General features: G+C 46.2%; 1 protein-coding gene across 5 annotated transcripts; it reads right to left on the bottom strand.

Annotated features, from left to right (window-relative positions):
- Positions 1 to 80,511: 80,511 nt before the first annotated feature.
- Positions 80,512 to 121,019, bottom strand: LOC121442194 (NGFI-A-binding protein 1). Of its 5 annotated transcripts, none has more exons than XM_041643652.1 (8): positions 120,768 to 121,018; positions 111,382 to 112,216; positions 100,774 to 100,907; positions 99,374 to 99,425; positions 91,220 to 91,309; positions 89,280 to 89,439; positions 86,367 to 86,483; positions 80,512 to 83,898 (listed from the first exon to the last, which is right to left on the bottom strand). In XM_041643652.1, exons 2-8 carry the CDS (start codon positions 112,195 to 112,197, stop codon positions 83,810 to 83,812), a joined length of 1,458 nt encoding a protein of 485 aa, XP_041499586.1. In that variant the 5' UTR covers positions 112,198 to 112,216; positions 120,768 to 121,018; the 3' UTR covers positions 80,512 to 83,809. The 5 variants fall into 5 exon arrangements, with proteins under 5 accessions (XP_041499586.1, XP_041499585.1, XP_041499588.1 ...); XM_041643651.1 differs by having other exon boundaries at positions 120,772 to 121,018; XM_041643654.1 differs by having other exon boundaries at positions 89,280 to 89,436; positions 120,772 to 121,018.
- Between the last annotated feature and the right edge of the window lie 23,160 nt (positions 121,020 to 144,179).

Raw genomic sequence — 144,179 nt, 5'->3', positions numbered from 1 at the left:
TGTGTGTGTGTGCATGTGTGTGTGTGTGTGTGTGTGTGTGTGCGCAGTTCTTCTTGATGCTCCTCGGCTGGCTCCAACAGTCAAACACTATTAAGGTCGAAGAAATTGAATACTTCAACTTTCAATAATTGTCTTCTATTGCATAGCATCTTATGTCATCGCAGTCTGCAGCAGTAAAATGCCCAGGGCACCCTTAACTTGAAACACAGTGCCCCATCTCCATCAATCATAAATGATATTCCATGAGCATTTCTATCCATCAACTATTGGCTATTCTACTTGATTCAATACTATTCTTCCCAATGAGCCATTTTCCCCTACAGTTTAACCATTGTCTTTGATTGGAATGCTTGTTTTAAGTCCTGGTCACTGATGTGGATCGCTGAATCCCGAGTCTGGATTGATTGGTTGGGAGGCTAGACCAGACAACAGGGGAACCTGTTCCCACATACTTGTGAAACCAGCGGACAATGCACAGATCACAAGAAAAATGGAGTAGGGAAGGGACTCAAGATATGTGTTTCTTAGCATAACTGGTGTCCAGTGGCATCAGAGTTTGGGGGGGGGGCATCAGAGTTCAATGTGATCTCCGTTCCTGTTTTATCACGAGTAAGGATTAGTACAGTTAGTTATTCAGGTAGGATACTTTACTTCATGCCCAATATTTAATGCCTATAAAATTATATGACTCTTCTGGTGCCCTCTTCTTAATTCACAGGGGCACAGAGCTCTCAAAAGACAAAAACGCAGAGAAGCATTAACGCAAAGTCCGTGCATGTCCTTATAAATTGTTCTTCAAAGGAGAATCATTATGACAAGTTATATCAGAAGATCAAAAAAGGATGTTCCTGCTGTTTGCAAGCAAATGCATGGACATACACAGATCACACATACAAAGACACACACACACACACACACACACACACACACAAATCTGGAGTGTCTTACAATGAGCCAAGCGCTGGGAATTTAAATGTTGTTCTAAATTATGGGTGGAACTTATGATGTTGGTCCGTTACACAGAGGAAGAACCTGAAGTTTGGGTAGCTCCCCAGGACTTTAGAATCTCTGAGTCAAGGAGACTTTATTTTTACAAATATTACTGAGTCTTAGACACATGGAGGTTTGAGAACCACAAGGGTCAGCATAATTTTAGGGCACAGAACACTATTCTTTCCTTAATATCTCTCTGCTCATAATATTTTTCTGCTCAAGGGTCACTGAGATAGCTGAGGGGGTAAAGGCGCTTGCTCTTCAGTGTTGAGCTAAAGTCTAAAGACTGGAACCCATGAGGAAGGCAGAAGAGAAATAGCTCCACAAATTTCCTTGTCTTCTGATTTCTACACATGCGCCATGGTAGGCGTGAGCATACGCAGCAACAATAAAATAAAAATTCAAAACATTTTCGAATCAAGAGTTGTTCAAATCTCAAGACAAGGAAAGCTATAAGGCTAGGAAAACCTTGAACGCCTCGGAATTTTTGATGTTCCTTCTTGACAAACCTGCTCAGGATGTTCTAACAGCCAGTGAAAAAATTTCCAGAAAACTCTTTTGTGCGGTAACAGCTTGACTTTCCTCTTTGCAATGCCAGGGACACCCAGCAGGCTGCACCCTGGATCAGGGTTTCTGTTCTTTTGCTTTTCGAGAAAAATAAGATCCTTTATTTAATAACATGATTTGTTTTTTTTTATTCTCTGTGTCTTTCCCATCATGCCTCTTGATACAACCCATCTTCTACCCCAGCTCAAAATAAAACAAAAGTAAAATTTAAGAGAAAAAGAGGGGGAAAAAAAAGAAAGAAGGAAGAAAAGGAAGAAAGGGACTGTCTAGTCATGGGAGCGGCAGAGCGACGCAGTGAGACACGCAGTAAACCTCTTTATATTTTACACGCAGAAATCTCTCAAAAGAACCACTGGTCTGGCTCAAGGCTTCTGGGATCTGGGACACCATCAACACTAGGCCGTCTCTGGGACTTCCCATTCCCTGGACATCCGGTTGCTGCCCTGTGTTGTGGAGATCCAGGAGCCCTGGGTCGACAAGACTGACCCCCCAACCTCCACCCATGATCCAGCAGATCATAGATGGGTTGGATGTTGAGATGGACCAACACAGAACTCTGGTTCTGAGACTGGGTAGTTGCGGGGTTGGTCATGCAGCCCGCTCCCCTGGGTCTTTGCCACCAGGGTTAGTTCTCCAGCATTGCTTTTGCTAGTTAACCCCTTGTGGCATGAACTGGGGGTGGGGCCAGTTCCCCAGCTTTTCCACCTCCAAACCGACTCAGGGTTGGTCCTCCCACACCGACACCTTCCAGGCAGTTTCCCCATGCTCACAACATTGGGGCCGCCTTACCCACGTCTGCGCCTGCGTCAACAGGGCTGCTGCTCCTGTTCTGCCCAGACAAGGTACACGGCATGCTCTCCCAAGCGTTGCAGCTGGTGGGGGTCGGGAACAGCGCTCCACTCTTAGGACCTCAGAGCCAGCTCTGACACCTGCCTCAGGCCTTGATGGGCCGGGGTGGGTGGAGGGTAAAGGGTAGGGGGTTGGGGATGCAGGCCTATGGTGAGGGCATCTTTCCCCCACTCCTGTGAATCAGGTTTTTAAACTGAAACACCAAGCCACTAAACAGTAATTTTCCAAATGCTTCAATTGTTGTTTTTACATTGTTTAAACAATAGATTTCCAAACATATACAACAGAAAGCCAAAAGAAACGCGGGTTAAGTATATACAGTGTAATGTTTTTATGAATAAGTTTAAGTTTTAAAATAATACAGACAAGATTAAATATGTTTCTTCTCTATAATCTAACCATAGATTTTGATAAGATTTTATGGTCATAAATAAGAAGAAGAAATGACAATAACTAATAATTTAAAGAAAGATATGTTTTAACACGTTGGTTTTGGGCCCTTAACATTCACGTTTTCTTTCTTTTTAAGACCATTTTATTTTATGTGTATAGGTGTTTCCTACATGTATGTCTGCACCATGTATGTTCCGTGCCTGCAGTGGACAGAGAGGGCATTAAGTCCCCAGGAACTGGAGTTACTGTCAGCTGCCATGTGGGGGCTGGGAATGGAGCCCGGATCTTCCGATAGAGCAGCCAGTGGTCTTAGCCACCCAGCCATCCCCCCAAACCCCTTAGTTATCACATTTATTCTTGACTTTTTGAGGCACAGTCTCATTGTGCAGCCCTGGCTGACCTTGAATTTGTAATGTTGCCCAGACAGGCCTGAAAATTATGGTGATCTTCCTACGTCTGCCTCTCAGTTTCTGGACTTAAGGCTTGGGCCACCACGCCCAGTTTTTCTTTAAAATATACTTTTAGATTAAAATATTATCCCATTAAAGTTGTGAAAGTTACTGAAGACTCCACAGTGAAGGACAGAAATGTGGTCTGTTCATCACAATGTCTTTAAATACGGCCCAGGAACAGCTATTTTAGAAGCAACGTGCCGCTATCTCGGTAGAGACCTCCAATTGCCACGCATCGCGCCCCGGTGTTTGCGCTCTATGCGCTAGCACCCAGTTCGCGAGCATCCGGCAAGGGGCTGGAGGTTAAAATACACAGACACACACAGAGAGACAGAGACACGGGTCATCCTTGAATTCCCCAAGAACGCCCCCCTTTATTGTGTTCAGGGGCAGATTATATAGAGATAGCCACGCCCCAGCCAAACCCACCAGAAACCACTCTCCTGCCATCAGGAACTCCTGAAGGTCTCGTGCTCAGAGCAGCTGTAGGCACTCAGATCAGGGAAAAACAAGAAATTCAGGATCTGGGGTCTCACTGCTCCCAACAGCAATGAAGTGTGGTCCCCAGCCAGCAGCATCCTCATCACCAGGGATATTGTTAGGTAAATTCTGAGGCTCCTCCTAGACTAGTAGACCAGTAAAATCAGAAACCCCTGAGAACCGAGCATAGCAGTTTATTTTAACAAATCCTCAGGCTGAATCAGGCAGAGACAGTAGTTTTAGGCTACTGACTGTGAACAGTTATTAACAGTGCAAACGTCCTATTTAGGGCTAAGGTCTCAACCTACACTCTTTCTTTCTATCTCCCTTTTACTGCCTGAGGATCATGCATGTATATAATGTCTTGTTTATAAAGTTCACCTTCCATTTCCCTCCTATAATTCCTCCCCTGTCGCCACTTAGTATTGCCGGTCTGTGAATGGATGGAGCGCCATCTATTGGAGCATGCGCAGCCTTGCACGCTCAGCATCCTTCAAGGAAACCAACTCCCCACACCCGGCAGCCACGCAACTGCCAAGAACTCCTCAGCTAGGAGCAGGGCACCCTTCTCCACGCCTGGGGTTTTGTCTGGCTTGATCATGGAAGGGTCTTGTGCAAGCTGTCACATGCCATACCGTCTTCCACTTCATGCATGCAACTGTGTACAGAAAACACTACTTCCCTAGAGTTATTTCCGCTTCGGGCTCTTAGACTCTTTTCATCCCCTGCTTCTTGATGCTGCCTGAGCCGTGGGAGGAGGGAGTGCCATGATGTCTTCTTAACACTTTGAACATCTATACATCGTCATTCATTGCAGAGAAGTGGGAGAATCTCAGAAGAGAGGGCGGAAAGAATGGAAGAGCCAGAAGGTAGGGGGTGATGTGCGGTCCTCTGGAAAAAGCCAGCCAGCGAAGCTACGGTCTTACAACAGCTGTGACTGCTTGAAGTTGACCTACAGAAGCCTGGGCCATGACCAGACAGTCATAGACTGAGGAGGTTGTCACATCTCTCTAGTTCTTCATTAATACTTAAAAAAAAAAAATTGAGATAGGGTCTCACTATATAGACCAGGCTGGCCTTGAACTCACAGAGATTCCCCTGCCTCTGCCTCCTGAGTGCTGGCATTAAAGGTGTTTGCCACAGCGTTAGCTCATTAATGATTTTTAAATTAATATTAGATGGTTTTAAAACAGCATATATCCAGCTTATTGATCAGACTGAACTCCAGTTCAATAGAAACGACTTTCTATTGTTTTAAAATAAATACAGATACAGTATACAAGGTCCTCAAAGAACATTACACTATTTGAAAGAGTCTGACCCAAATACATATTGTTGTAGTAAGAGGTTGTTTGTTATTCCTGGCTGCCCAGACTCGAGATAACCACACACAAACTGTATTAATTAAATCATTGCTTGGCCTATTAGCTATAGCTTCTCATTGGCTAGCCCTTACATCTTAATTTAACCCATTTCTATTAATCTGTGTATCGCCACGTGGCTGTGGCTTACCGGCAAGTTTCCGGCTCATATGTTCCTGGTGGCGCCTACAGGGCGTCTCACTGACTCTGTCTGCTCTCTCTCTATATATATCTCTTCCAGCCTAGCTATATTCTGTTAAGCCCATTGGCCGAAAGCAGCTTTGTTATTCATTAACCAATAAAAGCAACACATATACAAAAGGATTTCCCACACCAAACTGTATTATTCCCTTTATGCGAAACACGAACAATAGGCAAAGACAGAGGGTAGGACTCAAAGCAGTGATTCTTTTGCAGGTGGCCGGGGAGAGAGTTTTCTATAGGCACTGCTGGGCAAATATGGGATTTTCTTTGGGGTGATAAGAGTGTTCCAGAATGAGATCATGGTGATGCTTGGGTCCTGCCAATTTCTACTCTATTGTCTAGATCAAACGGTGATTTTGATGTTGTGCATATAAAACAGAGTAAGGATGCATAGAAGAAGATTATAGCATCCTCAGTGGATAGAGATCGGTAGTTCTCAGGTATAGAAAGCAATATGCCACATAGGCTAGAGGTAAGGTGGACCCTGTACTCTTGCGAGAAGTGACCCTAAATTTGCCAAACAGTGTTACAGTTTTAAAAGTCGAATTTCACTTTAGCTACATGCTTTGGCTTGCTAATAAAAGAAAATGAAACAAAGACAAAGGCCAAGGTCACGTATACTCAGGTAAGTCCCGCATGACATATGATTGCAGGTGACATGCCAACCTCAGCAGGTCGGCTCTGGCCCGAGACAGCAGGGTGTGACGGGTTTCTTGCACAGCAAGACATTTGAGATGAATGGCTTCCCTCTGCCCTGAGCCCCTCACTACCAAGCCCCGCAGCAGACACAACTGTTTCCATACCATGTTAATCTAATGACCTTCAGTGTCTATATGAGTACACGGAAAATCTATCCTCACTTTATTCCCACAGAAAACTTAGAGATGGTTATGGCTGTGGCCTCAATTCCTGCCTGGGCTATTTTCCCACCCGCTGTCTACGAATCAAATCACCTCTCGAAAAAATTCACCGGATGCACCAGGTTCAGGTGAAAAATGGAGCGAGGAGAGGCTTCCCCTGAAGAACCGGAGAAGGTCGTGAACTGCTTTGCAATGAGGCAAATGGTGCAAGCCTTGCCTTCTGAAGGGCAGCTCTTTGCGCAGGCGCATTTGCGAAATTCTGTTACCCATGCGGTCCATTTCAGTGCTCCCGGCATCCACGCATCTGATGGCGGAAAACCTGGCGGGAGCTATATTTACTCCCTTACCTTCAGTCTTGAACCAAAACGCCAGGGCCTCCTGCAGCCTGGACTGGTGAAATCAGCCAGGGGACCCTGCATTTAGCTCACTAAGGAATTTATGACGGTCAGAATTCAGAAAATGGGATTTATAAAGAAGTGGAGATAGGTGCTTCCGAACATTAATTTCAGAAGCACCCATGAACACTGTTTCCACGGTGGTCATTTCACTCTGCGGCTACACACGGCGAGCATCCGTAAAGCAGACCTCCGTGCCGCTCCTGGGACAAGACACCAGCTGAAGATCTGATATCATGCTAACGAAATTAATAAAAATTTTAAACGTGCCAAATGGGGGAGATGTTTGCCCTATATTAGTGACGATCATTTTGACGGGAAACCCACTTTAATGAGTGCCTGACAAAGAAACCTTTTAAAGGAATGATTATCTTTGACGTGAATCTATTCAGTTACTGTTTATACAAAGAAACCTCAGCTCGCTGGTAGAAAATGGCACAATATTGCTATGCGTGTGCAAAACACGACATAAAGGAAATGTAAAGGCGGCCCGAAGAGTTAATCACCAATTCTGCTAGCTGGGTTGGTGCTTCGGGGACGATTCATTCCGAGAGATGCTTATGCCGATGGTATTGTGGACGCCATCTGTACGTATGAATTATACGAAGGGTCTTATTAATTCTATGCATAGAATTACAGAAACTGCCCCAGATTGGAAAGCTTTGTGCTTGCATTTTGCTTTTGGATAAAAGGCAAGGCAATTATAATTTATGACCCAGGGGCTACATTTTATGTCTCAAACCTAAAGCAGGGGGCAAGAGGAAAGTACTTGCAATGGAGCGTAATAAGCCTTTAAAAAAATGAAATTCACACTCAGGAGCGTGGCTTCTTTTGTCTTTGGATAGCATGTTAAAGCAACGGCAAACACCTCTGCCACTATTCAGGGGTTTAGTGTTCAGAGAAGGGGAATGAAAGGCACAAATCATTATAAATACAGGTTAATTATGGATCATTAGCTCCAAGAAAACCAAGCCAGACTGTGAATCTGCGAGTCTCTCCAGTGAAACAAAGGGAAATGAGCAGGCAACCTACTCCTGGGTCCCCAGTCCCACTGGGCGCGGCTTAAAGTAGCCGAGCAAGAGGACATTCTGTCCAGTGTAGGTACGGTAATAAGAGAGAGTCTGAGACGCCTCTGGTCAGTTTCGCAGGTAGGGAACATGAATCCACAGGCAAAGACTCCTCTGGCGGCAGGGGTATGGATGAAGTACTTCTGGTCAATGGTGGGAGCCTAGGGATGTTGTCTCTAAAATAATACAATTCTGCTCTGTCTCCAGCAGGTGGGGGGCTGCCTTTTCTGTTTAATGGAAACGAAATGCCTTTGGTGCTGAACCTCACTGTTTCTACAAGTTCCCCTTGGTCACTGGGAAAAAAACTAAACGAGGAATCGTGATCCTTTGTGGCCTCCAGTTAATCGTAAAATGGGGTGGGAGAGAAGCTGGGGTGCTCACACAAGAACTGGGCAGTGGACAACACTGAATGGCATGGAAATCACTTTAAAAATAATGCAATCCAACCGCGCATTTTTCCATTTTCACTTCCCACCAGCAGGTACCATTCAGTCTCAGGGCACAGACAGGCCGCAGCCATAGTTTAAAGAACATATTTCAAACTCTGAGTAACTTAGTTAAAACACACACACGCACATATGTATACACAGGTACATGCGTGCACACATATGCATGGAAGCCTGCGCGCGCGCGCACACACACACATGCACACACACGAGAGTCGGGGTTGCTAAGAGTGAGGTCAGTGCCAAGTTATTCCCAGACCATAGCATGGTAGTAAGAAAAGAAAAAGGAAAAAAGAAACAAAACAAAACAAAGCAAAAACCAAAACAGACAGACCTAACTCCCAACAGAAGATATTCTAAACCAGGACAAGAGAAATTAAAAAAAAAAAAAAAGAAAAAACGTGTGTGTGTGTGTGTGTGTGTTGCCTACATGTGTCTGTGCACCAAGCACGGCCCCTGTGCCCATAGAGGCTAGAAGAGGGCAGCAGCAGACCCCCTAGAACTGGAGGTACAGATTGGGTGCTGGGAATCGAACTGGGGTCCTTTGAAAAAGCAGCCTGTGTGTTTAAGCACTGAGCCATCTCCCCAGCTTCTATTGCCTGGAATCTTATCTTTGTTGAGAGTCCAACCGTGTAATTGTAGTTGAGAACTTAATTATATGGAGGAGGAGAGGGTTTATTTGGCCTACAAGTTAGTCCATCATCAAGAGAAGCCAAGGCAGCCATTCCAGGCAGGAACCTGGAGGCAGGAACTGAGGCCGAATCCATAGAGGGATGCTGCTTACTGGTTTGCTTACCCTGGTTGCCTAAGCTACGTTTCTTACACAATTCAGGTCCACACAGTTCAGTCCCACTGTCTAGGATGGAACTGTCCACAGTGGAATGGGCCCTTCCACCCACAGGGGCTGGGCCCTCTCACCCACCCACAGCGGCTAGGCCCTCCCACCCATGGGGGCTGGGCCCTCCCACATCAATCAGCAATCAAGAAAATACCCGCAGGCGTGGAAACAATCCCTCAACTGAGATTTCCTTTTCCCAGTTTGTGTCAAGTTGATAAAACCCAACTCAGACAGTGGTGAGAACTGGGTAGTAGCGGGATGGACAGAAGGGCCATCTCTCCAGACTGGGATAGGTTAGGTGAGAGGGAAGCTAGGGAAGCCTGTGCCGGGAACAATGGAAGCCTGGGAAGCAGTCAGACAAGACAGGGAGGGCCACAGATGGTGCGCACCTCAAAAGGCCCAGAGGAAGGCCACTCAAAGAAGAGGTGACGTTTTGGTTGAGTAGTTTTAACGCGCGCACCTATTTCATGGAACCCTCCCCCACTCCCCAAATGATTAAACCTTCAAATTTGAAAATTACTGAATATTTTGTAAAATGGATACACTCCGTTTCTATCCTATTCCCTGTCAAAATGGAGCTGGCAGCAGGGAGGCAATGGTTAGACTTAGGTTAGTGAATTGTATGCCGCATAAAAAATACTTACAGATTACATCAAAATGGAAATAAAGCATCTTATCTCCTAAAGCTCGCTCCAAAGGCTTCTTTCTTTCTACACATCTGATACTGTTTGCTGTAGAGTAAATATTCCATCAATACTGACGGGGAAATGAGTGAACGAGCGTATGAATGCCTTTGGGGAATCTGTGAAGGAATTTAGCAAAATCCACCAAATAAAATGTCTCACTTCTGATCACACAAATATCCATGTCATGATTCCAACTGCGGTCAGAGGCAATCTCGAGATATTATCTCATTCAGTTATTACCATACCTTCCCGAGCCTATCACTCCATCTGATTGTATTTAGAATCCTAAGTTCCTCTGACAATGACGTTGGATACTTGTCCATTAATTTGAAAACAGGGATGATGATATAAACTAAGTTTATGGACAGAAGCTATAATCCTCGTCTCAAAAGGATAAAGGTTGCATTTTCATGGTTTATAGCTAAGCTACAGAGAGGTCTCTGCTCCCACCAAGGTGGGTGGCAAGAGATGTAAGTATTGACGATGCTAGTGTACCATTGGGGAATATTGCTCATCCATTGTGTTCTCTATGTTCTTCTGTAAGGAAATCTGAAAATGTTTGGCAGAATCCTTGATATTACCAATGAGCTACAAATCAACATTTTTGGAACAAGGGTTATTGTGATTTTGAGGCGTGAGCTCTCATTAGTTATTCTTCACTCAGTGGTAGGAGCTGTATAATCTTATAATGGTAACCTACCAATACAGCGCTACACTCTTCTAATGAGACATATTACAAACAATTTGAAATATATAATTAATGGGCAATTAAGAAGAAAGCCTCCTCGACAACCACGGCTCTGTTGTACGGAGGAAAGCAGATAAATTCTGAGTTACAAATTAAGCCTTCTTCTTGGGGATACAGGGAACCAGAACACAGGTTCTAAATACCAGAGTGAAATATCGTGAAGGCAAGAAATACAGACATCTTCTTGGCCCTAGGAAAACTTTGGTTTAAAATACTCTTACCTCTTTAAAGATGGTTATGTTTTCCTATATTTTCCATTTAATTTATGTGTATGGTTGTTATGCCTGTCTGTATGTCCCGTGCAGTGCCCATTGAGGCCAGAAAGGGGCATTGGATCTCCTGGAACTGGAGTTACCACGTGGGTGTTAGGAATTGAACCTGGGTCCTCTGGAAGATCAGCCAGTGATCTTTACTGCTGAACTATCTCTCTAGTCTGTGTGTCTGTCATCTTTGTCTCTGTCTGTCTCTCTCTTAACCTCTTCTTCTCTCTCAAGAATATTGTGATAGGGAAGTAGGAAAGTCCATTTCTTACCCATAGAGTAGAATCCATGCTCAGCAGAGATTTGCCCTTTGACCTCCAGAAGCACTATAACTGTATAGATGTAGACACTGTCTTGGCCTGCTGAGTTCCAGCTGCCTGGCCCGAGGTGAGCCACTTCTCCAAATTCCCTTTCTTTAGTCGGAAACAAGAGTAGCAACAGGGCCCATCTCTAGAACTTAAGAATAAGACGAGATAGGTACTTTTATGGAACTGTGTATGTTCCAGAAATGAGATGATTTTGCAGATTCAGAGTGTTGGTTGTCTTCAACAAAACCACAGTCCAAGTTCATACTCAAGAGAGCTCTGGACCTCTCAGATTTCAGACTAGTCCCTGGCTTCTCTAGCAAGAGCTGCCGAAAACAGGGCTGTCTCAACCTGTCTTTCTTGCAGGCTGTAGGTTTTGGAGAATAGTGTCGTATATTTTATATAATTAACTTCTCAACTGCAATTACACGGTTGGACTCTCAGCAAAGATAAGATTCCAGGCAATAGAAGCTGGGGAGATGGCTCAGTGCTTAAACACACAGGCTGCTTTTTCAAAGGACCCCAGTTCGATTCCCAGCACCCAATCTGTACCTCCAGTTCCAGGGGATCTGATGCCCTCTTCTAGCCTCTATGGGCACAGGGGCCGTGCTTGGTGCACAGACACATGTAGGCAACACACACACACACACGCACACACATATGTTTTTTTTTAAAATTCCAATTAATAATTTATTCTCAAAGTTGAAGTGCTTTTGAGCCGAGTAGTAGAACATAAAGCCCAGTAACTCGTTCACAGGTGTGGAAGGGAGAAGGCTGGCTGCCTTTCTAGGTGTATGTTAGTGGTGGGTGAGCAGGTCCCACACAAAGGTGCAAGGGCCTGAGGATGAAAGCTCCCCAGGGCCGGAGCAGGCTTTGCCTTTGTTAGGCGGCAGGAAGAAAGCTATAGCATCGAGGGGACTCTTGGTGGCCGTCTGGTGACTGAGGTCTGTGTCGTCTCAGAACTGAAACACTGGGCTCATCCACCCCTTGTCCCTTCCGCTTTATCCAAGTGATGCTTATGATAAGATTACAAGAAGCCTAAAACTTGGCTATAAATCCAATTTTTGTTAGTAAATCTTGCCTTTCAAATCCAACACAGATACCCTTTCCTCCCTCCCTCCCCCTTCCCGCCCCCTCCATCCCTTCCTCCTTTCCTCCTTCAGTCGTAGGCCCTGACCTAAACTATAATTGAGCTTCTTTTATAAATCACTTTAATAGCATCAAATTGCATGGAAACAAAATTAGAAAACGCGTCACGTGGCATGTTTATTATAATGCATAACTATATTCATTTTAGGAGTGGGCGGTATTTTACATGGCTCTTTTTTTGTATTACTTGAGAATAATGATTGCTTAAGGTCTTTGTTGATTTTCTAAGTATTCTGGGGAGGAATTTTAAGGCTAAGAATAAGTCATTTAAAAATCTGGTTTCCGTTCAATTTACCTAGCTGAACTGGACGACCCGGCGTGGGTCCTGGTCTCTAGCAAAGCTTGAGCTAGTGTGGCTACAGTCAAGAGTGTTCCTTCGGTGAAGAAATATGCCCACAGGCTAGAAATCTGCTCCAGCTGTCATCAGACCTCTTCAAGTTCGCTTTTGGAAAGATAGTTTTAATTAAACAAAGCACACGTTAGTGATTTTGTGTGCACACGGGTGTGTGCACATGGGTGTGGTTGGCATGGTATGCTACGTGGAAGTCAGGGAACAAACTGGGGAGCAGGTTCTCTTCTTCCACTAACTGAGGCCTGGGGCTGGAGCTCACATCGTCGGGCTTGGCAGCAAGTACTTTTCCCTGCTGGGCCGTCTCAAGGCCTTGAAAAAAATATACATCCTAGAAATCTCCTGCATATTATACATATATAATATACATATATTATATATGTATATACATATATTATATAATATATAGTATATATTATATATGGAGTTCTTATTGCAAGCAATACAAAACAATAAATATGACAACTAAATCAAAATGGCAGCGGTGCCTCGTGTATCTAGCATTATGAAGAAAGAGAATATTTGTGTTTAGATCTTCTGATGATGAAAATCTTTTATTCCATCAAAGTATCCAAGCATAGCCAGTCTTAGCTGTGTTCACTAAAACAGAGGGTCTGTTTCCACTGCCTTCCATACTGTGCTCTGTGAGCCTTCTTAACAGTCCTGGGACACTGCTGGATCATCACATGGTGGACCACAGTGCCCAGCCAGAATGATGCTCAACAGAGGGCTCACCCTCCTGTGCAGAGGCATTTCCACTGCATTTTAATAAATGAAGCTTTCCTGGGGATCAAAAAGTACACCAGCCACACTGATCAGCCTTTACAGCCAGACAGGGGTAACACACACCTTCAATCCCAGTAGCCACACTAGTTGCCATAGAAACCGGATGGTGTATGCCCTTAATCCCAGCCCTGGAGAGGATTATAAAACGGGAGGATACAGCTCTCAGACACAGTCTCATTCTGAGATTCCTGGAAGCAGGATCGCCGTTTCGGACTGAGGTCGAGGTAAGTAAGAGCCAATGGCTGGCGCCTTGTTTTTCGAATCTTCAGGTTGAGCCCCAATCTCAGTCTCTGAGTTTTAAAAATTAATTTTGCTTCACTCCAGTACTGCCCAAACCAGGTGTGGTGGCAGCATGCCTATAATCCCAGCACTCCGGAGGTGGAGGCAGGAGGATTAGAAATTCAAGGTCATCATCAGCCACACAAGTTCAAGGCTAGCCTGGGCTGTGCAAGACTGTCTACACCAAAGCAAACTAACTTGCTAGTGAAGTCTGAAGGCAAAGCCCTGATCTGCAGGGGTGGAGATAAACACGGCCCGGGCACCAAGCTCAATCCCACGGAACCAATCAAGAATCCATAGTCAACCCTAGAGAATAAATCTGAATCCCAAGTCATTTGAGCGGAGCCTGACAACTGTCTCGTGAGTAAGGCAACTGAGGCAAGCACACCAGAGCTGCGGCAGCCACTCTGGCTTGCTGCTTCCGGCAGCTCAGGAGCTGTGTTTCCGCCGATGCACACGTGGAGGGCCAACCCGGCAACCGTGTCGCTTTATGAGAAATGGAGCCTCCGGAGGTAACTGAGATTAAATTGTGAGATCATAAGAGGGGGCGCGAACCCAACAACGCTGACGCCGTGTGCAGAGCAGACAGCCGGGACACACGTCGAGCAGAGGAAGGCCATCTTCAAACTAGAGAGAGCCCTTCAGAGACAGCATGATCTCCCTTCACCCCGAGCTTCTGGCTTCCCAAATGGAGGCACTGGCTAAGCTCTCGTTGTTCTGGTCCTTACTGACTAACAGAGCGGATATAAGGCTGCCGGAGGATGCGTGAGCCCTTCCGCTCTGCCGCCACTTCCCCCCATGCTCTCTCTGCCCATCCAGATGCGGTGGGCGTCCTTCTAAGGAGCTCTGTGCTTCTTGGCTGCGTTTGGAGATGAGCAGAAGTTCATCCCTCCAGTCCAGTTCAAGTTCCGTTGGTGTTTCCTTAACCACCCACCCGACTAGAACTAACCACTCCATCCCTGTTTCCCTGCGTTGGTTTTGCCGTGTTCATTTCATCTCCCAGCCCATCCCAGCCCTTCCCCATCTCGTGTCCCGTACTTGATACTGAATAGGCGCTCAGTTTATTTTTGTTGATTGAATGGAGCTAGAAATCCATATAGTTTAAGAACTGGAAGAAAAAGCCGGGCGGTGGTGGCACATGCCTTTAATCCCAGCACTCGGGAGGCAGAGACAGGCGGATCTCTGTGAGTTCGAGGCCAGCCTGGTCTACAAGAGACAGGCTCCAAAGCCACAGAGAAACCCTGTCTCGAAAAACCAAAAAAAACAAAAAACAAAAAACAAAAAACAAAAACAAAAACTGAAAGAAACTTTTCTTTAGCGTGTTTTCTGTTCCTGTAACCGGATACCATAGACTAAGTTTTCAAGGGCATTTTTATTCATTATCTGAGAATGTCAGAGATACCATGTACTGTGATCATATCCGCCCCTATGCTCGCTGAGCAGGGATACGCACAGCTCTCACGGGTCAGAGCTTCAAGCCTCCCTCCATCGTCTTCTCGCTAGGAGCCTTTGGTCAGCACTTAGGCCTAAGGAAGCAGAGTGTGGAGGTCAATCAGGACTTAGCCCCAACACTTCAAAACCATTGCTGAAAACAGGGAGTGTGCCCAAGCTGGCTGTGGCGCTGTCACTCCTACCTGCGAACTCCCTAAGGTGACTCCTTTTCGTCTTTGCGCGCTTGAGTGAAAAGGATGGGTTTCCAGTTCTCAGAGCCTGCTCTTCTCCGAACCCAAGCGCCAATGGACAGCTAGCAAACATGGATGCTAGTAAGTTAGAAGCACAAGCTGTCTTTGACGACGGGAAGAGAATTCCCTAAGAATTGTGGGTTTCCAGGGTTTCAAGCAAACATAGGACAGAGAATGGGGGCGGGGAGCTTTGGCAGTGTAAGAGTGTCCCTCTAAAAAGGGCACCGCAGTGACAAAGGAAACACAACGGACGGGATGGGCGGGCGGAGGCAGATGATTCAGCCTGAGGGGGCTGGGGTGAGCGCGGAGGCGGGGCTGTCTGGGCGTGAAGCAAGCGGGCGGTTATGACTCGCATTGAATGGAGATAATTAGAAGCAAGTTACCAGTAACTGCCAGCCAAGGGGAGAGAACGTGCTCAGAAAAAGCATTTCTTTATTTTAGGACTGAATTCAAACACCTACCCATTTGGATTTGAGAACTCCGTTAAAAAAAAAAAAAAAAGAAGAAGTAGTTCTGAAAACAGAGTGTCCATGGATGTGAGATCTGACACGCTGCTTTCCTTCTGATAGGATGGGAGAAAACAGCCTTGCAACAGGAGAGCCGTGCTGGGCCACACTTTCGAGTAAATAAGTGTTTATTTTAAAATATCAGCCGTTGCCTACAGTACAAAGCAGTGCCATTAAAAGTCACACCGATTATCAGATTTCAAGGGGGTTATCAGGCACCTGTGTAAATTTCTCCGTCGTTCAGGAGAGCTAGGACTGAACAGACAAAGCTTCGGGACCCTTGAAATAGCTTCTCAGAGTGAGGAACGTTATAATTAAGCTACATCAAGTGTCACGGCAGAGAAGCATCTAAATTATGGGTCTGAGTGGGGGCGAGAGATGCTGTTTGATTGCCTGACAATCAACAGCAGAAGATGCTCACGTGTGCGTAACCCAGACTTACTGTAATTATATCAGATGCAGAAGAAGTGGGCGGGACGGGAGCCGCTTTGGATCCAGTAATTGCTTGTTTATCCTTCACAAACAATCATCTTGAAGCTAGTCACAAATACTCCAGGAATTCATATTTACAGGGTGGCTTTATATAAGAAAAGCATGAGGAAGTCCTTTCGGTGTGCCTCAGAATTAGCTTGTGAAACCTTCATCAAAGATACCTAAGACAACACTCACTGAGGAACTAGCACATTTACCTGCCCATGAAGTACTTCGCTTGAAACACAATGACAGAAAATATGTCCCTGGGTCCTGGGCCCATCCCCCATCCCCGGCCCCCTCCCCCGCCGAAGTCCTCTTGTTCCCGGATTTTTGTTTGTTTGGTTTTCGAGACAGGGTTTCTCTGTGTTACTTTGGAGCCAGTTCTGGAACTAGCTCTTGCAGACCAGGCTGGTCTTGAACTCACAGAGATCCGCCTGCTGCTGCCTCCCCAGTGCTGGGATTAAAGGCGTGCGCTACCACTGCCCGGCTTGTTCCTGTGCTTTAATATCCCACTTCCATCCAGCTCTGTTTGCTCGGAAAGCCCCTTTCTTCCTTTAGGCAGAAGGGTACAAAGGGAATGCCATTATAATAAAGGGAAGAGGGCAAATAACATTAAGAATGCCTGATAAAACGTCTTAGAATCATATTATTTTATATTTACCTAATATATATATATATATATGCATATTATATGTGCGCACACACATACTGTAGGGATAAGTCCCGAGATCCGCCTGTCTCTGCCTCCCAAGTGCTGGGATTACAGGCGTGCGCCACCACTGCCCGGCTACAGTGTTTATATTTGGAGGTCATTATCCTCATTTGTTACACAGTTGTTTATTGTCTTAGTCTTTAAGTTAGATAGATATTGAGAATTATATAGACAAATAGTCATCTAAGTTTGTCATTTATAATCAGACTAATCAGTTTCTTTAGATATATAGAGATTATATTCAGTATAGATAGATAATCTTCAACCTCTTCAAAGAGCTGTAGAAAATGGCCTTTAATCTAACTCAGAGTTTCGTGATAGTGAGACACAATTGCTCCTGGCAACACCGCTCTATTCCCGAGAGAATGTTGAGCACCAAAGACACTCCACCTGGAGCCTTTCTATTTGGCAGAACTGGCCTTTGGGCAAAGAAATGCCCATACCTCAACCACTGACACAGATACAGAGCGTGCATCAATGGATAAAACAGGACTGTCATATCCTGCCAAGACAGGGTAAGATAGTTTTGAAAAGTTCCTTGCCTTTAATAATGGTATGTCAGTTATGTTAGGCCTTAGCCAAAATTGGTTGACTCAACATTGCAAACGAGACTTTGGGTGATTGCCCAGGTAGTCAGTTGTCTCTGTCAATTGTTGCACATTTTGGATATATCTCGTTTGTTGAGTAGTGTTTATTCCCTTCTCAGATCTTTGACTGAGTTGAAGATTATATAATTGTAGTTACTCTTTACATTATTTGGACTCCTTGAGATAGAATGTTTAGCAAAGCTTTTGTTCTCAATATTGTTTTATATTATTATTTGCTGTTATTGTATGTAGTTGTATTTGGTTTAGTTCTGTCTTATTTAGACAAAAAGGGGAGATGTAGGGATAAGTCCCGCCCCTTAGGGGGCGTGTTCGCCTCGGGCTAATGTCTGCCTATAAATTTGGCGAGCGTGCTCCGAGCTGTCTCTTCTGCTTTCCTGGTCTCTGCGGGAATGGTGGTTCTGTAAGTCTATTTCTACATTAAAACTATATATATTTTTACAATCTGTCTGCATTCGTTTACGCCGCTACAACATACAAACACAAACATATGAAATTCTGCCACTTGGACTTGCAATACACCCCTAAGAGCCACATACTATCTAACAAAAACTCAGTACCTGGTATGAGAAACTTCGATTCTATTTGATCAGAGTAGTCCGAGTGACTTCCAAGCCAGTATAAGCTGTTGCTGTGGCCCTTGGTGGCCTCTTCCAGGTTGGTGGATAAGTCCCCATTGCTGAAGAGGCCAGACAGCTCAAACACAGGGTTTACAACACTTGAGCTGGATCTGACCTGAAAGCATTCTTCCCGTGGCTTAGCTGTCAAAGGACCAGAAGGTACTGCAAGTGCTGTCAAGGGAGGAAAACAGTCTGTTGTGCTATTTGCTTGTGATGCTTATGAGTTACAACAACCGCCATTGCTGCACAGTATCCCTAAAGGCGCAACAGTGGCTCACACATCTGGCCAGTAAGCAACAGCTGTCTAATTTGACATAAGGCCCAGCTCAACAGGAAGGGCACCATGCCTGGTCCTAGGAACTCATGGCTAGTGAGGTCGTGCATCTTAGGGAGAGCCTATAACTGCTGCTTTACTAAGCCGGCATAACTCCTTACTGCATTCTAAATGCTTAGACTTGTGTGCACAGGGAAGTGTAACTCTTACCCTGAACCGAAGAAGCGTCTCTGCTACAAATAGAGACCATTACAGAAAGCCATTACGGCTCATCACGCAAATTCCCAGCTGAGAGCCCTTTTTTAACCCCTGCCGCTTCTGCCCGTCCCACAGGAGTGCCCCAAAAGCAAGGGCCAAGAGCACACAGCAAAGGGAAGCTTCATGGGCTGCTGGAAGGGAGGGGTGTCATGGAATTGGTAGACAGAGGTCCTAGGAGCTTAGGAAGGCATCTCGTTATAATGGCTCAGGACTGAGTCAAGTCCCCAGACACAGCTTTATTGGTGTTTGTCTTTTCAATATGAATGGCCAGGGAAAGGCAGCATTGTCCCCTCTCCAGGGTGTCCCAGGTTCCATTACCATCCCTGGCTAGCTTCACATAGTTCTAGAATCTGCCTGTTTGCTTTACAGGATGACACCCAAGGGGAAATAATTGTTTAAGATAACAGAAAGGCTGCATAGTCTTAACATCCACCATTGTGGGTGAAATTCTACAGTGTTAGGCAGAACATTAAGCCCCCTTTCAGCACTCACATTCTATAATTTAATACGAGGCTGTTCATTTTTTTGTGGTGATAAGGATCGAACTCTGAGAACATCTGAAACCCTTGTTTTTGTTTTTGTTTTTTTTTAAATATTTATTTATTATGTACACAATATTCTGTCTGCATGTATGCCTGCAGGCCAGAAGAGGGCACCAGGCCTCATTACAGATGGTTGTGAGCCACCATGTGGTTGCCGGGAATTGAACTCAGGACCTTTGGAAGAGCAGGCAATGCTCTTAACCTCTGAGCCATCTCTCCAGCCCGAAACCCTTGTTTTTTGAGGCAAGGTCTTGTTATATAGGCCAGGCCAGCCTTGAACTTTTGAATTCTTTATCTCAGCTTCTCAAGTCTGTGAGTACGGTGTACATATACCCACCACATACTGTCTTTTAAATTATTGCTTTCATGTTCCTTAAGACAACAATACAGGCCTAGAAATAATCTTTATTTATTCAAGTGAACTTTGTATTTCTAGATGCTGATCTACAGGACAGTATTCATATATACGACTACGAGTATATCAATACTACTTTCATTATTTATGCTGTGCAAGTTGTCTGAGCTAACCCATCAAAATAGATCCCTGAAGAAATTGCTCGTTACTCTTCAGGTTCAATTTGGGGACCGCTGCCACACTTCAGTGAATTTGTAAAGATGAGTTAGGACATCATTGCTTGTCTCTCAGCTTTAGATTAGCAGGAAAGATGGCTTTGTCAGCGGAGATTAAAAGGGAAGCTTTCGGAGACTGGCCTCACACTGTGCCACAGCCAAGAAGTCAGACACAAAGGGCGTTGTCGTCTTCTGTTCTGTTTGTGATGTTCCATAGCCAAGGGACAGAAATTAAAGCTGTAGCCACAAGGGACAAGACCAAAGAGGAAGGAGAGAGGCTTGGGGAGGCTCAAAGAACTTGTCTTCACCATAGGGATGATTTCACTTCCCACACAGCTGGTCAATCTTCACCAGAACCTTCATAGAGAAAGTGTGAATTCACTGTGTGTGTATGACATCTCAGCAAATCTGACATTTTAAAACCATGAACGTCCAAGTCCCTGGCCTTAGCAAGCTCGGTAACTGCTGTAGCTACAGTGGCTGTTTCAGCATCTAGAAACTTGGGAGACATTTCCCTCTGATGTGAGCAGAGTACTCTTGCCCCGAGGAACGTTTTCTTTTCTAGCCGTGTGCCTCAAACAGGACGGAGCGTGTCTGCAGAGGAAACCAGGTTGATCTCCTCTCTCCACTTTCTGCAGCACTGTTTTCCTCTCCATCCTAGATCTGAACTCACATCTCAGTACCTCAAAATGTGTGTTCTTTTAAAGGAGAGGAGTGTGCCAATGGTTGTCTCTCATTTCCAAGTGAATTCCTGGCCTATAAGGACCGTAATCTGGGCCAGCCCGAAAGCTTCCAAAATTCCATATCAGAGGCTGAAGGGCTCTCCTTCCTTTTCAACTCCATTTCTCTTTGCTTGGATTTGCTGTGTGTAGTGCATTCTTGAAGGACCTTGACCTAGATTCTCCCGCTGCACAGCGGCTCTCTGGATGTGGTTTGATCTGAGGGCTGCCGCTAAAGACAGTAACCTGGGGAGTGAGCCAGGACAGTGACTGGGGTGTGCCTTTGATTTTTCCCTAGTTGACAAGAACAAACGCTTACTCTGTCCCTTGATGGGGAGGGAGTCTAGGCAGCAGCCTCAGCAGGATGCTCCTAAAAACCTGGGGCAGACAGCAAGTTCCATAGTCACCCTACCCCAGCCCTGCTAAATCATCCAGCATAGTCCCAGGCCTCGCACCAAGTACGCTACGGCTGTTCATGATTTGATTGATGGATCCTTCTCTCTGTGCCTAGATCTCCTGTCTTTACTTACCCATGTAGTCTGTTCTCCTCCCCTGTAGCCCGGCTGCACCACCTAAATCTCCAATGCAGCCCCTTCCCTCTTCGTCCCACTCTTTGAGAGTGGGCTGTGCTAGGAGGTGTCCCCCTTTTCTGAGCCCCCTAACAACCATCCTGGCCTAACCTAATTCTGTATTTCAACTATGTCTTGATTTTTTTTTTCTGCCCCACCTCCCACAATTCCCTATCCCTCATGGCACTAGACTCTAAGCCTATAGAGGCCAAAGATTACATTTTTCTGGCAGATATTTACCCTTATCTGAAACATCATATATTTCTTAGAAATAGTTGTCGATGTTTGAAGAACTTGCTCACTCTGATTTTGCAAGTCTGCTTGGTCTGTTGGGAATAATCTCAACCACAAGTACAAGCAAACCTTGCTAGGGTGGCTTGGCGTATCCTGGCAGGCTTTTGTTTGGTCGCTTGTTTGGTATGAGAATAGTAGCTGCTGAGAAGAAGGAAACAATGGTGGCTAGGAGATTTGAAACTCATTGGTATCGCCCCAGGAGCTCAAGGTGGCCATGAACATGCCCTGGCCAAGGTCAGGCAGAAAGGAGCTGGACCAGGGTCCATACTGGGTAACAAATTCCCACAAGCAAAGACCCTGGGAAATGACAATGATGATTTCTGAGTGATCTCTGGTTAACTGAGTGAGTCCTCTGCTTGGGAAGTCACCAAGGCTGTCTCAGCTGGGTCATCTGAGGCCTGGGGTCTCTCTCAGGCTCACTGGTTATGACCGGCATGATTCAGTTCTTCGGTCTAGGCCCTCAGTTTGCAGAAGTCACTTGGAGTCTGTTAGCAGAGTGGTTTCTGGATTCCTCTCGGAGGACAACAGGAAAGCTGGCTTTCTTTCAGGAAGCTTGCCTGTGTCAGGCCCTTCTGATTGACAAGTCATGAGTGATAATCTTGTCTACGGTACTGAAGAGGGCACGGGGCACACACACTTGGGGTGGCTCTCGTAGGCCTCTGTGGGCCACAGAAGCAGCAGTAGCTGGTCTGTCTCTGCCATCTGGAAAGTAACCTACCTAGAATTCTCAGAGAGCTCTTTTTAGAAGAATTCCGTAAGAGTTTTAGCCTCATTGGCTGAGGCTATGTCACGTGACCACCACCAGTGCAAGGAAGGCTGGTAAAGAAGATATTTATAGTTCCTGTCTTCTCCGGAGAAGATGAGGAGAGGAGCCAGGAATGAGGCTGGATTAATGTATCACAGATCATGCCAGAGATCCAAATTTTCTACATCTGTTACTTCTGGAATGGGATTCTCAACCTTCCTAAGGCTGCGGCCCTTTAATACCATTCCTCATGTTGTGATGACCCCCCAACCATAAAATTATTTTCATTGCTACTTCATAGCGGTAATTCTGCTACTGTTAGGAATTGTAGTGTAAGTGTCTGTGTTTTCCGATGGACTTAGATGTGAAAAGGTCGTTTGACCCCCAAAGGGGGTGAAGTCCGCATGTTGAGAACGGCTGTTCTAGTGTGTTAGATGAGGAAGAACATGCAAATACCATTTCATACCATACTTCTGTTTTCCAGAGAATTAGCTGAAGTCTAGAGAGCCCACAGGAAGTTCTCAAAGCTGTATATTATTTTTTCTTTCAGCATCGAACAGAAATTAGTAATCTCTTATGGAGGCGTGATAGAATGTATTAATCCCAGTGTTAGAGAGGGGGTACAGGTGGATTGTGGGGGCTTACTGGGCAGCCAGACTGGCCTGCTTGGTGAATTCTAGCCCGGTGAGAGACCCCGTGCCCCCCCCCCAAAAGAAAGATGGGGCTAGAGAGATGGCTCCTACTTATCAGCCCTTGCTACTGGTCCGCAGGAGTTGAGCTCATTCCCCGGCACCTATGCTAGGCAGGTCAAAGCCACCCATAACTCCAGCACCAGGGGATCCAGTGTCTTCTTCTGGCCTATGAGGGCACTGCACTCATGAACATACATCCCCCACCTCACCAGTATACACATAATTAAAAATAAAATAAAATCACCACTGAAAGGAGAAAGGTGGCTGGTACCTGGAGAATAACATTCAAGGTTGCCATAGAGACAAGCACAGCCCACATAGGCGCTTTATGAGCGAGCTTGTGCACACACACACACACACGCTTAGCAAGCCCAGTATGCCCTATTTCCCTAGAAGTTTATCAAACGTCCAGGTTAAAAGGTAGCGCACACAGATTACTGACGGGCTCTCTCTCCTGGGTTGATCGCTAATCATTTTTTCTAGCACAGAACTCTGTAGGGTCGAATCGTAACTCATGCTGTGTCCTGTGTGGGCGAAAGAACTGCCCAGTAAAGCCGTGAGTTTGAAACACACAAGAAGGCAGCAGAACGCCAGGCAGAGCTGGAACTCGAGGTGGGCCTCAGGGGACAAATGGAAAGCAGCCTAGGGAGATAGGGGATTCCAGATAAGGAGGGGAGAGAGGCACAAAGGTAAACAGAGGAGGCTCCATTTGATTCAGCTATCCGGAATCCAGCCCCTCACCCCTTTCATTGTCCCGTAGCCACGCTGTGTAGCCCTGGCTGGCCCTGGAACTCACAATGTAGACCAGGCTGGCCTGGACCTCCCAGGGTTCTACCTGCCTCTGCCTCCTGAGTGCTGGGATTAAAGGTGTGCGCTACCACACCAGGTCTGAGAAATCTCTCAAGGGATAGGAAACAGAGGCAATGGTTTGCACAGAAGGGGGACATTTGTGATAAAGGGTGCCAGTGAATGGAAGGGAAATCACATGCATTGATGGGCCATGATTTTCTCCTACTCTGTAGTTCAGCTGTGACGAGCTGCCTCAATACCCGCACACACTAGGACATGCCTGGTCCCATGACCTGCACACACGAGGCATCCAGGACACATTTGGGGTTGAATTTGTGAGCAAGCTAGTACAGGAGAGAAAGGGAAGAATGGCACCAGGGAGGTACCATCGGAGGCTGAGTGGGAGGTGTCGAGGAGGAAGAGGAGATTCAGACCAGAAAAGGAGATGCAGAGTCCAGTTCCAGACGTACTAAGTTCCAGACGACTCCCGGATCTAGGGATAAAATCAATGGGTCATCTGAACGAGGCACGTGAGGCGGGCCTGGAAGAGGAACACCGTCGATATACCAACCGTGACATTTTGGTCAGTGGGGGACTGCTTGCGTGATACTGCCATCCGAAGATTAGAATTGAAGCTGAAAAGTCCCCTTTGTCAGGGACACTGGTAACTGTTGAATTGGCAGTGCCATTCATTACATTCTTGGGAACACTAGTGTAAACAAACTCACTTTGCCGTGAGCCACCTAACAGTGGGGCCCGTGTAACCACACATGGCGCACGGCACTCAGTAAAGACGACTATGGCTGTTACTGGCTTAGGCGTTTACTGTACCACACTTGTTTATTTATTTTAGCATTATCTTAGCACATAACTTCCACTATAAAAAGGCATTGAATGTAAGACACGGTGTTGTCTTATGCCATCAGCCGTATGGTGCCCTGTTTACCGAGTCTCCCAACTGCGTGGAGGCCATGTGGTGTGACCGACCTACGCCATCCAGGTTTGTTTAAGTATATGCCAGCGTGTTTGCTTAATGACACAATAAACCAAGTGATGGCGTTATCTAGAAAGTATCCCCATCTCTGCGTGCTGCATGGCCATATGTTCAGTTTGCAGCCACGAGCGCAGGAAGAACAGGCAGCAGAGAGCTTTGGGGACACCTTCATTTCAGAGGAAGGAGAGGAAGCCTCGAACGTGGACATGCGTATCTGTGCAGGTGACGCTAAAGTCCGTGGCTCTAGCAAGACAAGGGATGCAAGTCTCTGAGAGATCATGTCGCTGGTGTTTTTAGGTCAAAAACCATAATTCTGGATGTCTCAGTAGAGTTGGCCTGTTACTCCCCAATATGACAATTAGGGAGATAATGATGAAAAAACGGAGCAAGGGGATGTAATTGTCACATCCAGAGGAGGAGGGGCAGATCCAGGGATCCAGTTCGTCTTCCAGGTACTACCCGAGCTGTGGGTTCACACAGAACGAGAACTGGAGCGAAGGGCAAGCAGCCAAAAGCCCTGGAAGAGGTGTGGTCCGGTTGATCATTGTCTCAGCTCTGGGTCAGACCGAATAAGTCTTCGCAACCGGAGGGACCAATCTGGTTCTTAGGAGAAGATCACTTATACACCAGGGTGCGGCCTCGCTGTGGTAGATAATTGCCCTTATCAAGAGGCCGTCTGTTTTGCAAGGCTCGGCTGTTCCCGGAATCTGGCAGAAGACATTGGGTGCCTTTTGGGACGGGGACTGGACCTTATAAACCGATAGCAGTCAAGATGTCACAGTTCCCATATCCTTCGTGCCTTAGCCTCCCAGGATAAACGCGCTAGGTTAAGGCTGGCCGGCTTTCAGCCACTGCTCAAGTGCTTACATGTGCAGGAGACTCACGCAAAATGAAGGTAGAGACGCCAGACGCCAGCCTGCTTTCTGCGGGAAGTCGGTCTTTCTGGCAAAAGCTGTTTGGTAGCGCCTGTTCCCACGGTAGCCCGCAGCTCCTGAGCGCACAGCTTCAGGATGTGTGAAACAGATTGCGGGGGCTTCCAGGAGCGAGTCCAGAAAAGGAGCCGACAGCTGGTGTAAGGCTCCCTCAGAAACCAAACGACGAGAGGAGAACCAGAGGAGACCGAATCAAGGGCAGGTGGCTTGCTTTGTTTAAATGTTGGACCCAGGGTGACGGTTTCCGTTTGGGAGAATAGGTGAAGAGAGAGAGGAAGAATGAGAACCAATGGGAATATCCTGCATAAGGGGAAGTGCTAGGGTCTTGAATATTCTAGAAAGTGGATTTCTAGAAGACCGTCTAGCCTCTGAAAAGGAAAAGGGGAGAGGAGAGGGGAAGTCTTTAGGGGCTGCTCTGCCTTGTCTCCTCACTGCTCACTTGGTTTAGGGGAACCAAAGGGAGCCAGCTCTCTCTCTACAGCGGGAAGCCATTTGCCCAGGGCTACCACAGGTCTCTTCGTTCTAGGCGGATCTGTGGGTCCCTCTTCCTTGTGTGCTCCTCTCAGCCAGCGGGGGCCAACAGTACCAGACACGGCTTTCTGAACGGCCTAAAGGCCATATATGACCAAAAGTTGCACCAAGAAGAATCACTTGAATGGGTCTTGAAGGAGGATCTGTCTGTCTCCCCCTCCATTGCTCCCCCATCTCTATGTTTGTATAAAAATAGAACCCTCAATACATTTTCCCTAAAATCTTTTAACGCAGTTTAATGAGTCTTTCCTTTTCCCCTTTCTACTTAACTTCTGAGTTCAACGATAGTCATTTTATTTCTCCTCAGTTTGTGGCCGTTCTAACAGTTAGTTTCTGAATTTGAGGATTTTTTATTTTTAATTGCTAACCACATTTGTATTCTTTCAGGGTTTTTTTTTGTTTTTTTTTTTGTTTTTTTTTGGGGGGGGGGCTCCTTTTCACACGAGGTCTGAGAGGTCTGATTTCCAGGTCTCCCAGCAGCGCTAGAGGTTTGGGGAGCTTTCAGAATTCCTAGCTCAAGAGCGCCCTCTTTCGTCGGTGTAGAAAAGAACGATTTATTTCAAAGGGGATTTTATCTTTGGTTTTCTTCTGATTTTGAGGGACGTTTCCTCAATCACTGCAGTGCCTCCAAAGGTCTTCTGAGTTCCTCTCCACTCTTTTCATGGGATGCCTTGCTCTTCTATGATGGCCCTTCGTAAAGGGCCAGTGATAAGAACCCCTTCGCGTTACCAAACTTCCTCTCCCAGGTGTGGTCTTAGGTCGTCTTGATTTTCCACAGTTACCCAGGCACTCCCATCGGGAGGGTGGGAGGCAGCTTGCTGGGGTCCCCCGTCTATTTTCCGGTTTACAGTGAGTTTGACTTTGGAAGCTCTGTCTTCTGGTTACAAGGACTCTGGGGGAATTTCTACGGTTTCATTTGGTTTTCTTATTCTTTTTTTTAATTGTTTTTTTAAAATATTTATTTATTTATTATGTATACAATATTCTGTCTGTATGCCTGAAGGCCAGAAGAGGGCGCCAGACCTCTTTACAGGTGGTTGTGAGCCACCATGTGGTTGCTGGGAATTGAACTCAGGACCTTCGGAAGAGCAGGCAATGCTCTTAACCACTGAGCCATCTCTCCAGCCCCTGGTTTTCTTATTCTTTATTGTTTGAAAGGATATATGTTGGGAAACTCATATCGTACCGATGTCAGTACACAGCTGCTCTGCCTCCAGCGTTGCGCCGGGGACCCCGTCAGAAGAAACGTCAGACAGTGAGGGACGAAAGGCATTTTCAACTGTCAGCTCTATTTTGAAGCTCTTTACTAGAACCCATCCCCCCTATCCAAAACATTAGCTTCCCTGACTAGAGCGAGATTCAGAAGCTCTGTCTTTAGAGGACAATGAGAACTAAAGTCTTATTTTCCTAAGCATGTTACTCTCCCCCAAATGGGAGAGCCATCAGTGAGAAAAAGGGGAAGAAACTAGAACAGGCAAAAAGCAACTTCTGTGTACTTCCCAGCTGCAGGAACTAACAGTCCCAAGATACAGCACTGACTGGGAGACACACCCAGGCCGATAATCCCAGGCCTAACTTTGGAGCTACTCACGAGGTAAGAGAATGAGTGATCGGCTATAGGGAAAGGGGACAGAGGCAAGCCAGCGTTAATCCTGACCCAATATGACTAGCCCGTGTCTTGGGAGAGAATCTAATAGAACAAACGCTCTTCAGAAGCAGCACATTAAGGAATCCCTTCGTTTGGAAAATTTCCAAAAAGAGACTCAGCCATCTTACCCACCACCACTGCACACCAAAATCACATGCATGAGTCTGGAGGCTTCTGCCTTTGTTCCTCACGGATATTTGCAGCTAGAGAAGCATTAACTTGGCTATGTGGCCCTTGAAATCCTACCATTTGCTGAAACATAAACACCATTTGGGGTCTTAAACACAAACCACGTTTGTATTCTACTCTCAGGCCAAAGAGTTTACATCAAGGACTTAGATACATGGGTGCTGGAGTTAGCAGCACCAACTATAGCGGTGATTTATTTCTCAAGACAGAAACAGCTCTTGTCTAGGAACACGTGAAGGAATGGAAAGTTGGGGAACCATGCAGACCCCAACTGAAGAATGATATACACTCAGGAGCAAACGCATTATGGATCTTTCCCAGTTTAGCGACCTGCAGTGTGATTCTCTCAGTGCCGACCTAGGGGCCAGGTGCATATTCTGAGCACATGAAAGCCAGGGCAGGCTAAGCTACAGTGTTCTCTACGTTAGGTGTTCAATGAAGATCAGTGATAAGAAAATATAAGTCAAATAAACACTCGGACCAAGTTGCCTTGATCACGATGTTTCATCACAGCAATAGAAACCCTAACTAAGACAAATTGGTAGCGGAGTTGGGGAGGGTTGCCGCGACAGACCTGACCGTGTTTCAGGGAGGATTGTGGAAGGATTTTGAGCAAAAAAAAAAATAAAAAATAAAAAAGCTACTGAGTGTTGAGAGTTCAGTGAGCTGCTCTGTGGTAGCTTGGGGGACAGGAACGCTGAAGGTGCACACAATGAAGACCTGGCTTGGGAGGCTTCAGAGGGAAGAGAAGAGTCTACCAGGCTGTCTGAGCTAAGAATCGGATTAGCCAAGGCTGAAGTATCTGGGCGATTCATTAATTAAACCACTGAAGCGAAAGCTTAGCTCTGCGGAGATCACGGATGCCAGTCAGCTGGGACTGAAGAATCAGCTGAGATTAGGGGGCCAGCATCCCTGAGGTGAAGTCTTCTGTGAAGTGTTTTCTCAGGGCCAGCACGCACACAGAAGCTGTGTTCCAGAAGTGGCCAAGGTCATGCCTCCTGTTGGCAGCCAGACTTGGTGGTGTAAGAGTCTTCCGGGCGGTACTGATTCTGAAGGCATGAAGAAGTCATGGAGGACTGCTGGTACTTTGCACTGTGTGGCAGCACTGGGGTCCCTGAAAAGAGCCCAGGAGAGGCTACTGGTGCCCAGCTGCAGTGGGAGACTCCAGCATTTTGGAAATGCTAGTATCATGGGTGACTACCAAGAACAGTCACAGAAGTAGACTGGATTTGTGGGAGTCTAGAAGCCAAACTGTGTATGCTCCAGAGGGTGGAGCTGGAGAAGCCGCCAAGTCCACTGGAGGAGCCCAGAAGATCCCTGAGTGATTCCCAGATGTCGGACAGATATGTTCTTTACAGCTGGAGTTTAGCTTTGCTTTGTTTAGATTGTGACTGTACCCTGCTTCCTCCCTCTTGAAGTGAGAAAGTATTTAACTTATTTTTTTTTTATTTTACAAAATCCCAGTTAAGAGACAGATGATTTTTTTTTTGAGATTTTTGGTTTCAAAAGAGACTTTGGATTTTTAAACAGATTGAATTTTTAAAGTGTCTGAATTTGTAAAGACTTTGGGACTTTATAGGTTTGTAAGATGCCTTACATTGTGGTATTGATATTAACGTGTAATATGGGGGATGAACAAGAAAGGAAAAGCCGTGACTTAATGTGATGTTTGTACATCATGTTGCCAAGGGGTCAACTGTACTGTTATTTTATGTCTCCCTCCGAGAGGAGAGAATCTTAGTTAATAAAATAACTCCTAAGATCTGGCTGTACATAAACCTCTAGGGCATTGTCTTAATTCATGATCCATGTGGGAGGGCTCTGCCTATTGTGGGTGGTGCTGTCCCTGAGCTGGTGGTCCTGGGTTCTATGAGAAAGCAGACTGAACAAGCCATGGAGAGCAAGCCAGTGAGCAGCACCCCTCCGTGGCCTCTGCATCAGCGTCTGCCTCCAGGTCCTGCCCACTTGGGTTCCTGTCCTGACCTTCAATGATGATATGAAAATGGAAGTCAGATAAACCCTTTCCTCCCCAAGTTCCTTTGGCCATGGCGTTTTCTCTAGAAACCCTAACCGAGACAGGTATATTAAAATACGGTCTAGCCGGGCGGTGGTGGCGCACACCTTTAATCCCAGCACTCGGGAGGCAGAGGCAGGCGGATCTCTGTGAGTTCAAGACCAGCCTGGTTTACAAGAGCTAGTTCCAGGACAGGCTCCAAAATGACAGAGAAACCCTGTCTTGAAAAACAAAACAAAACAAAACAAAAAGTATAAAATACGGTCTTGACTTAAACTACTTTCTTTTTAAGCTGGAAGGAGGGGATCTTTGTCATGTAGGCGCATCTCCAACATGCTATGTAGTAGAAACTGGCCTTGGACTGACTCTTAGTCCCCCTGCCTCTGCCCTGACAAGTGATGGAACTATAGATGTGTGCTACCATGTCTGGTTTGACTTGCAGGTTTTTCTATAGATCCTGCTTTTATTGGGCTCTTACTCCATTGTAAATCAAGGACCCTCTGCATATATGCAACAGACTCTTATTTAGTCATAAGGGGAAGTTTTGACATATGCTACAGTATAGACAAAACTGAAATGACATTAACACAAAAAGATAAATGTTGCATGATTCCCCTTCCATGAAATATCTAAGATAGGTCGATTCATAGTGACGTGCAGTAAGTTACAGGTTACCAGGGACCATGGCCCATGAAGCGGATCCCTGGAAACCTGTCTGGGAGCAAGATGAGATTAAGAAAGTCAGACACACATAAAATCAGGCTGGGATCCGGTGAGCTGGGCATTTGGGTGGAGACTCCCCGGCGGCCAGATTCTTGGTGAGTCTATTATATATAGCACTGATGAAGAGACAGGTTAGCCAGTGTCAGAAGGGGGAGCAGTCTCAGGGTGTGTGATAAAGCAGTCATCTAGGATCAGGGGTCCATACTTTTTGCATGCACTGTTTTTAGCTAAAAGTTGGCTGTCAGCAGCAACAATAATAACAATAAGGCAGAATCAAAGACAAAAGTGCTATTGCTGATAAACGGGGAACTTTGGAGGCAGATGGCCATACTTTATAAAAAGCTATTGGCTGACACGCATACACATATAATTCAGGTACCCAAACAAAGACACACCGAGAGTTATGTACATTTTGATAAATTCAGTCAAATAATTCATATATAGATTTATGAGTTAAGCTAGAATCAGGGTCAACCATCCAAAGGTTATAAAGCATATAACAATATAATTATATAGGTTAGCCAAAGAAACTGCCCATCTCTAGAAAAGCATGTTCTAAAACCTAAAAGGAAGCAAAGGCCTGAACACTCACGAGACATCCCATAGGTAACGTGATGTATAGTTTAACGGTGTCAGTGTTCAAAGGCGTGTAAATGGACCCACCGATGGGTGTATGGGAGCCTCAGGTAGAGATTCATGTTGGTGAGCGTGCTGGAGGCTGTGTTGTGTGGAGAAGCCGGCCCGGGAAGGCCAGTGGAAGGGTGAACGGTCTGAGCTGATGCTGAAGAACGCATTCCGCATTGCGTTACAGCTTCTTTATCAGATCCAAACTTTTCCACTCTCTCCGAGGGGGCTGTCAGAGAGGAATGCGCATGTATCCCGCGGTCCTTCATAGCTACGCTAGCCCCGCCCCCTGATCCCAGGTAGTTCTCGGGCGATGGTGCGCTTCTCTTTCTAAATGCTTTCTTCTGGCTACTGTGAACCCAGCTCATGTGTGTCCTGCCTACAGCTGTGGGGAAGCACCGTGCTGGCAGCCAGCCTGGGGCTGGATAGCTCAGAATAGCCCAAGGTCCTTTGCCAAGGCTAGAGTGGTGGAAATGGCAGGCTGGGGATGGTTGAATCAGGAGCAAACGGCCCAGGCCACTCCAGGAAGGAAGCAGAGAAATAGCGCTGGGGTAGGAACTCAAGGCCATCTTAGGAGACGATTAGCACTGACCCTGGCAGCCTTTGTGATGACAGAGGCGGTACCTCAGCAATGTGGTTGTTTATCAGAATACCCAGCCAGAGGCTGCCAGGAAATCGTGAGGGAGCCTGTGGCCTTGCAAAAGTCAGATCCCAGCCTCTCTCCTTCACCTGTAACCTCTAGGTACTGACTTTATTTCCCTCAGGGACTGATTTTCCTCCATCCCGATTCAAATCCCAACTGATGATGAGGGTTGATGTCCTATCTTCTGCTAGGAAAGAAAGCTCTGAATTTTCTCTCAGTCGACAGGACTAGGATGAACTGTAGATGGCTATCAGCCTTCCTGTTTTCAGCCGCCTCAGAAAACCAAGAAAGAGCAGCCGAGGCAAGTCTGGGCGCACCAATTGGGTAAATACGTGACTCCCAAGTAATTGTCTGTGTTTCTCTGAATTTCATAATAACTTTCTGGAAAGTATACAGTTTGGCTTTTCACTAGAAAACCTAGATTGGTTGTGGATTTTTTTTTTTTCTGTAAGCCACGTCTTCAAAAGACTGCGTGACTTTAAGTTAGATGGGGAATAACTAAACTCAACGGAGACTAATAAATTTGGGGAGATGTTTACATATGCACTAATGTCGTAGATGGATGGCTTTGCCAGGTGACTTTTGCAGTTCCTGAGATCTCTATTTTACTGAAAGTGATTGACATCGTTTCCGTATTTCAACTGTCGTAAATCTACTGCAGGTTAATCCAAACTCTCTAACGCGATGTCCTTAGAGGGAATTGCTATATTCTTCACTGCACTTTGAGCTCAACCATGGTATATATTAAAAAAAGTATTCTGTCTTTGAAAATAAGTCAGCTTCGGTGAGATTCACGCACGGATGACTCCCGGAAGAATAGCGACCTCAGAAGCTGACAACTCTCCTGACAGCGTGCCGACTTTTTTCTGGAAGAAATTAAGACAAAGGAAAGTAAGACGCTCATGCCCCCTTTCAGGTAGCACACAGATTTAAGGAAATAATTTTGGCTTGGAGCATCAAACAAAGGATTTTGAAGGGTTTCCCTTGAGGTGCGCATATAAGCAGTGTGCCAACACAGAAATAGCACACTTGCGGTCTCAGAGGAACAAGGGCTGACCATCGTCGGGGGTGGGGGGGGAGGTGAGGAGTGAGCTGTGGCCTTTCCAAATGCTGTAAACTTGAAGCAGAGGCAGGAGCCTACCCAGGAGCAGGGTATTCCCCCAACCCCAGCACACTTAGGACTTCATTAGAGGTACAGGCAATGGCCAGGAAGATGTTTATGGCTTGTTGTCCAAGTGATCAGGTAGTATTTTTGATTTTTCTTTTCTTTGCTGTATCTAAGGGTTAAAACTCATTATGTTTTAAATAAGAGGCTACATTTTATAGAAGAAAAAGTCTTATTTTTAGACAGATATCATTTCTTTATATAGACCACACAGACATGCAATGGAGAAAAATATTCAGTCAGATTTGGAATGCCTAGAAAAAGTTGGACATTAAATAATGCAAATATGTTTTATATTTACAATAGTGTATATTCACGTATAGTTAGTTTTTGAAAAACCCAAAGGAAAGCCTGGTGAGGCGTGATTCCAACACTCTGGAAGTAGAGGGAAGAGGGTCAGGAGGCCAAGGTCACCCTTGATTATATACTGAGTTCAAGACCTGCCTGGGCTATGTGAGATCCTGTCTCAAGAAAACCCAAAGAAGCAACAAAGAAAAATTACAAGGACATATTGCTGCGATAGAGCCTGGGAGAAATGTCATTCGGTATTACTAAATCGACATCGTTGTTCATGACTGTGTGATATGTTGTTAGATGTAGCATCACTACCCTGTCTTCAAATGATGACCATTTCTGTCATGAAAATAATGCTATAGTATACCTGATAAACTCTTTGATTTCCCCAAGATAAAATTCTACAGCTAGAAGTGTTTACTCCACTTCTTTCGATGATTTTGTTGTTTTGCTTTCCTTTACTGACGCGAGACAGGGTCTCCCGTGGCCTGGGTGGCCCTCGAGTGTTCCTTGAGTAGCTGAGGATCCTTAAACTTTGGAATTGATAGGGTCACAGTCAGAATACCTGGATCTTTTAGAGTTTTGGTTTCATATAAGTAAATTAGTGATGTTTTATCAGTTTATATCCCAGCCAGTTCCGTGTTGTTGATATAGGGAAGCCCAGAGGACAGTATAAAAACCTGGGACTCCCCTTGGCTTGGCCCATGCACACACTCCACCCTGAACAATGCACGCGCAACTTTCGGTAACCTAGGGTTCCCACTTGCCTCAGGTTCAATGTACACTGCTCTAAACAATGCAAGCAGGGTTACTCCCCTGAGCAACCTCGCTTGATGCTCTGTTTCGATTCCAATGTGTTTTGGGGCACGCCTTGAAGGCGAGAGAAATAGGCCAATGTGGCCTAGATTGGTTCGGTAAGACCAAGAACCTGGAAAACACCTAGCCCAGATCCCAGCACTAGCAATATTATCATATGTATTTCTGTATTAATCTTTTATGAAACCGATTTAAAAATTAAGATGAGCTTTGAGAGAAACAACATAAATACAAACGAGAAATTAGGAACAGCGCCGTAGAAACTGCACTTGCCCCAAACACAGAATTCTAGTCAGGTTTACCTCCACCGCACCCCTACCCCCCACCCCTCACCTCGCCGCCATTACCCACTCCCCCAGCCCATTTGTAAGGCACGTGGCGGCAGACAATGCTATCAGACTTGTCGCCTTTCCATCCAGCACACATGTTGCTTTCCTAGCCTCCTCCTAGGTCAGGGTAAACATGAACCCTGACTCCAGTCCCCGTCTTCCTGCTCCCGCTTGCCTGACTGGGTAATGGTAGCATCAGGGAGGTGGCCAGCAGGTTTCTGAACGCTTCAAGCAAGGCCAACAACAAACGCACAGTGTTTCCTGTGTAAACAGGGAATTCTGCTGTCTAAACCACCCAAACTGTAAAAGCCTAGGCAACCCAGACAAGGAAAAAGAAATAAACCCCGTAGGCTTCTAGAAACCAGAGACAGATGATTTGACAGAAATTAGCACGCACTGTCAAGTCTTAGGCATACTGTTTGTTCAGAGTGATCCATACTGGAACAAGCAGTGAAAAGAAATGGGGGGTTACTATCATTTTCCCTCTTTCACAGTAATTTTTTTCTCCCTGAATACATGTTGTGGAAAATACAAAGCTGCAACCTGTATTTATGAGTGAGGCATAGTTTTCCGAAATACAGCCACACACACAAATACTCGCGCGGAAGGAGTGGAAAATGGGTATAATTAAGAAATTCGGATCATTTTCGCTTTTATTTGGGATGGTATTAAGTTTTACGTCAAGGGCCCCCAAGATGGCTCGGCTTTGCTGCCAAGCCTGATGACCTGACTTTGCTCTGAGATGTACGTGGGGGAGGAAAGAACTGACGCACGTAAGTTTGGAAGTGGTTCTTGAACCTCCTCCACGCGTGTGCACCTGCCCGTAAGCACACACACACACACACACACACACACACGCATACGCACACGCACACACACAGTAATAAATTTATAAGTAAACATAACAAAAATAGTTCCAAGCATGGTGTCAGCAATACACGTTTGGTATAAGGGAGAGATGGTTGTGCTAACCACATTTTTAGCTTCTCTTGTTCCTCCGCTCACTTAAGTTAGGAAGACCATGTGGCTATCTGGCCAATGACAACCAAGCAGAAACAGCCCTGTTATAATCCAATGGCAGGGAGCTGATGCAGCCACAAAATACTAGAGCCGCTGCCCTGGTCCTTGAGTGACTCTCCCCTCTCTGGGCCTGTATGGGCAAGGAGTAAACCTTCCTTGTAAAGACCTTGGAATGTCAGAATAATCAGAAAACTGTATCCCGAGACTAGCCTGCTGTCTCACACACACCATCTGTATCTTGTAATCTTCAACACCAAGAACTCTATACCAGAATTTTGAAAGAGAAGGCTTGCAGCTCATTAATCATCTATAAACTGGCTATTAGGTATTTGACATCTTAGCAACCACGGCAAATGTGAGGTTAAAAAAAAAAATCAAGCCTTGCCGGGTAGTGGTGGCACACACCTTTAATCCCAGCCCTCTGGAGGCAGAGGCAGGCGGATCTCTGTGAGTTTGAGGCCAGCCTGGTCTACAAGAGCTAGTTCCAGGACAGGCTCCAAAGCTACATAGAAACCCTACCTCGAAAAAAAAAAAGAAAAGCCTTTAGATAGACTGTCCTTATGTAGATTTTCCAGAAATGATCTCTCACTGATTTGTGAGACTACCGTATTTGCTAGACTGGCTGGCCAGGGATCCCTGGGATTTGACTATGCCCATCACACCCCAACACTGATGCATGTGTTTTTACATGGGCGTTTGAGATCCAAACTCTCCCTGGTATCACAGACAGCAGGTTATCCCCTGACCCATTTTGCAGCTCCTGGAAACTTGCCAGGCTCAGGAATACAATGGGGGAGTGGCCAGAATAGTGAGAATTTGGGAATTTTTTTTTTTGAGATTTTTTTCTTTATTGAGAAACTTAAAAAGTCTTGGGTACATTAAATCCAATTTCTGGGAGGGGAAAAAAAATCAGAACCCACAATAGAAAAAAAAAAAAGTTTACCTCCTGGGCCATAGCAGAACCCAGAGAATATATTCTCATAATTGAAAAATTCTAGGTGCTTCATAATTGACCTCTTGATACAAAATGACCTATTGAAGTTGCAACTGTGTGGCAGACAAACCAGGGAGTCTTCAGACCTCAGCTTTTGCCATGAGGGGTTATTTGGCTTTTGACGCTTCTTAGACAAGGGAATTTTTAAAATAGAATTTCTATACATGATTCTCCACATTAGGCTCCCAGATAAGCAGCTGGCTGGCCAATTCCTGTTGATGTTTAATTGTTTCATTGCTGTCTGAAGGGAGGTATTTGGGAAACCATCAGGCTGTAGCTGTGAAGAAAAGTCCTTCCCCTCCTCTCATCCTCCACCCCCCCACCCCGCTCTTTTTTGCTTTCAGAGGCTGTCTGCTGCCGTCTTTTGGTTCATGAATAGTTGAAGGTCATGTTTTAGGAAAAGAAATACAGCCAATTCATCTGAATCTTTCCATGTTCAGAAGGTTTTGACTCTCAGAAACAAAATACAGAGTTTCTTATCCCACAGGTGCCAAATTTCAAGTCCATAGTAAATGAAAATGGACTAGTATTGCGAAAGGAGAGTCAATTTAAGTTCTTTGTGGGAAGCAGACGGCTCCTAACATATACCTGTATATGGCCGTTGTTTGTCCAGCACTGTTCTAAAGAGCTCTGTAAAGCTCTGTGACTTTAAATTGATTTTGCTATTACAGTCATTTACTAGTTGTAGGTCTGCACTATTTATCTCTGGCGGTCTCTGTTTGACACCCACAGATGCATCCTCCCACACATCTACCCACACACGCCTACGCTCTGACTCATCTGCAGAACCATTGTCAAAAAAATAACAAACAGCCCCCCTCTGTCTAACTGTCTTCCTTTCAAACACACGCCGAACTGTCTGATCTACTTCCATACATTCGTAAATCACCGAGTGTTGTCTGTTCTCCCTAGTAGACCAGAACGGGCACGCATGCTTGTTTTCATACGAATTTAGCAAAAACCGATACACGTTGAAGCACATGGAGATTGCAAAAACTAGGGGATATTTACTATAAATAAAACCCCTGGCCACCCAAACCCTGGCCATGGCTTCTGATTTAAATGATTATCCTAAAACTGTCAGCACATCCTGGAATGACTCCGTTCAAGGTCACACACACCCCTGCCTGGTCCAGCACTGAACAGTTTCACAAGGGAGAGAAGAAACGATTCAACTCGTTAAATGATGGTGGGGGTGCCAATTCTTTTTATGTGATTCTTCCACGCAGTGTCTCTAGTACCTAAAACACAGCCAAGATCCCAAAGGAATGACGAGAGAGGAAATCCTCCAGGTAAACGCCAGAAAGGAATGACGAGAGAGGAAATCCTCCAGGTAAACGCCAGAAAGCGCTTTGCCCGACGCCAGAAAGCGCTTTGCCCGGTTCCAAGGACTGACCTGTGTGTCTTCACTCGATGCCCATTGTATATTATTAACTGTAGCTGTTGCATGAATGGTTCACGTGACTTCCTAATCAGGCAGCTCATTAGGGGCATCAAGTTAAAGCTGCAAATTCTGAAGGGAGGCTGCTGAAAACCAGGACAAATCCCGTAAACAAATAGGAAAGCCGACAACCTCAGAAAGCAGAAAGTTAGGGTTTGTCAAGAGGCCTAGTGTAAGGAGAAGGCATTCAAGGCTCCCCAGAGGCAACACAAAAGTGTCTTCACTTTGTGTCTCAGCGAGGACCAAGTCTTGAAATGAATGAAACAGCACACAAGGGCTGAGTTTGCCTCTGACTGGGAGGTAAGAGGAGGCAGTGCCCTTGTTTACAAAGAACAGTGCTCAGCGCTCCCCGTAACCCCTCCCATCCTCCCCCACTTAATCCTCATGATCTAGTCTCCTCTTTGTTGCTTTATAGCTATACTATGTTTCCCCTTCCTTGGAACTGCTCTGGAAATTCTGAATAAAGAACACATAATTAAAGCAAATAGCTAACATGCACATGTAAGAGAAAACACACTGGTTTCCATTTCTGGTCTGGGTCACCTCACCCAGGGTGGTTGCTTCTAGCTTCATCCATGTAGTGGCAACTCTCTTGGGTTTTGTTTGTTTCTTAACAGCTGGATAATGTTCTATAGTGTGAATGGACCATATTTTTATTATCTATTCATCAGACGATGGACATCTAGACTGTTTACAATTTTTGGTTTCAAGTAAGGTTTTAAAAAACTACAAACGTGTTGGGTGGTGGTGGCGCACGCCTTTAATCCCAGCACTCGGGAGGCAGAGGCAGGCGGATCTCTGTGAGTTCAAAGCCAGGCTGGTCTACAGCAGAGTGAGTCACAGGACAGCCAGGACTAAAGAAAAGAATAAAAAGAACCCAACCAAAACCAAACCAAACCTCAACAACAGGTACAAAAGTAACACACCTCAGTTACTTAAAAGCCTTCTTTTACAGAGGCAGAAAGGAAGAAGTCAAAGTTCCTGTTTTCCCACCTCCCTCCCTCAGTCACAGACCACAGAAGTTCTCCCTTTTCTGTGGTTAATATTTTTATACTCAGTAAAGGAAACTCCAGAAATTTGGGAGATTGTGCTATACAGAGAAGCCACGTTATCAGGCTTTTCTCCAAGGGAGGCAGATGTGTCTGTAGCCAGGGTTTCTACAAGATAGACATCCCAGAATGCACGGACTGCAGAAACGGGTATCACTGGCTGCAAACTGGGAGCCCCACAGAGCTCGCCATCTTCTCTCCACACGGACTTAAGACTCAGTTGGTCTCTTGAATAGAAAACACATCTCCAAAAGAGGACGTTTCTTACTCATACAAGTCTATGGGCTCAATGTCCTTTAAACAAGATACCAACAAATTTAAGCTTTCTAGAAAGAGCCACAGAAAAGGGGCAGAGGCTTGACTTAGTGGGAGGGCTAGCCCCCTTGCCCATTACCTCCCAGAGGGAATCAGATGGAAACACATGAGCCTTCCGACACCGGCATGGCTACCTCCTACAGCAGGAGCTAAAAATCAGTCCAATCAAGGGCTCTAGGACAATAAACAAAAGCCCGATTTATCAACCGGACCTGCCGGGTATCCAAAATATCTATCCAAATTGAAGCAGCTGCTTTTTAATTCACCGAGGAATAAAGAGAGCCGTTTCAAATAATAGTCAAAGTAGTGGTGCAGAATTCAAGTATGGGCTGATATACTCGGGCAAAACCTTGCTCAGCAAGAAACACTTTTCTCCTTTTCATCACTCTTCCGCTCTCTGGGTAGGTTTCAACCAAAAGAAACATCTATAGGAAGCGAGATTTTCACAAGAAGCACATACATTTTCCGTGTATTCAGAAGAGAGACGGGTTGAGGTCATCCAAACAAAGCGATATTCAAAACAACAAGCACAGAGAGCCAGGGTCATGCTCCCAAATATAGCAACCCTATTTCTGACAGGCTCAGAGCGAGGTCAGCCCCAGGGACAGCAAGGCAGTTTGACCAAAACGACGTCATCAGGGAAGAGAGAGGGCGCTTAACCCCCTTCCCGGGCATCCACAGCGCTTTTAAAAGCATGTTTATAAATATTTGCTTTTGAGCCATTTTAGGGGAGCGCTTTTTTTTTCCATACACACATTTGGCTTCTAATGAGTCATTCCTAATCTGGTTCTCACCCCAAAACTCCCTACTTGACTTTCAGTGAGTACTGGGCCCATAACACAGCGACATAGTTTCGTTTATAAGGGACTCAGATGAAGTTGGAAAAGGTGCTGGATAAGGAGGACGTAGAAGCATGAGGCCATCTTTGTGTCTTTGAGAGAGCGTGGCAGCGACGCATCCATGCGCCGACTGTTATTTAAGACACTGTTTTCGATTGCTTTGGCTACTAGATGATATAATATCTACATTAATATTACATTATAATAAGTATACACTATATTGTATACAATATAGAGTAATATATACTTATTTTAATGTATGATTTTTATAATTATTCTGTGCATTTTCTACCTAAGAACACCCAAGAATTCAAGTTACTAACACGAACTTTTACTATTACTGTTATATTCAACTTATTGGATCCAAAAACTACCAACTGAAGGACACTGGCAGAATTAATCATCTTTTCCCTCTTCTCGGTTGAGACTGGAGAAAATGAGGGCTTTTTACTCTGATCGTGGTTAAGCCGTTCTTAAAGCAGAGACACAGAGCTTCTTTCTGTGAATGGGTACAAGCAGTAACGAGGTGTGTGAACTAGCAAGGCAGCTCTCTGTCTTTCCCCTCCTAAAGGGCAAGATATGGGGCGTGAGCAGGTCCCTGTGTGTGCCTGTGTGTGTTGAGATGAAGTCAACACACACAGAAAAAGGCTTTGCAGGAAAGAGAGAATCACGGCGTTCTTCCCAAGGAAACGAGAGGCCTACAAAGCACCAGGTGAGTGCTGAGAGCTGTTTCCTCCCATTTTATAATCCTCTCAGGCTGGGATTAAAGGCATGCACCAACTGGTTGCTACCGCTATTGGCTCCTGCTATTAAGGGTGCATCTCATTATGGTTACTGGGATTAAAGATGTATATTATCATAACCTGGTCTGTAAGGCTGTACCAGTGGGGCTGTTTTACTCTCAGATCTTCAGGCAGTCTTTATTTAATAAAACACAATTGAAACGCTGCTATAAATTGTGAACTGAAGAAAACACAAAGCTCCTGGCCTATCTAAATGAACATCCATTTCCGTGACTCAGTAGAAATGGTATTAGCTAGCTCTTTACATGTTTCAAGAGAAGACTGAAGGTAGGTGTACCTCGTGCAACCAATTCAAGCGTTCCAAAATTCGCAATTTAGGAGCTAAGGAAAGGCAGCTGTTAACCCTAGCCCAACAAGCTGAGTTGATCCCCGGGACCCAGACGATGGAAATAGAGAACTGAGTTCTGCAAGTTGATATCCACATGCATGCCGTGGCACATGCTCACGTGAGGGCAAGCATGAGCGCGCATGCACGCATGCCTCAGGAGCCCAAAAGTGGGGACCCGTGATTAAGATTGTAGAGTATTTGGGAAGTTTCTCTCTCTCTCTCTCTCTCTCTCTCTCTCTCTCTCTCTCTCTCTCTGTGTGTGTGTGTGTGTGTGTGTGTGTGTGTCTATCTCTCTCTGTCTTTCTCTGTGTGCACATCATATGTGTGCATGTCCACACACACGTGAGAATTCACGTGCACATTGTCTGCAGTCCTCTAATACCAGGCGATTCCTGGGGACTATATTGAGTAGGTGAACCCACACTGGGAAGAAGAGAAACAGAAGAGGTGATGAGAACTGAGGGGCGCCCCTCTCAGCCACCAACACGAGGCTCTGCCAATGGCGGGGCCTCTTGTGGAAAACTTCCTCGTATGTGCTCCAGTATGGCTCATTCTTGGAGTTACAGTTTCTGGAAGGGGTGGAAACATCTCAAGGGCAATTATAAGAAGAGCAATCATTAATTTACGTTGAGAGCCAGTTGTGGCAGTTTGGATAGGAAATGACCCCCATAGGGTCATGTGTTGGAACATTTGGTCCTCAGTTGACGTTGCTGTTTGAGAAGGTTATGGAGCCTTTGGGAGGTGGAGCCTTACAGAAGGAAGTACATCAATTACTAGGGGTGGGCTTTGAGGTTTTATAGCCTCAGGTTACTTCCGCTTTCTCTCTGCCTCCTTTGTGTAATTGAAAATGTGATTAGCCAGTGTGGTATTGAATGAGAATGGCTCCCATAGGTTCACATGTTTGAATGTTTGGTTCCTAGTTAGTGGAGCTATTTGGGAGGCCTTGTTGGAGGAGGCCTGTTGCCGGGGGGTGGGCTTTAAGGTTTCAATAGTTCACCAAATGTCCAGTGTCTTTTTCTACTGCCTGTCTACAGATCAGAATGTAAGCTCTCAGTCCCAGGCCCGCTTGTGTGAGACCATGCTTCCTGCCATGATGACAGTGGACTGGCCTCTCTAAAACTGTAAGCCAGCCCCAATTCGATGTTTTCATTCATAAGAGTTGTGGTCATGGTGTTTCTTTAGCAATAGAACAGTGACCGAGATCGTTCAACTTCCTGGTTCTCTGTCATGCTGTTGTTGACGGCTACCGTCTCTTCTCCACCAGGATGGATGCTATCCATCTGGAATTGCAAACCAAAAAAACAAACATTTTTCTTCTCTAAGTTGTTAGGATCATGTGATTTATTGTAGTAACAGACATATAACTAATAAAATCAGGGACCAGCCTTCTTCAGTTACCAGGCACGTACTTGCTGTCCATAAACCCACTATAAAGTGGCTACGGTGTGCTTGGTATCTTGTGGTCACTGGGAATAAATCACCTTAAAAAGACAAAACTGCAAAAAAAAATAAATTATAAGTGAAGAAGAAACTGGCAACACAGGATGCAATCACAGAGACTCCCTTATTGTAAGAAAACTGCAACTGGGGAGAATAGACTGTAATGTTTATGGTCATAGAACTAGCGAAAGAACTAGGCTGTGAAATAGTCTTTTGACACTCATTGAAGGGTTCCTTAAAGTCACAGACAAATTCATTGGTGAATTTGACAGTACAGATGACTTGCATCCCTCTCACCATAAATGGTTTCCCTTAAAAAAAAAAAAAAGACAAAACTGCCTCCCTCGTGGAGACTGTCCACCGAGGAGACAGAAAACAGATGAAGAATAATAGTGTAGCGTGCGCTACTTTGGAGAACAGAGATAAAGTAGGAACTGCCATTCTTGGGTCCTCTAGCGTGCATTTGCAATGAATGGACCTGACAGTTGTAGAACTTCTGTATTGATCCCTTGACATGAGAGATTGGAGCTCCAACAACAGGGGAGAGCACGGGTCGTATTTGCAATGTGTTGGTCCTCTTACTAAGATGGCCACAAAGGAGCCGTGCTGAATCCCTGGGGGATGGCAGACTGACGGGATGCTTCAAAACCTAAAGGACACAAAGCAGCCACCTTCATCTATCCCACTCAACTTACCAGGCTGGCTCTTCCAAAAAAAGCGATTGTGTCCTTGAGGCTAATAAACCCAAGCAAACAGTTATTCCTCTTGCATTTGTTGCAGTGGCTGTGACACCTTCGTGGCAAATGCCCTGTGCTGTTGGCTCTGTGCCCATTTCCGTTTCCTCTAAGGAAGAGAATAGAAATGGTGCAGACGTTTATAGTTTCAACTGGGGGCTAATTCTTTGGCTTGTTGCCATCAGTGACCTAAGGGAGCTGGGATGTCTGGACACTGCATATCGCCATGACTATGCACCTTACTGATGATGTCATGTGTGATGGTTTTCAGTGGATCCTGATACATTTTGATAAGTCTGCATTCCAGAAGCAGAGCTCGCTTCTTTCATGAAGTGTGGGCTGGACCTAGTGGCTTGCTTCTAAGAAATCGCTATAGACATGCAATCTCTAAGACAGTGTAAAATAGTTGTGTGTGTGTGTGTGTGTGAGAGAGAGAGAGAGAGAGAGAGAGACAGACAGAGAGACAGAGAGAGAAACAGAGAGAGGAGAGAGAGAAGAGAGAGAGGAGAGAGGAGACAAGAGAGGAGAGAGAGAAAGAGTGAGGGAGAAAGGAGAGAGGGGAGAGAGAGAGACGGAGAGAGGAAAGAGGGGAGAGAGGAGAGAGAGAGGAAAGAGAGAGAGAGACGGGAGAGAGAGGAGAGAAAGGGGAGAGAGAGAGAGGAGAGAGAGGAGAGAGAGAGGAGAAAGAGAAAGAGAGAGAAAAGAGAGAGGAGAGAGAGAGGAAAGAGAGAAGAAAGAGAGGAGAGAGAGATAGATCCTGATCTTGATATTAACTGACTATTCACAATATGCAGACGGAAAGACATCTTACAAAGGTGAATTCTTCATGCCCACTCTGCCACAAGGTTATGTGAGAAAAGAAAACCAAAACGAAAAGGACCAAATGATGGTGAAAATTAAGCATCTGGGATTGGTCCTGATGGGGCAGGGAACACTAGAGAGTTAGTTTCCTGAGGAAATGGCCCAGGCACCCAGGTTTGTTTTTTCCTCCCTCAGGGGTACTGAGGCCTTTGTCTCCACTAGAATTGAAGTAAGTTGCAAGAGGGCACAGCAGGGTGGAGAAGGGAGAGCTTGTCCTTGTTGTGCGGCCGGCTCAGCTGCAGAAGCTGATGTGCTCATCTGGACAGCCTGACAAGATGGAAGTGAAAGGAAATTCTCCCAATGAGCAGAGTTTTGCCGGCTCCACCGTATGAAAAGAAAAGCAGACAGAAATATGGCATAGAATTATTTAAGACTCACTGTTAATAATACATAGGCTGGCCGCTCTGTCAGAAGTTTGGAAAGAGAAAGATTAAAAAACTGGGAATAAATAGATCAAGGAAAGAGGCACGCGGAAGAACCTAGGGCCCTGGTCATGCGCCGTGACGTTCTGCGCACTGATTTTTTAATAACCTCCTTGTAGAGACTCTGAAGATGAGGCAGCTGAAATGGCTTAACCCGGTGCCGTCAATCAGCCTCTGTTGTTGGCCGATGGTGGCAGGGAAGAGGTTGGTTCTGAGTTCAGCAATTGGTCCTTCTCAAGAAGACCCCTCTCACTCACAACCTCTGTCAAATGTCCAACTCGCCAGCAACGGAGAGCAAAGACGGGTGACTCAGTGCCATCCCTGGTGGCAAGTTACCTTCCGCCCTAGCAGGAGCAGCAACATGCTGTGACTCAATCCCGTCACATCTGGGAAGCTTCGGCGAAGTGGCTGGAAGATAGCCCAGTGGTTTCCAACACCGGCCGCCCTTCCACAAGACCCAAGTTCAGCTCTTAGCACCCACATGGGGCAGCTCACAACTGCCTGTAATTCCAGCTCCTGAAATTGGTTCAGGGGACCGATGCTCTTTTCTGGCTTTTGTGAGCACCGGAACACGCATGGCATAGATTCCCACAAATACACTCATCCACATAAAGAGGAAAAGGCTTTTTAGCAAGCACTACTACCTGGATGGTGCATGGCATTTCACCAATTTATTTATGTATTTGAGGGCTCTATCTGCATGTACACCTGCAGGCCAGAAGAGGGCATTAGATCCAATTGTAGATGGTTGTGAGCCACCACGCCGTTCTGGAATTGAACTCAGGACCTCTGCAAGAGCAGCCGGTGCCCTTAACCTCTGAGCCATCTCTCCAGCCCACATTTCACCAATTGACATGTATATAACACTGTATCTGATTATGGGTTACATTTTTGTTGTTGTTTTAAGGTGAAGGAGGTTAGCAGATAAGCAACTGTGGAATATCCATTGCAAAACAACAAAAACAAAAAAACTGTTCATAAGTGGACGGATTGGTAGATCAAAGGCACAACGGCACATCAGAATGAAAATAATATACTCAGTATATATATATATGTATATATATAGCTCTCAGTAAGCTATTATCGTAAGGAACGAGGTGTCCTCTGAGCGGAATGCACAGGGCCAGCCCATGAAAGGAGGCATGGTCCTGCTCTCTTAACTGAGGGTCCATTCATGAAAATCTGGGCTTCCTACTCGGCAACAACTGGTGCCATGGTCTAGAATTCTTGGTTCTGAGACTGCAGCTGCTCCTATCCAGCTTCACACCGAACCTGAAGCCTAGGCTCATGCAATCCTGGTGTCAAGAGGCCAGCTGTCAAGAAGGAATCCTCGTTGTACCCGTGGAAAATTAACCTGGATCCCCAGGGACGGGGGAACATCGGTTTGGCATCCGGGGATCCACCAAAGTACCTCTTCGTACCCTTTTATGTGTGTTATGTGTGTGCATGCACGCACTCCTGCAAGTGCCATGCATATGAACATATTTACGTATCGTGTCGCATCTGAATTACAAGGTAACACGTGACCCAACTTACACTTGGGTGAAGGAGTTGAGTAGACTCATTATCCAAGAAGAGAAATGAGTGGCAGGAAATCTACACCTCATGAGAAATGTCTGACGGCATCGTTTATTGAGGGGAATCAAAGAAACCCCCTCATGACAACCTTCTGTGTGGCCATTTTAGGATAGCCGAGGACATCATATGTGACGGGAGTCTAGAGAAACCAGAGATTTCACACACTGACCAAGTCTGTTAAACAGAAAAGAGATTAGTTATAAGGTAATGAATTCTGGGATGTAATATACACATGATGGCTTAAAGTTTAATGGTGCAAGTTGTGTATTTAAAGTTACTAGAGAGTAGATCTGAAGTGTTCTACACACACACACACAAACACACACAATATAACCATGAAAGGTGTTGGTGTGTTGAACTGCTTGTAGCAATTATTTCACACTGTATTCAAATCATCACATTGTAGTCTTTGAGTATATATGATACGTGTTATTTATGCTATTCATATAATCTTTGAATGTATATTATATATTCAATATTAATTACATATTATGTAATAAATCATGTATCAGGTATATAATGTTATATAATATATGTTGCGATGACTAACGAAAAACTCCATTTTGTGCGAGGCTCCCATTCAAAATTCCTAAAAGATAAGTTCCGGGCAACCCTGAATTCTCCTCCCCTCCCCAGAATTGGGTATTTGCTGGGAAATGATTAACTGCCTGCTTTGACTTCAGCAAACATGCTTATCACTGTGTGCTGGGGGAGTAGGGAGGTTTTCACATAGCTGTAAATTCCAAAGAAATGAAGGAACCGTGGTTTTCACCTTGAAAAGCCTTTTCCTTACCAGCTGAATGGTTGGTGACTAAGGTCCTACTATCCATTTTAATAGGTTTGGCTAATTATAATCTGAATAGAATCTGGTGGGTATTTTTCTGGTGACCTTGAACTCCACAACAATCTTACTATATTTTATTTTGCTGTATTTTATTACTATCTCAGAAGCCTTTGTTTTTTTTTTTTTTTTTTAATGAGAGGCAGAAAGGGAGTACATGAGAGGAAAGAGTGGAGGGGGGGAAGCATAGTCAGTGCGGAAGCCTAGGAGGAAAAATCTATCGCCACTAAATGGACTGAGAATGGACCACTCCTGTCTGCTAACCAGCAGGTCATTGTCCATGCACCCTTGGTCACCAACCTCAGTCTGGAGTGTGTTGTTTAAGGACAGCGTTCATAGCTATCTTCCCTCTCTTCCATGCTGCCTCTCTCCTGCACAGGGTGACATATGACCGAGCCCATAACTGGCCCCACCTCTGCTTTTATAGCGTTTCTGTCTTCACTGGGCTCTCCCCAGTCTTGACTGTCAGGCAACAGCTTCCTGGAAGATAGAGTCCCCATCAGTCCTTGTCATGCAGTGTAGACAACTGACTAAGTTTTGCCCAAGGGCAAGTGAGCAGAAGAGGCCTGGGGCTTCTGCCTCACATCTCTAAAAGGGAGCTGCCTGTCAATCACTTTCTCTTTCTTCTCCCCTAGGGCAGCACAGCAGTGGGGGTGGTCAGAAAACCTCAGCCAGAAAATAGGGGGGGGGAGGGAGTGAACTAGCCTGGCAGAAGGAAGCCGGTGTCTCCAGGAACAAAGCTGCCTTCCCAACAAAAACTGTTCATTAGTTCCAGATCGCTGCCAGAGGCGTAAGTAAACACCGTCCTTGTTCGATATTTTGGGGTCTGTTAGAATAGTGTGTCCTATAGCCCAATAAATCTAACATCCTTTCGCTACACATTAAGGGCCTATTATAAAACTGTTAATGTACTGTTCTGGGTTCTATCTTGACGTAAAAACCTGAATTCGGAAGAACTCCCAACTTGAAAAAGGTCATTTTGAAAGAAAGGGAATGGGAGGGTCAATTGCACCACCCGGTCCTGCTTTCACCCTTGCTGTGGTCGGTGGTCCTGTAACAAAACATCCTAGTCTAGGGGACTTCAAACAACAGAAACCGAGTCGTCACGTTCTGTCAGGACCACAGAAAACAAAACCCATGCACGTATTTCCCATTTTCCAGCAACGTTCACCGTCTCAAGTTGAGTTGTTGCCTTTTCCGCTCCCGCGCTACCCACGCTCCGCTCGTTTGGTTAAGACGATGCTTCTGGCCTCTCCCGGAAGACAAATATACCTTAAGCCTCAACCAGCTCGCACACACTTCTCCAGTCACAGTTACTATCTTAGGGTTGCACCCAAGGTTCAAGACCACCCCGGAAGGCCGTTTATTCTGGTTTGTTCGCTTTAACCCGGGCGTGGAAGGACAAGGGTACCTAAAACCGTGCAGAAGACAGAATCGGAAGGTGAGCTGGGACCTCTCTGCCGTGGAACTCTTGAGAATCCAGCTGTTCTTGAAGTCAGCACCTCTACAGCTAGGTGTCTCAGTTACTCCAGCCAAGAAGTTCATTTCCCCGCGTGACAGATTGGGTCGGGGGTTTCTGGTTCATGTGACCCAAATCACATTCATTCCCCAGGGTCTGAGTTTGCATTAACGATGAGTTGGTGAAGTTTTTTTTTTTTCACTTATGAGCGGAGGAGTGAATCTTTCTACCCTGTTTTTCAGAGTTTTATTGCTCGACAGAGTCTCCAATATTCCTGGTAAACAAAAAAATTATCATGGAAAACACAAGATGTTTTCCAGCCCCGTCAGTACGCAGCCCTCCTGCTGGTTTCAGAGAGACTGCCACATCTTGCTTGGTAATTGGGGTCCGCCCAGCTCTTGACTTGTGTGTTTTTATCAGTAGCATTGACTGTTTTTCTTGTGTTCTTTCAAATGTCTGGTTCCAAATCTAATTGTGTACTCCTAAATCTAAATAAAGGACACAATCAGAAAGATTTTGAGCTCCAGGGCAGAACTCCTAACCAGTAGATTTAATATTCCTATATCATTGGGGGAAAAAATCACCTATATTTTCTTCTTTTCTGCATTATTAGAGCTAACTCAATAATATTGTCTTACCTCTTTCTCAGGAAATAATGGGCTTATTGTATTTACACAGATATATGGTGATCAAAACTGGACTGGTTTAAACCCTGAGCTACGACAGTCACTTTTAAACATGTGGATTTGCTAAGAGTAGCTGGCCGTACATTTTTTTTTAAATCAGTTTTACTAAAAGTCATTTCTTTTCTGAAAGAAATTCTCTTTATTTTACTGAAGACTTTGGATAACACACACACACACATAGAGGCACACATATGCACACTCACACGCACACATGCACGCACACACACACAGGCACACACACGCGTACATATGCACACATGCACGTACACACTCAGGCACACATGCGTGCACACGCACACTCACACACAGGCACAAATCTTTCTCCTTCATTCCTAACTTTCATTTCTCCTTCACGCTACCTCCCTTGAGCGAAGGGGGGGGGGGGGAGAACAAACGTGTCAGGACTCTGTGTGAGGGCTGAGTGTGGAGGTGTGAATGCGAAGGGGGTGTGTGTTTTAGCATCTGCTGGTGTGTGGGAGCAGAGGTCCAAAGAGCAAAGACGTGTGTCAGAGCTCAGGCTGCTCAGAACTGTGCAGAATGCCTTTCTTTTTTTATACCAGTTTTTAGCGAAAGCTGTGGTTTCCAGTGGGGTGTGTGTGTGTATGTGTGTGTGTATGTACTATTATAAATCTCAAATTAGCACAGAGCAGAAGGAGCCCTAAAATTTTAAGAAGGGTTACCGGGAAATGTCAGCAGTCGTCCTGAAAATGTAACTTGACATTTTATAACTGTTACCATTTTTCATTATGTTTATATTAAAATCATTGACATCTTTTCTCACATATTGGAACTAGAAACTGCCCTCAGCACCACCTCATGTGCGGACACACACAAGGACCCTATTGTTGAAACAGCTTGTTGTCATTCACTTGACTTTCGATGACCTGCATTTCGGAAAGATGAGTTTCACAAAAAACAGTGGAAACATTTCTGTCACCGTTTGATCTGCAAAGGACCTGCGGTGCAGTCTCAGAACTGATGAGTGCTCCTCCTCCCGGCCCTGATACCAGCCTGGCACAGCATTCTGAGCAAACTGTTAGTCACCTAAGACCCTGCCTTCTCCTGCGAAGGTAGGTCGGCCATTTGATGACGTCATCTCCAAGGTCTTCTCAAGGAACTGATTTACAAATTACAAACGCAGCAGGGAGGGTGTGATGTTCCTTTGAGGTCTATTTTTTTCTGCCTCAGGTTTATTTGCAGAAAAGTACAGGAGACTTGCGCCTCACAACAGCCTCCCAGGGTCACATGGTTCTATCTGCATGCTGGCAGAGAGAAGCCTTCACTATATGGGGCCTTTGGGAAGCCGGAGTCCCCTCGGGAGCCTGAACTGCACTGGCACCCAGGCCTTCAATTGAGCATCTATCTTTGTGCCAACACCTTGGCAGCGTGGGCACGAAGCTTTCCCAGCACGGGGAGGGCAAGTCCTGAGCTACAGTTGATACTTGGGGACCTTGGGTTGAACCTCTTTGAGCTTGACAGGGGGGGCCTTGACGCCCCATTCTTCACAGGCATCTCTGGGTCCATTTGCTGTGCTGGCTGATCCTTGGGCATGTGGGATTTATATCGTGCGATGGGTTTCTTTTCCAGTTGTATATGTACGCCCCATTAGTGCCGGGGGCAGGGAGGAGAAAGTCCGGCATTGCCCGGGAAGGAGACTCTTACTCTGTTATTATTCTTAATTTTGTAGAAGTTTCACATTTCATCAGGGCCCAGAAGGCCTGAAATTACCCATGACATGCTCTATATTCCGAGAATTTAAAGATAACCGAACACAATTTGCTCCTTATCCATTAATTTTAGAAACGATCCCCAGCAAACAGGAAATGTCACTAATCATACATAGAACTCAAGAATGCAACTGAAAATAAAAATGAGTCGGGCAAGGCAACACGGCTCAGCATTTCGAAATCTGTGTGACTCATTTTCAGGGTAAGCCCTTTTTCACGTCAGCTCTCCACTGTTAAGAGTTCACTCTGATACGCCCCGGAAGGAGAAATCCATTTATTTTCTGTTAATGTGTCCTGTGACTTCTGGTCTTTCCAGTCTGCCCATCAATTCCCTTTGATAGGCAGCCCTCTGCGGTGCTGACCATTGGCACCCGATCCTCTTCATCTTATGCTCCACATGGAAACCTGGCAAAAGAGTGTCCCGCGCTACCGTCTCGCCAGCAAGAACGATGTGGCACATTCAGGATCCTTCTGCAGAAAAGCTTTATGCGTCTTGAGAGGGAGAGCATAAGCTTACGGAGTGAAGACCTCAGGGGTCAAAAACCCGGCCCTTATATAGCTTAACAGTCCTCGCCTCAGACGTGTCAAACTCTGACTGGCTGCAGCCTGTCAAACCCTATGACGCCACGGGAGAGGCAGAGAGCAAGGGATGGAAAGTTACTATGTGCATGCGCACTGGCTTGATTACAGTGGTGGTGCTGATGGTCAGCGTCATCTTGCAATGGAGTATGTGGGAACAGCTCCCCACAAAAGAGAAGTTAAACAACATGGCTTATTCACGCCAAGAATAGTGGAAAGGCCAGAGTAGAAGGCAATTAAGTAAATGTAAGGCCTTGGATTTGGTCCCGAGCAACACACAAGTACACACACACACACACACACACACACACACCCCAATAGTGTCTAGCAGTGTGAACATGACAGAAACCCATCAAAACAGCTGCCTTATGCAGACACACTCATGTCGTTATCTTAGCTACTTAGTCAAGAATCAGTGTTTAGAGAAAGACCACTACCAATGCAAACAAGCAAACAAAAACCACAGCCAGTCTGGAGGTGAAGTTGTGGAGCCAAGTCCCAATGGGCACATCTACAAAACACTCCCACAATCCCGCAAAACACCCCGGGGCGCGTTTCAGAAGAGGGGCAGAAAGACTGTAAGAGAGCCAGAGGATCGGGAAGTTTGCTGTGAGATTGTGTCTCCTAGCAACGCTAGAAGTTATACCTGTAAAGCTCACCCACGTGACTGCTCCAAGGTGAGCTGAGGCAGGCTGAGTGCTGTGGGCACATCAGACTGGGCAGGGAAAACTGGACCTCAATGCTACGGGAGGAACCACGGGCAACTGCGCAGAGCTGGGATTAGGGGAGGGAGCCCTCACCAGGGAAGAGCACACTGATTGGTTGTTCATTGCGGTGCCAGCCCGGAAAACAGACATACAAATGACAGTCTAGAGATTCAGCAGGTTATATTTAGAAAATATAAAGTATGTGTCTACACAAATACAATAATGCATGCAATAAAGGACGATGAATTTGAAGGAGAGTGAAGATGAACACCTGCGAGGTCTTGGAGGAAAGGAAGTGAATGGGGAAATGTAATTAAAAACAATGTCAAAAGTAAAGAAGAAAAGAATTCATGCTTGGCCACAAATAATAAAAACCCAGACAGTCTTCAACAAATGAAGAGTTTATTTATTATTTGAGCACATAAAAGGTGGTTCAAGATTTAAGACATTGTCTGAGACCTGCATATAAGCCTTCTGTCTAGTTTTCCCACCGTTCTTTTAGTGAGAGTTTCATCTCACACGCTCGAGACAGCTGCTGCGCCCGATCCCTTATGTCTGCATCCATTTCAGCCAAGAACAAATGGCAAGGCGCTAGAGAAGGGCAGCCACCTGCTGGCTAGACCCCAAGATGATGCTCCTTCCCCTCACACGCTGACTGGAGCAGAATCACAGCCTTTGTGCCTACCTGGGAAGTCAAGGAGGGGAGAGCGCCCTTTCTTCTTCTTCTTCTTCTTCTTCTTCTTCTTCTTCTTCTTCTTCTTCTTCTTCTTCTCCTCCTCCTCCTCCTCCTCCTCCTCCTCCTCCTCCTCCTCTTCCTCCTCCTCCACCTTCTCCTTCTTCTTTTCTTTTTCTTCCTCCTCCTCCTCCTCCTCCTTCTCCTCCTCCTCCTCCTCCTCCTCCTCCTCCTCCTCCTTCTTCTTTTCTGTTTTTTTCTTTAAAGCTAGGAACATTGCTACTCAGGCAAAATCTGAGTCCTGGAATAAGAAAGAACATGGACCTGGGGTTCCAGGCTTACACCAGCACACCCAGCAAAGTCTGCATGCTAGGAACTTTGATGGACAATTTTGTATAGAATAAACCATCCCGAGCTGGGCGATGGTGGCGCATGCCTTTAATCCCAGCACTTGGGAGGCAGAGGCAGGCGGATCTCTGTGAGTTCGAGACCAGCCTGGTCTACAGAGCTAGTTCCAGGACAGGCTCCAAAGTCACAGAGAAACCCTGTCTCGAAAAACCAAAAAAAAAAAAAAAAAAAGAATAAACCATCCCTCTGGCACAGGCAATGTTCTGTTTATCTGTTAGAAAGGAAGAACCTTTAGTGCCTAACCATGTCTCAATAGCAGAGACTTTCTGATACATTATTTTTTTTTAAAGTTTTTGATATTTCTGCCTCCCATTCGTAAAGGGATTTTTTACTCAGTTGGGACTTTAGAGGGCTGAGAAAGCTCTCACGGAACCATGTGCATCCCTGTGGCCATGGCAAGCATATTAGAGCCCGTAGGTTTATCATTACAGTTTTAAGCATGTTATCTGAAAAGATCAGACAAACCCAGTAAATCACATACCGCTTACACTTTATTTTGTACATGTTTATCATACTTGTGCTATAAATGAAATATAGTAGGTGTTTCTATTAGTTCCTGCATAGGGATCCCCAGTCCCCCTCCAGTTAGCCCAACTTCAATCCAAGCCTAGAAGGCAGTTTAGGAAGCTCTGCCAGGGCAAGCTGTCTCACCATGTCATCCCTGTGGTTTCCCGGTTAAGCACATAAGCCCATGGTCTTCTCGGGGCTAGAAGTCTATAATCACATCTGCCAGGCTCTGGGCCAGTGGCTTCCTGTTGGTACCTGCCAATCACAGGCATTGGGAAAGACCAAAAGATTGGAAGGAGGCAGGGACTTCCTCCTTCCAAGTTCAACCGCGCAGCCAGGGCAACACCCGGTACCCTGCAGACTCCAGCAGCCTAGGCGGCAGCGGGACCTACTAGTCGGTTAGAGACCAACCTAGAAGGGACACTTGGCAATTCTGGTGCCCCAGCCATTGCTCCCCAGTGACGGAAGTAGACTGAAGGATGGCAGCCTGGAAGCACCCGCTTTGCCATCTTTATTCCCACGCCTTGTTCCTTTTGTTGTTGGCCTACACCTTTGTAAACAGCTCCCTGCACAGCATAGTGACTGTCGGAAGGACCCGCCGCTGCCTTTTCTGTTTTGATTGACTAATTTCGGCTACTATACTGACTAGTTGAAGAGGCGTTATTTTTTTTTCTACCTCAAAGACTAGCACTTCCTAGGAAAGAAGGGGGTGGGTGTAAGTTGAGTTCAGGCAGCCATGACCCATGAGAGCATGTAAACAGGTGTCCCCCATTTCCCACTAAGCTCAGGGGAGCCGAGAGAGAGGGCCCTGAGCATGGGCAGTGGCTGAGAGAAAAAAACCGTGGTGGTAGCAAGGAGCTTATATAGATCCCCTGAGCAGACCCTTCAAAACCACTAGCAACTCTTGATTATCCAGAAGAGGATCATATTAGTCAGTTTCCTCTAAAGGGAACAGAACCAAAAGAATAAGTATTTATTACAAAAGGGATTTTTTTTCTTTTTTCTTTTCTTTTTTTTTTTTTTTTTTACAAAAGGGATTTATTAGATTGACCTATGTATTGCATACCGGACAGCTTAATCACTCGTGTTTGTGGACACACACCAGAAAAGCTGAAAACCCAGCAGCTCCTTGGTCTATGAGGCTGGAGGCTTCGGCAGTTGGGCTCTGGGGCCGAAAGCCTGGGGATTCCTGGAAAGCCTATGATCTACATTGGTTCTGATATCATTGAGGAGGGCAGCAGAGGCAGCCACAAGGTAGATAAACTCGCCAGCAGCAGACAGTGGTGGGCAGACCAGAAGCAACCATCTTTCTGCGTTTCCCTCAGTCTTCTTTAAATAGAAGTGGCCTCTCTGATGGTGTCTCCTGCCCTCAGTTAATTCCTTTCAGGAAAGATGCCTAGGGATATGTCTCATGGTTGATCCCAAATGTCATGTTTAATTTATTTATCGAGATGCTTAACTGAATTACAGTCCTGAGATCTCTAAAACTAGAGGGAAAAAAAATAAAAAAACAAAAACCATGTCTCTTCTCTTGACTTAACAGTGATTGAGTTCGTAAGGTTCTTTTTTTATCCCGTGTTTAATAGAAGATCATGAGAACATGCGATACGAAGTTATTCCATGTACATATCTGGAGAGTCATGAACATCTCTCTCCTATTCTGCCTTAGTTATGTACGTTCCAAGATGTCCATGGCACTTCTAGAAAAGTCAGTGACCAGCTCCAATAACCTGCATCTCTATGTCATATTTAAATTTGTTGTGAGGGGGGAAAAAGCACATCTCTACCGAATACTTAGCAGCCATAGCGGGCACTGGTTTCTGTGCACTGCTTTGCGGTGCGGTCCTCACGTCAGGAATTCCACGCCGCCTTCTCGGAACCGTACGTACTTCACCACGGCTAGAATGATTGTTACATGGCATGACAGGCCTTTCTCAACTTCTCCGTCTCCACCTCCCCTAGAGACGCGTGAAAATGGAGCTGTAGACGAGGCACGGGCTTGTGTCTAGCGAGCCTGCCAGGCGCAGACTTCGGGCAGCATCCCTAGGGAAGGCTAAAGGAACTGTCTATCCTTTCTGCCCCAATTGTTTACATCCTCTTTGAAACAAAATTTCTCTCAAAAGCAGGTGCATTTGTTTTTAAACCCTCAAACGTCTTTTCCTAGCAGTGGGCCGGTGACTGGCTGGGCGCGACTCAGAGCTGGCGTGCAGGCTGCACATGCATCTCCCTCGTGGGCATGGGGCAGGATGCAAAACGGTGACTAGGACACTCAGCCTTTTTTCACATCTATACTTCCGTGGCGGCTTTCCGGGTCGTGGTTTCCACTAACGCTTGCTTGACAAACTGGGTTGCAGGGGTAGAGAGAGAGGTTTGTAAACACGCGATTTCTGTAGAGTTAATGTAACCACAGTGTGGCGGACCTCTTGACCGGCGAGAAAGGACAACCACCACATCAGGATTCCACTCAGATCACGCTTTACTGGAGTACCCTTGATTGATGGGGAGCAGGAAACGAGGGGGGCAGGAAAACAAGGGGCAGGAAGGGAAGGGCAGGGAGAGCATGAAGCGAAGGGAGCCGCTTAAATAGGGAATCGGCACACGGGTTGCCCTGTGATTGGCTGCCACCAACAGCTGACACCAGACCGCATCTGGATAGGCTCAAGGATCCTCATCCACCGCACATGCGGGAAGGGGGGGGGGGACGCGCAGCTCTCAAAGGCATAGCCAAATATGGAGTTGTTTATTTCCAACAAGACAGGATGTCGGCGCCATCTTGTAATGGCGATCCTGTCCGGCTCACTACACCACAGCACAGCTAATAGGGGAAAGGGCTCCAGGATGTTAACCAATTCAGCAATTTTATTATGACCTCCCTCTCCTCCATTAGGTCGAACAGAAAACTCTCATGCAAAGTCTTCCAATGTTTATTTGCTGTATGCTGTCACAGAGTCCCAGGGTCAGCCTTCATGCGGATACACATTTGCTCACACTCCCCTAGAGTTTTCTATGGTTCTCTCCACAGTGTCTCCCTTACAGATCTCTGTGCACTTGTTTCTCTGTTTGCTCCCTGGCCTGTTCGGATGGTGGAGGAGCACCGACAGCTTCACATTTGATACGCGGCCATTGCTGCCTCGGCCTCTGCACTACTGGGCTGGATGTCACCACCGAGGTGAGGGGTGGGGATATGATGCTTCAACTTCCTTGCAGTCCAGGCAGACTGACAACAGTCTTCCCAATGACGGGCCATTTCGGAGAACATGTCTTAAACACAAAACCATCCACCAAAGTCTTGGGGAGGGGGAGGATCTACCGGGCTATGCGGTGTTCTTTCATAAAAATAAAACCCCAGAGGGCTGGAGAGATGGTTTTGTGGGTGAGAAGGCTTCATATACAGGTATGGCAACCTGAGTTTGAGCCCTCGGCATCCGTGTAAGACAGTTGGGTGTGACTGGGTAAAGACAGGACAGTCGCTGAGGCTTAAATAGCTACCAACCTAGCTCCAGGTCCAAAGCTCGAGGCCAAGTCATAGGGGAGTAAGGCAAAGACTGTAAGAGCAAAACACTTGGTGTCTGCCTCTGGCCCCTGTGTATAAACCTGTATACACACATGTGCACATACACTATACACACACACAAGTACACATACACCATACACACACACACAAGTGCACATACACCATACACACACACAAGTGCACATACACCATACACACACACAAGTGCACATACACCATGCACACACACAAGTGCACATACACCATGCACACACACAAGTGCACATACATCATGCACACACATAAGTGCCCATATACCTTACACACACACACACACACACACACACACAAGTTAGTACACCTACACCATACACACACATGTGCATATATACCACACACATATGTGCACACACACATACACACACACACACAGTATCTGCCTGCAGAGAAGAAGCTGATCCAGGGACTTCACCATGCTATGAAACTCACCATTCCTCTGAGAAAGATGGTCCTTTGCACTCTGGACACAAGCAGAGAAATTGATATTTCCTACCTGGCTTCTAGAAAACTACGAAAAGTTTCTGGTTTGAGGCCAAGAGTTCTCACGGGGAAGACCAAGCACCCAGAGTGCTGGGAGTGGGTAGAGATGTTTCCAGATGGAGTGCCTAGGTATCCGTGCAGGACAACTTGCTGGGGCACGGGAGGAAGCTGTTACAATTTCCTGTCTGTTCTTACCTAGGGCTTTAGCTGCTTCACTTGCAGGCGGATGCTAGGATCTTGTCAGTCAAACAGGAATACGGCCATTTATTTGGGGCAACCAGATCCAGGACATTGGTGACCTCTGTCCTGGTACACACAGCTTATGGACTCTGTATGGTAGTTCTCACAGGAACCAAACCTCTTGTCAAGAATTTCCTCTAACTCCTGTCTAGCTGGGTCTCCCTCCGATGCCCTGAAAAGAGCCTTGGCATTAGGTTCACAGACACACACAAAGGGCATGGGAGGCACCGAGTCTATTTTTACTGTGGAAAAAAACAGAGTATAAAATTTTAATTCTGCCTTGGGGAGGCAGGCTGGGAGTCAGAAGAAGGAAGACCGGCACTGAAAGCCACAAGAGAATCTTAACAAGGAACGATCTTTGGAACACAGAGAAACAGCACACGTAAAGGAGACAGGCAAGGCTTCTTGGGTGAGCAGCACGGGAATCCAAATGGCAGAAGAAACAACGCCCGGGCAGGCGGGACAAGACAGGCAGAGGGGCTGAAGCCAGAGCACACTTTTGGTGCTCAAAGACGTTTAACACTCTTCTGAGATTGTGGAGAAGAATATTGAAGTTGTTTTGGTTTTCAGCAGGAAGCTCACTTTTTCCAGAGTTTACGCTGGGAGATGAACTTGGCAGTCTTGCTGGTGTGACTGAGGAGAGAACAATGAGAAAAGCGATTCTGTCACCCGAGTGGAAAGTAGGACGGCTTCCATGAGGTTCCGGGGGTGAGGATTCCGAGGTGACATTTGGGGCCATCACAGAGTTGGAAGGACTGAGTCAGGAAGGCAGGCCTTTGAACCTGAGGGTCTAGGGCTAGCAGGCTGGTAGGTGAGAGATAAAACTATCACTGAGATCAAGCTTCATAGAGAGAGGCCTTGGGTGAGAGGTGAGAACCGTATGGCACAGGCCAGGCGATCTGAGATCATGGAGATTAGCATGTTGGAAACTCACTGAGTTTGATGGTCCAGTAGGACTTGGCACAGAAGAGCACCCGGGTCATACACTACAATGGAGGGCTATCAAGCAAAATCACCAGAGGAAAGGGGTCTATGATAAAATCCAAGGGACTTAAGCACCGCTATCCAAGAGTTTTCTACTCATGGGTCACACAGGACATGTAACAACACATGGGAAACGCTGTCTTCCAGGAAAAGTTATTAGCGTCACAGTGTGCAGGGTTTTCAATGGATGAGGGTCATATAAGAATCCCTGGCCTGTTGTGAACCATTTGCAGGCTCCTGAGAGAAAGTGGGTGTTTGACATCAAACACATTGCTTTGCAAACAGTCTAGCCAAGCACACTGCTCTTATCATTTCTGGGAATAGCACAAACCCCGCTGAAATCCAGGTTCCAGACACCAGCCAAGGGCTGGACTCCTGAGCAAACACTTCATGGGATAGCAGTCTCGGGCTGTTGGGCTGTCTTCTCTTGAACGTGTTCCTCCGAACATCCCCTGATTATGGAAGGAAGGAGCAGAACGGGGCAGAAGGGAAGGATGCCACTGAACCAGTTACAACAAAGACCCAGGAAATCCCAGACAGTGCTGGGTGGCCATTGAAGATGTCCTAATTTGAGGTCAGGTGGTTAGGCCTGCCTATCCTTAACACAGACCTGTAGGAAGCAGCTTCTATGACCACCCCCAGGGATGACAGAAGGAACTCAGGGACCTTCCAGAAGCTGGGTCACTGAGTCTTTTAGCCTTATGGTCAGCATGGTCCGGCCTCCCACAGAGAGTATATTGAAGAGTGCCATTAGCTGTATGAATTGCCCTCTTACAGTTGCTTCTTTTCTAATGGCAGCCAATTCCTTTGGAGACTGAAATGTTGGTAGAATAAATTAAGTCCCATGGGCTCTAAATACAAACAAGAAGCACACAGGGCATAGTATTTTTGAGAGACCTTGGTGTCGAGGAACCCGGAGCACAGTAGCCACGATTCTTTTCCAGACTATATGAGAAATTTCACTCACTGTCAGACAACTTCCTGTGTCCTGACCATGCTCACCAGACACCAAGGAAACTCTTCCTTGGATTGACGGCTTCATTCGGTGCCCGAGAAGCAGCCCTGCTTTGGGAGGAGACTAGAAGTGGCTAGTTTCTAAGCAGTTAAGCACAATGATGCTCCAACATCATTTTGTTGGACATCTCCTTCCATAGATCTTTAATAAGTGTTGGGCAGGGGCTTGAGAGAAGGCTCGGCAGTTAAGAGCATGGGCTGCTCCTCCAGAGTACTCGGGCTTGATTCCCAGCACCTACGTGGCAGCTCACAGTGGTCTGTGTTTCTGGTTCTGGGGTATCCAGTGCCCTCTTCTGGTTTCCATGGGCACTGGACAGACACAACTCACAGATATGCATTCAGGCAAAACATCCACACATAAAATAAATATAAAATGATCTTTCAGCTTCTGCCAGGCAGGACCCAGGTTCCAGCTGCCTCTGGGCTGAGCGCTGGGTGGGCTGAACACTGGGGAATGTGTTCTATTTCCTTTCCATTATTTACACATCTCTGCACCACTAAGTCCCTTTCCCCAGAAGATAGACCCTGGGCCTTGGGTATGCTTTAAGGAGATGGCAAACATCTTTTAATTAAAATACTCGAAAGTTTTAAAACCTCCACATTGTTTTCTTGGGGGCCAGAATGCCAGAATCCCTTGCAAAGGAACCACTAACTCATAAACGCAATGAACAAGATTGCGGAGGTCGGCAACGACTGCTTTGGGAATTTAAATATTCTGCTGTTGAGAGGTTCTGTTGGTTTTGGAGAGATCATTAATCACTTCCCGAAAGAACAAATAATGGAAGCTTTTCATTCCAAGTTCCCAGGAAATGTTGTCTAAGGACAGAGGACCTTTGAGAACATCAGGACATGCTCAGAGGTCTTTGCTTGACGACCTGGATCATCTCTCTCATCACCAGTCAGCAACTGTACTTGGGAAAAGCTGAGTCCTGCCAGATGTGATGTTCCTCCCAAGTGGTCAGGCTCAGGCACTATGGGAAAGGTTTGTTTCCTTCCTGTCCATTCTAACAGGTTCCGTTGGTCGGAAATGCATTCCTCTGATGGTCAGTTATGGAAATCACAGATTGGAGACTTGTTTTTTGTTGTTGTTTTTTCGATACAAGGTTTCTCTTTGGAGCCTGCCCTGGAACTAGCTCTTGTAGAGCAGGCTGGCCTCGAACTCACAGAGATCCACCTGCCTCTGCCTCCTGAGTGCTGGGACTAAAGGCATGCGCCACCACTGCCCGGCAGAGACCTAGTTTTTAAAGCTCCAGTAAGGGCCTCTTACCTGGAAATTAATGTCCAGTGAAGCCAGAGCCCCGAGAAACTCAGAAGAGCAGATTCACGTGTGCTTTGGGAGATTGTGAGAGAGGGGATGCTTGTCAGCACGAGAGAGGCAGGGGGCAGTCAGCACCATGCCCTGGCCCTCCCACAGCCCATCTATGCTTTTCCATCCTGTGTAGCCCAACCATAAAAATTCACAAGTTGAAACTTGAAGCACTGTTTTTTTTTCTTTTTAAAGACCGTGAACATTTCAACTCCTCGTATGATACAGCTGAGATCGATTGGCCTTTCCAAGCAAGAGGAAAGAAAGCAGATCAGCTGCGAGACATCGAACGCAATGAGACCTCTATATCCAGAACGGATATAGAGGGCAACCTCTTTTCCCATGTTTCCCCCGGGCAACCTCTTTTCCCATGCTCGTGAAGTGGCACCGAAATAGTAAACAGTTTGTTTAAAATCGATACCGTCTGCTGTCAAAGATCGTCCACAATGTCTGGTGAACGCCTTTGCTAACAGTCAAAATCAGTCTTCTCAGTTCAACTCAGTGTTACGAGGAGAAGGCAAAACTATAATGTTTAAGTTTTGCAGTGAAATAAAAGTAGGATTGCCATTGATAGAATCTTTTATTTTTCATTGTGAACAAGAGACTAGCGGAAGGTATCAGGGTTATCGGTTAGACGTCTTGACTTACACACCGCAGTTGGTCAAGGGAAAATATTAATATCCTAACGTATGTTCTGTTTGGTATCACTTTGTTCTGACATATCTTATTTTTAAATTAACATCATCTATGCCTTATCCACCAGGAAGGTGTCTAAAGAGAGCATGCAATAAATTGGTGGTATCTTCTCAAGATTTCAACCAATGTCAGAGATGATATCTATGTTTTGTGAGTCCAGAGTTCCTCGCTGAGCAGCTTAGCTGTGTCCTTAAGCCTCGGCGGGCCTTGTTTCTCATGGCTGTGTATACCTGAGCTTGACAACTGCAAACAGAGGCCAGGAACTGGCCTGTGATGTTTTTATTGCACCAGGTTACGGGGCGGTAGATTGACAAAAAACAAACAAACAAACAAACCCATTCTGTTCGAACATAACAAATATGAGACGCTTAATTTGTACTATTACAAAAATCACAGGCTTTGATAGTAACACCCTGGAAATGTGTTTATAAAGAGCCAAGTAAAATAACAACTTTTAACGAGACAACGAATTTTGTGCAATGATAGTAGAGCATTTTACAGCGCCTTCATTTCACCAAGAAAGCCTGGAGATTAGTGGAATTACAGACTATTAGAATCCAAAGGGTCCTTGGCCCATAAATACTGGGATTCTCTGCTAATGTCAATGGACCTCACCAAGTCAAGTCAGTCTGTGTTGTCTGTATTTTTATTGGCGCATAGCTAAACTCCCAGTGGCCAGCCCCTTAAAAAGGAAAACGAATCCTTCCTCCCCACCCCGCCCCAACAATCATCAACCCTGAAGAGCTACACTTTGTGGTGTCTTTATCATGATTTTTTAAGGACTCTCTTCAATGGCTTCACGCCTGGACTTTTTCTTTTGTGTGTGTGTGGGGGAGGGGGGATGTGTGGGCATAGAACCCTTCAATGTCTCTCATTCTCTGAGTCTACAGCTATCCATACCCTTGCAAAAGAAGCTTCCCTACCGACAGCAGTCAGTGGCAGCCTGGGTTGTGCCTATCACATCCGCATGGTTTTTGGCGGCAGCATAGATAGTGGGCATCAGCATGACCTCCAGTTGCAGCTTGGACCATGGAAATCGACATGGCCTCTGGCCATGGACTGTAGACATCCATGTTGCTTCCTGTAGCAACAAAGACCAACGTTCTTGGTGACAGGCAGCATAGATCGCGGACGTGAACATGACATCATGGAGTTTTGAAAGACGGCAAGGGTATGGCAGGATTTTGAGGGAGGAAAGGCAGAAGAGAAATGATGCAATTGTATTAGAATCCCAAAATAATATAGTTAAGATAGCAACAAAAGATACCCTCGAAATAATCCCGATAAGGACATTAGTTATCCTTTAACAACCACTGTGACAAGGAGCTTGTTCTATTTTTGGATGATTAATTAAGCTGTAATTAAATTAATTGAACTGTAATTAAAGCAACAATGGCTTGACACACACTGCTTCTATTGACATAAACTGTGGTCCTCCCTCTCGGTCACCCCTGTAATCCTAGCATCCTTTGTTAGGCTTAAGAATCTTGGGAGTGTCTTAGGGTAGCCTCGAATATGCTCTCAAGAACTGGTCCCTGTTGACATAGTGAGCTGACATGAGACCGTCACTCCTAGGCAAGCCTCTTCGCAGATGGTATCCACAGCTGATACCCTCTTCCCCTTCATTCTCGTCAAGACCCTGAGGCGATGGAAATATCTGAGGTGTTGATCAAATTTCCAAAAAGGTGAGGAAGTGTGAAAGGAGAGAGTAAGACAGAAAATCTTGAAGTGGTGACCCCAGGTCCAGCTCTCTACAGAAGGAAGTACCCTGGGGCCCTAGGAGTCTCCCTTCCTGGGCGATCCAGTCAAGAAGACTCCTGCTCCAGTCCTGATTTCCTGCCCCTGTACTGACCTCTGCCAAGGACGGCTGTCAGGGAAGCTCTACCCACTAGACTTGCGGATCCGTGTTCAGACTTGCCTGTTGTCGCTTTATTGTTAATTGACTTAGTAGCTACCACATCTGGCTCGCTGAGCAACCCTTCCCTGAGGAAGTACAAAAGGAACAAGAGTTCATCTTTCTACAAACACTGGCCTTCAACTCTGCCGTGTGTATAACGGAACTCCAGTGTCCCCTGACAGCAGCTCTGATAGACATCCAGGTTTCTGACTATGCTCGAAGAATCAAAAGCCCCATCCAGTCTAATTCACTTTCAAATTTCCTGCTCCAATGCAAATGGCCTCATTCTCCAGCCTCAGAGTCCGGATTGCTTCCTGGAACATGTCCCTCTGTTTCCTGTACCCCTACTCTCCCTGGAGACTGAGACGAAGGACAAGAGACAGGGAGGGGAGGGGAAGAGATGGGGAAGAGGCCTTTTTTACCTTCCGGAGGGAAAGTGGCCTCTCTGGCTATTACTCTCTGGCTGTTGGGCCTTCCCTATAGGAGATATCCAAACACTGACTTCCTCATTTGCGCCTATGTGAATGTTTCTTAAGTCCCATTGGGGACCTCCTATTTTACCCGTGCCGCCATCTGCTTCAACTCTTGTCAGTTGGCTGATGTTTGCTATGAGGGTCCATTTTCCTGCAATGACATCTCTTAAGTTAGATACTATTGAAACAACCCCAAAGCTGGCTGCTTTCCGTTGCACCGCTTGACCATGGTAAAATCTCATCTATGACCAGATGCCAACCGTTAGGCATAGGCGGCCCTCCACCCACATTCCCAAGAGGTGGGGTGGTTGGGTCCTGGTTATTCAGTGAATTATGAATGTTTGTGATTGTTTAGGGAGGGGTATAGGAATACAGGATGAAAAGACAACTATTAACTTCAAATATTTTATATTGGTATGGACCTTGGTATATTGATACAAATTATTTTTGTTATACTGAATGTGTGTTTCTACTTTTGTTTGGGATATTGTGCTTATGCAGTTCATTTAAAATTGTAATATATAATTAAGAAATGCAGGTTACTTAGTCATCTATAATAATCAAACTTGTAGTCATATTAGATATGTTTTTAAGGCTAAACTGTTATATTTTTGATAGATGGGTGATCTTCAGACACTTCAAAGACCTACAGAATATGGCATTTAAGATATTTAATAACCTGAGGCTTTTCATGACAATGAGACACGTCTGCTCCTGGTAGTACCAACGTACTTCATAAAAAGATGATGGGTATCAAAGAACCTCCATATGGAGTTTGCTTTCACTGTGGCAAAGTTAGCCATTTGGACAAGAAACTGCCCTTGCCTTGACTGCTAACAGTTTTCCCTTTAAGCCTTAAAGCTTTTCGTTTAGTTCAAGATGGAGACTGGTGGGCAACCCGTTGAAGACAATGTTGGAAAATTTCCCCAATTCTTTATTTGTTATCTGTCCTTTCTGGAATGGCTTGCTGACTAGAGATAATCTATGTAGGTGAAGCTCAGCTTCTTGGTCTCTTCCCACAACACCATGACCAGCATCTGCTCTGCAACCTCACTTCCTTCACTGCCAACCATTGTGGCCCCAGCATTCACTGCTCCAACTCCACCCCCATGGCCCCCACCATCCAAAGCTTCACCTCCATCACCATGACCCCCAGCATCTGCTGTGTAACTCTAGGGTAAATTTCTTAAAAATTAAGGGCTAGTTATAACTGGATTTTATTAGTCTCTCTTATTTGTTTTCCATTTTAGCCTCATATATATATATATATATGAGGCTAAAATGATATATATATATATATATATCATGGAGAGATGGCAGAGTAGTCAAGAATGTTCGCTGCTCTGGTAGAGCGTTGAGTTCAATTCCCAGCACCCACACAGTAGCTCACAACCACTTGTATGTTCAGTTCTAGGGCATCTGACTTCTGACCTCCCAGGGCCTCCTGGAGGCACCTGGTACACATCCATACACGCAAGCAAATACTCGTGCACATAAACGAAATCATCCACACACACACACGTAACACATGATGAGAAAAGTGGAAGCCACATGAGTTTGCAGTGGTTGGTTTGTTAAGTGATGAGAGTGGGGTTGGGGTCTCTACTTCCTATGTTTTAGGAACATTCCACGTGTCTATTGTGTTATGAAAAATGATGATCCATATTTTGAGATGTCAACATGATTAAATTTAAAAAGTTAGAATAGAAAGGTCTAAATTATTTATTTATAAATGTTCTGTATGTGTTATATAGAATTCTCTCTGGCTGATGCTGCGACCAGCCTCCCAAAGTATATGGAAAATGGAATGACCAGATCCGCTTTGTCACACTTCTTCTTGAGGCTCCTGAAGACTCCACCAAAAATATTTTTTAAAAAGGCAACAGGCTTTATTCTTAAGAGGAGTATACACATTGAAAGAGCAACTATGTCTCTGAAATTTAATGGACTCCACAACAAGTTTGAGCTAGCTAAATCTTTCCTTATCCCATGTCCAGCTGCTCCCATGGCATCTTGTAAGGCCCTACAATACATGTATATAAAAGCACCACTATCTTTTCTGGAAATATACAAGCCTTCCGAAAATAGAGCTCACTGCAGTGGTGATTCCAAGATCAACATTTAACATTCTTCGAATTTTCTGCAACAGTCTATGACAGAAAGCTGTTTCAACAATGTATATTGTGCATAACTGAGTGCTGAACTTCATCAAATACTTAAGCTATCAGAATTAAACTGCTGCGTTTATCAAAGGTTTGTGTGGCGATGTAAGTAGCAAAAACGTGCCATTGAAGGAAATAGCATTGACACACGAGGTTGTGAGAATATACTTTTCCCCCGGAGAGTCGTGACATCAAACCCTTAACTCACTGGAGTGGTAAAGATGGCCTTTGTCAAATCAGGAAGGCTCTTCTTCATTCTGATCCTACCCTTGCCTCACTCCAATCTGCATCAATTAGCGATCCCTGTTGCATTACATGTCTCAGCATTGTCTCCACGGTGAGTCCTCACAGTGCACACCCTGTTTCTTCTCTGATGCTCTAAAGATGCTGAAGAGGATGTCGGGCGATTTGTGAGCTCGCTTTCATCCTGAAGACCTGACAGTTCTAAGACGTGATTTCTTTAAAATTAGCTCCTTCAGCTGGGCCCAGGGGCACAAGCTGCTCAGGGTGAAAGGCAGAAGGAGCACAGCTGGCAGAGTGGATCCGAGGTCGGCTCTGGCAACTTGGGGAGAACAGGAATCAAAATAAAAAAGGAAACAGACAGCTGGGGACACAGTGCGGTGGGAGAGGACTCGCTAGCAGGCAGAAGACTGTAGGTTGAAAATTTAAAAGCGGTGTAAATTCTTGGAGAAAAAATGATTGACTAACACCTAGAGACCTGGATTGTGAATGACTTAAGCGTGCATTCCTCCAGATTCACTTCTTGGTATTTTCCAGATTTTCGGAACAACAGTATTAAATTTAAAGCAAAATGACCAGTCTACCATAGGGCATTTGCAGGTAACACAGCTCACTTAATCAAACTTTAAACACAATTGCTTGCAAAGGCCATGAGTGGCAGCTTGGCGAGTCTCATGCACAATTCCTACCATTTTATTGATATTACAAACCAAACACAAAACTGGCCTAACACAAACCTCCCCAAGCCATTAATGAACAGCTATCTCCGTTAACTATCTTCCCCATCTTTCTTATTTGATATTGCTTCTTGATTATAATGTTGAAATCAAAAGGAAATCTATGTTGTATAAACCATGTCTCCTAACTGCCAATTGTCTTTCAAGAGATTCATGTTTAAAATAAAAAAACTGTGTGTAAATGTCCAAAAGGCACCAGACAGTTCCACACCACAAATCAGACAAAGACAGGTCCCTGAGAGACTCAGCCTAATCTGGCCTAGAATAAGGGGTTTGCAGAAAGTGGGGTTTCACCCATCTGGTGACGCCATACTTATTCTTATCAGTGCCTGCAACCCCAGAGCACAGTTATTTCGGGAAGGATTTGTAGTGTAGAACTCAATTCCTTCAGTGCGGGCAAGCAGAGCTATTTATAGCTACCTAATTTTTTTTTTTGCTTTAATTTATGTATCTGAGAGAGTCGACTCTAATTGTGGGCGGTTATCTGGGGAACTGTGTTCTCAGGTGCCTTGGGGGATTTGTTTGTGTGCCGATAGTTCTGAATAGCCCATTTATTCCCCAGTGGGTGGGAAAAAAAATCAATTTTATAGATCTTCAAACATAGATGAGAACCACCATGAATAATAAAGCTAAACATTAAAGTGGTATCAGCACACTCTACATTCGCTTTATTGGTTTCTCAATTAGTCTAGAAGCCCTGTGTTATGTTACTCGCTTTCCCGAGTGCTGCTCACATAATATAACACAAAGGGGAATTTCCACACACTGTATAGATTTCTAAGACTAACTGAGAGTGGTTAATACATTGATGAAGGAGACCCAGGCCCCAAGCAACAAAGATCCCCAAGGCATGAGGGATGACAGGAATGAGTTCCCACTAGCTGCAACTGGCCTCACAGAAGCACCCAAAATGTTTCCTAACCGATGATGAAGCATTTGGTGAGCACAGCCTCACAATCCAGTCCCTACAAAAGCCATTAAATGAAGGTAATTCTTGAAGGCTGAAATACATTTATTTTTGCTTGATTCAGAAGACAGTTAGAAACTCCAATCTTGAATGATTGCCCATAGTGATCCCCTGACAATTTCCATTTCCCCCAACATCCTCGGCGCTGGACCCCATTCCCACCGATCTCGTCTGAAAATCTCATTCGAAAATTTATAGTGATAGCTCCAAGTCATCTTTTCTGATCAAAACTAATGCTTTTTAATAAAACAAAAAAAAATCCTCCCTGGCATTTAAAGCCTGCTGAGGTACTACTACCTTCATTTTTCTTACTATGATGAATCGCTGACATTTCTCTTCCGTTTGCTGTGTGCTTTATGGCTTAGGTAGTTTTATTTGTCTGCATCTGAATGATACAATCCACCCATATCTCCCATGTATAAATTATGAGAGGGAAATGATGCAGGTGCTACATTTGTTGAGAGGAGAAGGAACTAGACTACATCCCTGGCCCATTCTTTACTGGTATCTCTTTCATGGTGCCCAGCACCCTGAGTTCCGACTCTATCACGGGAAGCAAACATACTTCTCATAGCTTCAATATCTGTTTGGTCAAGTGGAGAGGGACGGGCTGGGGAGTCAGGCAGGTGCAGTGCAGGATGCGACATGAGTCTCAAATGGATTACGTAGCGGGGTACCTAGTAATGCCCGTGATGGACTTGGTATTCACGGAGGCAGAGAACATCATGGAGATATAGCTAGCCACACTGGATTGCCTGGCTGTGTCCACATATTAGTGAAAAGCCACCCTGAGAATCAAATAAGAGTAGTTCTATTGTTCTCTGTTGCTGAGTGATAGGGGTTCTGATAAGAAAAATTGCCCTCTGCCTATCTATGACTTCCATAGACAGAGGTTAGCCTAGGAAGGTAGACTTGGCATACTGTAGGTAGACTCTGTGCTGAAGTAAACCTTTACATAAGGAGAGGTTTATAAGGCAGTTGTATTAAAGACACCTTAAAGACAAGGACAACTTGGAAGGGCCATCTTCATCTTTCTCCATCGGGGAGAGTCAGGGCTGTCAGACACCATCCCTGTCTGTGCAATGAGAAGCTGAATCCAAAACAGGTCTCAGAAGCTCCGTCCTGAGCCACGCAGGTGCCCAAACCATTGATCTGAAGAGGCTAGGCAGGGTGCAGGTTTCTGAGCCGAAACACACGTTTGATCTGCTCAGTGAAACCAGCTCTGCTCTCAGGACAGAGAAAGCTCTTCTCACGGTGATGACTCAGCCTGGAAAAAAAAAAAGTGCTTGTTTGGAGATTATATTCTGTTGACAGCAAAGATTCATGGGAATCACTTGTTATGCCATGTTTTTCTCACTCTTTTAGAGATAAGTTGTGTCAAGGAAGGTCTTACTGAAACCATAAACCTTACATGTTGTAAAGCAGAGAGAGGTCAAAATTTCATGTGCTAAGAGGGAGTGTTCTAAAAGGTTGCTATAGGACTAAACAGAAGTGTGTGTGTGTGTGTGTGTGTGTGTGTGTGTGTGTGTGTGTGTGGTGTTAGAGAGAGGGTGGGATAGGGATGAAGAAAAATAAAAATATCTGGAGAGATTGGTGTCTAAGTATGAATAGTACCAGAGACTCAGGTTTCAAAGATGACTTGTTTCAAGTCTAGCTGAAGAGAAAAATGGTGTCTAGAGTTGAGAGTTAACCCTAAAAGGTGGAAGCATTTACCTCTCAGGTGAGAACGTGAGTAGGGATGGTGAGGGAGTTTGAGTGGCGATGCACAGAGTGGTAGTGAGATGGTGTTTGAATGAGCAGCTAGTGTTGGTTACCTTGGACGATTTTTAATCTCTTTAACGCCAACCGTTGGAAAGTTTCTTTGCATCTGAACAGAACTGATAAAATACAGATCAACCGGAGAAAAGCATACAGACTCATATAATGGCTGCTTCTTGTGGCATAAAGAAACAGAACAAAAGGATCTATTAAAGCCAGCGACCTAAATTCTATAGGCAGAATTTCACAAAGAATATGTTTTGAAGAGACAAGCAATTCCACAAGACATCTTCAAGGTCTGCATAGTGTCCTCTTTGCTTTGGTTTCTACTCTTTGGGTGAGGAGACTGTTGGCTTTCCTCCAGGTTCAGAAGAATGTTTTTTCATACGGGAATGTCCCCTGCATTTAAGAAACAGAAAAATAGGTCAGCGCGATCTTTTCACACCTGCCGCTTCTTAAGTGTTTTTAATTCAAAATAGTCAATATGCCAAAGGGGTGTATTTTTAGCTCCTCCACTGTGTATAGAGGTATTTACAGTGTCATAAAGAGAACCATGAAGTCTTCAGAGTGATGAGAACTACCACAGCTACTTCTAGAAGTATCTTTAGAATTCAAATAAAGAAACTGGGACACCAGAAGCATGGTGCCAAAGATGATAAAACAGTTTGTAAGGGATTCAATTCTGCAGGTCTGAAAGCTAAGATATATAATGATTTGCTCCTATGAATTAAAAACCGTGTGAAGGACTGGGGCTCAGAGATTAAGAGTGCAGATTGCTCTTCAAGAGGACCTGAATTTAGTTCCCAGTACCCACGTTGGGTGGCTTACAACCTCCAGTACCTCTAGTTCCAGTGGTATATGACACCTCCAGCCTTTCCCGGAACCCACACATATACACAATTAATTAAAAAAAAATCTTTAAAGCACATGTAAGGTTCCATGTGAACTGGTTTATTAGTGTGCTGCCATGGCGTGAAGCAGCTTCTTTAATTTGCCCAGCCCCTAAATTAGGTCAGCCTCTCCACACACTGGCCCCATTTGGTTGGACTGTGGCGGACTTCTAACCAGGTGTTCTGGTTTCAATCCTGCTGCTACAATAGGTACTGTAGCAACAAGAAACTTCGTGGAGAAAGGACTTATTTGGCTTTTAATTCCAGTTTTACCAATATGCTTGAAAAGTGTGTTGATTTATGACTTTCTTTGTTGATACTTTTAGCACCCCCATGAAATAGCACATCACAGAAACACAGCATCTGGGCAGGTCTGAATTTGTGTCCTGAACCCAGGGTCACTCATATTTGACTCTGGAATAGACTGTCATTTGTCTTCCTTTGTTGCGAGAGCTGTGTTTTGGGGTCAGCATTGGCAATGTCTCGCCCTCTTGGAAGAGCTGATGGTTTATAAGGGCACACGAGGGACCTGCAGATTCCTGGGTCTGGGACACCAAAGTGCTACGTTGATGGAGGGGCCCTAAGGTAGCGATGCAACAACATCCAACTCACTGTGGCTCCAGCACAGAGTGTGTGCTCATTGTCCATACCTTCAAGACAGGCTGGGCCCTCGGGGTTGCTTCTAGCCAAAGGGAGCAAGGTCCTTGGCTCTCTGTCCCCACGCCATTGGCTATGCCATCTCCTCTTCCTGCTGAGTTCACTAGTCTAGGCTCCTCTTGCCTTCTCTCTTCCTGGCAATGGGTAGTGTCAGTCCAGTCCTCCTTCCTGTTGTCCTAGGACATAGACTCAATGCTTGCTTCCCTAAGGTCTTTTCGTTCAATTCTCACAGTCCTTTAGTTCTCAAAAATCAATCAAACAAACAAAAAACCAACCAACCAAACAAAAACAAACAGACAAAATCCACCAAGCTCAAACTTGTGTTTCTAATAGCCTATTGCAAAAGTCTATTTTGTAAATCAAAACAAAAATCTTTAGAAGCACAGAAGCCCAATCACACATTTACACATACAAGTAGAAATACAAACACAAGCATACAGGCATGCATATACAGCATATATATACATAGCACTCATACATGTGAACAGACTGAAAAACATATACTCCAACCACAACACTAGCATGCACGCAAACAGAAGGAACTCCTACACCAATGTTCAACTAGCTTTCCTGTACTTCACAGACCTGCGTACCCTCGGTTGGCCCCGCCCACAGTGGGCTGGGTCCTCCAACATAGTATGCAAGCAAGAAAATGCCCCATAGACTGCTCACAGGCCAATCTGCAGGAGACGGTTTTTCAACTGAGGTTCTCCCTTCCTGTGTGTGTGAAGTTAACAGCCAACATTAGCCATTACATGTCCAAAACGCATGTCAAACCTACAAATACACACTGACAGACATATACACATGCAAAGGTTTGCAAGCATATGTGCACAAACACACAAATCCTCACATGCAGACAACATGCAAACATACACACAAGCACATAAATTACTCTCTCAAGAAAATCACCTTGAGAATGGGTGGGCTCGTTGTCCTTCAAGTCACATCCTCCCTGAGAACTAGGGAGCTGATGAATGTGCTTACAGAGATGAAAATGTGTGGAAATCACAGCGACAGTCAGGGAAGCTGGTGGCGACAGGGATGCTTAAGTTGCTGGCATGGTTGAGGTCTCAACCCACTCCGTCCCTCCACTGAAGATGCCCTTTCATCCTTAAACACCCTTCTTCTTCTTTCTAAATGTGTGTGTGTGTGTGTGTGTGTGTGTGTGTGTGTTTATGTGTCTGACACCTGTGTGCCTGTGCCCAGGGAGCCCAGGAAAGGGCTTTGGATCCCCTGTAGCTGGAGTTACAGGGGCCGTGAGTTGGCTGGGCACTGAATGCCAGTCCTGTGGAAGAGCAGCAAGTACTCTTAACCCCTGAGCCACCTTTCCATCCCACCTGTGTTCGTACAAACTAAATTTGAGATTTTCCTTAAGCTAGCTCAAGCCAGCTTCTATTTTTAACAACCAAGGCAGTGCTTATTAATAGGGTTTTATAGTTTCAAAGCTAAGCCACATTTCCCCAACTGTCTAAAAAAAACGACTATAGAGATGAACATAGCAGGCAGCTCTATGGGCCAAGAGCGTTCATCATGCAAGTCTGAATTATTCATTGCCGCTGTCTTTCATCTGGCCCAGGTGAAGACTTCAGATTGCCATGGCAACCTCAGGTCTTCAGGGCTGCAATCATCTGGAAGACGTAGGACCAAGGCAGTAGACTTCCCCACTCTCTGAGTGCTATACGGGGAACGAGCGTGGTGCCCATGCTAGCTAGCTATTGCCCCGACTGCCAACACGGTGATCTGCTTGTTTGGATTCCAGATGTGCCTCTCAGTAGAGATGCGTTCTCTCCTTACGGTTTTCACTCTGACCTGAAACTGATCAGTGGGGAACCTGAAGGTCCCTTCTTGGAAAGTTTGCTCCATATCTCATACTAACCAGGCAATAACTAACTCACTGCGTCACGTTCACGGCCATCGTGGGAACAATCACATTCTCCCTGTGGGGAATTTGGAATCATTCTTAGTGACTTTGGTGAGTGTTGCGAGGGTCTGGTCAGAAAGGCATTGCTGGTCTGAGCAGGACAGCCAGGGACGCCCTGAAGCAGATACTTTACTGAGGTAAAGCAACTGTGCAGAAGGAAGCAGGGTGAGGGGACAAGGAACCCTCTCAGAGAGGGGGAGATGAGAGCCACTGCCTCGCAGGCCCCGGCATCCTGGGTTCCAGATGCCCTTGGGGCTGGGTTGAACACTGTGCTCAGATTCCCCTGGGATCTCTGTGTATTCCTCCCCAAACGCCCCTCTCTCAGAATGTACCAGAATGTATCCTGTAGCTCTGTACAGGCAAGGGATTAATTGATAGAGTTGGCCTGTTGCCCCATCACCTGATACTCAAAACAGGTAAATCAAGAAAAATAGCACAGCCCAAGTTTGTCCCCGCCCTTCCCGTGCACGGCCTCAGAACAAGGAAGGGCGTTTCAGCTCCTTGGCATTTGTGTTCAATATGTTCTCAGATTCTAGAATGTCCAAAGTAGCATTGTGATTTTAGTTACAGGCCTAGATGTGACATCCAAAGAATGATCTAGCATCAAGGCAGAGTGACAGCTTCTCAGTGCTCACTCTAGACAGTCCCAAAGCCATCCCATTCATTTCCCCACAGATTCTACTTGTGGGATGAACTCATGATTAGCTCAGCTCCTTACATCTGTAGGATTTTAATTGCATTTTATTGAATAAAAAAGCCAGCTGAACACGTAATGCCGCCTGTCCCAGTCAAAGGTAGCTTGGGTGTCATATTCCCAGATACAGTTAGAGGAGATGAACCAGACTGGGCTTGCTGACCTCCTGGTACCCACGCGTGTGAAGGCCAACCAGATCAGGGCCTGTTGACCTCCTGGTACCCACATGTGTGAAGGCTAGAGGGTGATTACGGGTGTCTTTCTCCATCTCTCTCCACCTTGTGGTTAGAGACAAGATCTCTCACGGAACCTGAAACTTGCTGACTTGACTAGACTAGCTGGCCGGCGGGGCTCCAGGAAACCCCCTATGCCTGTTTAAACCCCTTTCACAAAGGAAAATGAGATCTAGCAAAAAAAATCATGATGTAGGGGCTGGGCATAGTGTCCTGTGCCTGTAATCTCAGAGCTCAGAAGGCAGAGGCCAGAAAATGTGAAGTCAAGACCAACCTGGGCTACACGGCAACATTCTGTCTCTGAAAACCTAAATAAGTAAGATTTGTTAAGTAACCTACGAATACAATGGCAGAATCCAGGTGCTGGGAATTACCCAATTTTCTCCTACTGTGTCATAGCCCTTCTGCAAGCTTAAATGAAGCCCCCAAAGGCGAGAAGGCGGCAAATAAACAAACCCTGCTCTCCAGTGGAAAGAGAACATTTGTGGATACTGAGAACTCTTGTTTCAATACATGCTAGTAAATACTTACACACTTAAAGACAGAACTTGGGGGCTGAGGACATGGCAGTGGGCAAGAGCTTGGCATGCAGGATATTTATCAGAAAATCAATAATTATCAGACATGAAAAGACGCCTTATATCAAGCCCATAGATATAAACGCTTATATAGATTACTTTTTATCGACGGGTTCTGTTTTACTTGCGCGTATTCCATTAAACAATTCCAATATTGGTACCACTTGCCAAAATGTTCTATAGAGCTCCTCGAGTCAACTCATCTTCATGGCTCCTATGACTGATGCTCTTTATCCTGGGGCTTCTTCCTGCCTGGCTTCCACAATGCCCCTTCCTTTAGTTTGTTACCTCACCTCGCTGGCTGCTTAGTTCTTCAATGGCTCTTCTTATTCTAAACGACAAGTATTATACCAAATGAGCAGAGCAAGTATTTCCAAGTCTTATCCATAGCCACCTTCTTCGTTGCTGGTAATCTCATTTGATGCCCTGGCTTCCGCTGCTTTAGGAAAACGCTGATGGGTCATGAGCAGAAGAGATTTTTTTTTTCTTTTTATCTGAACTCCAATCTTTTGTCTCGACACAATCTTAACCAGCTTTGAGATAACAGGTAATTCAACGAGTCCCAAACAGAGCTCACCTGCACGGCTCTGGAAGATGGCCAGGATGACCTCCAGTCTGTCCCATCTTCCGAGATCACATCCGTGAATCGAGGCAGAGGATGGGCCTGTGCGTTAGGTATAGTTGGTAATTCCTGCTTATTCCCAGCATTCCCACAATGCTCTCTGTATTCAATCATAAACATTTCTGGTGTTCTCACTGGGTGAGTCTCACAAGTTTGGACACTGGTTTCTTGTATTTGAGGAGCCTCTGAGGTTTTTAGTTTTGTTGTTATTTTTTTAAGACAGGGTCTCACTAGCTCTGGCTGTCATGGAACTCACTAAGTAGACCAGGCTGGCCTTGATCTCACCAAAAATCTGCCTACCTCTGCCTCCCAAGTACTGAGATTACAGATGAGGGCCACTCCGTTTGGCATGCCTTTGAGTTTAAAAAAAAAAATATTTTCTTTCATCATAAAGGCCCTTAATGGGCATAACCAGGGCAAGAAATGACATTTCTATTTGGGCTTGAAGTTATCTTAAGTTATCCACACTGTTTCTTCTCAGCTTCTGCACAGCCAGGTCACAGGGACCCTCATGCTGGCCGCGGGGCCCTGGAGAGGGGACTTACGCTTTTTAAAGAGTATGTGTTTCCTTCCTTATTACAGAAAGCAAGCAGGACAAAAGCAACACACAGCATGAAAATGGGTTCCTCCTCTCAGTATCAACGGGTTCTGGAATTTCTTGGTGGTTTTTCCTTTCCATAAAGATGCCAGCACCAGATCTACTGGCTTATAAGCTTTAGGTCACAATTGCGGCGATAACATTCACCTCGCAAGCTTTAAGCCAATGAGCTTCTAGAAATTTCTCACTGGGTGCAGGAAAGGAAGACAGAGTTCAGGATAGTCAATTAGCCCTTCCTCATTGTAATTTACAGATGCAAACGAGGTTAAAACGAACTGCTGTCTGAAATACAACTAACTGGCGGCCGCTTTTGAACCCACCACCTCGCGCGGTTCATAAAGAACACACAAAGCAGACCTCAGCCTCTCATCACAGGGTTCCTGGGGTTTTGTGTGTTGATGCATGTGGGGGCCAGAAGACAACAGCCTGTCTTGTTCCCTCCCACGTGGTCCTTCCTTTTTCTTTCTCTTCCTTCCTTCCTTCCTCCCTCCCTCCCTCCCTCCCTCCCTCCCTTCTTTCCTTCTCCTTCCTCTTTCTTTCTTTCTTTCTTTCTTTCTTTTCTCTTTCTCCTCTCCCTTCCTTTCCCTTCCTTCCTTCCTCCTTCCCTCCCCCCCCTTAGACAGAGTCTCTCACTGACCACCAAGTGGACTATGCATGAATGCCGCCATGCCACCACACCCGGCTTTTTACAAAGGTTTGGGGATCAAACTCAGATGAAGTCCTTAACTTCGGCTTAGATCTTACTCTATCTTTGGTCCTTTCCTTTCCAAGCCCTCCCTAGTGCTGGGAATTGGATTTAGGGCCTTACCCACACTAGGCAAACACTCCTAATGAACTCTATGTCCAGCCTCTTCCATCATTTCTTGCTGCTTGCAGGACAGCTCTGTCCACACAGGTGAACGGCTCCAGAATTCTCCCAAACAAAATGTTGAGTACCAAACTTTCCTTCCTAAATTTCCCTTTGGAAAGCCTGTTTCCTAAGTTCCTAACCATGGTTAATGTCTATCCAGTGGTCACAAGCTAGACATTTAAACTATAAAGTCACTTCTGCTAGACAGATGTGTCCCTGGAGGCAGGGACAGTTAATGATCTTCTTTACCTACTTCCTAACCCTGCATGTGTCTGGACATCTTTAGGCAAATGTCTTTGTTTGTTTTTGTTTTTTAAGATAGGGTTTCTCTATGTAACCAGCTCTTATAGACCAGGCTGGCCTCGAACTCACAGAGATCCGCCTACCTCTGCCTCCCGAGTGCCGGGATTAAAGGCGTGCGCCACCACCGCCTGGCTTAGGCAAATGCCTTAGCAAATATTTGCTGTTTGAACTATCAACTGACTGTGGATCCTTTATGCCCTACTCTGCACATTCAGTTTGAGCTGAGGTTGGGTATCTCCAACAGCGCCCTCACACCGCCTGCTACAGTCAGAGGCCCCAAAAAACCCTGTGGAGCGTCTTGAAATACTCAAGCATCCGGTCTGTGTTATTCTGGGGTATTTCCAACCTTCTTGCGCTGTTTCCCTCCTTCAAAAACTTCCGTTTCTCAGATAATCCTTGGCCCAGAGTTTCTAGGCATTGGGTTTAACTGGGATTCTCCTTGCTGTTTCTGATCTTTATTCAGCTCTTCTGCTCAACCCTAAGAGTATGGGGCTGTGTCTATCTCACACCCCACCTTGGCGGTTTAGTCCCAAAGCTGTTGGTTTATCTATTTTCTGGCTTCAACCTTGGCCTTTCAGTGTGTTGGCTGCCTTCAGAAGTCTCTGCTGCAGTCCCAGCAGTCACCCGACTCACACTGCTATCAACACAATCACCCGACGATATACTATCCTGCCGTCAACATGATCATCCCATGCGTGTCTAGAGTTTCTTCATATGTGAATATTTAAGCCGAATCTGTAGAACGTGCTCACTGGGCAGTGTTCATGTTCCTGGGTTTCAGGGATGTCTGTTTGTGGTGTGATGGATTAGCACAGGTATGTAGTAACCATTACCACATCTCAGGGGTGTGTCCCATCTGCATAGCTGGGGTGACGACTGTAGATTAAATGGAAGGCTGTTGGCCTTGTGCCAGGAAACTGTGGGTTTGCGACACCCCACCATCGCAGTTATGACTAGTTTAAGATTAGGTCATAGGCCTCACTAGGCAGAACCAGTCCTGTCTTTTTAATACGGGACCAAAGAACAAAGTGCCCCTCTCCCTTGTAAACACAAGCTTGGTCTCGGTGAAGGAAACGCCTTTTTTCCCCATCTAAAACATCGCAGTATCAAGCATGTTCTTTGGAAAAATTAGATGATTTCCATTTACGTCACCATCAATGTTAATTCTAAATGGAAATTGTCATCGGCCACCCTAAGTACTGGAATAAAGTGCTTAGCTGTCGTTGAGATAGCCTGATTCCATCGCAAAAGCTGCCTTGTGCTTTATCAGTCAAATCAATGAACGAGTTAGCTATGAACGTGGATACATACATACACACACACACACACATAAGGTGGAGCGATACAGTAGATACGGTCATGTTTTGACAGCAGAAAGACTGGCTGGAAGGGCGAGGACGGCCTTGTCAGTATTGACTGTTGATGGAAAACCGCTCTGTCAGAGTCAGGACCAGAGAGGGGAAAGCCTGCGTGTTAAATAAAACAGTGAGACCTCTGCGTGAGGACATAGAGGTCTTCACAAAGAAAGCCCCGTCTGGGAAGGACAAGAGCAGGTCCAGGGCTGGACCACAGGGGACAACTGACAACAGCAGTCAGCTTCAAAAAGTCACCGACGGCTACGCTGAGCCGGTCACTGGCAGGACCCCACCCACAGACACATTCCTTAATCACGTCCCCAAGTGCTCACGCCTAAGTGACCTGCCGAGATAGGATGCCGAAAACCATTAGCGAATGGCCTAGGATGGTACGTGGGCGCTAAACACGGCATTCTCAGCCTAAATTTATGAGGTGCAAACTTTGAATAAGAAGATGACTCAAGCCGGGCGGTGGTGGCGCACGCCTTTAATCCTAGCACTCGGGAGGCAGAGGCAGGTGGATCTCTGTGATTTCTAGGCCAGCCTGGTCTACAAGAGCTAGTTCCAGGACAGGAACCAAAAAGCTACGGAGAAACCCTGTCTCGAAAAATCCAAAAAAGAAAAAAAAAAAAGACGACGACTCACAAGGTTTCAGAATGTGTAAACACGAAGCCCCGTCTGATTTATAATGTCATGGGCTCTCACCCACAGCGAGCCTCGTGCGCTGCTCAGAAAATTGTTTGGGCTCCCAGGAAACATCAAAATGAGGCCCTCTGAGGCTGACAGAGAAGGCCGCTATGGCAGGATTCCCACCCTGAGCTGGCGTGGTCCCGTACTCCCTGCATGTAAGGCATAGGGGCCTGGCGGCAACATCCGCTGCAAATGTTTCTTTGGGATTGTGAGGAAGCAGGTTGAATGAGACCCGTAGACAGCAATTATAAAGATTAGAAAACACGGTGCTAAGAACATTGCTCGGTGACAGCGCTGGACGCAGGAGGCTCCGCGTTCAACCCTAGGACACTCAAAATGGATTTAGGTTCTGGAAACCTCAAATTGCCTCCGTGTCCAGTTCTCAGTTTCTATCGATGTTAAACTGTTTTTGCGACGCTGTGTAGGATGACCAGTTCAAAAAACCACTCTACCGAAAGTTTAGCAAAGGCAAGCGAGGTGACTGAGAACAGTCACCAAATGCCTGTCACACACCACCAGGGGACACATTCCCACCCAGGCGCCTTGGTCGGTGGCAATCAGCATGCACTCTACACAGCAATGAAAAGAGCAGGGCTGCCAACGTGGCTCAGGGTAAAGGTGCCACGCAAGCCTGCCACCTGTGTCCAATCTCGTGCCAAGAGGGGAGCCAGCTCCACCGAGCTGTCCTCCGCCCCACACACGTGGGCCATGGCCCACATGCCACTCACACATCATGCACAACACACAACAGGCACATTTTCAAAAAGAATTCATGGTCGTTTGGTTCACTCGAATATATACACTTTTATTTACCCAGGCATGGTTTTCCTTTTGAGACAGGTCTTTCTGTGTAGGCCGAACACAAAACTCACAGTGATCTTCGCCTCAGTCTTCAAGGACTGCCTAAAGCCTGACCTCCTACTGGCCCGATCAAATATTTTAAAAGTAAAAAAAGGAAACATAATAGTAGCGAGCATTTCACATAAATGCAGAGAGAAATCCTAAGGTTACTGTTATGTGATATTATTTCAAATGTTTCTCTTTGAAGGTCATACTGGATTGCTACAAACATCTCAGATTCTTTGGTTGAAGATGAACCTCCATTCTTCTACGGTGAGGCTTGGATGTAGTGGAGCTACTGGAAGAACGATCGTGGAAATTGTGACCAGAATCGGACTTCCAGGAGACCAGACTTCAAAAGGACGCTGTTGTAATGCCTAAGGATTATGTGGCCTAGCAGATGGGGAAATAGGAAGGGAAGGAGTGAGGGAGGGAGGGAAGGAGGAAGGGAGGGAAGGAAGGAAAGGGTTCTAACAACTCAATTTATAATGAAACCAGCTCTCATTTATGATTCTGTTAAAAACCGTGGTCAAAACTTGACAGACAGACAGAACACGTGTAAACCAAATGTAAAACTTAAAAACATTAAGAACTCAAACCTCTCGTTCATATTTTCTGATAAGAAACAGTGATTGTTTTTCTTCATTATCATAATCAGTAGAACCAGAATCCACGGCAGTTTGGAAGACTGAACCATTGCTCATTCAGAAATAAAAATGCTACCACAGTGTTAGCATTTGATGATTTAGGGGTTGCAAAAGTTTGTCTTGAAAGGTCACTACGGAGTCAGCTATCACCAAGGTTTCTGAGATCAATTTGGGGTTTCAACAGTCATGGGAGGATGCTTGGTTCCCGTGAAGCCCGTTGGAGACTCTCATTCCTGAGAAAGCCCACGGTTAAGAGCAAGTTAACAGGCTTAAATTTCCCTGAAACGACGCTCGCACACAGCGCGGCCAGAAGTGGGGTTTAATGATTTAAAGTATTTGCCATCGTGTCTCCTCACATTCTGAACCTTCAAAAGAAAACCAAGCACACATCACTGCAGTGAGCAGGAGCCCCTACCGTCTTTTAGTTTTCTTTGGAAGATTCAGAACACTATCAAAGCCATAAACAAAATGGTGCTGGACCAATAATACTTAGCCATCTCCAGTGCGAGATGTGTGAGCCACATACTAGGAAGGGCCTCCCAAGGTAACCAATACCTCTCTGGTCTACAGAGCGAACTCGAGGCCCGCTCAGGCAAGTTAGTAATCCTGTCTCAGAAGAAAAATGTAGAACAGATGCTGGGCCTATCACTTAGTAGTAGAACCCTGGTCCATGTGTGAGGCCTGCGTGTTCAGCCCCCAGCGTCACGGGAAGAAAAAAGATGTTACCTTGTGCCCTGACACGCTGTAGGCGAGGCGAGCGGGCAGCGTCACGGTTGATGGAAGGTTCTAGGCATAGACCCGTGAGGCACAGAAGTCTTTATTGCCACAGGAAGCAAAGTGCACTCATCTCTTCTCATCAACAGTTTTAAGAATCACAAAAAGTTCAGAATTCACACAAGAAAGATAATACAGACCTGGGGAGAAATGGTCCCTGGGGTTATATTGGCTGTAATACTGAGGTAACCAATTGACCTTGTTCAGTGAAAATATCTTAACCCAAATGAAAAAAAAAATCACTAGTTATAACATCTAATTTATATACACCGTTCAAATAAAAATATATATTATATTTGCTTTAATGTATAGCAAGTTTAATACGTTAGTGTTTATAAAATAAAAACTGTATTCTACTGAACTTTTTTATTTTTGTGCTTCTTTATCTCTAAGCTTGGAAGTCAGAAAAAAACGTTACTCAAGGAAACCTACTTCTAGAGCCAAAGATGCAGGGTCTAGGCCTCGGAGAGACAGACCAATGCCAGCTGGAAGATTTCATCTCCTAAGACCTGCATGTTAAAATCTACAATCCTGAAATGTAAGACACAAGTTTTTTGTTTTTGTTTTTTTTTAAAAACAGGACCCCATACATTTCTCAAAATAGATTACAGAATACAGGAAGTGGTTCATGAAAGTACTGGGCTACTACTGGCCAGTGCTGTGGCTAATATTAAAACCTGGACGTTCTATTCATCCGCTCTCACGCTCGCTCTCCACAAAGTGTGTGGGGAAACCACGACAATCAGCGTCGGGGTAGCACAGAGGCCGAGGTCCGTAAGAGACTTCTGCAGTGGGCAAAACGCCCTGGTCCCGTGGGAACCCGTAAGAAGGGAGAGAAGCCATCTGAAGGCCCGGAAGCTGCTTCCTGGCATCTCCTACTGTGACCCTCTTCTGCGGGTCACAAGGGAAAGCGACGGTGACAGTGGTTAGAGACTGGGGTGCAGCCATCTCAGGGGACACGCGGTCAGCGGGGGGTTCCGTAGAGCGGAGTGGGGGCCAGTGTTTATTACAGCCATGATCTACCACAGAACTAAAAACAAGACACATACGCCATGCCGATTCACCCAGGTCGCCATCTTTATCACACGGAGGGTTAACTTACTATGCCTTAATTTACTCAGCGTATTCGGAAACACCAATGTTTACGTCAGGGCTCGCAGAGTTAGCTCATTTATTTCAAGCTGTCTGTCCTGCTTTCTTACATCTCGAGCGCCTGTCATAAACCGGCTACACATTTCCCACGAACCAACATCAATTTTAATCAAGCAGTCAGTACACAGCCTCTTCCTTGGTGTAAACCGAGTAGTTGCCTTCCATCTCTCTCCCGTCACTGCCACCGTGCCCATCGCTACGTTGCTTAGGCTTTCTCCGTACGACTGCACGAGTCCGAAACGTTGATGGGGGACATTTACCGTAAATACGTTTAGACAGAGTTTCAAGTAAAAAGAATGGGTATCCACATCTATTAGACCTAAGGTTTAGACAAAAGGTTTCAACACCTAGATTTGCTTCTATAAATTACACAAGACACGTTGTACACTCTTAAATAGCAGATGCTTACAATATCGAGCCTCTCCATACGAACAACTTACAGAGAAAGGTAACGGTCAGTGTTTATTACATCGCAACGCTCTCTTGATTTCCTCCTCTGTGGCTGTTGCTTTGTCCTGGTTTCCACAGACTGTGTGAGTTCTTATGCTTTGGCTGTGATCTGTTTGAGCTGAATGAGGCAACAGTGGTTATTAAGGCTTATTCTATGATGGAGCATTATCCTTGAATCCGCTGCCGTTTGCAGAGAGCAGTGGGAGAGTCTCAGCTATCTTGGGTCTTCGGGCTCCGTCTTAATGGTTTTCTTTTCCAAGGGGAAAGCAGAGTGAGGATAGTCTTTTAAGATGCCAAGGCTCTCTGCATCCAACAGAACCAGAAAGAGTCAGGTTATTAAAGCCCCGCATCTCACAGCAAATAGTACTGACTAATAATAATTGTGAAATTCTACATGGAATTTTATTTGCAGACTCGTGGTTAAAAGCATGGGTTTTGGCTGAACATGGTAGTGATGTATTCCTAGGCCATTCCCAGGAGGCTGAGGCAGGAGGACTGCTTTAAGTTGCAGGTCAGCCTGGGCTATATGGAGAGCAGCCAGCCAGCCAGGACCACAAAACTAGACCCTGTCTTACGAAAAACAAACAAAAAAATGAAGCAAACGAAAACAAACCACAGTTCCATTTAACCCCCAACTACATCAACTGCTAGCTATAAATCAGTGAGTTACCAGCTGAACCTTCATGTCCTTACCTATAAAATGAGCAAAGTATCACCACAGAGCAGGAGGGGTAACCAGGAAATGTATATGAATAAACAGACCCTTCTAAAATGCCCACTGCACTGTGGTCAGTACCTAGAATCAAACAGGTCACATACAAATTGTCGTCGAAATACATCTTCAATTTTAAATACGAAACTACATCTAGACGTCCAATGGCATTCTAAACTGGGGAATCAAGTGGGAATAAAGAATGAAAAGTTTACTTTCCTAAGCAAAGATTCCATGGAGTTTTATTAATAGTTATTTTAACAATGGAGACCACTAAATGTGAAGTGTGGTCTTTACATAATGTACTAATACTTGGAGATACACACACACACACACACACACAAACAAACACACATATATACATTACATATGTGCAAACATGTGAACTAATACACACACATAAAGCACACACACACATCCCTTAAGAGGGCTATACAAAGGGAACCAACACACCTACCCCATGTGAACACGGGGAGATAACTCACTGTCTGCAAGCCTCTCTACACAGAAAAGGATTTAACTTGCACTGAGGGGTAGGAAGAACAACCACAGTCCTTTGATTTTTTTACCAGCGGGACGGCTCACATGCTCTTGGTTATGGCTTACAATGATCCTGTGGATACCCACTTTACAGGCAAACCTCATGAGAAGCAGGGAGAACGAACTCTGGGTCACAGGGAATGTGTGTCATTTCTACTCATTTTCCTTAAGGAAAAGATTCCTCAACGGACTGACACGCGGTACATATGAACCACACTCGGGGACAGGTCCCATGCTCAGGAGTCACTGCCCAACATGAATCAGACTTCATGGTTTTGTTGTTGTTGTTCTGTGAAGGCGTAGGAGTGGGAGTAGGTTTACTTTTTAAGATAAAAATCATGAAGTTTGCTGAGTAATGAGGTGGGGACAAAATGGAAGAAATTGTGGGAGGGGAAGGGTATGGTCAATATATTTTAGGAAATTCTCAAAAAAATAAAAAAAATTAAGACTAAACTTAAATCTTAAAAAAAGCAACAATTCTTTTTTAGGTATTGCTTTGTTCTGTTCTATGTAAAATCCCAGCTTCACTAAATCTTCATAGAGCAGAGACACTAAGGTGTCATCGTGGTGAGGCAAGAATGACCAATGTATTGCAGCATATCTTTTACGGAGGGTTTTTGAAGCAGTATGACTTTGTAGAAAACATGTTAGTTTGTTAAGAACTTGAAAGAAGAGTTGGTTTTTCATAGCGATGAGAAGAGGAGACCAATTTGCTGTCTTTTTGGGAGGGTTTCACTTGCTATCTTTGACAGTCAGGGTGAAGCAAGGACTGATGGGCATAAGGTACAGACCAGTATCTAGACGTCAAGCTTTTCTGGAAGCATCTGCTCCCAGGCACATGAACAGGAAGACGCAGACTCTCGACAGCCTTCCTAGACAATTCTTAATCCACCATCAGCTCTAAAGCCGTGTTCCCGCCGACTCAACTGTCCTATCCGCCCTCAGCTTCCCCACCTACTTAACTGTCCTATCCACTCTCAGCTTCCCCGTCCCTAAAATCAGTGACTGCGCTCAACTGATCCCTAATGTTACTTTTATTCAAAGGCTAAATGATACCAGATTCTCTTACATGGTGCTGGCATCTACTAATGGACGCTGTAAGATTCATTTTACTTGCGTAAATACCAGAAACCTTCACCCTAAAATGCTTCTGCACCAAAAGTCAGGTTCTGGTAACAAGGCTTTCTCGGCTCGAGAACGGATGCGGAGCCCACCTGTGTCCCGTCACAGAACTGTCAGCCAATAGAGCCAGTCCAACTCATCGTAACCATTATCACCCAGCTTAGACCGCCTCCAAGTTGCCACCCATACAGAGGCTAGCCAGTAGTCTCAACTCTACGACTCTACGACTCTTCCCTGTCATCCCCTATAAACACCGTAATCCTCAAAGAGGCTGGCTAACATTCTGGCGATCTATAATTTCCACTGGGGACTGACGTGTTCAGCGGGGACAGGACGGGGAGAGCAGAGCTAAGGGAACGCCATCCAGGCTTTCTCTGACAGCAGACTGCATTCTCACCTGACGAGTGGGACTTCCCCTCGCTGGAGTAAAGTCTGCTCAGCTCCCCATCGACCACAAAATGATGGGGCTGCCGGTTCTGTACGTTAGGCATTCGGAGATTCAAAGGTCTTTCCCCTAACGGAAGGAAGGAAAGGGAAACGAAGCAACGATTAAAACATTCCCAGTGGGTTTGGTTCGTTTTCTGTTGACTTTGTAGATAAAGGCTCACAAATTGCCGGAGCAGACCTTACGAAGAAAGGAACGGGTCACAAGACCCTGAAGCACGTATGCTAACTGGGAAGAGACATCTGAAATACCCACTTCCGAGGAAAATGGCGAGACCTGAATGCTAGCACCCGAAGTGTACAACCGTTGGGGTATGTAGAGCTAAGATGAATCTAACAGGAGAGGGACATTTCCAGACACCGTCAAGCACTGTAAACACAGCTCCCTTGTAGCCATTTTCCTGAACGCTGGGACCATGTACCCAAGCATGCTGTTACCAAACCACACAGGTAAAAAGAGAGCCAGAGACGCCTTCAGGCCAATTAGAGTTTTGTTCTGTTTTTAAGCACAATCCGTGGAAAAATAATTAGCAAAATGCTTTATAAATTATTACGTTATCATCACAGAAAATTGATATCCCACTATAAGCCACTCTAGGGTCATAAACTCAGCTCCATCAAATCTTTCTTAATTGTGTTTGCTTAACTGTTAGTTCTTAGCTACTAAGAAGGGTCAGAGAAGTTAAAGAAGACCTCAGCTAACACATTTTTGTCATGTTTTAGAAAGAAAATCTTTCTTTTACTCTTGTGTCATGATCTAGGGGGCAATATTTCATCCCATCGCTAGAGAACGCTTGCTAACATGCTATTCTTGTTTGGATGGGGAAAAAAAAATCCTTGGCAAGACACATCATACAAGGGATCAATATCTAGGACATATAAGGGAGTGCAGAAATTAGTCACGAAAACCGCTAACCTTCCAATTAGTAACTGTATTAATGAAATGATTAGATAACTCTGAAAAAAAAAGAAATACACATGCATGCTCCCCAAATATTTGAAAACCTGCCCAACATTCTCGGCTATCACATAAAAACATACTAAAATTAAAATTGCTTTGATATTCTCTTCACCCCAGTTAGGATGGCTAACATTGAGAAAACAGAAGCCAACCAATGCCAGAGGGGATGCGGCGGGGCAAGAAGATCCCTACTCCTGCCTGGTGAGAGCCTACACTGGTACTGCCACACCAATGGAAACCAGCGGGGAGGGGTCTCAAAACCCAACACGACGGCCACATAATCTAGCTATATCACTCCTGTGTATACACCTGCCAGGATGGCAGAAATTCTGCCACTGAGATATGCACACGCTTGGTTATTGCTGCACGGCTCGTAATAGCTGAGGCAACAGCCGGGCCCAGATGTTCACCAGCGGATTAACGGTAAGGACCACGAGGCACAGATGCGCACAGAGTTGTGTTCATCCACAAAGAAGAGCAAAATGACAACCCTTGCAGGAACGCAGATGGAATGGGAATCATTATATATTATGAAGTGAAATAAACCACATTCAGAAAGACAAACAACACATTTTCTTTTGTACGTTGAACCTAGTGTGTGTGTGTGTGTGTGTGTGTGTGTGTGTGAGACGAAACTAGAAAGACTAGAAAGGGGACAATGAGCTGGGAAGAAGGGATTTTAGGGGAGGGCGAGGGGAGAAGAGGGTAATGCCATACACGTGACATGAAAGGGGGTGTGGGAGGGAGGAAGGCACTGGGGGAGTAGGGTAAATAAGAACACCATCTTCCCAAAATGCCTCATCAAAACCTGTTCCTTTATATGGACTTGAACCATCTTTTAAAAGATGGGTTCTAGCCGGGCGGTGGTAGCGCACGCCTTTAATCCCAGCACTCGGGAGGCAGAGGCAGGCGGATCTCTGTGAGTTCGAGACCAGCCTGGTCTACAGAGCTAGTTCCAGGACAGGCTCCAAAACCACAGAGAAACCCTGTCTTGAAAAACCAATAAATAAATAAATAAAAGAAAAGATGGATTCTTACATGAGGAGTTACCAGCAGTGGTAACCACTTGCTAGAAAGTGAACACTACATAAAACAAGACAACTTGGAAACACTGTTTTCCTTCAACATACTATACGGTGATATTTGAAACTGCAGGACCTATTTACAGGTTGACACGGCATGCTTCTCTACTCGAAGCTAAGCTGCACATGAACAAGGATGGGTATCTTTTGAGTTGCTATGCCTTCTGGGCTTAGAGGCATGCCTGGCATACAGAAAACCACTTCAAAAAATCCTCTGAACAAAGGGATAACAATGACTTGGGATTGTCTTCATGCTGGAGACATGAGAAAAGTAAAAGAATTTCCACTGTGAAAATACTCACAATCCACCGGGCTCTCTGACATGGACTGGTGTTCTGCGTGTTTTAGAGATAACCAAGTCTTCTTAGGAAATAAATACTACTATATTTTGGACAAATTGGTTTTTGAAATTTAAAGAAAGATGTTTTGATCATTTTGAAAAGGCGAGGGTGTACCTCAGTGGAAGGTCCTAGATTCAATGCCTGGCAAAACAAGGGAACAGAGTCCATCTAAGTATGGTCTTTGATGGGAACTGTTTCTTTGAGAAGTGGCCTAATTGTTCGCATCTGCATCCTGACTAAGCCTCTCCAAGACACATGTGCAAACTATAATACAGGAATAATAAAACTTGAGGACTTCAGAAACGAAGGTAAACAGGATGAATAATTTCCTTTGAAAAGGAACTAGCTAAAACAGATTTTCACAGAGATAAAGTAATCCCCTCACAATATTGATTTAGCTCTAATCCATCCTCCTCCCCCTTTCTCTTGGAAAGGCGCATGGCGCTGACTCTGGAGGCCAGGTCACCGCCGCCGAGGCCCACCTTGTCCATCAGAGCCATCGGAGGGCAGACCGTCTGGGCTGCGCTCTCCGGAGCTCTGCCTGTAGAGCCCTGCCGCCAGTCTCCTCTCCTGCTGCAGCCTCTCGTAGCCGGCCTGGGCACACAGGAGCTCCATCTGCTTGGCCATCCCCTTCTCAGCCTGCTAGAAAATAAAGCCGAAACAAAACCAGTAACTGCAGCGGTCTAGATTTCCTAACGGCTTAAAGACGCCAATTTGAGACGCCAGCAAATGTATTTAGTATTTATTAAAATGATATCACACTTTCTATGGTATGCTTGTCTCCCTAAATAGGAATAAATGTCTGTGTCCTGTAAGATATTGAGCTTCAAAAGGTTTCTCTTCTGTCCCATAAAGAGAGTCCCATGTAAGCTCAGAAACAATAGAACTTTCACCCTTCACTTTGTTTTCCAAGATCCTGGGTCTTTTAAAGGATTTCCCTTTCTTCAAAAAAAAAAAAAAAATACCCAAGAGCACCAGCAACATCTGCTATCACCTACTTTGAACATAGGGTGAAATTCTGGCATTTTATTTTAGGATTTGGCGCTACCCAGACTCCTGCTTGGAGGAGAGAAAGTGTAAAAACGCCCGTCTAGAAGAACAAGACAGACACACCTCCCACCAAAATTAAACAATGCAGAGTATGCAGAGAGGCCTCCTTGCCAGCAAGGCTCTCTGCCTCCGCCCAGACAGAAGCAGCAGCGCCCCAGCCAGCACAGAGGGACATGTTTAAAACACAAGGCTGGTGTGTGACACAGGAAGTCGTATCCGCATGAGTTTCAAAGCCCCTTTCTCAGGCACTGTTCTAATTGACTTGCGAGTGATATTCAAAGTAGTGTATCTACGACATTTGCCAAGGAAGCCATAGTCAAAATGCAGAAGTGATTCATGACCATGTTACATAAAAGCACTATAAGGATTCTGCTATGTAAAATTGGTTACCAAAGCCATGATTCACAATTTTAAAAATCAATAGATGGAGCACATAATGAATTAGGTAACCAGGAAGACTGTCCACGCTTTTCTAAACGTGCACAAACCAAGCCGAAGGTAACAATAACTTCATTTCACTTGCAATGTCAGCCGGTGAACAGTCTGACATTTCAGCAGGTAGCTTCGCGCGGGAAGAGGCAAGGGATCCCTCTGTCTCCCTGGGACAAGTTTGGCAATACTACAGGGATACAAACATCCCCGGGGTCAACAAGGGGCAGTCACACACGGACTTTGGAAATACCTGTTTCTGAGTACATACAGAGTTAACAATTTACTAGAATTTGGGAGCAGGGGGAGGGTTCGTGCAGCACAGCGCTAGCTGAACAAGCCTGAGAAGCCATATTCAAACCCGGGCATGCACTACGATCCCAGCACTGGGGAGGCAGAGATGGGTGGATCCCTGGGGCTTAGCAGGCAGTAAACAAGATCCCACCTCAAAAAACCAAGGTGGGTGGATCCTGAGGAAGGACACTCACGGCTTTCCTCTGGCCTCCACAGACAGGTGTGCACACAAACATGCGCCCCTCACATATATACAGAAATCAGTAAGCTACCCCACTAATTTAACAATCCTTCAGTAAGGCTTGAAATGAGGTAAGAGTCACAATGTTGACAATATGTTACTGAGATCTTGTGTGATTTCACCTCAGAATTGTGCTGTACACGGTCATGGTGAGACTGGCTGCTTCCCCGCAATGCTACAAGAATGTCTTATTTCCTCTAAGAAAGGAATATATTACCAGACTTTGTTCATGAACCAAACGAAACCCAGCTGTTTCCGCCACCTTACCGAGATGGCTGCGGAGAAGACATTTTAACAATAACCAGAAACAAACTCAACCCTCTAAAACCTCAACGTGAAGCCGGCTGAAGCGGCCCCCTCTCTTCCAGCCTACAGCCGTCTCCCCCAAGGCATCCACTGTGGGGTTACCTGAGTACTGAGCGCCGCAAGCTCCTCGCTCTTGGCTCTGGCCTGCTGGAAGAGCGTCTGCACAGATTCCTGGAAATCTGGAAATCCGTCCTGCGGGGCAGATCACAGGGCCTGGGTGTTTAGACTTTGTTAGCACACAAAGAAAAATAACACTGCTGTGGTAAATGATCTAATGCGGCTGTAGAGTGCGTGGGTCATCGGCTACCACGCCTCACTCGCTACAGTCGGCCACGGGTGAACAAGATGGGAAACGCCAGCCATCATCACGGCCACCAGCACTGCCAAGGGGACTCTGGTTTTATGAAGCGCTGGGAACTATTTCCATGGAAACAGTACTTTCCTATGGGTTCAATGAGCCAGTAGGAAAACCATCATGAGGAAGAAGGAACCTTCATCAGGACATCCTCTGCCACCATTTGCGGTGATTCCAAACCTTCCTAATAACGCGACCCTTTAACACGGTTCCTCAGGTTGTGGTAACCCTCACCTATAAAATTGTCATCATGGCTACTTCACAGCTGTAATTTCACTACTGTTGTAAATCATAATGTAAGTATCTGTTTTTTTTAAAATATTTATTTATTTATTTATTATGTATACAATATTCTGTCTGTGTGTCTGCCTGCAGGCCAGAAGAGGGCACCAGATCTCATTACAGATGGTTGTGAGCCACCATGTGGTTGCCAGGAATTGAACTCAGAACCTTTGGAAGAGCGGGCAATGCTCTTAACCACTGAGCCATCTTTCCAGCCCCAAGTATCTGTTATCTTATGGTTCACAGCATTTTCTACTTAGCCTCAGAAACGATGCTTGGTTTCCTGCAGTCCACAGTTGCAGACACTTGCTCCGAGCCTAGGTTCAACCCATACACTCCTCACATGAAGACATCTTGGAAACACCATCCTTACAGCTGGGGTTGTCCCTGGTATGAAACCTAATCCTATTGTTCTTGCTGCTATGCAAAGCAGACCATTTTGTCCCGGGTATACTGCTCCATCTGTAGGAGGGATGCTCTGGCAGTCGTGAGGCTAATTTATATCATCATTTTCAGAGGAACAAAAACGCATAGAAAATACTCAGGTCAGTGTTTGGCACATAGGAATTATACATGAAATTCCTTTTTTTTTTTTTTTTTTTGGCCATTTAGACAATCCAAGTAAAAAGCTACTGGGCTTAATCAAAATAAAACAGCCCAATGTAGGTGACATACCATTCCAGTTATATAGAGGGTGGGGGAACATGTTTTAGAGATATTTACACAGTATAGCTATACGAGGATGAGTGGGTGATGTGGGAGTTCCCTCTGCGTGCTGTGATTACCATTAATGAATAAAGAAACTGTTTTGGACCTATAGCAAGGCAGAACTTAGGTAGGCAGGGAAAAATAAACTGAATGCTGGGAGAAAGAAGGGCGGAGTCAGAAAGAAGGCATGGAGCCACCACTGGAGACAGAAGCTGAAAACCTTACCTGGTAAGCCACAGTCATATAGCAATATACAGATGAATAGAAATGGGTTAAATTAATATGTAAGAGTTAGCCAATAAGAAGCTAGAGATAATGGGTCAAGCAATGATTTAAATAATATGGTTTCTGTGCGATTATTTTGGGTCTAAGCTAGCCGGGCGGTCAGGAACCAACAAGCAGCGAGTGGCTCCTTGCAACAAGTGGGAACTACAAACTCTATAACCAGCAAGAAAGTCCTGGGTATGGGCAGGGGTGCACACTGGTGGAAAACACTGGTGGAAAACACAGGGGAAATCCAGAAACACCTATTGGACAGAGACCCAGAACACCCAGGAGGCTCCCTGGAGGGCCTGGAGCTTAAGAGATGAGAGCGCTTCAGGAAAAGATGGTGACTCGCGTAGAGGCCTGAAGGCGAACCTGCCAGGCTGCACAGCACCGGTTTACTGTGGCTTCTGTAAGACAAGCCGTAAGGGAGAGAGCGGCAGGAAGGCTAGAAACTCACAGCTGGATTCTGTGGGGCCCGAGCAACATCTGAACCTCATCTCAAACGGAGTAAATATTCTCCTTCCTATAGAGGAAGCCACCGACAGACACGCCCCAAAGACCTGATTAAGGCCACACGACGCACAGCTGAGATTAGCTGATGCCTATGCTGAAGACAGAGCAGAGGTCTGGCACTACGTGGAACTTCCGCTTCAAGCAAGGCTGCAGGGCCAGGCATCGCTTAAGAGAGAACTAGAGATTGGTTGGATTCAGTCAAGAGGCAAGACTTCCTGCACACAAACCAGGCACAGGGAGTCTGAATGAAGGGGTGAGGTCGGGACTGGAGACTCCAGTTACCAGCTCAGCAGCAGGCTGTGGGTGGAGCTGCTCATGCCCCGGACGCCCCCACATCTCAAACGCTGTTGGAGGAGGCTTGTGAAGGAGGAAGAAGCTAGCCGGTCTTCTGCAAGGACCAGATGTGTGGTCTCAGCAAGTCAACCTCATTATTCTCGGCGTTTCCAATGTTTCCACAGAGATTACATTACCTGTTTGGCGGGCTCAGGGGGGAAGAGCTATGGGCATTAAATGAACTAATGCAGATGGCAAATCTTGGCAGAGAGCGCCATCATGGTCAGGACTGTTCAGCCATGAGAATAATACCGCAAGGCTGGGTAGGGGCCCTCAAAATGCAGAGAAAGCTTTCTGGGAAGCGGGTAGTGCTTTGTCCTGAACAATGAGAAAGAAGCTATCTGGAATGTGTGAGGAGAAATGAAAGGGAGAAGCCTCCCCCTCCCCCCCCACACACACACTGGCGCACTGGTAGAGGAGCCTTGGTCCTTGGTCTCCTTCTCTGGGTTTGGCTCAGGACTTCCTCTGAGTCTCTACAGCTGTCTTTCCAGGCACCAGCTGTACCATGCTAGGAGCCATTTATCTCCCTGTCACATTGCTGGCTGCTGCCATAATTCACAGCGTTCCCTTGGTGACGAGACTCCGGGCCTCAGCACTGAGAGAATAATATCTACGTTTGGAAGGCTGTTCCTGCCCTAATTAGCCTCACCGCTTCCGTCGACGCCCTCACGGGTCTCCATCTCTCCCGCCAAGCACCAGCGGGGCTGTTGGAAGCACTGCCCAGCTGTCTTGGAGTGACGTGGGGCGGCAGATGTTCCTAACCCCGTTGTGTTTCCCCCTTTTCTCTATTCACGCTTCCTGGACGAAGAGCAGATTGCATGGCTTCTGTCTATACTTCAGGCTCGCCAGCTTTCTTTCCAGAAGCGCGGCCACCGTGTAGGTGTAGGTGGGCATGCTGACCCCGGCCCCGCCGGGCCCCCTGGAGCGGTGGGCAGCTGTTTCCGGACCCAGTTCTCTGACTTTCTGGGCTCCGCTAAGAAATTCAAATTCATTCCACTCAGCTGCTTCTGTACTCTCCTCCACAGGGACGGGGTATCTCTGCCCTTTTCCTAGCAGCTCTGGTGGAAGAAAACTAACAGGGAAAAGATGCACAGCAGAGAGTCCATCCACGCAGTCGGTGGCCATCAAGGGTGGGGACTGTGCTCCGCCTCCCTGTCTAAGAAGCTCCGGTGACTCTGTCAGTACTGGAGATAATGATAGTTTGTCCAGGGAACCTCACGTGTTCTTAAACCAGGAAGAAATGCTACCAACCAACTCTAGTTTTAACCAGTATTTTATAGTTTAAATCAGGCCAGGGATTCTGGCTCCTGACTCTTCATATTCTATGGTTGGCTGTCAAGCCATCTTACCCTGTTCACAGGCAGAGCATAAATAAATCAGACTGACTTTTACAGGTATACTCTATCTCCCCAACATACCTTCTGAACTCATTCTAAGCAGGCGGAGTATTACACGGTGCTCCCTTCGATATAAATATATTCTGTGGCTATCATTTTCTACTGAAAAGTTACAGCTGTTTCCCAGTCATCCTTGGATTAGGAAACAGTAACGGCCATTCCTCTTCTTCAGAGACCACCAGTTCCGTACACGTTCCCTTTACAAACACGGACAGGGCAGTTCTAAGCCCAACGGAGCTTTCCTGCGCCGTTGAGGTGTTCTGCGAGGGCTCATCGCCACCCAGAAAGGTACTGCCTAAGGCTCAGGTGTAAGACACAGGCTGGAAACCCCGACGCTGGCCCCTGGACAGCAACATGGCAACTCTGGGTCCACCGTGGCTGTCAAGCAGACGTCATAAATGCTTGTATGCACACAAGAAGGTTTGTCACAGATGTCAGGCATATGACAGCCTGAATTAGAAAACCATCATTGTTACGACTGTCCCGCAGCTAGGTGCTCCGGGGTCCCTAGTGAAAAATAAGAACATGAACACACAATTCATTCTCAGTTTAGCTAAAGGTGGGCTGGCTTCATGCAGCTGCTGACTGCTGCAGGTGTTTCCAAGCCTGACTTTCTAACTCGCAGGGCTTGGGGAGGGGCTTTCCCTGGAGGCCCACTTCCCTGGTGCCCCCTCCCCCCTAGGCTCACCTAGGTGGGAAGGGTCTCTCTCTCTGTAATTATCTCATTTAATCTCAAAATTGAAGAAATAAGGCTCAAACTCTACATATTTTAATGTCTCCCATACCTTGTAAGGCAGCATACCAGCGAAGGACAAGAGATAGATAGGTCTACAGAGAGTATGTTTATGCCTGCGAAAAATCTAATACGGCTTTTGTTATGGGATGACACTATGTTCTCCGGGGAGGAAAGTCGGGGTATGAGTATTTAAGATTTATTCCACCCGACCCTTCATGTGCAGATCAGGACCCAGGAGTCAGCAATAAGTACGGATCTGACTGCGCCTGTACACAGCACCATCTGACGTGGCACCCCGAGACACTGATAACGGCAGCAGAACCGCTTCCTCCCTTAGCACGTCAAATTCCTCTGATGTCACTTTTATCTGCCGGACATCACACTTTTGTCCTTGTCGTTCACTGCAGAAATAGTCTGTTTATAAAACACGGGAATGAAGGAACAACTTGCGCGTGCGCTTCCTGGTGGCTGGAGGAGATTTTGGAACTGAGGGAGGGAGAGAAGTAGCTGCTGCATTACTTTGGGCTTAAGCAACTAGGACTCTGTCCACCGTCTATTTTTATGATACTATCTTCAAATAAGGAATAAATTGAGAAGCACAAAGAAGTTGGCTAACGTGAAGGTAGAAGAGGCTCCAAGAGTTCTAAAGCCTCTCTGGTTTCAGGTTTCATTATGAGGTCCCCTGCATCAGCCACGCCTCTAGACAATTCTATCTACTGTTTTTCTGAGCATGTCTCCCCCATGCCGGTTGGTCTTTACAATGCCACCCTGAATACCCACTGGCATTCCTACCTTCTTTAAAACCAGCTCAGATGACACCTCCCTAGGTGGCCCCATTCATACGTTATCCTATGCCACAGCCTCCCTCTCCGAGTTGCCTGTGGAAGACAGGCTCTCCCAAGGCATCACTACTCAGTGAAGTGTTACAGGAAGCAGATCCATGACAGTCGGTCCTCCCCATCCCAGGGCAGCTTCCAGAAGCACAGGGGCAGAGACAACCCCTAACCATGACTTAGAGCAGAACCAGGCTAGGACAATGCCGGACCACAGACCGTGAAACACGTCACGACACACACACCGTGTGTGTGCACAGGACACACCGAAGAGGCTGACGACAATTCCTCAGTGCCTTTACAAAACTAAGCAAAATGAACAACAATGAGAAATGGTAAAAAGTGAATCACCGTCCTAAATTCAAGCTAAGGTCTCCACTTGTTTCTAGGAACAAATTAGGAGTCTAGTGTTCATGCGAGCTCTATCTAAAGAGAGTTGAGCTAGTTAGTCACTGGGCTTATTGGGAAGGATTAGAACTTTCACAGGAAAAGGCAATACTGATCATTTTAAGCCTGAACAGAAAACTATTCAAGTGTCTTTGTGACCCTAAAAAAAATGATGAGCCCACCAAACAGAACTATCCAGCTAAATTATCTCCAGTGAGATGTCTTTCAAGGAATTGAAATTTCACAGATAATGCAATTACCCAATACTCAAGTTTCTCATGATAAACTGTAGGAAGAAGTTTCAGCTCAGGGACACTGTGAGGGTCAAGAAACAGTGGCAGCTCCAATCAGCCATGACCGCACATTTCAGCGTGGAACAGTTGGGCTGACATGAAGAGCACACCGAGTCGTAACCACATCGAGGTCCCGTGCTGAAAGGAGACACGGGTAGGCCTCTCTCTCTGCAGCAGCTATGGCTAGGGGTGTGAACGGCCCAACAGCACATACCGGGCAGGGTCTGTGTTCACCTGTTCCCCCTCAGTAGCAGCGGCAAGCCAAACCTACAAGGATCTTCTCCAGGCCCTTACCTTGGTGTGCCTGGAGACACAGCCTGTTAGACAATGTCAACAGACCTCCCGAGTGGTTCCTGAGGCTAGCCCATCTCCAAGAGTTCTCTACAGTGAACACCAGGCCAAGACGACAAACAAGGAGCATGACTTAAAAGAGAACTGTCCCTTGGGAACAGAACACTCGTCCGAGAACTTTCCCTTGAGGGCAAAGCTTTGAGAAATTGAAGCTACTTCTCCACAGTCCCTCACTGTCTTATCCGAGCTGCTACTCATGCCTGTCCCCCAGGCAAGAACCCTGCTCATCTCCAGCAGGGCAGACTGGCCCCGAATTAAACATAAACATCCTAGAGTTCCAAGTAATCGTACGTGCTAGGAAAAAAAGTTGGCCAACGTTAGAGCCTGATTTGGGGTACACAAGCCCCATCCCCTGAACTGGAGGCGAGAGAGTCAGAAAGCTCAGGCATAAACCAGGGACGGGCAGCAAACGCCACGCACAGGGAGCCCGGTAAGCACCAGCCGTGGCCTTTGTCAGTCTGTGCAGGTGGAAGAGTGGGAGGAGCAACGGGAGGCAGCCAAGAGCAGAAGCCCAATTATGAGGGCCACAGATCTGTGTAGTAAGGAGGTCGCTTGTTTGGTTCCAGGCCGCCCGGGTAGCTTAGACCCAAAATAATCACACAGAAACTGTATTAATTAAACCACTGTTTGGCCCATTAGCTCTAGCTTCCTATTGGTTAACTCTTACATCTTAATTTAACCCATTTCTATTAATCTGTGTATCACCATGTGGCAGTGGCTTACAGGCAAAGTTTCAGCATGTCTGACTCTGGCGGAGGATCCATGGCTTCCCCCTGCCTCTGCGTTCTTCCTCCCAGCATTCAGTCCAGTTTTCCCTGCCTAAGTTCTGCCCTATCAACAGGCCAAGGCAGTTTTCTTTACTCATTAACCAATAAAAGCAACACACAGACAGAAGGACCTCCTACACCAGATCTGGGAGGGTTTAAGCAATTAAAAATTATGTTTTCACAAAGATAATTCTGGCTTGGTAGCAATAAAGGACTCTGCCACACAGACAGGCAAGGATAACACAGTAATGGAAAGTCTGTTTTCAAATATCTGAAGAGAGCTATGCTTTTCTTGCTCAATTTCCACACCTTACCATTTACAAGTTAAAATTACAATAACAGTCTCAACCAGGGTCGCTTGAGAAACGTTTGAAGTACCGTGATGTTTCCACAACTGTCAGTTCCTTCAGAAAATACAAAGTGCTGCATTCGGCTCCTGAGCGACTTGCAGCAAGATGGTAAGAAAAGCCATTTGACCAGTGAAGACTTACAAGTCTATAAGACACTGATCACTAAACCAACCACGGATAAACCAGCTATCAATCTAGTCAATAACAGTTTCCTTTTAAGAATCTCCTGGGGGGAACAGGGAGAGACCGGACAGATGGCTCAGTGGCTCAGCACACTGGCTGCTCTTGAAGGACCTGGGATCAATTCCCAGCAACCCCATGGTAGCTCACAACTCTCCAGTGCTAGGAGATCCAATGCCCTTGTCTGGCCCACATGGGCCCTGCACACGTGTGATGCATAGACATACATGCAGCAAACCACCCACACACCTAAACAGAAATAATAAAGTCTAAAAAAACATTTAAAAAAAAACAATCTTGGTTTGCTCACTGAGATTACCACAGGTACTTCAGGGTAACAAAATTCTATATTGCCTTTAAGATTCTGTAATTTTTGTTTGTTTGTTTACTACATGGCAGGGCCACTTTTTTTTGTCTGAACTAAGAAGATCTTACATTATTTTGGGTGATCTTATACACGAAGCAAAGCTTATTAGCACACACATAGATTCCATGCAGCCATACCTCCACTTTAATTCTCTTCGGAGACAATTCTTCTCGCTCGCCACATTTTAGCCTGCAGGGAAGGGAGAAAGAAAGAGAAAGCTTGAGACCGCAGCAAACTTCATTCCCGAATGAGCTCGGTCTGAAACGCTCCCGAGGAGTATTTACTTCTGAAACGACAACATGAGAAATGACATACAGTAACCATTGACATAATCGAAGAAGACACAGTCTCATCGTTTCCAAGTCAGTATTAGGGGATATCTAAGTAATATTAAATATTGTAAACTCGAGAACTCTACCAGAGAGAGCAGTGTTTCATGACAATATAACAGAAAAAAAAACAAAGAAAAGGGAAAAAATATTCAAGGGATATGTGTCTCTAAGAGTTCAGCAGCAACCATTTAAGGTAACACGATAAAAATGGTCATTTGAAACAAAGGCCACGAGGCGTATGAAATAAGATGGGCCATGCCTATCTCTCGACACCTCAGACATTGTTGCTTGACTCGGTCTCCCTTCTGGGAGCTATCCCAGGTCACACTAGCATACGTAGGCTATAGTGCCCGTCAGCACTAGGGCATCCCATGCTTCAAGGCTTCACCTTGATGTATTCTCGCCAACTAAATTATGAGAAGTCAATCTAACTTATATGTAAAAAAAAAAAAAAAGCCCTAAAATGTAAAAAGTGTATCTTGGAATAGGCAAAACACAACTTTACTTATTGTGGCATTATTTCCAATAACCAAACATTACAAACAGGAATCCACCCAAGAAGGGGACTGTGCCAGGACGATCTCGTCTTCTTACACACCAGCAAAGGAACCAGCTTCCTCACGGCCACCACCAAGCCCGGCTGTCCGTGAGTGTGTCCATGTGTCCTCAGCTTCACACTCAAAGCAAAGGTCTGCGTGAGAGAATGTCTACCTGTGGCCAGAACACTACAGCCTTAGAGACCGAATCTTTCAGACGTGGAGACACAGAGGAGGATTACACAAAATCAAAACCTGCTGTTAAGATCAGAAGGCCCAGTGGCCACCACGTAGTGGGCTGCTGTGGACACATTACATACAGTTTATTTCAAAACCCAGAGAAAGGTTTCAGGATGTCTTCATTAAGAACACATGATTAGTGCTTGAATGAGTAGATTTAACAACCGATTTCAACATCATACAATGCATACATGTATTCCAATACCAAATGGTATCCATTGATACAGATACTTTTAATGTTTTTAAGAGCCAGTTAAAAATAATTTAATTAAAAAAAATTCTTTGAACAATGTTTTGAAAAGTGACTTAGCACTGTTTAATTCTGTATTAATCATATCTTACCTTTTCTGGAACACTCATATGTTAACCATGAACAATGTCTCAAACTCTGTTCCTACCCAGTGTGCAAATGCGCCATCCTCGACGTACCTGGTGGTCCTGTAAGTGTATTTGTAGGTGACTTCTCGAGAAACCTGTCTAGCCAGGGCGAAAAGTTCATCTCTTCTCGTCAGCAGGGCGTTGTCCTTCACACAAAGCTGGGCGGCCGCTTCGTTAACAGTGAGCTGAGCATCCAAAAATAAATAAATAATAAATAAATAAACATATCTATCTCACTAGATAATGGAATGCTTCACTTAAGGTGAAAAATTCACATCATTACGGGAAGAAGTAACTCAGAGAGCTCCATTATCCCCGTGTCAGACTGCAGAAGGGGCAGCTGGCTTTGTCTTCTGGAGACCAACCAATTCGACATAATTACCTTGTTTTTACCTACTTGCATTTACATATTCTGTATTTTTGACTAGGCAGCTTATGAATGATAAAGAAATATTCTACATCTTATTTCTCCTATGGAAGAAACCCTACAAAATTGATTTTTGAAATGGTGACAATCTTTCCTCAGTTAAACATATACGCAGCTGGCTGAATTTCTCACCTGAGCGGACATGAAAACTCCTAATGCAGAACTCATCAGATTAATTTCAACAGCACCGTGGTGAAGAGTCAGTACGGCACAGGAGAAGTGACGCCGCAGAGACTAACTTTCTATATCGACTCGATTCAGTAATTCTGAAAATACTGCCAGCATCATCGCTGGCTGGTCAGACACCTGTGCTTGAAACTTCAAACGGCACAGGAACTTGCTAACAAATCTGCATGTCCTCCAGAGTTCTGCCAAGCTGATGCAGGGAGCTACTGGCGGATAAGCCACACTTCTTCCAGAAAGCAAGAGACGTTCTCCATCACAGTGTGGGCAGTGGCAGGAAGGAGGGCTTGGTGCCAGCCAGACCCGGCGTTAATTCTGTGCCACCCACCGCTCATGGCGGGTGCGTCTGGACAACAAAAGGCTCTGTCTCCAGCCTCGGGGAGACAGCACCCCTCGAAGGCTCTCACAGGAGGTTTGAGAGGTGTTTGGTTCTCGTTTTTGCTTTAATTAGAAAGTTCAGGCATTCACCTTTTCTCTCTCCCCTGGCATCTCACCCTCATTGCTAATAACTTCTCTTATTTCTCTGCACTAAAACCTTTAGAGTCCTTTTCCATTTATGCAAATCTGTTCCTTTTATGTTTTTCCATGGTTTATGACGAAAAGTTGGTATGTTTACATCGGCACCTGATACGGGTTCTATGCACAGGGAATATTGTTGACTCATCACTGGATTTTAAAATCCTTTATTTTTATTTTTGCTACACACACCCAAGCCATTCCGGGAGGAACAATATATTCTTTAGCCCAGCCTCACCTAGGCAACCCCCGTCCCTCACGTATTACAGCAGAAAAACACATTCATAAATGTTCATCTTTGCATGCATATCTAATAGTTTACTTGGCATAAACTCCAACAAATGGACTTGTTGGATCATAGAACATACTAAGTTTTAATAAAATTTTTTTAAAGATTGATCTCTATTTATACGTGCCTGTCTTGAGTATACGTCACATGTGTGCAGAGGCCCGAAGAGGCCAAAAGAGGGTGTAAGGTCCCCTTAAGTTGAGAGCTGCCAGACATGGGTGCTGGGAACTAGACTCAGGCACTCCAAGAGCAGCATGCCACTCTCAAGACACTGAGCCACAGTGCCACCCCTACTAACTTCTTATGCCCTACCACAGTTTCCCTTTAGATAAAACTTCTCTAAAATGATACCATGGGCACTCGCAGGGAGACTATTCCTCGAGTCCTGCCCCGTGTTGCTTCCCTTTAAAAAAAATAAAAACAGAAACCTTTACCTACTTCATGTATGTAACGGGAATTTGGTTTCGGTTTTCATTCATCTGACTAGAAATCAATCCTTTCCTACGTCTATTTCTAAGGTCTACTGCTAGAGGTACGCCAGCTTCTTCTATTGCGGTGTTTCGTTTGGACTTTAGGAAGCTGAGAATTAACTTTGAATCTTATGTGGTGCAGGTCTCTTTTCTTACGTTTTTCAACAGCCTTATAGTCTTCCCTTTGGATGCTGTCTTAGTCCTGCTGTGAAGAAACGCCATGTCCAAGGCAACGCTTATAGAAAAAAAAAAGGCATTTAACTGCTTACAACTTCAGAGGGTGTCTCAGTCAGGGATAAAACAACATGACCAAAGCAACCCTGGAAAAGGGTTAATTTCACTTACATTTCCTTCCAGGTAACAGTTCATCCCCGATGGAAGTCAGGGCAGGAAGTCACACAGGGCAGGAACCCTGAGGCAGGCGCTGATGCAGAGGCCATGGAGGGTGCTGCTTACTGGTCTGCTCTCCACGGCTTGCTCAGTCTGCCTTCTTCAGCACCCAGGATCACCGGGCCAGGGATGGTCCCACCCACAATGGGCTGGGCCCTCCGATATCAGTCACTAATTAAGAAAATGCCCTACAGGCTTGCCTACAACCGGATCTTATAGAGGGGTTTTTCATCTGCGGTTTCCTTTCAGATGATGTAGCCTGTGTCAAGCTGACACAAAGTCAGCCAGTACTGAGGTTTAGTCCATTATCATCATGGCAGGGCCATGGCGGTACTCAAGGGTACCCGGAGCAGTAGCTGAGAGCTATATTCTGAACCAAGGACAGAGAGGTGGAAAGGGAGAGAGGGAGAGGAGAGGGGGAGAGAGGGGGAGAGAGAAGGAGGGAAGAGAGAGGGAAGGGAGAGAGGGGGAGGGAAGAGAGAGGGAGAGAGGAGGGGGAGAGAGAGGGGGAGAGAGAAGGAGGGAAAAGAGAGGGAGGGGAGAGAGGGAAGGGAGAGAGGAGAGGAGGAGAAAGAGGAGGGGGAGAGAGAAAGACAGGGAGGGAGGAAGGGAGGGACGGAGGGAGGGAGCAAGCGCATCTGGGCCTGACATGGCCTCTGAAACCTGAACGCTCACTCCAGCGACACACTTCCTCCAACAAGTCCACACCTGTAGGAGCCTATGGAAGCCATTCTTACAAAAACCACCACAGGTGCCACGCATGGAAACTCTTCCTTCCCTAGAAACACTTCAAGGTTCCTCTAAGCCCACCTTACCTCTCCCGTGTTAGCATTTAATCCACCCAGAACAGTGTGTTAGTATGACACAGGTGTCTGACATCATGTGTTGTGGTATGTAGCATGCCACAGATGTCTGACATCATGTGTTATGGTATGTAGCATGCCACAGACGTCTGACATCATGTGTTATGATATATAGCATGGCACAGACGTCTGACATCATGTGTTTTGGTATGTAGCATGGCACAGACGTCTGACATCATGTGTTTTGGTACGTAGCATGGTCCAGACGTCTGACATCATGTGTTACGGTATGTAGCATGCCACAGACGTCTGACATCATGTGTTTTGGTACGTAGCATGGCACAGACGTCTGAATCATGTGTTAGGTATGTCTCCCACCATCCTCCCTGGATTTCCCACTGCACTGCAGTACATGTTCTGAGCGTGTGCCTTCCTGCTGACTGCAAGGCTGAATGTCCTGTGGGGAACTCACGGCTGAGCTGAGCACCAGGGCAAGAGAAGAACAGTCGCCTTCCTGTTCCTAACGCAGCATCCAGGATCAGCTGCGTCCTCAAACGTTTCCGCTGTCTTATTTTTGAGGGTCTTATGTAGTCCAGGCTGGCCTCAAACTCTCTAAGTAGCAGAAAATGGCCTTGAACTCCTGCTCCTCCTTTTCCACCGCCCAGCACTGGATACAGGTGTGAGCCACTACACGTGGCCCCTGCTTTTGAAGGTTAAAGGGAAATACACCCTACAGAATGACGCGTGACCTGCAGGCCCAGCATGCCCGCCGCTACAGTGGCCAACAGGACCCCTCTCAAAGTGCCTTCTGGGTAGCCGTTTTTTATACTTGTAAATCTAAATGGCTATGGAAAGCTCTTGATTACCAGTGAGATAGCTGGGTTACTCACGTGCAGAACTACTAGTTTAGATACAACCACAGAAAATGACTCTTCAACATAAACCGAAAACTGTTTTATGTACCTTCTGCAAACTTACAGGACAAACAATGTAACACTTACGCGGTCATGGAATTTCAACACCAACAGACGGGAAAAGAAGGCGGAACTTTCCCTGCTCTAGAGGACCCTCCTGGTGAGAGACTGGAGCAAGAAGCTAAGTCACAGTCTCCCCCTCCAGCCCGTCTGTCAGTGTTCCCCAGATTCCGTGGCCTCTACTTGGCAATAGCTAGTGCAGGACCCAGGCGAGACAAGCTCCACAGAGGCCTGAGTCTCAGTAGTTTACCACGAGAAAGACCATGAACGGAGATCACCCAGGCACCACCCCGGAACAGACCATCCAAAGGAATCCCTAACGTTCCAGTCACTGTAGACAGAATCACCTGCCAGCACACACCCATCGCCTCTCACCAGGACACCCCCAGACAAATGTCAGCCAATCAGAATTGAACCCATCACCCCACCCCCTGCTAATGTAACCTTTCTGGTTTTGTCTTTAAATAATGCCCCCCAGAAGGGCTGGGTACCTCCTCTTGCTGCTGCTGCGCTGACGGAGGTCCCTGCGGCTTGTAATGCGCACACAAAAACCCTTGCTTTTGCATTTCCGTGAGTCTGTCTCCCTGGTGGCCTTTTGGGGTCCCCATGGACTGGGCATAATATTAGCACATCCGTGACTAAGACTTTTAAAGAAGACTGCAATTGCTGTCGCGGGCACTGCTGGCTGCTGCTGAGTGCCACCACTGCAGCTTTTCCAGAGTAACGGTCAGGGCTGTGCTCCTCGAACAACAGGCTCATGCATCTCTCCCGCTTCCTGTTTCCATGGCCCCACATCCTAAGGTTCCATTCCTATCTTCGCCTGGAAGATGAGCTCTTAGTCATTTACAGCTGAACCGGAAACAACTCAGCCATCTTCGTCTTCAGAAAAAGGTGGTCCACCAGTTCTGCGACTGTTCCTCTCACTGCCGTTAACATGTTTATCACTAGCGACCGAATTATTTAACCGTAGTAATGGTAAAAGTAAGGTCAAAGGCTGCGGGTCTCCAAGTGGCTACAACAGCCCATGAGTCCCAGGCAGGGAGCCGCACGGTGGGTGAGAGATCTCAATGGGGCAGCCAGTCCCACGAGGAGAGACAGACAGATGGGCACGCCGTGAGACCACCGCAGGTCTCCAAAGGCGGCTGGTTCAGGGCAGGGAGCAACACAGCAAGAGAGAGACAGAGACATGGATAGACATGCCATGCAGAGTGAGGTTGGATATTTATTTAGTGGGTTATGGAAGGGAAAGGGAAGAAGGGGAGGAGAGAGAGAGAGACAAGAGACATGGATAGACATGCCATGCAGAGTGAGGTTGGATATTTATTTAGTGGGTTATGGAAGGGAAAGGGAAGAAGGGGAGGAGAGAGAGAGAGAGAGAGAGAGAGAGAAACAGAAGGGGAGGAGAGAAGTGGGGAGAAGAGAGAGACAGAAGCTGCCTCTTGGAGGCTAAAGATCAGCTTGCCTCTGCACACTGGGGTGGGGAGTGGGCGTGGCTTGTCTCTTAAAGGGACAGAGCAGACCATTACAACTGTCAATGTAGCATTGTTGACATAAAAACACTTGGCAAATGCTGGGTGACAGAGAGGCTCAAAAGGCAACTGGACTTTGTCTTCTGACTTTCAAGAGGACAAAGGCCATGACTGCCCCTTCCCCCCAAACAAAACAAACTGTGATGATTAATCTCAATTGTCAGCGTGACGAGATCTGGGAAATGTCTATAAAATCTGGGTGTGTCTGTAAGGGACTGTCTTCCCCTACGACAGTTAGAAGGCACGCTTACTGTGGGGGGCACCATTCCCTGGGCTGAGATCCTAGATCAGCAGTTCTCAACCTCTCTGCCAAACACTACAATTCATAACAGTAGCAACATTACAGTTATGAAGTAGTAATGAAATAATTTTATAGTTGGGGGTCACTACAACATAAAGAACTGTATTAAAGGGTTGTGGCATTCGGAAGGTTGAGAACCAGTGCCCAAGACTGTACACTGCTCTGTACAGTAAAGGCAATCTCCTGATGTAAATGCAATATGACCGGCTGTATATGTGCCTGCTGCCTTGATTCCCCAACATGACTCCCACTCGTGGACCACGAGCCAAATCAAACTCTTCTGAAGTTGCTTTTGTCGGGATAAGATGCAAGGGAAACCCAAAACAAACCAATAAACAAACAAAATTGCTGAGTAAAGCAAGCAGAGAGGGGAGGAGGCAGGACGGCAGGGACATTACCTGAAATGCTCAAATGCTCGGTGGGCCAGAAAAAGAGCAAGGCACATGAGCACAAACCGAAGACAGCAGTACTTCAAAGAGTAGGTAAATTAAGGATGCAGTGTCCAGACTGGATGAGAAGTTTTCATCTTCACAAGGCTGGAATGTGTAGGAAAGGACCAAGGGGTGAAGCTTGGTGCTCCCCAGAGTGAGGAGTCCTAAGGTGTGTTCTTCCGTAAAGCTCCAAGTCAGCTGTTACCCAGGGACATTTATGGAAAATGGCCCGCCTTGAGCCTCAGAGCCATGTGGAAGACAGCAGGCAAGTCTCTTGGCTCTCATGCAGGCCTCCAGCCATAATTCACTCACACTATGGGTCTCGTGGGCTGAGAGCGTATCCCCCGGTTTCTGTTAACTCGTAGAAGCAAAACCAAAGAACTGCTCTGGAGAGCTACTTCCTTCCAGGGGCTTCTAAAAGGTCTTAGGAATATGGGTTTAGTCAAAGGAATTAGACACCACAAACAGGGCCAGTGAGATGATCCAGCGGGTGAGGAGCTGCACCAGGCCTTCTTGGCTCAGTGCAAATTCCAGGATTTTCACAGTGGGGAGAACCAACCACCATGTAATTTAGACAGGAACCCTTAGAAAAAAATTGACAGTGGTGGTGGTGGGGATTCACTCATGTTTAGAAACCACAGCAAATTCTAAATAACTCGTGAGTCAAATCTTAAAAAGAAAACAATAAAAAAATATCAAAAACTTAATGAATCTATGCCCGGTGAAAACACAGAGTCACCACGGGTTACATCGGAAATATAAGAATAACAAACACTAATGACCCCAACCCAGTTTAATTTAGAGGAGACTGCGGACACAACCCAACCCAAACCTCCACTAAGATAACAAGTTCTTCTTCAGATCCAATAAGCACTTTCTGGAAAACACAGAGGGACATTTTAGGGTTCATAGGCCAGACGCTGTTCGGCTGTTCAACTCTGTCATTGTATCTTAAAGACAACCATTGACGTTGCACAAAAAAGCATGGGCTGTTGCAATAGTTTGTTTGTTCACAAAAACAGGAGGCAGGCTGGCCTGGCCCACTGACCCTGTCATGCAGTTCTCAGAGAAAAACTGTCCAATTTCTGGGCAAGGGTGGTAGGTGGGGGAGAGACCGTATAAACTAGCTTAGGTAAAAATTACAACTACCTACGTGCCGGTATTGGAAGATGACCTGAATCGACATGTTTAGAAAAAAGTAAACTCACCAAATGATTCAAGACGAAATAGACGACCTTAATAGTCCTACAACTAACTTCTTAAAGCCATCCAAGGAAAACCCAACACCTCTTTTCAAGTGTCAGGTGCTGCAAACCATGTCCTCTGAGCGGAAGCATGGAGGAAAAGCATCTCTGTGCACAGCACGCTCTTGTCTGGGAGGGCTCTGGCTCCAAACCGAGGCTGCTGGAATTCTGAAGCCTCTCCGCTCTGGCTTCTTATATTGTGCTGGCACCTGACTGAAGCTGGCCTCACTGTTATAGGCCTGGGGCTTGATCTTGGTGACTTCTTAGCAGCCTGGTCTCCACAGTTTTGACAGAACTGTAATCTATGAGCTTCTCCACCCGGCAGCTCTCAGTTCCTGGACCAGCGACAAACGTAGGGCAGGGGAGCCTCGGATGAGCTCATGGCGCTCTAAGTCCTGAATGCTCTCCTGTCTTGTCATTTCCAGTTTCCAGGTTATTTCTCATCATCCCTTGACTCAAGATCTGAAGCACACTGCCCACCTTCTTTACCCCCTCCTGTCCCCTACTATATATCTCTGGACAGACGAGATCTTCCGCCGGCCGAAATCTCTAACGCCATACCTGGGCTGTCCCTGTCCTATACCAAGAATGTGAGTGGTTGTGTTGCCATTGCCCAGCACCGTGTGTGTGTGCGTGCATGTGTGTGTGCGTGCACGTGTGTGTGTGTGCGCACACGCGCGTGGTACATGCACACACCTAAAGCTACAGAACAATGCTCTATTGTATAATTCTTCACCATAGAGGACACAGTGCTTTGGGGGAACAAATACAAACATGTTTACCAAAAAAAAAAAAAAAAAAAGAATTCTACGGACTTGTTGGGGTTGACATTTCCCCCTGGCATCGGAGATGGTAGTTTTCACCACTACTAACTAAAAATTTAAACAAAAGCATCAAAAGGTTTTTGTTGTTGTTGTTGTTTGGTTTTTTTTTTTTTTTTTTTACAAAGAAAGCTTTCAGAACAGACAGATAGAGCCAAGGATGTCACATAGTTCCTGATGTGGAAACCGAAGCTAAACGGGTGGCATTCTTTTATCCTAGATATCTATAAATATTAAAAGGCCTTTCTCTGATTTATATAGCTAATATTTTCATAATGCCTGGAAGGCCACAACGGCACTTCTACCTTCTAGTCTCTCATTAATTTCAGACTTCCAGTGCCCTCCAAGGTCTGAGAGAGCCGGGGACTTGGAGAAAGCTGGGTTTGTTAACTTCTACCCCCATCTACAGTGTTCTGATAGATGCACACACTTGAGCCCCAAGTAACAAGAGCTGTCCAAGGGAAATTCTGAGGCCAGAGGACTTTCCCAAAGCTCTGCCCTCCTCTCCCATCATCCAGCACTTGACTTTCCCAAAGCTCCGCCCTCATCTCCCATCACACAACACTTGACTTTCCCAAAGCTCCGCCCTCATCTCCCATCATCCAGCACTTGACTTTCCCAAAGCTCCGCCCTCCTCTCCCATCATCCAGCACTTGACTTTCCCAAAGCTCCGCCCTCATCTCCCAGAACCCAGCACTTGACTTTCCCAAAGCTCTGCCCTCCTCTCCCAGTACCCAGCACTTGACTTTCCCAAAGCTCTGCCCTCCTCTCCCATCACACAACACTTGACTTTCCCAAAGCTCCGCCCTCATCTCCCAGCACCCACTGCTCATCTGCGGCTTATGACGGCCTCAGGACTTACACACCATCTACACCTATGAAGCAAAGAGCAAGCAAAAACAAAGGCCTTTGCAGCAAAGGCCTAGCAAAAACATGATTCTCTCGAATTGTTTAATTTAAGGAAGGGTGGTTTTCATCGTGAAATTGGTTAGGGTTATTAAAGTCATCTTGTAAAAGTTACTTTGACATTGAGGAAAGTATGGGATTTTTACTCAGCTTTGTGCTTCATCCGTAAAACGTTAAATATCATATAAAAGATTAGGTTAAAGTGCGAAGCTGAAATCCCCAGCACGTTTCACCTTTTCCCTGCTAATTACGGCTTTCTAGCTGGATACCTTTATTCATTGACAGGTGATTTCAAAAGGCACTGAAGAGCACCCCAACCCTCGGGCGCAAGGGTGCCTGTGAACCACGAGACAAGGTAACACCCGATAATTGTTTATGCTAATTCCAAAAGAGACCATGCAGATCAGCCATTCTCACCAACCAATTCTGCAGTCATAAACTTCACCAGAGGGTGAATCTGCTGAAAACAAGATTAACATAAAAAAAAATCAACCAGTGATAGCCATTAAAAGGGTAGTGAGGAGGAAAAAATTCTCATACTCTTTTACATCAACTCATACCATTAAAGCAGAGAAGAAAATTAAATCGATGCAATAAAGACATTCAACATATATAGAATCTGACCAAACAAGAAAATACACATGAATAAAAGAATCACAAAATTTCTTACTGAGGAATGTAAAAGATCTATTATAAAATAGGGAAAACCATATACTGTATCGCTCATAGGTCCCATTAGTATAAATATGCCAACTATTATCAAGTCTATTATACAGTAAAACAGTTCTAATCAAAATAACGCATTTTTTTTTAAAAAAAAGAAACTTGATAAATGTATCTAGAATTTTGTTTGGAAGGAAACGTGTAAAATTACCAAAACCTTAAAAACCGAACCAAACCCAGAAAAGCTGTAACACAAGAGGACAGAGGTACTTGTTTTTCTGGGCGGCAGACAGCATCGTAGGGCTATCCAGTTTATACAGTCCATGTCATTGAGGGACACCAAACTCAGTTCGGCCAAACAGGACCAGATCAACAGATACAGCTAAGTAAAACAGCGAATGCCAAAGGAAGAATGGCCGTATGGGAAAGAAACAGCATTATATAAGACAAAGGCTTATGTCCATAAACTATATGAAGTTTTCATCTATCTTGATTTGGGTCTCACTATATAACCCTAGATGTCACACTTTTGGTATTTTCAGGGCTGCTCCTCCCCTGAAAACCATAAGCAAACTCCTTGCAGGAAACAGCAGCGTGCAAACAGCAGCATGCGCGCGCACGCACGCGCGCGCGCACACACACACACACACACACACACACACACACGCAGGCATTCACAGGCTCACCCACACCCACCCAAAACGTTCCTTACCTCATGCAATGTGAGGTGTTTGCCATCCTTTCTCTTGGAGTCGAACCGTCCATAGATGGCGCTGTACTTTCGAATCTCCTCTTCCTTGTGTGGGTCATCATCGCTCATCTCGAAGATGTGACCAATCATTTTGGCCAACTTCTTATTGTTCTTGAGCAGCTCTTTCACTTCGTTCAAGTCACTTTTGGGCAGCGTGGAAGCCATCCGCTCCACACACTCGGCCACAGAGAGCGCCGCGGCAGCATCCAGAGCCTCGCTGCTCTCCTTCGGGGAAGCCGGGGAGCCCAGGTCGGCTGGGGAGAGACTGTGCTCGCTCTCACTGGCATGGTGTCCTTGCCAGAGCCTGGACTCGCCCACGCCCTGCAGCGCCAAACTTCCCACCTCCGACTTGCCCTGACCCAAGCTCTGCACACACGTGGTGGCGGCGCACTTCGGGATCTTTAGATGGGGTTCCCGCGCACTGCTGTTCCTTTCGTAACTACTGCAGGATATGCCGAGCCAGGTTGGTGACCCCTCTGGTAATTTATAGATAGGTATGCTACTGACCGGAAGGGAAGTCAGTGGCTGATTGAAAAGGCCAGGGTTGGTAACCCAGTCTCTCAAAGCCTTCTGCAGCCTTCTAACGTGAAGGGGCTTGCTTGCCATGCCCACAAGCGCCATGATTTCCAAAAATTCCTCTTCTCCAGCTTCGCAAAGTTGCTGGACGTCATCGCCACCTTGTTGGATGAAGGCATCGAAGTAAGAAAGCAGGTTGGCCTTCTGCAATATTCTGTACAGCTGCAGCTCCCCCAGGGTCCTGGGTAAGGCTGTGGCCATCACTGTGGATGGGCTTAACCTACAAAAAGAAGGGGGAGAAGGCTCAGCACAATTGCTTCGAGCTCCATCATCGGGCTGAGACGTTGTGAGATAGAGATAGACAACACAGGTGGAAAAAGACGCGACCCATCTGCAAAGCGGTTGATAGTTATGGATGCTATCTCCCGACATGCATACTTTATCTAACTGTGCACTCGGCTCAGAAAGTCAGTTGCTGAACTGACCCTATGCTCTCAAAGGAAATGGCGATAAAACACAGACTGGGAACTCAGACCAACGCTTGCCAGGTTTAGCCTACATTCTCAGCTTTTATGTTTTCTTCCCTTCATCGTGTAGACATGGTGATGAAGAAGAATAAAACAACTGCCTTGCCTGTTGATAGGGCAGAGTTTGTGTAGGCTGAGAGGACTGCACTGCATGCTGGGCAAAAGAAGGGTGGAGTCAAAGAGACGCCATGGAGCCGTCAGAGTCAGACATGCAGAATCTTTGCTGGTAAGCCACTGCCACGTGGCGATATACCAATTAATAGAAATGGGTTAAATTAATATAAGCGTTAGCCAAATAGAAGCTAGAGCTAATGGGCCAAGCAGTGATTTAATTAATATAGTTTCTGAGTGGTTATTTCTGGTGTAAGCTAGCCGGAAAGAACAAGCAGCCCCCTCCTCTTACAAAAAAGTCCACACATAAAAGCATGTATATGCAGTCTTTTCCGTAAGAGGATGGTGGCTTCACAAGGTCTACTGAGTGCTATGCTAACTCACGCCATTTTTCTTCTCCAGATCATGGGATAGAGGAAACAGTTCACAATAACAATAAGGTGAACAGAACATTTTAGTCTTTTTATAGCAATGAGAAAAATGAGTATTTGTTAGACAAATATAAAAACACAAAAGGATCTTGGGACCCAAAAGACTTGAAACCTAGATTGTAGTCTTCTGAGGCAATGGTTTTACAAACCAGCAGCTTTCAAGTCTTACCCTTTCTCCTGTACTTTACCAAGCCTCCTGGCTCTTGAGAGAAAGTCCTTGCGGACTGGGGGAAGCACCTCACAATGGAAAGGAGGATGGGGACAAGGGTACATTTCCAAAGCCAAACCAACAGATGAAAGACCGACATACTGCTCAGAGTCCCAGGAGGCTTTCCAGAGACCCACACCCACAGCGGGGAGAAGAGGTTTCTCCCTGAGCTTTCCTGCAGGAAGGCTGCATCAGTCTCCGTCAAAGCCCGCTGCGATCATTTAAAAGCCCACGACTTCATAGTTACTTGATTCGATTTAAAACTCCTATGAGACTTTCTGCTTCCACGACATTGGTAACCATCCGATGAAGGTCAAATTAGCTGAATGTAAACTTTGCCTGGGTCTCTCTGAGCTGGGTATCAAGGGTCCTAACAGCCATACAGACAGGCAGTTGATGATACAATATATCCACTCAGCTAAAAGCCACATTACCTGGCACCATGAGCACCAATGGAGCCTCGGCGGCTTAAAGAAAGCATTGACTCATCATTCCTGCTGTTTCCCAAAGGTAACCTACTGCCTATGCGATCCCTATGCCTCAGTCAGCGAGAAGAACACAGCGTCAGAAAAGAGGAATTTTCAAAGCAGGAAAAGGTAATTCAGAATTAGCTCTAGACCGCTTACTGCTCACTGAACGGTAACCTCACACAATGTTTCCCACGGAGGCCCATCCCTGAGTAGCATCGGTCACCTGCCTGGCCCAGGCTGTGCTGAGAGAAAGGAGCAGCTGTCTGGTCACAGATCACCTCTTACTCTGTCTGCTAGGGGAACAGGATCTTCCATGCCTGGGGCTGACAACTCAGGGTAAGACAGAGAGGGGGCCTTTCGTGGGCTTCCAGTCCACAGCATCAGGACCCACTGGATTACCCCAAAATCTCAGGGGACTTCTGGCTTTTCACCAGGGATTTCCCGTAATCTCCCGGTGGCTTGCCATGCCCCGAGATGTTTTCATTTGACTCTGGTAACGGCGTGCGGATTTCCTCTCCCGTCTTCTCTTACTGCATCCTAAGTTCAAACGCTCTTTGAAGATGTTGGCACGGAAGGGAATTTACTATGATGGCTAGACTAGTCTCAGGTGGTCCCCCTGCCTCAGCCTCCCTGAGGCTGAGATGTCATCAGGTGTGGGGGGACACCACACCCGTCTCTGAGAGCTCTGAACTGCGTCTCTTTTCCAGGCTGCCGTGGTGTGTCTTGATGATCTGTCCTACACCAGACGGTCAACTGTTATGGCGGGCAGTCACCAAATCTGTGCCCATGGCTTGACCAGGATTTCTTGAACCTCTTCTACTTACCACGCCTTCCCGCGGAATAGTGAAAGAGACACCAGTGTAGGATATAAAAGACTATACAAACCGAGCACTTTCTGATAATAAAATCATAAGGAAGCCTTTGAACAGCTCCTTAGCAAGCGTGCAATTTTACATTTATTAAAGATGAAAAGCTAAGGAGGCGACTGTGCTTGTCTTTACGTGAAGAGTGAAGCTTTGTCTGAGCGTGCGAAGTGGCAGGACACACAGCATCTGCACTATTTTCCTGAGCTGATCAATATTTTTATTTCACAACCGTCCATGCTGCGTATGAGGCTTTCGCGTAAATATGTAAAACGAAAAGGCAGCATTCTGTTCAGGGCCACTTCGGACACTGTGAGAAATCCCGCCCCAATCTGAAGCCAAATTTTATTTAATAAAGTTTTGTGTTTGTAAAACTTGTCAGCAACTCAAAACAGTGACTTCTAAACCCAAGCACCCTAACATAATCAATCCACAGACGCTCTAATTAGATACTAACCCACTACGGAATGACGGCAGAAAAATAGAGTCTTTGTTTTCTGCCACCGAGCTGTTTCCATAAAAGCAGAAAACGTTTTATGTACAGTCAAAACAATGTAGTTCATAACCTATAATAGTCTCGAGTGTGAGTCAAGCGGTTTCTGGTCGCATTCGCGGGTGCCCCGTGCGTGGAGTGAAAGCTCGACAGAGTGACGTGTGTGTGTGTTGCGTGTTCGGAAACCAAGGCCTTCGTAGAGAAGGAGGAGGCAATACAGGCCGTCCAGCCAGAAACACCTTGAATACTAAATCTTTTATTTATTTATCGGATTCTTGTTGAGTTCAGAAACCATTTTCTACTGCCAAAACCTTCACCACCCCACGCACTGAAGTACATGATCCTGCACGGGGTCATTACCCATACTTTCATAACCCGTGGCTTGGTGAGGGTAATTCATGAATAGAATATGGAGTCCCTACAAAGAGATCTCAAAGTAAAAATGAAGCTTTTTCGTTACTTTTCTGATTTCATAAGATACAGACCGATTTAATGTCTTACTTTGAGAACGTTCAGCGCAGTGTCAATGAACAATACTAAAAGTCACCCTGAGTGGGTGCAGGTTTTATATTCAAAAGTGATTCTCATGTCTGAAATATCTGAGGATGATGAACCTGAATTGTTGCCCATGGACTGGAGTTTGGCATCACCCAAGGACTGCCAAACCCGAGGACTGCCAAACCTTGCCTGGTGTGCTCCCAAACAGGGCTATGGTCTCATCTTCTTCCAGCCTTCCGGATTCCCAGATGAGTTCTTTGCAACCCCGTCAGTCTTTGTCAATGCACTAACTTCCCTGTTTCTCAGATGAATACAGATGTTTCATCCTTGCCTTCTCCATTTCTCTTTTTGAATCTGCGTGCCCTTAGACCATTCCATCAGCCCCAGCCTTTCTTTTCCCCAAGCACCAATCCTGGCTTTTACTGCTTCTTGCCCGCTGCCCAGCCCCTTCACTGCAAGTCCAGGTTTTCCTTCTTCTCTGCAAGTTTCCCCACTGCCTAAGACAAGCAATCTAAACTACTCCTGTGGGCACCCCACCTAAACCTGCCTTCCGTCTCCCTTGGCCCTGTCCTGGGCAGCCCTCCATTTTCTTTATCCTTTCCCAGAAAACTTTTCACACATACCCTGGCTGTAGCTTTCTCCGGAGTTTCAGGATGCCCGCAGTAACGTCTTCCTTCCTTTCTCTTCAACACCCTCCCTGGTTATTTATTTTTTTATTTTTTTACTTATTCCCACATGGACGCTCTGAGCCAGTTCTCAGGACACCAAGGAATGACTCCTTCAAGAAGGACCAGTTAAGCGGAAGCACATGTCTGAGTGCAATCAATGCGATACAAAGTATCATACCGTAAGTACTACACAAAAGGAGCCGGGAACAAAGGACTCAACGTGCTCTGTAAACAAGGTACTACCCTGGTTACTGGAGCCCTGAGGGTAGGAACTGGGTTTTGTTCATCTTTGCCTTTATTCTCAGCAAAGCATTCTATGTGGAATACTATTTCCAGACTTCTATAGCGTGAAGCCCAATGTTTGAGCCCGTCTCTGCTCAGCAGCCTCCTTTCGTATTTCGAGGGCTATCCTCAGCCAACTGCTGTCTGCCCCAGGAAACGACCAATCCAGCAGCAGCATGTTCTTCTACATCCTGCTCCGTCATCCTCACTGACTCATCCTCAACAGTCTGCTTTCACAGGGGGCTACGCTGCAGACTCTGACCAACTCTTCACCCAAGAGATTAAGGGATGAATGGCACCGAGGAACTGCACATGCTCAGAACTGTAACGGATGACATGTATGACGTCACCCCCAAGTCAGAGGTTTCTAAGAATTTAGTTCGACAAGCAGAGGACCAAACTAGTCCCTCTGAATGTGACTGACAGTTGCATGGCTGGGGCAGACTGCGGGGACACTGGCAGAGGCACTGGCATTTATCTCTACTGCATGGACTGGCTTTTTGGGATTCTCCTATTCTATTTGGAGGGATACCTTGCTCAGCCTAGATACAGTAGGGAGGGCCTTGGACCTTCCACAAAGCAATGTGCCTTACTCTCTCTTAGAATTAGATGGGGGTGGGGTGGGAGGGTATGAAGAGAATGGGAGGCGGGGAGGGAGTAGGAATTTGGATTGGAATTTTTTTAAAAAAAAAATCTAATTTTTTTTTAAAAAAATTAGTTTGATCATGAGAGATTCTGGGTCATGTTGCCTGTGTTCTTAAAAATCCAAAACGGTGTGTTTCAAATAAATAGCAAGCACCTCATAAATCATCGCTAGCCTTTAACAGATTTATGTCTATTTCTTAAGCGTTTTCCCTCAGTGCTGTAAGAATGATTGGCACATACACATTCAGCACCTGTGAATATATACTCGATATGCTCTCTGGAAGTCTGTGGCAGTCCAGAAGACTCGGGAACAAGAGCAAAACCTTGGTAAGGCCTGACTTATTTACGCAACACAGTGTGAATTTTCACTTCAAGGTTTCAGAGTTAATAACCACCTCTTGGGAAACATCAAGTAACACCTTAGCGAAGACCTCATGCGTCACTGACAGAGAGAGAAGAACTAACCCCATTAGACTGTTCATTTCTTAACACCTAAGTGAGGTCTGCTGTCCTCACAAGTGAAATTTTAGAAAGGAAGGGCGCAAGGGCCTTAAAGCCTCTGAAGCCCCAGCGAGTTTCAAAGTGTAGCTTGGAAGCAGAGAGGCCTGGGAGAAGGGAACGGCAACCACAGCAAACGATGAGACTCCAAAGTTCGGCCTGGGAAAGGAGAAGCCGGGAGGAGACGGCACTTTCTCATTTCCAGTACCGGACTCCAGAATGTGTCTGTGGTTCGCTGTGGTTTCCTTGCCTTTCATGGGCTAAGGCTGCAGAGCTCTCCTGGAGACCTATCAGTCCCCGTGTGCTTCCCAGGAAGCATGGGGTGATGGGTGTTCACTTTGTCTGGGCTTTGCTGATGCTGGAGGCTGGACAGCCAGCCAGAAGCGTCCATGCATACGCTCCTACCATGAGCTACACTCTCGGGCCCACAGTGGTAGCTCTGAAGACAATTTCAGGTCTTATTGCTCACGTAGCTATGAATTTATGCTAACTTGGGAACATTAAAGTGTCTGTCCCAATGGATTCTTCCCTCATATCTGAATAAAACCGGGAGCAGGTTTTCGAGAGATTCCTTTTAATTCAGCCCAAGCCATCGAAGGGTGAGTTAAAACACATGGATGAGAATTAGAAAAAGATAAATCAGAGTCACTTGGTTACTCAACAACTACACATTAATATCAACAGACAAACGCTAACATCTTACATGATGGCTGAGAATTCTTCAGCCAATGGGGGTGACACACGACAGCCACTAAGAGAAGCTGGGCAGACCGCAAGCAAAACGTAGACACATAGAAACCCGACGGTCTTCCGACGTTCCTCTGTGAGAAGTACTAACGCACCATGTAAATTAATACACAGCCCCTAAATACAGTGCGTTGAAAGATGACATATTATTTGAAAGCTTAATGATACGTTTTAGCTGTGAGAATTCTCAAGATGAACATTAGTGCTTTTCCCCCAGCATCAACTTCTGAAATTTCCCTCTTGTTCCATTACCAAGACGAGAGAGTATATTCTACCACTGGAGGAGTTATTGAACATGTCAGACCAGAGAGGAAATTTGCACTTACTATAATAATCACACTAGACTCCTTTCTACCTCTCAAGGGATCAAAAGCAGCACGTGAAACAGGAGAGACCCAAGCAAAGCAGCCGGTGAGCTTACATTATACTCAAGAGGCTGTCTTTTATTCTGTACTATGGTTGATAAAATCCACAATGAAATAGGCACACACAAAGGAGCTGTACATGACCATAATCTTTAGCCAATAGATGGTGGCCCTGTGGTATCCAGCACACAGCTTCACATGACGTCAAATACAGAGCTTTTCAAAAAAAGGGGGGGGGGGCAAAACCAGGTTTATTACCATGAAAGTTAAGGACTAACTCTAGGGCAGATTCTAAGTCGCCAAACACAAAATTCTAACACACTTGTTTCCATCCAACCATTCTGGACTCTAAAATTTGTTCATGAAACACTATCTGCCTCCCTTTAGAATTTCTTCTTTCAAAGCATCTACAATGCAAATTTTAATAAATCGTTTTGTCCTTCAGTTGAAATAAAAGAAAATATGAAGTGCTTTAGCTGATGGTCTAAATAACAAAGAGGAAACAAGGCTAGGCTTTCCATAGGGCAGTGGTTGCCACGAACCAGCAACCCAAAGGGAAAACTTGTAGTTTAGCTAAGATGATGCAATTACACTAGTTTACTTGTTTGATGTAATTTATTAGACATAATAGCTCACTAAAATTTCCTGTATCGACTATATCTTTAAGAATTTGCCATCTGAAATACAGTCACATCCAAGGGACAGAATGAAATAAAAGGTCCAATGCCCGGGAGTTTTTCTTTCCAGTTGTTACTGGTACAGTCCCACACAGCAGGAGGCTCAGCGGCAGGAGATAAAAAAGTGTGCTCAGTAGTGGAATTGGCAGGTTAAGCAAAAAACGTTCAAGTCAAAAATGTAAAAGCACACAACCAAAAATCTCCTTAACGTTCCTTGAGGTTATTTTCTTTCAAGATGTAACGTTCCAATATCGAAACTGGAAACAACAGGGATGAAGAAAGCCGACCCTGATGCCCATCTACAAATGCTCAACAGCATCTTTATGGCAGAACTGAAAGTCTCAAAAAGATGCAAGGTAGAGGAAGAATCCGTCAATCAAAGTCACTTGTCCTGGCACACAGGCAGGGCATGAGGCAGCTCTTTCACCCTCAGGAAGATAGCCTCCACCCAAAACATCCTATACATCCTCTCTCCGATATCTGTTCCTAAAACCGGAACATGAACTATAAATATCATAACATATTATACAAAGGAAGAAATTTCAAAAAGTGAATATTTTAAAAGGGTAATTCGCTGCGTGTACAAAACAGCGAGGCATTTCGGATGTGACTAATCTATTTTAAATCCGGCTCCTCTGCAATCTAATATTACCTATTAAAACTGCCAAAATATTTTTAAACGAGATCCCAGAAATCTCCCTCAGAGATTCTGATCTTTGCACTCCGCGAAGTTGGCAGGCACGTCACTGGCAAACCAATCAGTAGTGACAAGTTACTCCAAACCAGCTCTTTCGGATCAAACTGTAAATTAACAAGACACGCCAAAAATTCCCAAGCCTCCCTGAGCCAGGGCATGGTTCCTCCTGGTCGCCCGCTGCAAAACTTGGTCTGCGCAACCTACGAACGCACGGTCCAGCTCTACACCCCCGGGAGCCTCTTTGCACATCTCCGGTTGGACCGGACTTCGGTGTTTGTCCCCAGAAGGCCACACACCTGCATCCAAAGCTTCTATGTCCTACACGTGTCTGCACACTCCCCACTCAGCCTCAGAGGCTCGGCGACTCTCGCTTCCCTGCACCTGGGTGCCAAGTTTCTGCGAGCCACTTCCAAGCAAAACTCTCCTTCCGCTTTGAAAACAGAACTACAGTAGGAAGGGGCGGATAACAGGAAGAAAACGGAGACGGAGCGGCACTTTTAGGAAGTCGCCGATCGCGGCGGCGCGGGCTCCCCACGCGGGCGGCGGGCGCGCGCCCCCCGCCACCGCGCCCCTCCCCACACCGACCCCCCCGCCCGCGGCCGCCCCGCCGAGCCCCACGCCCCCCGCTCCTGCCCCAGGCCCGCCCGGTACCTACGCGGCCCGCGGCTGCGGCGCGCTCCGCGACGACGGCTCAGCCCGGCTCCTGCGGCGGCTGCAGCGGCCGGGACGCCCCCGCGCCCATCGAGGGGGGCAGGGACGCGGTGGGCGCGCGCTCCGTCCCCCGCCCGCCCCGACGGCGCTCGGTCGGCCGCGCGCGCGCGCGCTCGCGCGGGCGGAGGCTCAGGCGGAGGCGGGAGGCGGCGGCGGCCCCGGGCGCCCTCCCTCGGCCTCTCCCGCCGCCCCTCCCTCCGCCTCGCCCTCCCCCGCCACCTCCGCCGCCCCCGCCCCCGCCCCCCCTCCCGCCCGGCGCGCTGTCACATCGGGAGATTCCGCTCTTGCTCCATTCGCCGCTCCGGCTCCCGCCCACGCGCGGCCGAGTGACGCAGATCCCGGCGTGGGCGGCCGCGGGGCGGGGGTGGGGGCCGGAGGGGCTGGGGCTCGGCGCGGTCCCGGGGGAGGCCCATTCCCACGGCAGCTGGGAGCGCGCGGGGGGGACGCGGGCCCGGGAGGATGCCGCGGCCGTGGTGGAGCAGACAGCGTGGCCGGCCGAGCCCCGCGCCCCGCCAGCCCGGGTGTGTGTGCGCCCGGGGGGGACAGCGGCGGACTGGGAACCGAGCGCCCGGGCCGCCCCACCCGTGCTGGGCGAGCTGGCCGCGCACCGAGCACGCCCACAGGTGCGGCGGGACTCCCGCCTCGCCCACCCCACCCTGTCCCCACCCTTGCCCAGGCCTGGGTAGAGAAGGGAGGAAAGGGAACCCTCTGGCCTGGTAACTGAATGCCGCCCTTTTCACCATCTGAAAACCCTGTGGCTGGTCTCTGTTGGCTTCCTGTAGGCAAATGACACCGCCGGTACTGTCTTGGAGTGTGTCAAAATAGAGTTCTTGAGGCACGCTGTAGAAATTTTGAGCTTGGTTTGCATAAACTTTTCTAGCCAAAGAAAGCATTAAAGCACCTTCAAAATTGAAACCGTTGCCAGAAATTAGAAAAAATAAATAATCTGTTTTTGCAAAAAAAAAAGTATCCAAGCTTTAATGGTGTGCCCTTCTGCAATACAGGTAGAATCCTGTTTTAATATACACATAAAACCCCAGTTTTATATAGGAGGCTGTTCCCACTTCCTGGCTGGCCTCCCAGAGTGTGCCTACTTGGTTGAAGGGGATACAAGGCATTCTTTGAGAAGAGAAATTCTTCAACCACATCTTTATGTTGCAACAATGGATGGGATGATAATATTGAAAGAAAAAGACCTTATTACACAAATCTTTTTTTTTCCTTTTGTAAAAACATGATCTACCAATGAGTGACGTCAATGAAATAAATATGCACTTAGATAAATACATAGGTAAACGCACAAATATATATATATATATTTAAACTGAAATATCTTTTCTGTTAGTGACTAGCTCTATGTGGAATAATTGGTATTTTAAATAAATATGCTTAGTTCCTCAAATTCTTCAGAAGAAATCACTGCTGCGAGTTTCTCCCCACCCCTCTAAATGTCAGGGTTTATGCAGCTGGGGCCCGGCTCTCCGATGAGAAAGCTAATTTGAGTGGTTGCAGTACAGTCAAGGCTGCCGAGGCAGTTTCTTGGCTGGCGTGGAAAGGTAGAGGTTAACGGATAACCGGTTGGGCAATGAAATCCACAGAATTCTTCTGATTCTTCGCCGGAACCCTGATGGTTTGCAAACATTGTTGGTTCTGAAAAACTGGGGTGGAGGTGACGGGGGGGGGGGGGGGGGGGGGGGGGGGGGGCGGAGGGTGTAAGGGGAGCGCTTAATAGGATGTAGTTAGTGAGTCATGGACCGATTCCACCCCCACCACCACCACCACCACCACCACCACCACCATGGCCTTCCCTGGAATAACTAACTACTTGCGAGGCTCTCCCAGAGCGGGTGTCTGTCGTGCTGAAGGTGATGTTGATGAAGACGTGGGGCCGGAGAGTCTGACTGGTAGCGAGGCTATTGCTCCAGCTAAACACTCAAGTCCTTCCTTGTTTGTTTTCTGGGCACATTAGATAGTGTTCTTCCCACATTACGAATGGCATTCTGGGCCCACTTTGCTTCGCTTCAATGCCCTATGGTGCTGGGCGAGGTGGTGGGAGGAAAGAAAATGAAAGAGAAAATCTGAAGCTTTTAGGCATCCGGTTCGGTATGACGACACTGGCGTCAACAGGACTTCTGGGAAAGAGCTGAGGTATTCGCCTGTATGTGAGACAACCTGGAGGAGCCAGCCCTCCCATCCCTAAACCCCACCCCCCTGGTGCTCTAGTGGTTGGTTAATGGTAGGAGAAGGAATCCACTCTGTGAGGTAGCAATTAGGGAGCTGGGTTGTTCTCTGAAGGTCCTCTGGGAGACATTAGACAGTTTTAGAATTTCTTGGAGGCAGTCCCAGGCAGTTCTAAGAGAACATGGCAACACAAACGGTTCTTGAGACCATTTGGATATCTTTGTTCAAAAATGGTCCCTGCAGTGGCGGCTTTGTTGCTTCTGTTTTGATTTTCCCATAAATACCTGTATGCTTAAGTTACTCATGTTCTCCAGGACATCTTGTTAAGTGCTAATTAAATACCAAGTTTAAGGCTGAGTTCTTGGCACGCGAATAACCAGTCTAAATCACGGTTCCACTCCCAGGACTTTTCTATAAAACCGCAAAAATAAGGAGATCAAAGGAAAGCCAGCAAGCTGAGGACCTCTCTCTGTTTCTTTGTAGCCTTTTATTTCCTATATACCCTCACAGATGCGGGCGCTAACAATAACAGCATCCTCGGGGGCACAACTTTAAATACAACCCACAGTGAGATACAACCAAAGGTCTTTAAAATGGGGGAATCCTGTCTCATATCCCAGAAAGAACCTAAAGGTTAATGGGATGTCATCTCTAGTCGGCAGATGTTTCTGTCTCTTGGTCTTTTGTTTATAGCTGGGGGGGGGTGTGCGCATGCGCTCACTAAACAATGGCCGACTCATACCAGTCAATCAATATTTGTTGAGTAACTGAATGAAATAGAAAACAGCAACTTACTAGCAAACGATTTCTTGTGTACTTTGTAGATGGTCTTAGCATGAATTTCATTTCCTGGTAGAAGAATCTAAGATGTGTCTTATCTACTTCTGAGTGAATGCGTAACTCATTCAATAAAACATTGAGGTTGAGAATATGTTTACAATAAATTGCAATATAATAAGTTCCAAAATAATGCCTGACTGTTGGAATAATTTATATTACGTTTTCAGGCATAATTTTTTTTTTTTTTGGCTTTTTCGAGACAGGGTTTCTCTGTGGTTTTGGAGCCTGTCCTAGAACTAGCTCTTGTAGACCAGGCTGGTCTCGAACTCACAGAGATCCGCCTGCCTCTGCCTCCCGAGCGCTGGGATTAAAGGCGTGCGCCACCATCGCCCGGCTAGGCATAATTTTTTTTAAAAAAACAAATTGCCAAGGTTGTTAAATACACCAAGTTCTGAGCTCAGCCTTAGCAGTTTGGAAAGATGCCTAGGAAGCATTGCCCCTCACCCTTCCTTAAGTTGTGTTTATTCTCACAACACCATCTGCAGATATCCCCGGGTTAGCTCTTATCTGCGCAGGCAGGGATAGACAGAGCTACTTCCCAGGACTCAAATCTAAATTGTTCTAAGTTTTGAAAACACTTTTCTATGAAATCTGAAAGTTCTTTTTTTAGACTATTATCTTAGCTTTTATCCATCCCTGATAAAGATGGATTCGGGAGCTTTCTTTTTCTCCCCTCGACTGCTAATTTTAGCTGATGTGAAGTGTGTCATAGCATATAGTCAAGTCTAATATTTATCCGGAAAGAGAACCAAATTTTCTCTTCTGGGTTTAGAAATTATCATTTTGGAAGAGTTTCTGGATGGGGAATTCAGAATGATAAACCAACATCCAGAAGACCATCCAAGAGTCACAATGAATGCACAAAAGTGGCACACCTTTCAAAACAGCCCGGATGTAGCCGATGAGCGCCGCCCCTTCCCTGTCTTCTAATGGCTTCCCTAGCATGGGAAGCCGGCCCAGGAGAATCAAGACTGCGGTAGATGGTGCATCAGATAGCAGCAAATTACATGCTGAGAAAATGATTCCCTTTGCGTTTCTTCTCCTTCTGTCCTTGGAAGGGAGAAATCCAAGTTGCCAGTCTGCCTCTAATCCTCTTACAGTTACTAAATTCTGCCAGAGAGAGAAAGAGAGAGAGAGAGAGAGAGAGAGAGAGAGAGAGATACCAGGTTTCCTTCAGAAGCCTCTGGCAGGCCTTAGTCTGTAGCTAGAATCTGAAAACATTGTTTCCCTTTTAAGGTTGTCCTCTACGGAGGCAAATGAGATTCGCTGAAATAAAGATACCAAAATATCTTTTAAATAGGTGTACTTAAGTAAAGGAAACCCAACTGTATAAAAGAAAATTGCTAGGGGATCTAGGTTGTGACCTTTGTGATTAAGAAAGGTAAATTATGAAAAGAGGTATAAAGTTTCCTTAAAATTTAGAAATAGAATTGCCAAATCATGTGTCAATAATCAGAATATGCTACTGGGAATATATTGAAAGGAACTTGAAATCAATGTCAGAGAGATGTTTTTGACAGCCAAGGTATGATCAACAAGTTTCTTATTAGTGGATGAGTAAAGTATATGGTCTATATAGTGCATATGGTATATGCACAAATGCAATGCTATTCTGTCTTTACAGGGCACAGACCCCTGTCGTTTGCAGCCGTGTTTGTGAACCTGGAACATGCTATGTTAAATAAAATAAGCCAAGCACAGAAAGACAAAAACCTCATGATCTCATTCCTACGGAATCCAGGAAAGTGTCTGTCATAGAAGGAGAGACCCGGGGATAGTTAATGGGAGCTGGGGTGGCTGGGGGTGAGTGCAGAGAGGTTGGCTGAAGGATGTACCAGGCTTCAGTGAGGAAAGAAGAGTAAGTCTGGGAGATTTACTGTACAACTTAGTGACAGAATTAGCAGTATGATATAATCGTGAAAATGTTTCCACCTCAAAAATGGTGACTGCGAAGTAAGAGGTATGTCGCTTAGCTGGGTTTGACCATCCCATAGTGCGTATGGATCCAGATGTACTGGAGAGGCTGAAGAGAGGGCTTAATGGGCAAAGTATTTGCTGTGTGTCCACATTTTCCTTCCTGTTTCTGAGACAGAGTATCCTAACAAACGCAACTTAAACAAGGCTTTGTGATGGTTGGTCAGAAAATGGCCCCCCCAAAGGGAGTGGCACTCTTAGGAGGTGTGGCCTCCTTGCAGGAAGTGTGTCACTGTGGGGACGGGCTTTGAGGCCTCCGTTCACTTGTTCAGCAGGGGAACACCCTTCTCTTCCTGTTGCTTGCAGATCAAGATGTAGAACTCTGAACTCCTTCTCCAACACCACGTCTCCTGCATCTGCCTTGACCCGCCATGATGATAATGGATTAAGCCTTTGAAACGGTAAGGCACCCCAATTACATGTTTTCCCTTATGAGAATGGCTGTGGTCATGGTGTCTCTTCACAGCAACAGAAACCCTAACTAGCACAAGTTGGTACAAGAAGTGAAGTCTTGTTGTGATAGATCAGACCATGGTTTTGTTTGAAGGAGTATGGACTTTGGGATTATGGATTAGAAAAGAATTTGTATGCTTTAAGTGCGACGTGATGGGCCATCCTAGTAGGAACATGGAAGATAGTGGTGCTGAGGGTTATTTGAACTGTGGGGGGCTGGCTCAAGAGGTTTCAGAGGAGAAGAACTTAGTATATTGCCTAGAGATCACTCTTGTGATGTTTTGGTGAAGAATGTGGGTGGGTACTTTTTGCCCTTGTCCAAAGAGTCGGCCCGAGACGAAAGTGAAGAGATTTGGATTAATTCCAGTAGGGGAGGAAATCTCAAAACAAAATAAGCTGTCGTGGGATTCTGTTGACACGGATGAAGATTTGCCATGAAGAGGAGCAAGCCGGGCCAAAGGAGCACCAGGAATGGAAGTTAAGTCCTGTGTTCAAGGAGCCAAGCGGGTTAAGAAATGGAGAGAAGGCAGCGATGTCCTCAGGGAAAGATCCCACCCAGGTTAAGTTTCCAACCTGCAGGAAGTAACTAAAAATAATCTTAGAGCCCGATGTGATGACGCACGTCTTCGATTGCAGAACTCCAGAGGCAGAGGCAGAGGCAGGAGGATCCCTGAGTTTGAGGCCAGCCTGTTCTACAGATCCAGCTTCAGCACAGCCAGGTTTAGGCAGTGAAAGAAGCCACTGAACACAGAAAGCTGGTGAAGATGCAATTGAGTGAGGGGGCCATGATCCAGCTCCAGCAAGTGGTAGAACTTGGCAGCTTCAGCCACGTGGTTCTGGTCTTAGAGGCAAGGATAGAAGAAATAAGCTACGGGATATTCCTCTAGCGCTAAGGAAAGCCGCTGAGGCAAAACTTGTGTCAGGCGTGTCCCGTAGTGGAAGTCCAGAGAGGCCATTGCGTGAAGCTGTGAAGGAGGAGCCCGGCTGGCCTTGGAGACGCCAGGGTTGTGGGATACCTGTCAGGGAGAGCTGGTCACACAGCGTGAAACGGGTCCAAGAGAAAGAAGCATATTGTGGTCAGTCAACCAACCTGAGAGGGAGTTGGCCATCTGAAGAGCTTTGGCACTGGACATGGAGATGTAGAATTTGGAGTGTGCCCAGCCGGCTTTCAATCTTGCTTTGGTGCACTATGTCCCCCCTATCCCCCCTTTCCCACATTTTGGAAGGGTAATGTATATCCTGTATGGATATATGTAGGAAGTACGGGATCTACTTTTTGGTTTTGATTTTACAGGGGATTATAGTTAAGAGATTACATGAATCTCATAACAGACTTGGAGCTTTAGACTTTTAAATAAGTTTGAAGCTATTATAGACTATGGGGACTTTTGAGGTTGTACCGAATGCAGTTTTTGCATTATGATATGGCTACTGGCCTATGGGGGCTAGGGAGTGGAGTGTGGTTTGAAAGAGAATGGTCCCCAAAAGGAGTGGCACTGTTCTGAGGTGTGGCCTCATTGGAGTAGGTGTGGCCTTGGAGGAAGTGTTTCATTGTGGGGGGTGGCTCTGGGGGTCTCCTATGCTCAAGCTATGCCCAATGTGGAACACAGTTCACTTCCTGTTGTTGCTTGTGGATCAAGATGTAGAACCCTTAGTCCTTTCTCCAACTTTATGTCTGCCTGCATGCAGACATGTCCAGCCATGATAATAATGGACTGAACCTCTGAAACTGTAAGCGAGCCACCCCGATTAAATGTTTTCCTTTTAGGAGTTGCCATGGTCATGGTGTCTTGTCACAGCAGTAGAAGAAACCTTAACTAACACAGGGGTTTTCTGGCTCCCAGTTTAAGGGTAGAGGCCATTGTAGCTGGGAAGTCAGAACTTCTGGAGCTCGAAGCAGCTGGTCGCATCATATCCATGATCAGAAAGCAGAAAATAATGAATGCACTCATCTATCTTTCTCCATTGTGTACAGTTCACGCCCCCAAGCCCAGGAAATGGTGCTATACACTTTTAGTATCTCTCTCTCTCTCTCTCTCTCTCTCTCTCTCTCTCTCTCTCTCTCTCTCATCAAGACAGGGTTTCTCTGTAAAGCCCTGGCTGTCCTAGAACTAACTCTGTAGACAAGGCTGACTTTGAACTCAGAGATCCTCCTGCCTCTGCCTCCCGAGTGCTGGGATTAAAGGCATGCACACCCCCCCCACCCCACCCCCCCACCCCCCCTACCCCCCGCTGCCTGGTTGAGGCTAACCCTTCTTACGTCAGGTAACTAATCAAGAGAATCCTCCCAGGCCAGCCCAGAGGCTAATCCAGAAAATCCCTCACAGGTGTGTCTAGATTCTGTTGACCCGAATAGTAACTCCTGTTACACTGGGCAGCTATGACTGCCTGAGTTTGAAACCCAAGATCCCACATAAAAGGTAAACACAGTAGCACTCATTTGTAAATCCAGTGTTCCTACAGCAAGAGACGAGAGGCTGGAAGTTTATGAACCCGCTAAGGTGCTTATGCAGACAGAGATCCTTCCTCAAACAAGGTGGAAGGGGAAGACATCCACCGGAGTCCTCAGATAGCCACAAGCGCACTGGGGCATGTGTTGCCCACCCCCACATGCGTGCATAACACATATACACATGCACACATACACACACAAAGTAAATATGCTTCCACGCTTGGCACGTTTCGGATGAGCTTAAAAGTAAAGTCAGTAAACAGTGTTTTAACGTTGCATGGAAATAAATATCGGTCACGCACTGTAACACGTTATAAGCATGAATTCTGTTGATCTTTGCTTGCAGTAGACACCATAGACTGCCATTCATGTGATCACTTGTTTCAGTCCAGCGGAAACGGGGGGCTGCAGGAGGGCTTGGTTGATAATGTGTTTGCATGAAGACCCGTGTTTGACTCCCCAGAATCCCCATTTTAAGAAGCAAGGTGCCGCACACATGCCTGTAATCCTGTCGCTGGGTAGGTGGAGACAGGAAGATTTCCTGCTTTGCTGGCCAGCCAGGTGACCAAAGCCAAGAGCTCCGACTTTATAGCAAAAGACTGTCTCAGAACTATGGGAGTGTGAGGAAGAAAACAAACGTTGAGCTCTGATCTCTAGACACACACACGCATGCACGCACTCGTCACACACACACAGACACTCATGCAAATGTACTCACACATGCACAGGCATGCACAAAAACATAACACACAGAGGAGAGTCAAATGCAGAGGACTGAAATACTAAATCCCGTACGAAAGCTAGCTAGACTACAAAGTCAAGGATCAGATCCCAAAGCCTCTATCTCTACGGTTACACCACGGAGCTCTAAAATGTCAAGCCATGGCTAGAGGTTTCAGAAAGGCCCACTTGAATGTTTCTGTTCTCCTTGAAGGTCAAGATGCGCCGTCCGTGGCGAGCACAGCTCCTGACAGCTCCCACATTCCCATTGCACTTAGCTGTGGGCCACAGGCAAGGCTCAGTTATTTAGTTGCTGGGTTGGTGCTCGGCTTCCTGAAAGATGGATAGCCCCTGGGAGGAGGATCTGTGTTGTGCCTTGAACAGTGGGATAGCCCCTGGGAGGAGGATCTGTGTCTGTGTTGTGCCTTGTACTGTGGGATAGCCCCTGGGAGGAGGATCTGTGTTGTGCCGTGTACTGTGGGATAGCCCCTGGGAGGAGGATCTGTGGTGTGCCGTGTACTGTGGGATAGCCCCTGGGAGGAGGATCTGTGTTGTGCCGTGTACTGTGGGATAGCCCCTGGGAGGATGATCTGTGTTGTGCTGTGGACTGTGGGATAGCCCCTGGGAGGAGGATCTGTTGCTTTTAATTATTAGAATATTTTTGGTAGCTGGTGCATTTTCAAGATCAAGGGGCTCAGCAGTTCAGAGCATTGGCTGCTCTTACAAAGAACACTGTAGTATGGATAATGAAAACCCAGAGACAGATATTAGGGTGCAACCTAAAGATCAGAAAGGCAAAGCAGCCAACTACTATAGAGATCTTTTACCTCTATCATGTCTTCAGACTGGAAAGGGCGAGATCCTGTCTCCAGGAATCCTCAGACTCCACACTCACTGAGTTCCTATCTTTTTCCCTTTATATTCCTCTCTCCACCCAGCCATATCACTCCTGTCTCCATCTCCCTTGAGCTGGGATTAAAGGCATGGAATCCCAAGGCTGGGATCACCTTTGTGTGAGCTCTGTTTCTCTTTCAGACAGATTCAATCTTGTGTAACCCAGGGTGGCCTCGAACTCACGGAGACCCGTCTGCCTCTGTCTCCCCAGTCCTGGAATTAAAGGTGTGAGCCACCACTCCCTGGCCTGTTTTGGCTGCCTAGTGTGGCTGCTTCGCTCTCCGATCTTCAGGCAGGCTTTATTTATTAAGACACAAATAATATACCACTACAGAACACAGGTTTGAGCCCAGCATCCACGCTGTAGCTCACGACTGTCTGTAACTCCAGTTCTAGGGGAGTCAACCCCCCCCCCCCACACGGGTGTGCAGGCAAAACACTGATGCACATAAAATAAGATGAAATTCTAGAAATCTCTCCTGATTAACTCTGACGTCATCTTTAATGAAAGCCATATGGAAGGTAGTGACGGATAACTGAATGGAAATTGCACTGAGAGCTAATTTCTTACTTTAGAAAGATTTCTTTAGAAAGCCTCGGTGACTCAAAGCAAAAGGAAGCCTAGCAGATCTCAAAGGAGAGAAAGTAACGCGTGGGCTGATGACCCCTAAAATCCAAGGTCAGTGCAATCCTATTATCCTCCATTGCTGTCTCAGAACAGCTCCTTGCTCAACGAAGTTTCCCCTCTGTGTGGCGCTGATCCTGCTCATCGTCCATATGACCGGAAATGGAATTCAAATTTCCCCTATTTTGCAATATGAAATTTAAAACCATGAAAGTATATTGATGATTAAGTAGATTTATTTTGAAAACTTGAAGCTCTTAAAGTATATGGAGGATATAAAAAACTGGATTAAGAAATTTATTATCTTTCATAGATTAAAGGCAAATACGGTAATTGATGAACTTAAGAGTCACGAATTAAGAAATAGCTTCTTTTCTAAACAAAACCTAACAAATTATTAGTATGCATTGTATTTTATTAAAGGTGCTATAGAATTTTAAGGGGTAAAGGTTATAAAGTTCCCCTACTTCAACCTCCTGTGGATGTTTAAAATGTATTTAAATACCTCGCAGAATGCAAGTATTCAAGCAATTTTGGCTTCCATTGGTTTCTTTGTAAATCGGTAGTATTGAACTCTAGACGCAATGCCAGGCAGCGTGGCAGGCAAACGGAGTGGTTAGACTCGTAGGACTGACTACAGAGGCTTGAGGCCGGCATGGGAAGTTATTCTGTTACAGTGATCTGGGGAAGTAGACAGGATTTTAGCTAAGAAAATAACTGTACAGCATACGCCACCAATCTGCAGGGCGGAACACACCATCCTAGGTAGACGTGACGGCAAATGTGTAACTCAACCAATCTAGTCTCTGAGATTTGTTTTGACATCTTTCCCTTGCCCTTCAGATTTGGCCTCTTGTGCCTCACTGCTCCAGGTTGCTCCTCTTAGCTAGAGTTGCTGAGATTAGCATCCTCTGCCCATTCTCCCGGATGGGTCTCTGAGCCGTCTCCATCAGGAGGTTGGAACTCTTAAAGAAGGACTCGGATCCCAGTTAGGAGCTCCATGTACAGACAGGGAGAAATTCTGTTTCTCTCCTTGACAAAAGGTTTCTCTCCTTGACTCAGTAGTCAAAATAAAGCCCCCTTTCTGCTTCATAAAAGGAACAAAGAAATAAGGGGAGAGGGAGAAATGAAGAGAGGCTTTTATGAAGCAAGTGGGCAAGAGTTGGAAGGAGGTGGGGAGGGGCAGGGATAGACAAAGGTACCTGTGTGCTTAGAAGAAGCTGCCTGAACGGGGCATGGCTGTCATGGAAGAGGGGGAAATCAAAGAGAAAGTACCCAATACAGTGCTCCTGTGGTCAAGACTGCAGTTTTCTGCAGTCTTTTGACTAAATCCTGCTAACACCAGTTCCTTCTGAGAGAGCAATAGGAAGGTGCTCCTGGCCTGGGCAGAGATTGGGTGGAGCCACGACAGCAAATAACCCCGGGTGACTAGATTAACTGGAGACCCGCAAAGAGAGGGGTCTCTGTTTTTACTGGATCATCAACTATAGCATGCAAGGAGCAAGCAAAGAGACTTGAGAAGCAGCTCAGTCACTAAGGTCCTGCTGTGAAATCAGGGAGCCTGAGTTTCCTCAGAACCCTACCAACACACACACACACACACACACACACACACACACACACACACACGTACCCCCACACTGGGAAAGCAGAAGCAGGATGGACCCCTGGAAAGGCGAGCCAGCCTAGTGAGCTCCTTGTTCAAGGACAGACCTTATCTCAAAGACTAAGATGGAGAATGATGCTGACCTCTGACCTGTGCACTCAGAGAGGTGCACACTCACACGTGTGTCTACACATAGCAAAGGTGTCAAGCCCCAGTCAGATGCACTTACTTTGCCCACACTAGCTCGGTTAGCATCTGTGTTGCCTGAACATCCAAGCAGCTACCGAAACACTGAGTGCTCACGCTGATGAGTCAGGGTAGCTGCCCGGGAGCGCCCAACAAATTGGGAGGCGACATATTCTACGTAGACCTGAGCTACTTAAAAAGGGGCTCCGAGGGTGACTCTAGTCACATGGCTATGCGGTTACAGTTTTAGAGTTTGTACTGGCCCAAGTTTAGCTGATCACAATAGATGTCAGTAATACGCGAGAGTCAGTGTATGAGTGTATATTTATGTGGCATGGTGTGAATGTATGTGTCTGTATGTATGTGGTATATGTGTGGATGTGTGTGTGTGGTATATATGTGGATGTGTGTGTATGTGGTATACATATGGATGTGTATGTGTGTGTGATGTATATGTGTGTGTGTGGTGTATATGTGTGTATGTGTGTGTGGGTTGAGATAGGGTCTCACTGTAGCCCTAGCTGACCCGGAACTCACCATGTAGACCTAGTTGATCTCCAGTTTGTGCTGACCCTCCTGTCCTTGCTTCTTGAGTGCTAGGACACTGAGCCTCCTATCCTTACCTTCGGAGTGCCGGGACTGGAGTGGGTACCACCACGCTCTTCCCTGTAGTTAAAAAAAAAAAAATATTAAGGATTCTGATTTTGTCATTTTCTGTGTATTGTTACAGTTTTCTTTCTGCTGTAGTCAAATCTCCAATAGTGGCAAATACACTCCTTAAGAAATCTATCGCAGGTACCCTGGGCAGCTTGGGGACTTTCAGTGACCCCTAGAAGGGCAAGACGAACGGCTTCAAAGTCTCCTTGAGGTCTGATCCAACATTCTAGAATATTACCCCAACCTTATAAATATTTAAGAATAGAATATTTATCACCACATTATAAAATGGGAACACAAAAGCATTCAAAACACTGAGCTGGTAAAATCAGTTATATCAGTAATTATACTTGAATATAACTATTCAAGTAACATGCGCTATTATTCTATCGAATGCTCAGAATGTATCGCTCAAGGGAAAAGCGGAACAACAAAACAACAAGTGACCTCCCTGCCCCCAAAACATGAGAGGATGTGCTAGCTGGCTTATGTCAATTTGACACAAGCAAGAGTCCTCAGTGTGGAGGGAGTGTCTATTGAGAAAACGTCTCCATAAGATCGGGCTGATGGCAAGGCTGTGGGGTATTATTTAATTAGTGATTGATGGGGGAGGGCCCAGCTCATTATAGGTGGTCTCATTCCTGGGCTGGTGGTCCTGGGCTCTATAAGAAAGCAGGCTGGGTAAGCCATGAGGAGCAAGCTAGTAGGCAGTACCCCTCCATGGCTTCTGCATCAGTTCCTGCCTCCAGGTTCCAGTTCGTTTAGAATTCCTGTATTGGCTTCCTTCCCTCCACAGACCATGATTGAGGATATGTAAGCCAAACAAACCCTTCCTTCCCCAACTTGCTTTTCGTCGTGGTGTTTCTTCACGGCAATAGTAACCCTGACTACGACAGCAGGAATTTACCAAATGTTAGAAACTCTACTCCGTGTGACGGCATCACAGACCATTTGTTCTCCTCTAGGGGTCTCTCAGTTTTCCAGTGTCTTAACAATAAACATTCATTAATCTGAAAAGCAAGGAAAATTTTAAATTACAATCCAGCTTCAAAAGTTAACAGGGAAAAAGAAAGATTGTTTATATTCATGAGCTGTTTAAGGGAGCGATGAAAGTCAGGAGTTTCTCCAACAAGTGTGTATTGAGCACTTAGTAGGTACAGATGTGTATCGAGTACTTAGTAGGCACAGAAGTGTATCGAGCCGGGCCGTGGTGGCTCACACCTTTAATCCCAGCACTCGGGAGGCAGAGGCAGGCGGATCTCTGTGAGTTCAAGGCCAGCCTGGTCTACAAGAGCTAGTTCCAGGACAGGAACCAAAAAGCTACAGAGAAACCCTGTCTCAAAAAAAATCCAAAAAAAAAAGAAGTGTATTGAGCACTTAGTAGGCACAGAAGTGTATTGAGCATTTAGTAGGCACCAATGTATATTGAGTACTTAGTAGGTACACATGTATGTTGAGCACTTAGTAGGCACAAATGTATATTGAGTACTTAGTAGGTACACATGTATGTTGAGCACTTAGTAGGTATAAATATATAGAGTACTTAGTAGGTACACATGTATGTTGAGCACTTAGTAGGCACAAATGTATATCGAGCACTTAGTAGGCACAGATGTGTATTGAGCACTTAGTAGGTACAAATGTATATTGAGTGTTTGTAGGTAATCAGTCCCACAGAACAACTATTTTGAACGTCTACCCCTCTACTCTCTCTCTCTCTCATTCTCTCTCTCTCGCACGCACACACACACACACACACACACTCACTCACTCACACACACACACAGAGGCTACTTTCTTAAATGGCTTTAATCTGATGTCATAAGTAGTCTTTGTTTAGGATTGATCGTTCACTATGTCTCTGAGCGTAGCTCCTAAGTCCCCTGGCTTTTGTGTTTCACAGTGACATTAGCTGAGCAAAAGAAGTGACCTCTGGGCAGGCTGAGTGGCCATTTACCTGAAGAAAGACAGACAATACCATAAGTCATGTTCCCCACAGTATCTACCCACAGGTCACCATGGTTCTCTGGGGGACGCTGCCGGAGAGCCACTCCCTTTGAGGCTGTAGCATCAGTCTTAGCAATTCTTTCATTTATTTATTTATTTATTTATTTTGATTTTCGAGACAGGGTTTCTCCGTAGCTTTTTTGGTTCCTGTCCTGGAACTAGCTCTTGTAGACCAGGCTGGTCTCGAACTCACAGAGATCCGCCTGCCTCTGCCTCCCGAGTGCGCTGGGATTAAAGGCGTGCGCCACCACTGCCTGGCTGAAAGGACTGAACAAATGCCTAACAGGCTGTTCAGTCTTCCCTCAGAGATCAGGCTTCCATTTCAGTTTCCTGAGACTGAATGAGCAGCTTCTGAGGAAAAGCCACGAATAAAGGACCATCCATCTCCGACACCCCCGACAGCAAGAGGAGGCCTGGTTCATGCAGTGCTGGGCCAGGCCAGGCCTGAGTCGCCAGCCTCCACAGCAGCTCCAGGACAGGGCCTGGGACTTGCACAGGCCTGTCCAAAAATGGCAGTGTGTAGCCCTGACTAACCCCCTGACTAGCCGTAGCCAATTACAGGGTCCTAATATGATTTCCACTAGCTTAAGTGAATCATGTCTGTAGGACCTAACTTCCTTAGACACGCCCCTCAGTAAGGCTTTAAAGAAGACCCCACCTCCCTCATGGGGTTGTCGCCATCTTGCTTTTGTGTAGGATGGTTGACCCCAGTTTGCGGGAATAACAATAATGAGGAGGAGGAGGAGGAGGAGGAGGAGGAGGAGGAGGAGGAGGAGGAGGAGGAGGGGGGGGAGAAGGAGGAGGAGGAGGAGGAGGAGGAGGAGGAGGAGGAGGAGGAGGAGGAAGAAGAAGACTCTTTGCTTTTGCATTGGATCTACCTCTTGTGGTCTTTGGGGGTCCTGACTCCATGCGCAACACCATCTCCTACAAATGCCACCTCTGAGCGAGGTGCGGCAGCCCACGCCTTTAATCCCAGCACTCGGGAGATAAAGGCAGGTGGATCTCTGTGAGCCTGGTCTACAGAGCGAGTTTCAGGACAGCCAAGACTACACAGGGAAACCCTATCTTGAAAAAAAAAAATAACTCTAGTCCAAGCCTTATCAGCAGACCTTAAGCTACTACCCCGCGCTCACCAGCCGTGGCCTTCAGACGCGTGCTGTAGAAAGATGTGAATTTACTAGCGGCTGGTGCATTTAGGTGTCGATGTTACCTTTCCTGGTTTTAGTTTGTGTCTGGCTATTTTCCTCGCGTTGCCCCTCCAGCCTCAAGGTCTACCCCACAGCAGACTTCCCTTGGCGTCAGGACTGCGGAGGGTGCGCGAAGTTTCCCGTGGCAGGCTGCCCAGACGCTTCTGCCCCTGATGCTAAGAACACCAGGCACAGCACAAGGCTCTCTGTATGTGCATTGTCAACCCACACTCCTCCTCACACATACTGTGGATGAGTAGGAGTTCTGATGTTAGGATCAAGAAACAGGCTTGTCGCTGGCTTACGAGGTGGCGCTTCTTAGGCAAGAAGGGGAATTCAGACAAGCGGAGGCACGTGAGGACAGTCAGGGCGGCGTGGAAGCCATGAGAATACCCCGGGCTTCCCACACAGCTCAGGAGTCCGCAAGGGAGTGTCCTCTCTGGGCAAGGAGGTACGGATGGAACTGCCAGAACATTCCCGCTGGTCTTCCCTCTGCTGGGCTCTGGCAGTGATCTGGGCAGCATCCGCCCATCGCCCCGCCCCGTTTTGGAGGGCCTCAAGCCCTTCACTGGCTTTCTCTTCATCTCAGGCACCTGGCGCGCTTCTGAGCTCCTGATATCCCAGTTTGTTTCCTAACAAGGAAGAGCCTGATCAGATCTAAACATACCTGGAGGGGGGTTTAGGTTGCCATGTGCTGTCTCCCAAAGGAGTTTCCTTCTGGGGATTATTCACTCGGTGAGTATTGGATCATCAACCAAGGGACACAGGAAACCTGTGTAAGAGAACTGAAAAACAAAAACCTTCTGTAATCCCTGGTCTACAAAGGGGAATAGACAAGCAAATAAACAGTTGTCTTTATCAAAGAGCCATGGTTCTAACTTGGGTGTGGGCGAGGATGGAATATCATCCAAGCTTTACCTTGAAGGGTCACAGGCTTGAAGATTGGACTTGAGACATGCAGTATGAATCCCCGTTCCCCAGCAGCTACGGGAGCAGAGGCAGGGAAGAACAGAAGCAGTAAGTTAGGGAGATAAACTGCCAAACAAAAGGAGCCTTGCTCTAAAGGACTTAAGATGCAAAAAAAGTAGAAGATGAGGCTGCTAGACCGTGCTCTCCAAGGGCCTCACTGGACTCAGGGCAGCGCACGCTTTGTCTTGTTTTTCTCATGGAAGACTTTCTCATTGCACGGCTTTCACCCGTACCCTTTGGGCTTTGGAAAAAGATAATTGTGGCGCCAGTGACCTAAAATATTGAATGTGAGTTGTTTTTGTTTGTTTTTTTTTTTTGAGTTGCATTTTGGAATTTTCTTAAATCTGAAAATACTTTACCCTGATAAATATCCAGTGACCGAATTGGGGCAAGGAACAAGCCCTGCCGGTGGATATGACGTGACACCAAGCAGCTTTCGAGATTTGTTTGTTTGTTTGTTTGTTTATTTATGGTGAGTGCATTCTCAGCCTGGGAGTAAGACCTCTATTGAGCCACAGTCCCCAGGCCATGGGCTCAGGGGTGATGGACTTGCCTGTGCCCCTGTTTGCGTCCTAAAGTATCTAACATAGTATCTTCTCCCAAGTCATAATCCCTAGGAAGAAATCGGCAAATTGTGTTGTAAAATCGCCTGTCCTCCAACTACCGCATTAAGAACAGAAACGGGAACTAGACTTGGTCCTAAATGAGGAAGTTCAGAATGCTGATGTAAATTCTGTACAGATTTTTTTTTTTCCTTATAAGTGAAGAACCAAAGAAATTCCATGATGGGAGGTGGTGGCGTTCACCTTTCGTCCCAGCACTCGGGAGGCAGAGGCAGGCGGCTCTCTGAGTTTGAGGCCAGCCTGGTCTACAGAGCAAATTAATTCCAGGATAGTCAGGGTTACACAGAGAAGCCTTGTCTTGGGAAAAAACAAAACAAAAGAAAGAAAGAAAGAAAGAAAGAAAGAAAGAAAGAAAAAACATGCCATGTGATTTTCAGTTGTCACAATTGTAACTTTCGTGTGAGCCAAGTGCACCCGTTCAGCATCTCAGCGAATGAAGACTGCTAACTCAAAGATGGCCCAGGAGTAGGAGCACAGTGCTACCAAGTCCAGAAGGAGAAGTTTTATACCACACTTTGGCATACATATTTGGCACTATTTAGTCATGTTGACTGTATTTCTTTTTATAATTTCTTTGACCCAGAAATTGCACTCATGTGTTTACAATCTTTAAGATGCTGCCTTCACTTGTGTCTGGGGAGCATGGACCAGAATATCCATAGCAGCACTGAGAACAGCGTCTCAAAGCCGGGAGCCACTTGGATGCGACAGAAACATCCATAGATAAGTTGTGACATACCCGCTGGGTCTAGTGTGCAAAGGGACGAAACTGAAGATGGGAGAAGATCTCACAGATAAAATATTGAATGAAAACAGCAAGTTGGAGGGGACTGTGCAGTATGTATTTCCACTCATGTTAAAAACTTGTAATGACCATGGTATGCAACACTACCTTGCTGCCGTAGCGTGCAAACACAGCGACCGCAAGCCACTTTACAGACCATAGAACAGAGAGGCTTGCTGATGGGCGTGGTCGATTGATAAATAACCAGACCAGCTCAATTCAAAAGATTTTAATAATTGAGGGAAAACTTACACGACCAAAGATCCCGCGAAAGCCAGGAGTGTAGGAAATCAAAGAGGAAGCAGGGAGTGCACCCGCAAGATTTATCTGTATTTCTTGGCCTGGGGGGGGGACACACCCCCAAAACAGAATGTGATTGGCTGAGCTTCCCCATCAACTTGCCAACCAAAGCAAGACATTCCAAGCCCACACTGACCAACTCGGTTAAAGCCCACCACAGGTGCATACTGAGCAAGCTAGCGCGTTTCAGATCTTCCATTGGCTGAATGGAAGCATGACCCCTCCGTGCTTGGTTCTGTCTCTTTCCCCTCCGCCACACCCGCCTTCCTCTCTGAGGGTGTGCTCACAGGATCAGAGCTGAACAAGCGTCTCCGAAGACTTGGGTTCCTACGATTCTACGATTAAAAGCCCTGCTTGCTCTACGGTCTTCTGTGGCAGGGCACTTGGCTGGCAAAGCTTTCCAGTCAGCCTCGTGAGCAGCCCATGCAGAGGATGTGAGGATGTGAGGAGCCGGTAGCAGGCCAGGCAATGCCTTGTGGATGACAGGCTTCCTCCACCCCAAGTATCGCCAATGCTTACCAACGCTGTATGATTCTGGCCTCCTGCATATTTCATATGTCACAGCTGGCGGGCCCTGGCTTCTCTTGCTCCGTTCTAATTACGTTCTAACTGCGCATGACATGCCTGACAGGCCTCATTAACACTCGAAGTCACTTAAGAATTTTGTTTATGTAAGCTACTTTAATTCGCAGTTCCGTTATCTTCATTTATAATTCTCTTATTTTCTACAGTAGAGCTGAAGTCTTCACACATGTTGTAAATACCTGTGAACCACGTTTGCAATATGATAAACGTTTGGAGAGAATTTAAGAGCTGGATAAGTGGTCGAGATGGGAAGGGGTTTGTTCCAGTTGGAGACGTCTAATTCTATGGGTGATGTAGTGTAGATGGTGAGTTTATAGGTATTTGTTATATTAATTGTGTGTCAATTTTCTTCTAATTGTAAATGCTGTTTGAAACGACATAGCCCTTAGACCTTTGCGTGTAATATGTCCTTGATTATAAGTAGCCAATTAATTTTAGGGGGCCTAGTTTTGTGACCTTTGTGATATAATCCACATCGGTAAGGAAATACTCATATGTGAAGATTACGTTTATCTTACAAACCCCTTCCAACTGGGTCTGGTGTTGCCTAAATTAGGGCTTGTTTCCTGGACAGATGAACTCTGCTGTACTGTCAACACAGACAGTGTGGTCGAACATTCGACATGATCCCACGGATCCCGTAGGAGCCGTTCCACAGTGGAGCCAGAGAGGCTGTGTGCTGGGCTCGCTCGTTTCCAATCTGTCATCTGCTTGGATCTGCGAGCGAGCGTCTTGGAAGACTCTCTCTCTGGCTCCTCCCGAAAGGCGGCTCACATCCAACATCTTCAGAAGAATTCAGGCTCATCATGTGAGAGAAATTCTTGAGATTTTGTAGCTGGTGGTGACGGTTGGCCTCGAATACGGAATAAATGCGGTCTGCAAACGGACCCCGTTTAGGTGGAGAGTGGCACTAAAGGTGGCTCAATCCTTTTTGACCCAAGGAACCCTTAACTTGCCTAGGTTCCCCACCATATTAAGAGTGCCCTGGACAGGGCTGATTTTCTAGGTTCCCCACCATACTAAAAGCACCCAGTGGGCAGGGCCTATTTTCCCTGGCTTGGGAAGCTCCCACTTCAGCATGTAGAGAACATTAGAATATTCTCGCCTCTTAGGTGGAGACAGTAGGGTCAGGTGAAGCTTTTAAGTGTGCGTTGTACCATTCTGGCACAGACCAGACGGTTGGTCACCACTTGATTGTAGTTCAGTGTCTTGATATTTCAAATAAACCCACATACAGGGTTGTGAGAGTGCTGTGTTCTCCCAGGCCAGGGTAGAAGGGATGGGAGCAGCGAAAGGGGAGGCTTGGTCTTTCCCGGTATTGTTTTTCTCCTTGTAAAGCTATTTTGCCTTTTCCTCTTAGCTGCTAGCAAGATCTGCAGACCTGTCTCTACAGTCTGGGGCAGCCAGCCAACACCATACTCAGCCAGTGAGTGCCCATACCATCCCCCCACCCCCACCCCCACCCCCACCACACAACCTCCTCGGTGCTCGGTGCTCGGTGCTCATAACTTCTGTTGGCAGAGCACAGGATTCTTTGTGTGGCTTCAGGGAGGCCCCCTCCAGGTTTGGGGTGCCGCAGCCCCTGCTGGTGCAGTCAAGTGGCTCCGTGTCCTCTGGATCTCAGGTTCACTTCCTTGGAAGCGAAAAAACGCTGCTTTCTGGCCCTGACTTTAAGAAGCCCATACAACAGAGGGGTCTAACCCCAGGGCCCTCTCCTCTCAGCCTGGGAATCCAAAACGGGAAACAGCGGAAATTCGTGGAGCAAAGGATCCAGGCCAGAGTCATCTGGGGCCTCCGGACAGCACCTCGGTGCTAAGGTTGACATCCAGGCCTGGGCTGGTCAGGTACAGAGCGACCAGGGACTTGGAACAGCAGGGTGCGAGGGCGAGGCTGGCCAGCTTCCCACAGTCTGCGGATCCCTCATTAGGCTGGCGCAGAGACTGAAAATGTACGTCTCCAGCTATTTCTGGCTTCTAAATCTGTGAAGGAAATAAGTCGCTTTATTATCTTATTTTTGTAAAGTTGAAGACAGAGGCAGATGCCCCTTAGAGTGTGTGTGTGCTGCCTCTAAAAAGTCCCGGCTCTGCGGGGAAGTCTTCGAGAGGAAGCCGTCATCAAGGACAAATAGGTTGTCCCCTCTAAATTTGCAGGAAGAGCACTGGCAAGGGTAGGAACTGTCAACACTTTCACGTGGAGATGTGGGAAATAAAATCAGGGAAGTTGTCCAAAAATGCAACTTAAGTAAAAAAAAAAAATAATTAAGAAAAAACAATGACGTCTCGGTGTAACATGGAGGTTAGGATGTGTTAAATGCAAAATGACAATAAACATAAATATAGCCTTTTTAAAAATCAGTTAAGGAATACATGAATACTTTGAGAAGTTCTCCCATCAGAGGTGTGTGGAAATCTTAAAGCTTAATGTCTGTGTGAATGTCCAATGAGAGTAAATTAAAAATTGAAGAAATCTGGGCAAACAAAAAGATGGTACCAACGAACCAACTGTACTCCTGAGTGGGGTTGTTATGATAAATTTAACTTCAGCTATGGAACCAGACAAAGACAATTTTACAAAGCAAAATACCGTGACATTCATTTGCTGAAAAAAAAATATTCCTGGGCACACAATATGTACCGGTTTCTGCGTTAGTCCCCAGAAGCACACTCCAGGTGAGGAGAAATGGATTCTGTGGTTGCATAGTGTCCCTGCCTGAGCTCTGAGCTGAGCAGGGAAAATCGAATCGCATATAAAATATAAAAGGTGGGCCTGCCAAACAGCTCTATTAGTATGAACTTTTATTCTTTCTCCATTGTGTGTATGTGGTGTGTGTGTGTGTGGTGTGGTATGTGCATGTGTATATGCACACATGGGAATGAGTACTCATGCATGTGTGTGTGTACAGGTAGGTATGAGTGCCCATGCATGTGCCTGTACAGATGGGTATGAGTGCCCATGCAAGTGTCTAAGCACGCGTGGTGTGGGTGCCCATGCGTGTGCGTGGACAGGTGGGTATGAGTGCCCATGCATGTGCATGTACAGGTGGGTATGAGTGCCCATGCAAGTGTCTGAGCACGCGTGGTGTGGGTGCCCATGCATGTGCATGTACAGGTGGGTATGAGTGCCCATGCAAGTGTCTGAGCACACGTGGTGAGGGTGCCCATGCGTGTGCGTGGACAGGTGGGTATGAGTGCCCATGCATGTGCGTGTACAGGTGGGTATGAGTGCCCATGCATGTGTGTGTACAGGTGGGTATGAGTACCCATGCATGTGTGTGTGTACAGGTGGGTATGAGTGCCCATGCATGTGCATGTACAGGTGGGTATGAGTGCCCATGCAAGTTTCTGAGCATGCGTGGTGTGGGTGCCCATGCATGTGCATGTACAGGTGGGCATGAGTGCCCATGCAAGTGTCTGAGCACACGTGGTGTGGGTGCCCATGCGTGTGCGTGGACAGGTGGGTATGAGTGCCCATGCATGTATGTGTACAGGTGGGTATGAGTGCCCATGCAAGTGTCTGAGCACACGTGGTGTGGGTGCCCATGCGTGTGCATGGACAGGTGGGTATGAGTGCCCATGCATGTGTGTGGACAGGTGGGTATGAGTGCCCATGCATGTGTGTGGGCAGGTGGGTATGAGTGCCCATGCATGTGCGTGGACAGGTGGGTATGAGTGCCCATGCATGTGCGTGTACAGGTGGGTATGAGTGCCCATGCATGTGCGTGTACAGGTGGGTATGAGTGCCCATGCATGTGCGTGTACAGGTGGGTATGAGTGCCCATGCATGTGCGTGTACAGGTGGGTATGAGTGCCCATGCATGTGCGTGTACAGGTGGGTATGAGTGCCCATGCATGTGTGTATACAGGTGGGTATGAGTGCCCATGCATATGTGTGTACAGGTGGGTATGAGTGCCCATGCAAATGTCTGAGCACGCGTGGTGTGGGTGCCTATGCGTGTGCGTGGACAGATGGGTATGAGTGCCCATGCATGTATGTATACAGGTGGGTATGAGTGCCCATGCATGTGTGTGTACAGGTGGGTATGAGTGCCCATGCATGTGTGTGTACAGGTGGGTATGAGTGCCCATGCATGTGCGTGGACAGGTGGAGCCCCAAACTTGGTGTCGGAAACTGTCCCTCATCACCCTGCCACCGTTCATTCGTTGAGGGGTGGTGTGAAAACCTGATCTCCCTGATGGGGCAAGACAGCTCACTCTGGGGCCCCCATCTCTGCCTACTTGCCATTTCTGTGGGTTCTGGGTGTCGCATCTCCAGTCCTCACGGTGGGACAGCAAGCGTTTTCACCACCAAA

Source organism: Microtus oregoni, unplaced genomic scaffold (assembly GCF_018167655.1).
Source record: "Microtus oregoni isolate MIOR12 unplaced genomic scaffold, Mior012 000087F_ref0000451, whole genome shotgun sequence".
Classification (NCBI taxonomy): domain Eukaryota; kingdom Metazoa; phylum Chordata; class Mammalia; order Rodentia; family Cricetidae; genus Microtus; species Microtus oregoni.
This window is presented reverse-complemented; position numbering and strand designations above follow the sequence as displayed.

Excerpts from the sequence above, each read along its gene's own strand:
- LOC121442194 (XM_041643652.1), bottom strand. The coding sequence starts at position 112,197 with ATGGCCACAGCCTTACCCAGGACCCTGGGGGAGCTGCAGCTGTACAGA. Across the intron at positions 99,426-100,773 it reads TACACTTACAGGACCACCAG|GCTAAAATGTGGCGAGCGAG; the intron begins GTACGTCGAGGA and ends CCTTCCCTGCAG. Across the intron at positions 89,440-91,219 it reads TTGCGGCGCTCAGTACTCAG|CAGGCTGAGAAGGGGATGGC; the intron begins GTAACCCCACAG and ends TTTATTTTCTAG.